Below are 140984 nucleotides of genomic sequence, written 5' to 3'. Positions count from 1 at the left end.
TGCAAATCAAAACTACAATAAGATACCATTTCATACCCATTAGAATGGCTGCTATTAAAAAAAATAGAAGAAGAATAGGATTAGAGAAATAGGAACACTTGTTCTTTGTTTATGGGAATTAAAATGGTGTAGTCACTGTAAAAAAACAGTTTGGCAGTTCCTCAGAATGTTAAGTATAAAATTACCATGTGACTTGGCAGTCCCACTTCTAAGTATAGCCAAAATAATTGAAAGTAGGGAGTTGAACAGCATTTGCATAATGATGTTCATAGCAGCATTATACACAATTACCAAAGGATGGAAGCGGCCCAGGTGTCCATCAATAGAAGAATGGACAAACAAATGATGGCATGTACATACAATAGAATAATATTCAGCCAAAAACAGGAATGAAGTTCTGATAAATGCAACAATATGGATGAACCTTGAAGACATCATCTTTTGTGAAATAATCTATGATCTCACTTATATTAAGTAATTAAAATCAGAAACTAGAATCAGGTTACCACAGGCTGGGTGGGGACTGGGGAATGGGGAATTAATTTTTAATTAACACTCCTAGCAGATGGGGTAATTAATCCTTTAATCCTAAAGGATTATCTGGGAAGCAAATGTCCATGTTGCCCATGTAACCCAAGCTACTAAATCTAAACATACCTGTTATATAAAACCTTAGGAGCTCCAATTGTTAATACAAAAATGGGCCAGGGATTATGTGTTCTGTCCTCTGCTCATTTGCCTGTCTTCGGGAATTCTGAGGAACAGAACAGAGTGCTCCTGAATCTGGGAGCCTGTATCCTTACAGGTGGCAAATCTATTACAGTAATTTATGGCTCGTCATTATTGCTGTTGGCAGGAGGCGGCACATCTCCACCCTATGGACCTCTCCTTAGGGCTCCTGGAGTGTCCTCATAACATGGCATCTGCTTCCCCTAAAGCAGGTGATCCAAGAGAGCAAGAAAGAGGAGAAAGTTTCACTGCCCTTTGTGCCTTAGTCTCAGACATCATACACCATCACTTCTGCCACATTCTAGGCTTTTAAAACAAAGTCCTTAATGCTAGAAACCTACAACCTCCAGGTGGATCCCTGGTCCAGATAAGTCCTGACACCTAGCCCAGCCACTCCAGAACATGAGATAGTTCCATCTCCCTACCCCATATTAGTGATAGGCACTTCCAATATCAAAAATTTACAAGTGCCCAAACAACCCCAATGAGAGGTATGGAAAGATCAAAGGTGATGGTGGAATTACATATAGAAGAGAGGACTTAACAAATGAATATGAATGCTGATTCACTAAATTGATGTCTCTTTTAGTCTCCAGTATTTTAGAGTAGCTAGAAGTAAAAACCTAAAATTGTGAAATCGTAATCCATGTCAAAGTCTGAAATATGTTCTACAACTAATTGTGGTGCTGGGCTTGGAAATTTATAGCTTTTTTGTATATATGTTATTGTTCACAAAAAAAGAAGGAAAAAAAAGTCGATTTGATGATAAAAAAATATTTAAACCTGCTAGCCTCCTATATTCTGGAGCAGCTAGAAGGAAAAACATGAGAGGATAGTATGGTAGCCCATGACAAACTCTGGGATCTATCCTGTAATCACTTTTTGAAGAGTTCTTTGAAAACTATTGCTTTTTTGTTTCTTTACTTTGTAAATATGTTATACTACACAATTTTAAAAGTTAAAAAAGAAGTCGCTAAGTACAACCACACTTAAGGTAAGGGGAATTAGGCTTCACCTTCTGAAGGAAATAGTATCAAATAATTGTGGAGATATTTTCAAATTACCACATTTATAAAGAAAGATATAACCCAATTATTTCAGTTTGCTCAGACTGCCAGAACAAAATATAGCTGAAATGGCTTGACTTTTACAATGGGGATTTGTTACCTTACAATTTGAAGTTCTAAGGTTGTGAAAATGTCCCAATTAAGGCATCAACAGGTGATATCTGGACTCTGAAAACAGGCCACTGGCATCCAGGACACCTCTGTCATAGGGGAATCACATGGCAATGTCTGCTGGTCCTTCTTTCTGAGGTTTCGTTGCTTCCAGCTCCTGATTTTGGTGGCTTCCTCTCAGCGTCTCTGGGCTTCTCTTAGCTTCTCCACAGCTTTTCACTCTAAGCTTCTCTCAGTTTCATCCCTCTTAAAGAACTCCAGTGAAAGGTTTAAGACCCACTTTGAATGGACCGGATCACATTGTAATTGAAATAACCAAGCCAAAAGGTCCCACCCACAATAGAGCTGCACCCACATGAATGAATTTTTAAAACACGGCGTTTTCTGGAGGACATCATAGCTTCAAACCACCAAAGCAATCCAACAATGTTAAATACTTGTGAGGGAGAGAATAGGTTGGAGGAGTAAAGTAAAAAGAGTATTTGTTTTTCCTATGCTTTTATTATAAGAATGTATTCCTGTAATACTTTTGTAATTAAAATATAGAAATATTACTGGATGTTTAAACTGTGGCAACGAGTAAAACTGGGTAGGAAGCCAGATGCTCATCTAACGTGTAGATTATGACTTCCTGTCCATTCCTGCCATAGCTTCTCCGGCCTGACCCCACCTAACCAAGCACAAGGGAACAAGGAACAAAATGATAATTGCTAAGAGCTTCTCAGAGGAGTCATCAGTTTCCTAGAACATAAACAGAGTCAGATGACTTCACATTATTGAGAAATGAAAGGTTGGAAACAACATTAGAACCATTAGTCTGCTTCCTGCATCCCCATCCTTCATCCACAATTTCATTTAATGCGGAAATCATCATATTAGCTTTGATAGTTTGATTACAGGCGCTGGTTGGGGCAGGCCAGAGAAAATATCCAAGAGGATAGAGCTGGGGGGTTCAACACCCTGGACTCCCCATACACACACACACACACACACACACACACACACACACACACAGGGACCTTAAATCCGCTGTCTTTCCCTTTTCCCATGTAGATCCCCATTTTTCAACATCCAAGGCCACCCCAGTATCTCCAGGCAGGCAGGGGACTCCTGTAGGAGGATTGTCCGTGTCCAGGCAGCTGGGTAAGGAGCTGTCCCCTGGGGCCTGATGGGCTATCAGGAACTTTTTTATCTCCTGGGACTCCAGGTGTCTGTACCCTTCCTAGGCTTTTGCTGGCCCCTTCAGGCAAGGAAAGGAACTTCAGATGTGTCCACAATGGCCTAACTCACTCCCCTCTCCCTTGCTTGACCCTTTGCATTGGAGAGACAGCCAGAGTCAGAAACCCTGGTATCCACAGGCCCTACACAGCACGGAGGAAACCCGGCCTGTCAGAGCAGCGAGTGGGAATGAATTGGGCCTTCTTCCCTGCCTATAGGAAAGCACTTAATAAATGTGTACTATCGCCCTCATTTTATAAACAAAGAATCATCCTGTGGGACAGTGTTAGAGGTATCCAAGGCTCATCCACAAGGTACCCCCAATCCAGACTCAAGTCTTGTATTTGTCATTGTTTGTGACTATCTCCCTTTCGGAGGCTCTCCTACTCTGGAGGACTCCCGGTTTGGAGACATTTTTGGATTGGACAGAGGAGTGGGCCAGGGTTCAAACACAAATTCTCACTCCTGCTGTCACCGTCACCCCTGAGATCATAGGGGGCAAAAGTGTCACACTGACTCCGCCTGCTACCCCTGTGGGCCTTCTTAAGAGACAAAGTCTCTTTCTGACCCCATTCCCCAACATGACATACCCTCTCCCCAGCTTCCCTGTCTTCTCAGCAAGGCTCAGCAAAGCCAGAGTCTCAGGTCAGCAAAACCCAAGGGTCTATCCTTTGAGAATCAAATCCCAGCTCAGCAGCTCCTCTAGGAATAAATCTACGTATGGGCCATGATGTCTGCTTTCTACAGAGTATCATGTATTGAGGATTTTCCAAGGACCTTGGAAAAGACAGTGTTTAAGGGACATAATTAGATGATGAGTTAGACTGAGGGAAGTAAAATAGGGATTAACTTTGGGTGAAATAGCAACATTTGTCTAAATGGTCACCCTTCCCCCAGCCATCCAAGTTCCTTCAAGAAAAAGTATGGCCCATGTGAGAATGGGCTTGAAATATTTAGACTGCTACAATGTGGATACCTTATAATTCCACAAAAGAAGTCGTGTAATCCATAATTTCTACACAGTGAGCTTTCTCAGGTAGTAGCCAGCCTGGAAGTTGTTCCCTTTTCTTTAAGAGCCAGGGCTACTGAGTTATTTAAAAGTACCTCACTGCAAAGCAGAAACAGATAAAACATTCCCACATACTAAGCAATGTGCATTTTTACAAAGTGTACAATATACTATCTGAGGGTTGAATAATGGCCCCCAAAGATATCTATGTCCTACTCCCCAGAAGTGAATGTTACCTTCTAGGCACAAAGACCTTGCAGGTGTGATTAAGTCAAGGAGCTTCAGATGGGGAGACTATCCTGGATTATCTGTGTGGACTGTAAATCTAATCACAAGTATCCTTGTAAGAGGAAAGCAGAGGGAGATTTGACTACCGGAGAGGAAGAAGATGTGATAATGGAAGCAGAAATTGGAATGATGCATTTTGAAGATGAAGGAAGGGGGCACAAGCCAAGGATTATAGGCGATCAACTAAAAATTGAAAAAGGCAAGGAAATGGATTCTTCCCTCAGAACCTCCGAAAGGACCTTCCATTATGACCCCTTGACTTCAGCATAGTGAAGGTTGTTTCAGGCATCTGACCTCCAGAAATGTAAGAGAATAAGTCTGTGTTGTTTCAGGCTACCAAGATTGTGAGCACTTATTATAGTGACAATAAGAAATTAATACACCATCTTTAAGCCCATCATTGTATGCTATTTTTAAACAGGTTTATTAAGGTATAATTGACTACATTAAGCTGCACATATTTAAAGTGCATAAAAAAATTGATCTGTTTTCTGCCATTATAGAGAGGCTGGTTCTCTATAAATGGAATCATACAGTAGCTATTCGTGTTTGTCTGACTTCTTTCACTTGGCCTAGTTAGTCTGAGATTCATTGTGTTTTTGTGTATCAATAGTTCATTTCTCTTTATTGCTAAGAAGTGTTCCAATGAATAGATATACCACGCTTATACACTCACTTGTATATACTACACCCCTGGTTAAGTTAATTTCTAGATACTTGATTCTTTTCATTGCTGTTTTGATTGGAATTTTTTCCTTAATTTGTCTCCTCAGTTAGGTCATTGCTTGTGTGTAGAAGCATTACCAATTTTTGCACCTTAGTTGTGCCAGTTTTTTTGTGTCTATCTGATTATTTTCTTTTTGGAGTAATGAAAATGGTCTAAAAGTGAGTGGGAGGATGATCACACAACTAAATGATGACCCTGCAAGATATTGATTGTAAAATTTGGATGGAATATATAATAAATGAATATATCTCAATAAAATCTGGAAAAAAATCAATTGGAAAAAAAACCCTGAAGACATGAACATATCAGTGCCTGAAATGGACAAATCAGCCATCTACTTTTCACATAGTGGACACTAGAGAGAAAACTCTGGATGACAGGTAGGAATTTCAACATCTGGATATGCAAAGCCAGATTCCCTTCAATTAGAGTTTTTTTGATGATCCAGATTCCTTGTTCTCTTTGCTCACAACTTTTGAAGGAGATAGTTAAGAAAAGTAGAGCTGGCTGCTGTTATTTGCTTCTTCCAGTTTCTGCAGTCCGAGAATCAAATGAGGTGATGCTAATAGGACCAGTGGTTTGCTGCGATTCCATACATTTTGATAGAGAGAGCAGAATTTCCTATTCATTTGTTCACACACGTGAGCCAATTGAGGTATACAGTGGAAAAGAACACACAGATGTGATCAGGATTTGGGATTCTAATTCCAGTTATTTTTTACTCACTAGCTGTATGTACTCAGGTAAAAGTCACTTAAGTCCTCTGTGTCTGTTTGCTTCCAAAGGAATGGTTATACTTACAAGACTAAGCCACCTGGCAGTGGGTATAAAATCATTCAACAGAAAAAACCTGGGGGCGACTTAACCCAGGGGAGGTTTAATGGTGTTATTCAAGAAGTGTCACAAAAGGCAGGTAAGGAACAGCCTAAATAGCACAGCAGTGAACAGAAAAGGATAGAATGCAGCATCATAGAGCAAAACACAGAGGGGTAAAGCAGAGCGGCAGTACAGGAAGATTCACCACACCCCAGAAAACAAGAAGCCATTCCCAGATTAATAGATTAGCAACAGGCATTTTGTAGAACATGTTGTTGTTTCCTCAGGCATACGATTGATAAAGACTCTGGAAAAAGAAACTTTGAGCAAGCGCATAAGCAAAGAGCCCTGACACCAGTTGACAGCCCAGTGCAAACTGATGTGGGACAAGAATAGGGAGAGACAGGAAGAAGAGAATAAGCAGAATATGAAAATCACAAGAACAAGGGAAATACAGACAGAGCAAACACCAGTCTCTTAGCCAGACCTGGACAGGGTTTTTACCAATTCCTTGAGGGTGAATTGGAAACCAATTCATTAGTTCATTCAACAAAGATATATTGAGCATCCTATTATGTACCAGGAACTGTATGGTAGGTTAGGGGGCAGGGGGCAGGGATACAACGATGAGCACAAACAGCTCAATCTTAGAGCTTACACCTAAAAGGGAAGACAGATAAAGTACCGTGAAGGAAAGGAGCCCAAGTGTAAGGGGCAAGTAGACCAAGAGGATATGGAATGGACCAGTCCAAGTAGAGACAACAGCAAGGGTAGAGGCTGAAATGGCAAAGCACTGTCCAGGAACTGAAGGACGAGTCCTAGGAGCAAGGGGAGGAGGTGGAGGTGCATGGATAGCGCAAGGCATGGCAGGGCCTAGGGGACCTTTTTAGGAATTTCACTCCCCATCCTAAAATCAATGGAGGCCACTGATGGGTTTCACGCAAAGGCTGGCATGAGTTGATACGTGTTTTGAAAAGATCACTCTGGCTCCTGTTTGGAAAACTTACCAGAATCACCTACACATTGCTTAAAGTGTATTATATGAAAGCATAGCATTACATACATTCTTATGTCATATTTTATTTCAGTCATTCTCAAGGGACAGTTTCTCCCCTTGTCAAAGAGAGAAAAAAACTCATCCCAAAACTAGGAAAGGAGCAGACAATGTTTAAGAAAAACCATTAGGCTGTGGGTAGGTCAAAAGTCAGACCTTGTAAGCTGGCAGCCTGCCCCCCAGTGAGCTGGATGCATTTGTGCTGTCTCCTTACTCACCTGAACTTAACTTGGGAGGGCAAGACCCTGTGATTCCCATTAAAGCCCACGCTGCAGCCTTACCATCTGTTTCTTAGAAGGGTTGTTTGCTTTCTGCCTGGCACTGTGCACACGTGTCACCTCAGACTGCCCTGCACTCCCAACAACCAACACGGACTCCATGCTTTCATACTTTCTGAAAAGAAAACTGCAAACTTTCATGCTTTTTAAAAACCAGCTGCTTACAGGAGTACTATTTGCCAATTCTGTAACCTCTTTATTTTCGTACCTTTTCTGAACCAGCAAACTCTTTAGTTCTCTTGCTAACAAGCTGATAAATGTTAAATTGTGCTTGAAATCAATTCGTCTAGGAAATTTGCTGACCATCTTCTAGGAATGATTATAGTAAAATAAGCAGATCAATAGTGGCTAGGTGTTCCCAAAACCAGGGGGAAAACCATTTCTTATGGAATACTACCTTAATATGGTCAATTTCAATCAAGAGGGATTATGCTTTCGTATCTGATACACCCAAACAAGGCATTTCAATTAGCAAGATATGGTTATTTATGATTAATGTGTCATTTAACAAATTCTGCTATTAAAGATCTGTAGGCTTTTGTGATGATTTGTATTATAAATATGATTATCAAATTTTTCATAACTAGAAGAAAAATATCATTATAAATTATTCCCCTTAGTAGTTCTCTTCCATGTTGGTCCATAGTAGTAATGGTTCTGATCCCAGTGGGCAGTGTAAAAAGTATTTTTAAAAACCGGAGGAAAATATCCCATTTTTCATTCTCTCTATAATAAATAGAGCTGCAAGAACTCAACCAACCATGGAGTAATTCAATCTTTTTTTCCCCCTCTTATGCAACAAATGCCTTTTTTCCCACTTTCCTCTCTTCTCCCCACCTGGAATATTTTAAGCATTTCTCCCAGAAAAACACATAAAAATAAATTTTTTGATGCTTAGAAATTGGAAAAAGAAAAGGAATGCATTGGCTCCATTTTCCTTTTTATTCTGGGTGCAGAGCTCTTGATAATTTATTTCAGGGTCTCTTGGCTTCTATTCTGATTCATTTCCAGGTTCTGCACCCTTGGTCATGCCATCGTCTGCCTAAGCTGGTTCTTCAAGAACCACATGGCAGAGAAAAAACTAGTAGACCCTGCCCTAGGCTTCCTATGCTACCTTCTTTATTTTGGCCCAAAAGAGATGAAGTCTAATACCAAGATTTTTAGGGGATTGCTAGAAATATGTCATTATTAGTTGTACTCCTAGATCTAAAAGAATGATCATATTCTCTAACCCTGAGTAGAGGGAAGAAAGTATATGGCATATATAATTTATATATAAAGGCACACAGGCATATGCACATGCATTCTGTTTATATATTTTGGCTCTGTTTTGTTTACATGTGATTTGGGATTTTGTGCCTTCTTGCATACTTTCCACTTCTTTCTAAATATTTTCCCTTACAGAGAATATTCAGAGATATTTTCAGGTTGAATCATGCATATACCAACTAACTAGAAAGTCAAAGTTCTTCAATGAGCATTTATAGTTTTCATCAAATATAAATGTTTTCTAAATATTACTGGTTCTTATAATTATATAAATGTAGAAGTATTCAGCCTAATAATGTTATTGATGGTAATTTTATTATCTAATCCCCAATAATTGGACCAACTAAAAGCCAACTAAGATTTTTAAGTGTTATTTTCATTTCCAAAGAAAAGAAAGGAAAAAAAAGATAAAAACTCTTGATCACAGCAAGAACCCAGAGGACTGTGTCACCTATCTCTTTGCATGAATTTTATCTCAGACACACACATTTTTTTCAAATCTATCTCAAACAAATCACCATCATTTACTCAAATCTGATCAATGAAGGAATCAAAAGAGGGCTTCTCTCCATGCCATTAGAAAGAAAATACAGCACCATTATTTGGGAGGCCTGGGGAGAAAGATATCTAAAAATATTTTCCCTTGGAAATAGTAGGAAAAGCAAATAGTCTTTTAGCTTCTGTGAATGGAGCAATATGGATGGAATTTGTAATATAGGGTCTTCATAAAATCTTGGTGCCACCCAAAAAAATTAACTTTAGACCTTTGTTAAATCTGATGATAGAAATAATTAAAACACAAGTATTAAGAGATGGAACAGTACATTTTCTTCTGCTAGCTGATATGGAATTTGATGCGGCTATCCATAAGACAGAGTCTACCTTTTCATCTACAGAAATCACTTGTCTTTTCACCAGGATCTGGAATAAGACTGCACAGCTGTTGAACTGAAGGGCTTATGGCAGACGCCAACCAGCCTCACTGGGTGCAGCTGGAACCAGGCACCTCAGGTCAAGTCCTTGCCTTCCTAGACTCCCGGGAAGGGATGTGCTTGGGCCAAAAGAATGGAACGCACCATGGGGATCTAGAACAACGAGACTCCGCCCCTTGGTGCCCTCCCATTTTAGGGCTCATAACAGTGGCCCTTCATGGGGGAATAAATAGTTTAGACAAAAGCACTGAGTAGTCCCAAGCTTAAATGTCTCCTATTAGGGGAATTCTCTGAAATGCCACAGCTTCTAGAACTTGGAGACCTTAGGAACCCTCAATCCCAGAGCACACTGGCTCTGAAAGCTGGTTCACTGCCTCAGAGAGAGGCTGTTGGGTCATGCACCACACAGCCCTGCTTCTCTCAGCAACAGTATACACATATCTATCTGTAATGCTGAACGTCAAGCAAATTTGCTTAATGTGCCTTTTCAGACAGAACCCATTTTACATATTGCCTAAATATATGGATGAAAACTGTAATGCATAATTTTTATTTTAGATCCTGCCTTGAAACTGTAGCTCTTGGTTCCCTCCAAGATTCAAGAAGGCTGATCAGAAGTTTTGACAATAACAGTCTTCCTTAGGGGCTCAATTATTGAGAAAAGAAAATATAATTTAAATCCACTGAGTACTTCACACAAATGTTGTGTCCTTCATCAACTTGGTTCTTCCTTTTGTTTGCCCTTTCTTGTCAACAGCTTTGCCATCACCATAGCTAGAAATCATAAAGTTGTCTTTGCTTTATCTGCATCCACCACCACACACACACACACACACACACACACACACACTCATCAAACGCTAGGTCTGGACTTCACAAATCTCTTGAATGGCCTTCCTGTCCATTCCCCCTGCAGCTGCCTTTGTTCACACTCTCGTTGTCCCCCACCCGGGCTATTGCAGCAGCTTCTTTGGGGTCTTCCGAATGCCCATCTATACCCCACAGTCACCAAAATTGTCTTTCTTTCATTCATTTACCAAATGTTTATTAAATTCTGATAATGAATAAAATTGTGCTACCTATTAGATACATAAGGATGAATAAGACAACTCTCCCCTTCCAACAAGGATCTCACAGTCTAAAACGCAAGTTCACTTTTGTCACTTACCTACCTGAAATTCTTCAGTGGGTCCCTATCACCTTTAGCAAGAAATCAAAACTTATTAGCATGGCACGATTTGTCATTTTTCATATTCCTGGGCTCTGGCCCCAGATAAAGTGCATTGTCTCGATTTTCACCATTCTGCCACCTCAACCCAGGTTGCAGCAGTCCCAGCTACCTCTTCACCCTCTCCAAGACTCACACAATAAACTCTTTGAATTTCCTTTAAAACTTATCAGATCCTTCCTCTACCCCGGCCTCCTTCACCTGGTAGATTCTTTCTCCCCATTGGAATCCACAGCAGTTCATATATAGCTGTACTAGTCTCTGTCCTCTTTGCCTCCCCAGGGGATCGCATGCTCTGGAGGACAAGGCCAATAAACCCTGTTAGGGGTAGGCAGGCAACCTTATTTAGTCAGTGCCTGCTCTTTGCAAGAGGCTTTGATAGATCTTATTCAACCATCCCAACAATTCCAAGTTGTATTAAAGTACACACAAAAAGGCAGAACACAAGAAGTGGGAGTTTCCCCAGAGAGGTTGGCTGGCTCTGCCTAAAAGCCCCACATGGCATTACTTTGGAGAACTTATCATGGCTGATGTGATGGTTTGAAGACGTATGTATGCCAGAAAAGATCATTTTCTTAAACCTCATCCGCTCCTGCGGGTGTGGACCATTGTAAGATTTTAAGTTGAGAGGTGACCCACCTCATTCAGGGTGGCTCTTAATCCTCTTGCTGGAGTCCTTTACAAGAGGATAAAACACAGAGAAGACAGATTAAAAGCCCTAGAGAAGCTAAGAGAGAAAGAAAAGAGAGTTGGAATCTAAAAGAGAGAAACATGCAGAAATTCAGAGAGGAAGCCACTGAAGCCAGAAGCTGGAAGCAGTGAAAACTGGGAGAGAAGGGGGGACTAGCAGGCATTGCCAGGGCTTTCCAATGTGGTGGAGGAGTCCAGGATCGCCAGCAGCTCGTCTTCAGGAGGAAGGATTCGTCCTGATGATGCCTTGCTTTCGACATGTTCGCAGCCTCAGAAATTTAAATTTATAAGTTATTAAATCCCCATCGTGAAAGCCAGCCCAGTTTTGGTATATGCGTCATGTCAGCTTTAGCAAACTGAGGCAGCTGAAGGTCCTCCTCATCCACTCGGGCTCATAGGCTCAGAAACCTGGTTCTATCAGTGCAGAGAGTAAGATTCTCCCAGGGGCAGCTACACAGAGTCTAATGCAGATAAGTCAGAATTCACGTTAGTAATCTTCCATTACCACCGCAAACACATGCTTGGCACCTACCAGCGCCAGACACTGAGCACCCTTATGTGACTTAGCTCATTCCTCACAGGTATGAGGCACATATTAGTATCCCCATTTTACAGATAAGGAAACTGTTGTGGGATGAATTGTGTCCCCAAAAAAGATGTGTTCAAGCCCTAACCCTGGTACTTGTGAATGTGACCTTGGTTGGAAACAGGGTCATTGTAGATATAATCCAATTAAGATGAGGTCACACTTGATTAGGATGGACCCTGACCCAGTATGACTAGTATCCTTATAAGAACAGGGGAATTTGGACACAGAGGCGCACAGGGAGAAGACAGAGGCAGAGCTTGGAGTTATACGGCCACAAGACAAGGAACACCTTGGGCCATGCGAAGCTGGAAGAGGCAAGGAGGGATTCTTCTCTAGAGCCTCTGGAGGAAGCACAACCCTGCCCACACCTTAACTTGAGACTTCTACCCTCTAGAACTGTGAGAGAATCAATTTCTGTTGTTTTAAGCTGCCCATTTTGTGGACATTTGTTACAGCAGCCCCAGGAAACTAAAACACTGAGATACAAGAAGAACTTGCCCAGGTTGCCAGCCAGGAAGTGGCGGAATCAGAATCTGAACCTGGTTCCAAAGCCGGTTTTGAGCTATTTTGGTAAGCAATAAGATATAACTTCCTAAAGGTCCAAGTAGCCTCATCCTACATGTACTGGTTTGCAAAAGCTGCTGGAATGCTATATACCAGAAATAAAATGAGTTTTATAAAGGGAATTTATTATGTCACAAGTTTACAGTTCTAAGTCCACAAAAATGTGCAAATTAAGGCATCCAGGAAATGATACCTGACTCAAGAAAGGCCCATGCCACTGGCTGGCATCTGCTGGTCCTTGTTCCTAGTTCTGTTGCTTCCAACTTCTGATGCCAGCAGTTTCCTCTCTAAGCATCGTGGGCCTTCACTTAGCTCCTCCTGGACACAACTCTGGGTTCTGCCTTGCTTAGCATCTCATGGGAAGGCACATGGCAATGTCTGCTGGCATTGCATCTCCAAACATCTGGGTCTGTTCAGTTCTGAAGCAACTGTTCTCCAATCATCTGCATCTGCATCTGAGGTTTCTCCAAATTCTTTCCCTTTTAAAGGACTCTAGTAAACCAATCAAAACCCACCTTGACTAAGAGTCACCCCCCAGAGAGCCTCTTTTGTTGCTCAGATGTGGCCCCTCTCTCCAGCCAACACAACGAGCAGTCTCACCACCCAACCCCTCTCTACGTGGGACATGACTCCTGGGGGTGTGGACCTTCCTGGCAACGTGGGACAGAGATCTTGGAATGAGTGGAGACTCAGATCAAGGGATTGAGAAAAACCCTAGAATGAGCTGAAACTTAGCATCAAGGGGTTGAGAAAACCTTCTCAACCAAAAGGGGGAAGAGGGAAATGAGATAAAGTGTCAATGGCTGAGAGATTCCAAACAGAGTCCAGAGGTTATCCTGGAGGTTATTCTTATGCATCAAGTAGATATCACCTTGTTATTCAAGATGTAATGGAGAGGCTGGAGGGAACTGCCTGAAAATGTAGAGCTGTGTTCCAGTAGCCATATTTCTTGATGATGATTGTATAATGATATAGCTTTCACAATGTGACTGTGTGATTGTGAAAACCTTGTGTCTGATGCTCGTTTTATCTACCTTGTCAACAGATGAGTAGAATATAGGGAATAAAAATAAATAATAGGGGGAAGAAATGTTAAAATAAATTTAGTTTGAAATGCTAGTGATCAATGAAAGTGAGAGGTAAGGGGTATGGTATGTAAAATTTTTTTTCCTGTTTTTGTTTTATTTTTCTGTTGTCTTTTTATGTCTTTTTCTGAATTGATGCAAATGTGTGGGAAATGATCATGATGATGAATATGCAACTATGTGATGATATTGTGAATTGCTGAGTGTATGTGTTGGGAATGTTTGTGCTTCCTGTAATTTTTTTTTTAATTAATAAAAAACTAAAAATAAATAAATAAATAAATAAATAAAGGAGATAAAAAAAAGATATAAGCTACTCATATAAGTTCCTAACCCATAGCTGATACTCAGTATATAATTGTGCAAAAAAATAAAAATGGATGAATAGATAAAAAAAAAACCCACCTTGAAAGAATGGAGTCATATTTCCATCTAATCAAAAGACACAGTCGGGTTGTCATATCTCCATGGAAACCATCCAATCAAAGTTTTCCACCCTGAACAATAGGCCTTGATCCACAAGATTGGATCAGGAATAAAACATGGTTTTTCTGGGGTACATAATATTTTCAAACTAGCATCCCATGACAGCAAGTTTTAGCCCTGCATGGCAAGCTATTTGGGAACCCAAATATCATCACCACAAGAAGGTTGCTTGGTTAGCATATAATCAGAATAGCTCCTATGACTCAAATGTTTGATGAGGTCGGGGTGGTCTAACGCATCCTTCTCCACAGAAATGCTCTGCTCATCCCTGGGCCCAGAGATGCTAGCACCCTCACTAGAACATTATGTAAACAAGCATGGACACCTGCATCTCCTCTTTCAGGCATCTGTGGTTCCTCAGCCCATGTCCTAATTAACTAAGCTATCATCTTGATTCAGGCTTCAGTCAGATCTGAAGTGGCCCAAAAGTCATTCTGCCTTCTTAAAGCAACTTGGCACTTCTCTGCTTTGGTATGTTTTCTGTTGTTTTATAGTTTATGCAGAGAGCACTTATTACTCCGATTTCAAAGTTCTTGCAAGTGGCCTCACTGTTGCCTCCATGTTCTGCCTCCACAAGGCAAGTCGTATCACCCATCTTTGAGGATAATGAAGAATGGTTAAGGTCACACAGCCACTCCCCAAAGCAGGACTCGACCATAGGCCTAGGACTAATAATCCTAGTCATTCCACCTTAGCAATTATTCAAGAGAAGATACCATGAAGGTCCGCAGCTATGAATATGCCAGATAGCCACTCCAATGCCACTGACCCCAGAGCCTTAGGCCCAGCCTGTGAATCTGCTTCCACCCCACACCACACTGAACTGAGCAACAGTCCCAGAAGGTTCCCCTGTTCCAAGTTTCCCAGATGCCCCTACTTTACACACCCAGAGGATCTGGCAGGGGCAGCCCCCCACTCCAAGTCCTACACCAGGCCACCCTCACCTCCCTACCCAAAACGCCTCCCTCTCCATATTATTCATGACACACACACTTTTCCATTGCTATTTTTTGCAGCCATCTCCACTCATCTTTTAGGGAACAGCTTTCTGTTCCCTTGTCTCCCACCCCCAAGATTCTACCTGGTCTCCTCTGCCTCAGTTGGCCTCTGAGTTGGACCCTCTCCCATTGTATTAGTTAGGGTTCTCTAGAGAAACAGAATCAACAGGGAACACTCACAAATATAAAATTTATAAAAGTGTCTCACGTGACCGTGGGAATGCAGAGTCCAAAATCTGCAGGGCAGGCTGTGAAGCCGACAATTCCCATGGAGTGTCTGGAGGAACTCCGCAGGAGAGGCTTGTCGGCCAAAGCAGGAAGAGAGTCTGTCTCTTCAGAATCCTCCTTAAAAGGCTTCCAGTGATTAAGCATCACTCATTGCAGAAGACACTCCCCTTGGCTGATTACAAATGGAATCAGCTGTGGATGCAGCTGACGTGATCATGATTTAATTCTATGAAATGTCCTCATAGTGACAGACAGGCCAGCACTTGCCCAACCAGACAAACAGGTACCACCACTTGGCCAAGTTGACACATGAACCTGACCATGACACCCATCTTCTGCTCTTTCTAGCCTCAGCGTGGTCTCTACTTCCTGCCTTTCCACTTATGTGGCACAGTGATTAAATGCTCTGGATTTTCCAAGCCCACTCTAATTTAAACTATTCTATCCCATCATCAGACCATTTGGCCTAATTTTCAGATCAGAAATACAGTCATGGAAGATAAATGCTCCTAGATGGCACTTTTAATTGGTGCCATATGCTCAGGATACAAAATTCAAAAGATATAAAAGAGTATAGAGGGCGGGCCATGGTGGCTCAGCAGGCAGAGTTCTATGGCATCATGCCAGAGACTCGGGTTCAATTCCCAGTGCCTGCCCATGAAAAATAAATAAATAAATAAAAGAGTATAGAGTGAAAATAAAGTCTCTTCTTACTTCTGTTCCCCAAGCCCATGGCCCCTAGTTCCCCTACTCAGAGAGACCTTTGTGAACAGATTCTTTTCTTTCCAGTTATAGTAGTCATGAATCGCTGATCTGGATGGGATCACTCATGTTTTAGCAGCAACACTGGCAATTTCTTAACCATTTATAAATTTTTAATTATTTAAAGAAACAAACAAACGAAACATTCAACTCAAATTCCACCACCTTGGATGAACTCGTGTCATTCCTCTAATTTGCTTTCCAAATTTCATCCACACATTGTTTCACTGTCTAATCATAGTATTTTAAAAATTGTGGTTCCACTTCTGTTGCTCCTTTCGTGCACACATTTCATTCTCATTGTTTTTAACAGCTGCATAATATTCATTCGAGCTAAAACCCAATTGTAGGGGTTTTATGTCAAGCCTTCACAATTATAGGTAACATCAATATAATCATCTATAACTTATTCTCTGATTTCTTTAAAATATGCTCCCAGAGTAGTATTATTGAGTCTAGGGGATGGTTCATGTCACATTTAGCTTAAAAACTCTTAGAAAGGTGATAGTGCTCTGCAGTACAAGTATGAGAGCACATCTCACATTTGTTCCAACAAATTCAATCATTATTCTTATCAACAAAAAATGTCTCCTGAGAATGTTCTCATTCCTGAATAGCTAACTGAGGCCAACACCCTATTCTGTGGGGAGCAGATCCCTGAGCCCATGTGGGATGAGATGAGAGACGGACTGGAAGGAAGACTGTCCGGGTCTCAGTTACATCACACATGGAGGGCAGTTTGGAAGGTCAAGAATGAGGCGGGCACTTTTTTTCTCTCTCTCTTTGAAGCTCTTTATATCCACCAAGTCTTTTTGTGTCATTAGGAAAGGCAATAGCCTTTCCAATTTATATTCTTTTAAAAGTGATCTGCTCTCCTTTTGAGAACATTCACAGTTTTGATAGCTGATCAAATGGCATCTAAATTAGTTTTTATTACTCAGAATTTAAGAACTTTGCTATCTGAATATGTAGATTTTCTCCTTGTTGCTTTAATTTTAAATTGGTTTATGAAACTTACTGTGCAAAACCAGGCTTTACAATGATTATATGGATATTATATTTAAATCTGCCTATAGTTAAGCTAACTAAAATATCCATTTTTGGTGGTACTAAGTGTATTGTTTGTTTTCTTAAAAAATATGAAAAAAAATTTTTTTAAGTAATCTGCTGTTTTTCCATGTTGTTGCAGGAATATTTTCCTAATCATTTACAGTGTTTATAAGATCCCGTACTTTGCAGAAGACTTGGACGTGAACTTGGGCTCTTTACTTACTGGTTATGTGCCTTGGGCAAATCACATAAACACTCTGAGGTTCGTTTCCACCAGTAAATAGAAGAATAGTAATATCTGCCTGTCCCAAATGGATATTGTGATGATCAAAGGAAAAGATGAATGAGTACAAGAACTGATTTGTAAATAGCAAATCTTTTCACAAATGCTCATAATTATTCTGTTAGGCCATATAACTCTTCTCTATTTCAAATTTCATCTCTCTCTTATTGGTCCTGAAAAAAAATGAATTATTTCACCTTTCATTATATTTAGTGACTTTTATTTTACCGGCTTATTTACGAAGCCTAACTATAAAGAAATTGGAATGCTGAGTTCTATTCCTCAGATCTGACCCCTTGAAATATTGCATTTCTTAAAATAAAATTCTGAAAATATTGCTCAACTTTGTATGTGCATGTGCGTTTGCTTTTATTTTTGCTAGTTTACGTACGGTTTCTATTTTGTGCTGTTTCAACAACATTTTAAGTTTGTCTTTTGTAATGATCATAACCTTCATTCTTTTTATTCTGACCTCCTCTCACTTGAAAAGATGTGGTGAAAAGAAGTTCCAACCATTTTCTGAATTCTGCTTATGGCTCCTGTGGTAGCTTTTTTTCAGAATTTTTAAAGTTTTCTGTAGCTTCTTTCCTCTTTCTTGAGTGATGAAACTATTTCTTCAAGGACCCCACATTAATTTTTCCAGTTTAATGCATTCTTCCTAAAGTTACCTTATTGACTGACCTCTGCTGTACTGCTGAAAACACTTTAGCAAAATGTTTTCTACTAATTTTAATATAAGTTGTGAGTAGATGGTCGATTGTTTTTCTATTCACTCTACCAACTTCCTGGACAATTTTCCTGTCAGACTTTTATATCCCCTGATTCAACAGAGTCGGGTAAGACTTCAAAGCCCAAAGGTGGTCTTAGAACCAGACAGCCAAATAGTTTGGATAGAAAACTGAAAAAATGTCTTTTTGTTCTTTCTTCCTGCTGTTAAGGTTCAGGTTGGGCCTGAGGAAAGAAGTGAGGATAGGATACTGAAATAAAATCTCATCACGTAGTCACAGCTGCAAGCGCGTGGAATTCTATTGATTTTTTTTTTTAAGTGGTACTTTCAAACCCAATCAAGCAGAAAGAGTCCAATCCGTGGCTGGACCCTCCAGATGCAGACCCTCCCGCTGCATCTGGCATGGCCTGGAAGTTTCCCCCCTCTGATTTGGGGAGCAGACTTGTGATAATGGCATCTCCACTACATGCAGAGAGCCTCATAAAGACGGCATTTAGCTCTTCACTGAACACCCCGTTTCCAGGGAGGCCTCGTTGGAAGTGTGTATGGCTTTGGACTCAGTTCAGCAGTTCTTACTTCAACAAAGCCCACCTCTGCGTTGACTTGCAAGATTTTGCATTTATTCAGGCAAAGACTGGTTGAAACAATTACTAAATAATTTATTACCAGAAGTTTGAAACATTCAGGAGAACTTTTTAAAACTTTTATTGTATGATGTACTTTTTAAAAAAAAGTTATTGTTTGAGAATAATGTTTTTTAATACCAGGAAATAGTTATCCTGAATGTCGTTGAAAACTTCCCCTTCCCTTTATTTATTTTTTTAAAATCAATACATGTTAACATAACAATCCCTCAGGAAAAAAAAATCTCACTACAAACCCCTTATAATTCCAGTTAATAACTGCATTCCTAAAAACTCCAGGCATCTTGCAAGCAGCATTAGCTGCATTGGTTTCCTTAGCTATAAATTAGCAGGATGCTATTTCAAGGTCTTTTTCCAGCTCTGGATTTCGGAAACAATAAATAATATTTAAGTTGCAGCCTCAGACATTATTAATACATGTGACCAGAGATAGCCCACCAGAAAGTTGAGCAGCAAGCCACTCTCATCTCGAATTACTTAGCACTCTTTGTTCACACATCCTGCACACACCTGCAAAAGCACACATACATGTGCCCACACGTGCACTCATGCCCACTCAAACGTGACCTCATTTTGATTTTCCAGTTTGTACATTTTCAAATCAACTGGTACTTAAAACATAAAATGAACCAGTGAAAGGGGAAATGTGGGAATGGAATAGGAAATTCCTCCCGTCTGGAATCAAGGTGGACTCTGCTTGCCCAAATCAGCTCCAGCACATGAAGTACCTAAGAGAAGACCCCATACCGCAGCCCCTTAGATGAAGCACCAAGTCTCAGCCCAGACTCTGAGTGGGGGTGGCCTCATGGCCCTCTAGTGGACACACCATGAAATTGCAGCCTTCTCTGCCATGGAAAAGGCACTTAAACTCATCTGGGCTGAAAGCCTCTGGCGGGTTTACCAGAGTGACCAGAAACACTAACTAAGGGCCAGCCAATGAGGTACAGGCCCGGGTTTTGCCTGAGAACTGGTGCCTTGGGTCATTTTTAAGAATGCCATCTCTTGCAGATTTGAGACTTAAGAAAGCTAGACTGAATTTCAAACCAGATGATGTTAAACGGCCTACATTTTTACTAGTATTTTGGGTGTCCCTAGCTGTGCCAGTTTGAAGCTATTGTGTACCCCAGAAAAGCCATGTCCTTTAATCTTCAATCAGTATTGCTAGGTGGGATTTTTTTATTGTTCCCATGGAGATGTGATCCACCCGGTTGTCGCTGAGAACTTTTGATTAGGTGGTTTCCATGGAGATGTGTCATCACCCATTCAAGATGGGGTTGCTTACTGGAGCCCTTTAAGAGGAAACCATTTTGGAAAAAGCTTTATAACAATAGAGCCTACAGAACTGACAAAGCTCACACAGCCAGCGACCATTGGAGGTTAAGGAAAATACCCCCAAGGAAAAACTGTTGAAGAAGCTGGGAGAGAAAGCTAGCAGATGTCGCCATGTGCCCTCCCAGCTGAAAGAAGGTTCTGGACAGCATTGGATATTCTTGAATGAAGGTAACCTCTTGTTGGTGCCTTAATTTGAACATGTTCATGGACTTAGAACTGTAAAATTGCAACTTCTTAAATTCACCTTTTAAAAGCCATTCTGTTTCAGGTATATTGCATTTCAACAACTTACAAACTAAAACACTAGCAAAAGAAAAAAATTTATTCCAAGTAATTTGGAATGAAGTTAGTCTGAGTGAAGTTGCCACCGACATGTAGTCTGCCCTGTCAAAATGCATGTCCCAAGAAAACATTTGTGGCAGAGAAGTAAGGGATGGAATTGTTTTGATAGCCTGTGCATGAGAGATTGTGGTACTCTAAATTACTGATCAGTCAATACTTAATGCATCTGTATGCCTATTCATTCATGCAAGCAAGAAGTATTTATTAGTTCATCCTGTGCCAGTCATTAATTATTTGCTCTCAAATCTTTTCTCCACCCTTCTCCTAAAAACTCAGTTCCCTGTTTTTCCCTGCCAACTACTTTCCAGCTAGAATGGCCAATGGGAGACACTTACAAGAAGTTGGAGTTCAAGAAATAGGGGGAAGCCACATTATTTTTTCCTTCCTTCTCTCCCTGTTTTGGAGAGCATTTTCTTTTAGTGGTTTCAGCTCTCCATCAGACTGCCCTTCCCTTTGTGGCCCTTGACATCCCCAGCCATGGCTTCATGGCCACTGGGTAGCCCCAGCTTCTGAGTCTGGTGATATCACCCCCTCCCTGTGTCCTTCCAACCCTCGTGGTGGTAGCAGCTTCCTATTGTTACTAATACCTGGTTGCTTTACCAGCCTCTTGGGCTATCTACCTCTATCCATTACCTGTGCAACCAATTTCCTGATTTAAATTCCCCGTTTGAAATGCCCAGGGAGATTTCAATGTGCTTGGCAATAGGGCTGTGGCAATGAGCAAGGTAGATTCAGTTTCTTATCTCATGGAACTCAAAGTCTATTTGGGGAGGATAGATGTTAAGTAAACAACCATTAGTATGATAGGTATTTCAAGAGGGAAATACATGAGAATGTATAGCAAAGGGAGCTATCCCAGAATAAGAGTAAAGGTTGTAGTTCCAAAGTTGACACCAGAAGCTCGAGACTGTAATAAAGTAGGTCTTTACACAGAAACAGAGACAGCCACACAAGCAATGGTTAATACTTGGTGAGCTTTAATGCTGCCTTTTATCCTCCCTGGATGCAACAGGGACAAAAAGGAAGAGTCCCTGGCCTAAGGGGAAGTTGAAAATTTCAAGCATATTCAGAACATACTAGTGGCAGAGAAGTGGGGATGGAGTTATTCTGAGAGACTGCAGGTGTCCAAGAAAATGAGGCTCTGCTTGGTCCAGCCCAGGGGAGCAACCAGAACCTTAGAAGAGTATATCGTCCCCATGGCAACCTCCAGACCACAGGAGTCAAGCACTGCCCAGGCCAAGCCTGACTCAGATAAAATGCTTTCTCAAAGGTTTGAGCTCCAATATGGTAGGATTTCCCAAGTCTCCTCCAGCTTAATAACATATGATAGGGAGTTAGGACAGGAGAACCAGTCTGCTGCTGGACTTTTCTGTTCCAAGAGGTTTCTGGTTTTGTCTTAGTGAGGTCAAAACATTCTTACCTTATGTATCTACCCATCAATACTAACAAATTCCAGATTTACATATCACCTTGACTCCTCATGCCACATCAAAATTTATATCAGATAGAATAGGCATAATTTATTCACTTCTGCCACTTAAGTCATGTTTACAAGGTCTTAAGTGTGTTTTTGAATAGAGGTTTTCTAATTCAATATCACAAAGAAAAGTCAATACTTAAATGTATGGCTATTCCAACCCATCCTGCGTTGAAGAGTTTCCTGATCTGGAGTGGGGGAGGGAATAAAATTCAACAGTCTTCTTCCAAGTTCTTTGCCTCTTTTAGGTAAATATTAGCCTCAGTACATCTGATAACGCTATAACTCAACATACTACCACCTGCAAATCTCTACTCTCCTTTTTGAAATCTAATTATACTTAGTCTACACTGTTAAAGCTCATGACTCAGAATGTACTAGTGGTCAATGAGAGGGAAGGGTAAAGGGCATGGTATGTATGAGTTTTTTCTTTTTATTTCTTTTTTTGGAGTGATGTAAATGTTCTGAGAACTGATCATGGTGATGAATATATGTGATGATATTGTGAGTCATTGATTGCACACCAAGTATGGAATGTTCATCCATTAAGAATGTTCATGTTGTATGTTGATTGATTTTATTAATAAATTTTTTTTAAGTCATATGAACAAAATTTTTTTATTTAAAAAAGAAGTCATTGTGGGATACTGATACAGGCTACAATGCAGATGAATCTCAAAAACATTATGTTAAGTGAAAGAAGCCAAACATGAAAGTCCACATATTGATGATACTGTGAGCCAGTGATCATATACTTTGAATGGTTTGTATGGTGTGTGAAGATATCCCAATAAAACTACATTTGAAAAATTCACATATTGGATGATTCCATTTATATGATATATTCAGACAGGTAAATCCATAGAAACAGAAAGTGGATTGGTAGTTGCCAGGGGCTGGGGAAAAAGGGAACAGGGATTGAATGCTTAAGTTGTACAGGGTTTTATTTGGGGATGATGACAATGTCTTGGAACTAGAGAGAAGCGGTGGTTGCACAACCTTGGGAATTAAGCTAAATGTCACTGAGTTATTCACTCTAAAATGCTTACTTTTTATATGATATAAATTTCATCTCAATTAAAAAAAAAAAAAAAAGAAGTCAATTAAGGCAACTGAAGATGGAGGAGGAGGAAGTTCATACCTTGCTTGAGACCGTTGAGCTAGAACCTGGAACAGTCCTTCTCAGTCTGGGTTCCATGAGATGATTAAGCCCTAATGCTCCATGGCATTTATGGCACATAATGCATTGACTTATATCTCATATGCTTCTAGAATCGTACTAGCTCTATACTATCCTTGGGAGAATTGAGAAGATAGTCACTCAATAATATTCTGTAGAGCTTATTTCTCTCCTGGAATTTTGGTTTAGAAAAGCTGGCCCAATGGTAAAAACTGGTTCCAGGAATGCTTTTGTCTCTCTGAAACCTGTCCAGTTCAAAGGATCATGCACAAAAGATCACAAGCATTGGTGCAAGAAGGGGGGAAATGTTTGTTTTGTTTTAAGAATATGAGTATAGGAAGGTGGCAGAGTAGGGTAGGCTGGATCCACCCCTGCTTTGTAGAACAAGATAGGGGATGGTAAAAAATATGACTGGGACTGTCTAGGGGGTGAATAATGAAAGCGGGTCTTCAATATTTCATAGGAAAGAGAGAGATGGGGAAAGCAGGGTGGGTCTGACCAACTCTGACCCCCACCGGGGGCTGTTGGCAACACACAGGGAAGTGCAGATCTGAGGGAACTGATGGTCTCTCCACTCCAGCCTGCCCCATCTCCTGACTGGGGAAACTTCCCATCTGGCTCCACAGCCAGCAGTGCCCATGGGGAGTACAGAGGCATGCTTAGCTGTCCACAGTGAAAAGCCATGCCCCCAGGCTCTGGGAGAAGTCACCCAGCTGGACGCTGCAAATAGCCATCTGGTCAGGCATGGTGAGTGGTGGCTCTGCTGGGTGCCAGGCACTGCAATCAGCTGCTCCCCTGGGTTCTGCAAAAGCTTCTACAGCCTGTGCACCAGGACCATCCCGCCATCAGGTGCCAGGAGAGCCCCGCTTTGCTGTGCACACCATCTTCCCAGCTGGCTGCTGCAGTAGAAGAGGGGCAGGCATGAGAGGAGGAGGTGCTGCGGGAGCGCCACCTGCTGGGAAGAAGTGGTAAGTTCAGTCTGGCAAACTCCTTATCACCTAGGTTTTTTTAAAATACAAATATTATTCTATATTTATTATTATTATGTATTTATTTATATACTATATATTTATATATTTTTAATTTTTTATTTTATTGATTTTTTTTTAATTTTCTCTCCTTTCTGTAAACACCAGTCTGAACTCCTTCCCAGTATATCTTGGCTTCAGGGCCTATTACTGCTGAGATATTTTCTTTTAGTTATTATTTTGGGGGAAGTACATGGGCTGGGAATCGAGCACAGCTCACCTTCATGGTGGGCAGGTGTTCTGCCACTTAACTACCCATGCACACCTGCCTAGCTTTTATTAGATCCTCAAGTAGAATTGTACCCCCTACATGAGATCCAGGCCTTGGCCTTGCAGGGAATTACTGACAAACCAAATGCAAAAAGGAACCTTCAATGCAACACCAAGTAAATGTAAAACTTTAGATGAGTGAAGGAAACTAACTTGCAAAATAACTTTATTAAGATAATCAAATGCCCCAAACACAGCAGAAAATCACAAACTATGTGACGATCCAGGAAGAAATGGCTCAGCCAAATGGCCAAATCAAAACATAGGAGGAGACACAGAATAAGGAACAACAATTCAAGGATATTTATAAAGAAATAAAGGATATCAGGAAAACACTAGAAGAGCATAAAGAAGAATTCAAAAAAATAAATAGAAAAATGGCAAATCTCAAAAAGATGAAAGATACAGTAGACAAAATTAGAAATATACTAGAGTCAAATGATAGCAGAATCAAAGAAGCAGGAGGAAGAATAAGTAAGCTGGAAGATAGAAGAATTGAACTAAAGCACACACAAAAAAATGGCAAGAAAGATAGAAAAGATGGAACTGGATCTTAGGGAAATGATAGATAACAAAAGATGCACAAATATAAGAATCACTGTGTCCCAAAAGGAGAAGAGGAGAGTCAAGGGCTGAGAAGGTTAGTTGAAGATATAATCAGGGAAAACTTTCCAACCCTTATAAAAGACATAATTATGCAAATCAAAGAGGTCCAACAAACCCTAAATAGAATAAATCCAAATAGGCCTACTTCAAGACACTAATCAAAGTGTCAAATGTTTAAGAAAAGCAGAAAGTCCTGAAAGTGGCACAGGAAAACTATCTACTACATTCAAGGGAAAACACATAAGACTGAGTTTGAACTACTCAACAGGCATCATGGAAGCAAGAATGCAGTGGTATAATATATTTAAGATTCTAAAAGAGAAAAACTTCCAGCCAAGAATTCCTTATCCAGCCAAATTGTCATTCAAAATTGAGTAAGAGAACATTCTATATCTTTTTCTGCTGTTTTGCTAGTTCTTTTCCTAAATCGATGCAAATGTACTAAGAAATGATGATCATACATCTATGTGATGATACTAAGAATTACTGAGTGCATTTGTAGAATGGAATGATTTCTAAATGTTGTGTTAATTTCTTTTCTTTTTTTTGATTAATAAAAAAATTAAAAAAAAAAAATTGAGTAAGAGGCTAAAATCTTCAACGACAAACAAATGCTGAGAGGACTAGTCAACAAGAGACCTGCACTACAAAAAATACAAAAGGGAGTCCTGTTAGCTGGGGAAAAAATGATAGGAGAGGGAGGTCTGGAAAAGGGCACAGAATGAAGAGGACCAGTAAGGGTAATTTAAAGCATAAAAAGAGAGGGAAAAGAATATATAGATCTGAAAAATAAAAATTAAAGGAGAAGATGGTAGATCCAAGAGCTGCTTTTACAGTAATAACTTTGAATGTTAACAGACTAAACTCACCAACTAAAAAATACAGATTGGCAGAATTAATTAAAAGATATACTCCATCTATATGCTGCTTACAAGAGACACATCTTAGACCCATTGACACAAATAGATTGAAAATGAAAGGATGGAAAAAGATGTTCCATGCAGGCTCCAACCAAAAGAAAGCAGGAGTAGCTATACTAATATCAGATAAAATAGACTTTAAATGTAAAGACATTAGAAGAGACAAAGTACACTAGATAGTAATAAAAAGGACAATTCACCAAGAAGAAATAACAACTACAAATGTTTATGCTCACAATCAAACAGCTCCAAAGTACATGAGGCAAACATTGGCAAAACTGAAGGGAGCAATAGATGTTTCAATAACAGTGGGAGATTTCAACACACCACTCTCCACTACAGATAGAACAACCAGACAGAGGAGCAAAAAGGAAATAGAGAGCATAGACGATGTGAAAAATAAATTAGACCTAATAGACATATACAGATCATTATATCCCAAAACACCAGGATATGCATTCTTCTCTAGTGCACATGGAACATTCTCCAGGATAGATAACATCCTGGGAAACAAAATAAGTTTTATAAATGTAATAAGATTGAAATTATCCAAAGCACTTTTTCTGACCACAATGGGATGAAGCTGGAAATTCATAATCACCAAAAAACCAGATCTTTCACAAATAAATGGGGATTAAACAACACAGTCTTGTACAATCAATGGATCAAAGAAGAAATTGCTAGAGAAATCAGTAAATATCTACAGATAAATAATAATGAAAATATAACATATTAGAACTTACAGGATGTGGCAAAGGCAGTGCTGAGAGGGAAATGTATTGCCCTAAATGCCTATATTAAAAAAGAAGAAGAAAGAGCAAACATTGAGGATTTAACTGCTCACCTGGAAAAATTAGAGAAAGAACAGCAAGCTAACCCCAAATCAAACACAGGAAGAAAAATAACAAAGATGAAAACAGAAGTGAAAGAATTGGAGAACAACAATAACAACAACAAAAAAAAATCAAAAGAATCAATAAGGCCAAAAGTTGGTTCTTGAGAAAAATCAATAAAATTGATGGATCCCTAGCTAGATTGACAAGGAAAAAAAGAGAAAGGATACAAATAATCAAACCAGAAATGAGAGGGGGGTTGTTACCATGGATCCTGAAGAAATTTTAAAAATCATAAGAGAATATTATGAAAAAAAATATGCCAACAAACTAGACAACTTAGATGAAATGGACAAATTCTTAGAAACACACAAATTACCTATACTGACTCATGAAGAAATAGAAGATCTCAACAAATCAATCATAAGTAAAGAGAGTCAATCAGTCATCAAAAATCTTCCCATAATGAAAAGACCAGGACCAGAAATCTTCACACAGGAATTTTATAAAATATTCCAAAAAGAACTAACACTAATCCTGCTCAAACTCTTCCAAAAAAATCAAAGAAAAAGGAAAACTACCTAACTCATTTTATGACACTAACATCACTCTAATACCAAAAGCAGGTAAAGATTCTACAAGATAGGAAAACTACAGAGCAATCTCCCTAATAAACATAGATGCAAAATTTCTCAACAAAATACTAGCAATCTGAATACAATAACACATTAAAAGAATTACATCACACATCACAAGACACATCACAACCAAGTGGGTTTATACCAGGAATGCAAGGGTGGTTCAACACAAGAAAATCAATCAACATAATACAGCACATTAACAAATCAAAAGGGAAAGATCACATGATCATATCAATTGATGCTGAAAAAGCATTAGACAAAATTCAGCATCCTTTACTGATAAAAACAATTAAATAGGTAGGAATTAAAGGAAACTTCCTCAGTATAATAAAGAACATATATTTTTAAAAGATTAAAACATAGCCAGCATCATAATTAACAGTGAAAGACTGAAAGCATTACCCATAAGATCAGGAATGCGACAAGAGTGCCCATTGTCACCACTATTATTCAACATTGTACTAGAAGTCCTAGCTGGAGTGATTAGACAGGAGAACGAAATAAAAGGCATCCAAATTAGAAAGGAAGGAGAAAATTTTCACTATTGCAGATGACATGATACTACACTTGGAAAAACCCTGAGAAATCTATGACAAAGCTACTTGACCTCATAAATTCAGCAAAGTGGCAGAAGTCAGTAATGTTTCTATACACAAGTAATGCCCTTTCTGAGAACACAATTAAGGAAAAAAAATCCATTCAAAATAGCAACCAAAGGAGTCAGATAACTAGGAACAAGCCTAAGGAGGGATGTCAAAGATTACACACCGAAAACTATAAAACATTACTAAAAGAAATTTTAAAATGACCTAAATAGATGGAAAGACATTCCATACTCATGGATAGGAAGGTTGAATGTCATTAAGGTGTCAATTCTACCCAAATTGATCTGCAGAGTTCATGCAATCCAAATCAAAATTCCAACTGTGCCAGTTTGAATCTGTGGTGGACCCCAGAAAAGTCATGTCCTTTAATCCTCATTCAAATGCTGGATGGAAGCATTTTGATTGTTCCCATGGAGATGTGACTCACCCAATTGTGGGTGGTAACTCTTAATTAGATGATTTCCATAGAAGTGTGTCTCCACCCATTGAAGGTGGAGTTGCTTGCTGGAATCTTTTAAAAGATTCCAGGAGATTGGAGAGAGTCCTTTTCGTAGAGACACGAGAAAGCCAGCAGATGCCGCCATGTTCGCCATGTGCCCTTCCAACTGAGAGAGAAAATTGGACTTCATCGGCCTTCTGGAACCAGAGTATCTTTGTCTGGATGGATGTTTCTATAGACTTGTTTTAATTGGGACATTTTCTTGGCCTTAGAACTGTAAACTAACAACTTATTAAATCACCCTTTTAAAAAGCTATTCTGTTTCTGGCATATTGCACCCTGGGCAGCTAGCAAACTAAAACATCAACTACCTACTCTGAAGACTTGGAAAAGCTAGTTTTCAAATTCAAAGGGGAAGAGTCACCAAATAGTTACAGTTATCCTTAAAAAGAAGAGCAAAGTGGGAGGACTATGACTTCCTGAATTTAAAGTATGCTATAAAGCCACAGCATGGCACTGGCACAAAAAAGTATCACCAGTGGAACTGAATCAAGACTGCAAAGATAGACCACCATATCTATAGGCAATTGATGTTTCAATAAGACCCCCACATCCACTGAACTGAGACAGAATGGTCTTTTCAATAAATGGGCATGGGAGAACTGGATATCAATAGCCAAAAGAATGAAAGAGGACCCTTACCATACAGCCTATACAAAAATTAAATCAAAATGGATGAAAGACCTAAATGTAAGAGCCAGTACCACAAAACTTCTAGAAGAAAATATAGGGAAACATCTTCAAGACCTAGTCATAGGAGGTAGCGTCTTAAACTTTATACCTAAAGCACAAGCAGCAAAATTAAAAATAGATACATGGAAACTCCTTAAGATCAAGAGCTTCTGTGCCTCAAAGGACTTTATCAAAAGGTGAAGAGGCAGCAGTTCAATGGGAGAAAATATTTGGAAACCACATATTAGATAAAGGGTTGATATCCTGTGTACATAAAGAAATTATACAACTCAACAACCAAAGAGCAAACAATCTAATTATAAAATGGACAGAGGATATGAATAGACACTCTTTCAAAGAGCAAATAAAAATGGTTAAAAAGCATGAAGAGCTGCTCATCTTCATTAGCTACAAGGAAAATGCAAATCAAAATGACAATGTGATATCACCTCACACCTATAAGAATGGCTGCTATTAAACAAACAGAAAACTACAAATGTTGGAGAGGATGTGGAGAAATTGAAACACTTGTTCACTGTTGGTGGGAATGTACAATGGCACAGCCACGGTGGAAAACCTGAGGTTTATTAATTCCTCAGAAAATTAAATTTTGAGTTGCCCTATGACTTTCAATACCAATACTCGGTATATACCGAGAAAAGCTGAAAGCAGTGATAAGAACAGATATTTGCACACCAATGCTCATAACAGCACTATTCACAATTTCCAAAAAATGGAAACAATCCAAGTGCCCATCAATAGATGAATGGATAAACAAAATGTGGTATATACATACAATGAAATATTATACAGCAGTAAGACGAAATGAGGTCCTGAAGCATATGACAATGTGGATGGGCCTTGAGAACATAATACTGCGTGAAATAAGTCAGACACCAAAGTACACGCTGTATTATTTCACTATTATGATTCTGGAAAAGGTCATCTCAGAGATTACACTGTAGAATACAGCAGTCCTAGAGGTACGCAAAAGCTAGAGATGGGGGAAAGGCTACTCAAAGAAGTTGAACTTAAATACAAGGGAATGGATAGAAATGATGGTAACTAATTAGTGGGGTTATAAGTAACATTGCCATATTGAAGGTGAATATGGTTGAAGGGGATGTATAGTGTTGTGTATACCACTGACTATATCTATAATTATAAACAAGTTCTTGTATGAACTATTTCAAAGGTTTGATATTGAGTCAATAGTAGAGGGGTATGGGGGAAAACTAAAATTGTACACTACAGCTAATAGTTAACAGGAAGACATCAACAGTACCACGTCCCTACCAGGGCAACTAACTTGGGGCTGGGGAAGGACAAGTGATAAGGGGTAGTTCTGATTTGATATTTGATGAGGCTGTGTTTGTCAGTCCTTTGTCTCTATGGACCCATAAAATTGTCTAAAATTGAGAATGCTGCTGATTTTACAACCAAGTGAGGCTACTGTAAGGCATGGCTTGTTTGTTTTGGACATTACCCATGATGCCCAATAGATGGAGGGAGCCGAGGGTTACAATGACTGAGAAGCAGAATGGTGAACTGTAATACATTTATCTGAAGGAATATGATAGTGCAGCTACAAAAAAGAAGGACGTTGAGAGGCATGCAATAAACGGAATAAATCTTGGGGACAATGTGATGCACAAAATAAACCGGAAACAAAAGAACAAATATCTAAGATCTCTTTCAGTATAAAATACTTACCAGAAAATTGGCACCTAGATTGTAAGCCCTTATAGCAGTCAAACTTAGTTTGAAATTGTAAGTGCATTTCTAGATTCTGAAAGATTGAGCTATACATGTACCAGTTTGTATTTACCTGGAACTTTGAGTAACTCTTTAACACTTAAGACCCAGAAATGAAGTGCTGCAGTCCTGAAGTTAGCACAGATAAATACAATTACAGTTCAAGTAACTGCAAAAGAGATCAGGTCTCAATTAGAGATAAAAATGAAGCCTAGCTGGCTGGGACTAAGGTATATCAGAATACAGGGTAAAAGACAATAGTGTATGTAGTTTAGATTTTTAGCTATTGTATGAGACCAAAAGCAGAGAGTATATTATGTCCAGAAATTTAAATTTTCTGCAGCACACAATCTAAATCAACCTGCCTGGATAGCTCATTAAACAACCCATAACTCATGGAAACCAGGCCAGGAACAAGGCCTTGTAATGTCTGTATAGCTTAACGTAATACCTGGATACATCTCAGACTATGGTGGTCTGGTAATTATAAAGTATTGATAGAGCAGTGCAACGTGGCTCAGTAGCAGAGTTCTCGCCTGCCATGCCAGAGACCCAGGTTCAATTCCCAGGGCCTGCCCATGTGAGAAAAAAAGAGTACCTGTAATGATGCCTAAGAGTTGCTTTCAGGGAACATTTTGTTACTCAGATGTTGCGTCTCTCTCTCTCTCACACTCTCTCTCTCCCTCCCTCCCTCCCTTCTTCCCTCCGTGTGCCTCTCTCTCTCTCTCTCTCTCTTTCTCTCTCTCTCTCTCTCTCTCTCTCTCTCTCCCCCACCCCTTTCTTTCTCAGCCCAACTCTGCAAGGAAAATCATTACCCATCTCACCCTACCCCCCATGTGGGACATGACATTCAGGGGTGAAAATCTCCCTGACAATGTAGGGTGTGACTCCCGGGGATGGCTCTGGCCCTGGCACCTTGGGATCAACAGTGCCTCCCAGACCAAAAAGGGGAAAAGTGTAATAAAATAAGGCATCAGGAAAAAAATTTAAGCCTTCTAGCCTCCCATATTCTGGACCAGTTAGAAGGAAAAATCTGAAGATCGTATGGTAGCCCATGACAAACTCTGGGATCTACCTATAAGTACTTGTTGAAGAGTGTTTTGAAAACTATTGCTTTTTTATTTCTTTGCTTGGTATATACGTTATACTATACAATAAAAAAGAAAAGAAAAAAATTTTTAAAAATGAGGCATCAGCATGGCTAAGAGAAATAAAATCGAGTCAAGAGGTTATCCTGGAGGGTACTTTCATGCAAAGTTCAGTTAGATAGTGCTAATTACTATGGTTTGCTAAACCCCAACCACTATCACTCCTGTTAACTCTTAAGAACACCTAGGGCTTCTCACCCCTACATGGGACATGACATCCTGGGGACAAAGTCTCCCTGGCAGAGTCCAGCCCTGGCACCACGGGATCAACAATGCCATCTTGACCAAAAAAAGGAGAAAAGAAGTGTAACTAATAAAGTATTAAACAGAGTTCAAATAGAGTCAAGAGGCTACTCTGGAGGTCACTCTTATGCAAGCTTCAGTTAGACATTGCTACCTATCATACCTTGCCAAACCCCAAGCAGAACCATTTCAGCCAATCCTAAAGAGTACCTAGGGCAATGTATAACTCTACAAAGGTCCCATGCACTAGGGTAACTCTCCAGAAACCTAAAACCTCCAGATGGGACCCTGAACCAGATAAGTCCTGAAACCTAGAGGGCCCAGTCTCTCCAGAACATCAGCTAGTTCCATCTCCCTACCCCATATTACTGACAGCCCCTTCCAACATGAAAAAGTTAGAATGACCATAGCCCAAATTCCCCTAAAGAGTGGGACAGAAAGATCAAAGGTGATGGTGGAGTTATACAGAGAAGGTAAGATTTAACAAACGAATATGATTGCTGAATCATTAAATTGATATTTCTTTTAGTCTTCAGTATCTTACAGTGGCTAAAAGTAAAACCTAAAATTGTGGAATTGTAACCCATACAAAACTCTGAAATCTGTTCTGCAACTAATTGCTGTGCTGTGCTTTGAAATTTATTGATTTTTTGTATATATGATACTTCTCACAAAAAAGAGAAAAAAAGTCTATTGTGATGATAAAAAAATATTTATTCCTTCTAACCTCCTATATTCTGGAGCAGCTAGAAGGAAAAATCTGAGATGCTGGTATGGTAGTCCATGACAAACTCTGGGATCTGTCCTGTAACTACCTGTTGAAGAGTGCTTTGAAAACTATTGCTTTTCTCTTTCTTTGCTTTGCATATATGTTATATTATGCAATAAAAAAGTTTTAAAAAAAATGAACATCTAGGGCTTGAACTGAGACTCCATAAAAGTTTCATGTACTTAGTTTGCTTTCCTGGAATCTACCAGGCCTAGATCTATCTATCTAGGCCAGATAAATCCTGAAACCCAGAGGGACCAGCCTCTTCAAGATTATCAACTAATTACATCTCCTTATCACTTAGTGTCAAAACCCCTTCTCAACATGGAAAAGTCACAATGAGCATTGCCTAAAGACCCCTATAGATTGTGAGAAGGATCAAAGGAGAAGGAGGAGTTATAACAGAGGAAATAGGATTTAACAAATAAGTATGGCTGCTGAATCACTATATTGATATTTCTTCTAGCCTCCAGTGTTTTGGAGCTGACAGAAGGAAAAATCTGAAATAATGGAATGGTAACCCATAACAAACTCCAAAATTTGTTCTGTAACTAATTGTTGAGTGTACTTTAAAAGTATTGCTTTTTTTCTTTTCTTTGTATATATGCTATATTTCACAATTTAAAAATGTTTTTAAAAAAAGAGTATCAGTGTAAAGCCATAGCAAGAAAACACACAGAAGCTACTTGGCAACGAAAGGAAGCCCAAAAATCCCACACCCTGGTCTCTTGATGGCCTTCTTCCTTCCTTCTGCATGGATGATACTCAGCAGATACTTATCAATTAAATAAGGAATATCTGACCCATTCAGTGAACCAGACCCATTCAATTTTAATTTCAAAGATAATAATTTCGAAGATTTTCAAAGATTATCTTTGAAATTAAACCTATATTTTATCTGTGCATAACCGTTCTGATAGGTACATATTCTGGGCATGTCTTCCCATGACACACCCCCGACTGAGCCCTGTGGGAGGTGAGGGTGGGGGAAGGCAGAGAAACTATTCACTAACAGAGACTAGGTCCCTTGGGATGAGGAATGGGTGGGACAAGGGAGAGAAGATTTGATTCTCCTGCCTAGTGCCCCCAATTCTAACAACTGGGGCAGGGTGGAGCCTGCTTGTAGGGGAGATGCAATGGAAAAATGCGAAGAGCTGCAGATAAATAACACTTAGTTAAGCACATTTTTAGCTGGTGTTTTTTAAGTGTTCCATTCATATGTCCTAACTTATCAGCTAGATTATAAACTCCTTGAATGCAAGGACTAAGTTTATACTGTAAATCTTTAATCTCCTCCAGGGTCTAGCATAATGATTCTCCTGCAGATGCTTCATCAGCACATTGTTGATTAATCAGAATATACTTTGGGGCAAACATGGTGCATCCTGGCAACAATTACAGTATAAGACATGTGAAAGTCTTATATTGTATATAATGAAGTTTAAAATATTTAATACTAGTACACTATGAGACAAGGATCTCATCCCTATCCCAATCTTCTTCATTGGAGCCTCCACTCTTCCACCCTAAAAGTCACAGAGATGTTGAATCTTGAGCTAGGGAACTTCCCATCATGGCTGTAATTGTGCAGAGCCTCCCCAGAGACAGATTCCAAAGGCTTCTGTCTCACTTAACTCTCCAGGAACAGCAGGCAAGCTATAAAAGGTGGATAAAACTGTATCCCCATCTCCCATCCACCCCTGCTCTGCTCTTTAGAGTCAAAAGTTTCTCTCATGTTGCAAATGTTTAAAAAAATGCTCATGATGAATACACAATTATGCGATGATATCATGAGCCATTGATTGTAACATGTCAAGAATGTTTGTATGTCAAGAATGTTTGCATGTTTATTCATTGTTTATAATAAAAATATTTAAATAAAAAAAGTTTCTCCCATCCCACCTCCCTTTGTCTCCAAATTCTGGAGTCCCACCAGCATTCAAAGTTTGCTACTCTCATTCAGGAATCGGTCTGCACTACCTATCCCGAGGTTTTCCAGCTCAGCCTCAGGGTCATCTCTGATGGGAACCCAATGCCCAGTATTTCTCTGTGACCTTGGGGCCTGTGAGACTGCTGCTTTCAAGCTTGGCCTCACAAGGTCCTGACCTTGGCCTTGTGCTCAGATGGATCAGTCAAGAGCTTGGATAGTCATAACCTCAGGGGGAGTGTGTTCCTGAAAACTGATTCTCACAACCCAAACTCACATGAAATCGATTGAGTTTCAGGGAGAGTCATGCCCTCAGAGTGATGAGAAAAGGCTGTCCATGATCCATGACTCCTCCTACTAGAGCAGTAATCAGAAAGGGGTGGGGTGAATGTGGAATCAGGACAGAGGAAGCTTACCAGGGCTGAAGGATCCTTCAACCAGAACTTGATGATTCTGATGAGCGACCAACCACTGCTCACACCGCAGCCCACCTTCACAGGGACCAGAATGACCACGTCTACCAGAAATCACAGCTCTTTCCCCAGGACAATTCTAAAAATCCTATAATATCTTATCTCACAGACCTCTTCATCTTTAACTCAATTAGCTTAGATTTCCCCCCTTTTTCTTAGTCATTCCATCAAATTATCAACGTATTTTTATTCTTTCCAAACTATGAAACAGATCTTACATCAGGTACTGACAAAAAAGGAATTTCAACTGTCACCCACGAGGGCAGGTTTCCCAATTCTTCACTCAGAAGATGGATACCTTGCCCTTTGCCTTCCAGATTTCACCCCCACTGTGCTTTGAGATTTAATCCTTTCTGCCCTCTACTCAAGGCCTCCAGTGGATTCTGGTGGCCAGATGTGCCCCAAGGTCCCCACATATCTGACAGACAAGGACTTGCCTGATCTTTTTGCTAGGTCTCATTGATTGCTAGTGAGTAAGTGGTATTTTATCTACCCTCTCCTTAACTGCAGTGTCTTCAGGGGGTAAATGCAGAACAAATCTGAACACCTCACTTCTCTCCATCCAAGTTAAGCCTAAAGCCAGAATGCTACCTCGTTCTGTAGTCAGCTGTCCCCTCTGTATCTGCTGCAAGGCGTTATAACTTGGTCTTTCTGTTTCTGATAGTCAGCAAAACATTAACAATTAACCATCACGACCTTTATATCACATTTCTCAACCTTAGCAAAGGGAACTTTAGACTTTGAAAGCTATTTGGCAGGGCAGACTGACCAAAGAAATTCAAAGAACAACCTAGCCAATTGTGTCAAAGTTGATGGCATTCTCTAGAAGCATACCAGTACATTTTCATCCGATGTATTTTAAGTAGCTGTACACAAATAGGCAATAAGATTCATAATCTGGTCTTCAGTTCTGATTCTGGGACATCCAGGAAACTTTTCAGCTCAGCAAATTAAACATAAATAAATAGTATAATGTGGTATAAGACAGTGGCTTTCAACTTTTATGCTCCACAGTGAGAAATGCACATTAAATGTTGACCCAATACACACACACATACACAGCAGAAACAAAAATGTCTTGAAACAACACTGTCCTAAATGAAGATTTATGTGAAAGTGATTTCCTAGGAAATGTTTCCAGGGAAAAGAATTAGAGGAATGAAGAAGTAGGAGCAGGAAGAAAAGGAAGGCAAGTTAATGGTTCATATGAAACCAAGTCTCAAGGAGGATAATTTTGACTCACATTCCCACAGAGGACAGAGGAGATGCTGTCGGTCACACCTCAAAGTCATCCCAAAAGGAGGGCAAAAAGAGCTGGAGTACTGGTTAAGAACTCTGTAGGGTGGTGAGGGACATAGATTACCAGGCACTTCTAGCTCTCCTGCACCCTACAACAACAAATTCACTATTGGGAAGTCAGTTGGCATGCCCAAACATGGTAAAGGGATCCCAGGTGACACAGGCAAGGCCAGCACAGCACCTGCTCCAAACACCCTAACTGGTGGTTGATGATTTGTGAAGTTTTCTATTTGCTTTGTTAATGCTGTCCGCGGTCTTGAATTTTAGTTTAATCATTTCTGACCTGTTATTTAACCTGATTAAGGTTTTTCTTCATTCCTAAAATGGGGACACTATACCAACTTTGCTCACTGTGGTGGGAATTACAAATGATATAGACATTCCTAGCAAGTTGTAAGTGCTAACTTGTAGCTACTATTAATATTAAATGTGTCCTTAAAAGCCTCTAAAATGTAACACAAAGACTTCTTTATGCTCTTGACGGTGTACGGTGTTCAACACAGGCATGCATAAAAACACAGGTGAAGAAGTATGGGTTCCTTTACAAAGATTGAATGGTCATGGTCATCTACACAAATATTCACTATTTTCTTGACTCTATACCTTTGCTCTTTAGTCCATTTTCTAACATTGCTCAGCCTTCAATCTTCACCTTAAATGCCCATCTTTCAGGCAACTTTTTCCCTGACCACCCCAACCAAACTATTCTCTCCCATTTTTGAATTGCCATGCTATTTTATTTGAAATTATTTTATGGCCCTTTTCACTTTCCTCTTTGCAATATCTATTAAAATATTGACTTTGGAACAAGTCAGTGTTTTGTTCATCCACTGACATCCATTCAGTGGAATGGGTAAAGTCAAGATATAGGTTCAAATACATATGGTAATAATAAAGAGGGTAAATAAATCAAAGTGTGGCAGTATTATGCAAACAGTGCTGGGATAACTGGTTAACTGTTTTTTTGGGGGGGGGAATTAATCTAGATTTCTATCTTACTTCCTACACTAGAATAAATTTCAGATGGTCCAAATATTTAAAATAAATCAAAAAATAAAACTTTTCAATGATTAGAAGAAAACATTAGTGAATTTTTTCATACTGTTGGAATAAGAAAAACTTTCTAAGCATGACATAAAATGCAAAAGCCATAAAAGAAAAAACTAATAAATTTTATTCCATAAAAATGGAAAAGTTCTACATAGCATAAAAAAAACATAAGTTCAAAAGTCAGACAGAAAAATATTTATAACACATAAGAGTAAAATGGTTACCTTTCTATGTATATAGCAGAGAAGCTTAGCCTGTCCATAGGTATGCCTAAGAGTTACTTCTGGAGGACCTCTTCTGTTGCTCAGATATGTCCTCATTCTCTCTAAGCCCAACTCTGCAAGTGAAATCAATACCCTGTCCCCTAAGTGGACATGACATCCAGGAGTGAAAGCCTCCCTGGTGGTGTGGGAGATGATTCCCAGGGATGAGTCCAGCCCTGGCACAATGGGATCAACAATGCCATCCTGACCAAAAGGGACAAAAGAAATGTAACTAATGAAATATCAGTGGCTGAGAGAGTTCAAAGAGTGTCAAGAGGCTACTATGTATGTCACTCTCATGCAAGCTTCAGTTAGGCATTGCTACCCAATCATACCTTGCCAAACCCGAGCCAAAACCATTCCAGCCAATCCTAAAGAACACCTTGGGCAATATATAAGATTCTACAAAGGTTCCATGCACTAGGGTAACTTTCCAGAAACCTCCAACCTCTAGATGGGTCCCTGGACCAGATAAGTCCTGAAACCTAGAGCATCCAGCCTCTCCAGAGCATCACCTAGTCCCATCTCCCTACCTCGTATTATTGACAGCCCCTTCCAACATGAAAAAGTTAAGATGTCCATAGCTAAATACCCCTAAAGAGTGAGATAGAAAGATCAAAGGGGATGGTGGAATTATACAGAGAAGGTATGGTTTAACAAACGAATATGATAACTGAATCATTAAATTGATATTTATTTTAAAAAATAGTTTCCATTTATATACAAATAAATGAGAAAAAAGTAAACAACCCTATAAAAGTGGACAAGGAGCACGAATAAGCAGCTCATGGAAAAAGAAATACAAATACCTATAAGCATTTGATGAGCTATGCAATCATCTTGATAAAGAAATGCAAATCAAAAACTTTTTCACTGAGATTGGTAAAAATGAAATGTTTGGTGAAACCGAATGAAGATATGATAAAATGGACACCATTACACACAAAACTGCCCTTCAGGAAGGTTCTCTGTGCCTGTACCAAGCTGCAGTTTCTTCTGGAGGGCAACTGGCAATTACTAACAAAATGTCATAAACATTCCCATCTCTCATAAGATATACAAGATTTCAGATCCAAGAAGTGCAGTGTACCTCAAACAGAATAGATCCAAATAGACCTACTCCAAGACACTTACTAATCAGCTTGTCAAATGTCAAAGACAAAGAGAGAATTTTGAAAGCAGCAAGAGAAAAGCAATCCATCACATACAAGGGAAGCTAAATAAGACTGTGTGTGGATTTCTCAGTAGAAACCATGGAGGTAAGAAGGCAGTGGTATGATACATTCAAGATTCTAAAAGAGAAAAACTGCCAACCAAGAATTTTATACGCAGAAAAACTGCTTTTCTCATGAGATTTTGTTGGTTTATCCAGAGTGATGCCCTGATAAATCCCAAAGTGATATGAAGAGTGAATAAAAAAGTATTTGCAAAGTCCCCTTTGGGGGATGGTGAGAAAGGGGGAAAATTCCACTTCCCCAAGTTGAATTCTTAAAATTCTCACAAGCAGTGGGGACAACCAAAGCAATAGGTTGAGCTCCCAATCTTGGGGTTTGTTCATATGAAGCTTAACCCCACAAAGGATAGGTCAAGCCAACTTAAAATTAGGCCTAAGAGTCACCTCCAAGATTGTTGCTCAGATGTGGCCTTTCTCTCTCAGCCAACACAACAAGCAAACTCACCACCCTCTCCCTGTCTATGTGGGACATGACTCCCAGGGGTGTGGACCTTCTTGGCAACATGGGACAGAAATCCTAGAATGAACTGAGACTCAGCATCAAGGGATTGAGAAAACCTCGACCAAAAGGGGGAAGAGTGAAATGAGATGAAAAGAAGTGTCAATGGCTGAGAGATTCCAAACAGAGTCGAGAGGTTATTCTGGAGGTTATTCTTACACATTCAATAGATATCACCTTGCTAATCAAGATGTAATGGAGAGGCTGGGGGGAAATGCCTGAAAATGTAGAGCTGTATTTTAGTAGCCATGTTTCTTGAAGATGATTGTATAATGATGTAGCTTTCACAATGTGACTTTGTGATTGTGAAAACCTTGTGTCTAATGCTCCTTTTATCTACCCTATCAACAGATGAGTAAAACATACAAAATAAAAATAAATAACAGGGGGAACAAATGTTAAAATAAATTTAGATTGAAATGCTAGTGATCAGTGAAAGGGAGAGGTAAGAGGTATGGTATGTACGAATTTTTTTCTGTTGTCTTTTTATTTCTTTTTCTGAATTAATGCAAATGTTCTAAGAAATGATCATGATGATGAATATGCAACTAGGTGATGATATTGTGAATTACTGATTATATATGTAGAATAGAATGATCATAAGTTAAGAATGTTTGTTTGTTATATATTTTTTTAATTTAAAAATTAATTAAAAAGAAAAAAGTGCCCTTCAAACACGAGGAGAAGATTAAAATATTTTCAGACAAAAAGAGACTGAGAAAATATGTGAATAAGAGACCAACTTTACAAGAAATAGTAAAGGGAGCACTATAGGCAGATAGGAAAAGACAAGAGAGAGAGGTCTGGAGAACAGTGTAAAAATGAAGACAATCAATAAAGGTAAAAAGAGGTAAAAAATAGGTATGACATATAAAGTCCAAAAGACAAAATGGTAGAAGAAAGTATTGCAGTAATAGCATTAAATGTTAATGGATTAATCTCCCCAATCAAAAGACATAGACTGGCAGAATGGTTTTAAAAACAGGACCTATATATGCTATCTACAGGAGAGACTCCCTTTAGACCTAATGACAGAAATAGGTTGAAAGTGAAAGGCTGGAAAAAGATATTTAACCCAAACAACAACCAGAAAAGAGCAGGGGTAGCTATACTAATATCCAACAAATTAGACTTCAAATGTAAAAGAATTAAAAGAGAGAAAGACAGACACCATGTATTAATAAAAGGAACAATTCAACAAGAAGACATAACAATCATAAGTATTTATGCACCGAGCCGGAGTGCTCCAAAATACATGAGGTAAACACTGACAACACTGAAAGGAGAAATAGACACCTCTACCACAATAGCTAGAGGCTTTAATCCCCCACTCTCCTCAATGGATAGAACATCTAGACAAAGGATCAAGAAGGAAACAGAGATTTTGAATAATACAATAAATGAACTAGATTTAACAGACATTTGCAGAACATCACACCCCACAATAGCAGGATACACATTTTTCTCAAGTGCTCATGAATCATTCTCAAAGATACATCATATGCTGGGTTACAAAGTAGGTATCAATAAATTTAAAAAGATCAAAATTATACAAAACGATTTCTTGAATCATAATGGAATGAAGTTGGTAATCAATAACAGAGGGCCAGAAAATTCACAAATATATTGAGGCTAAACAACACACTCTTAAATAACCAGTGGATCAAGGAAGAGGTTACAGGAGAAATCAGTAAATATCTTGAGGCAAATTAAAATGAAACAACATATCAAAATGTATGAGATGTAGCGAAGGCAGTGCTGAGAGGGAAATTTATTGCCTTAAAATGTTATAAACATATTCCTTGTCCCTTGGCACCTCAACTATTTACATTGGGCTTAACACAAATTTTCCTAGCTATATACATAAGGATGGCTATTGTAACACCATATGCATTAGAAAAAAAACATAAGCAAAGTGGCCTTCAATAGGGGGCTGATTAAATAAATTGCAGTTCATCCAGTTATTGAATGAAAAAGAATAAAATAGATTTGTTTGGCCCATTTAAACAGGTTAGGCAGGCTAGGCAGGGAAGGTGGGAAGGGGAAGTGACCCTAAATCCCATAACTAAAAGTTCCTTCTGATGCTGGCACCTAGCCACCATACACCTTGCCCTTATCAGGTTGGCACCTGAAAAGAACCAATGAAGAAATGCAGCTCATCAACCCCATGTTGGTATAACCAAAGTGGGGAGGGCCCCTCCAAGTCCTTAAAATGCAAGGATTTCAACCTGAGACTGCTTCTCCTCCTTTGGAGAATGCCTGCACTCACGTTTGAGTGTGGACCTTCACTGCACACTAAAGTTTTGAGCTGTACACACTGTCCAGTCTTTGGATTCTTTGCCTGTATACACTGACTAGCCCTTGAGTTATTTCCTGCTGCTGAGTTTCCTATGACTGAATCAAGATCTTTCATGGTACCAGCCCCTGGTTGGGGTCTAGACTTCTCTGAGAATTCACGGGGCTCTCCAGGAAGTCTCTGTCATCCAGCCTAGAACTCCTGGAGCTCTCTGGCATCAAGCTGATTACACTATGTGGCTGTATATACTGACTGGTCCTTAAATTCTTTCCTGAGCGGCCCGCCCACCCTCCTCTTCCCTCTTTGTCTGCCGACCCGGTGCGTGGCGCCCACGCCCCGCAGCAGCCGGCCCGCCCGCCCTCCTCTCCTCTCTTCTCCCTCCTGCTCCGGCGGCTCTCCAACCACCACCGTGCCCTCTTCCGCCTTCACCGGCTCCTCCGCCACCGGCCTCGACAGCCTTGCCACCCTCACCTTTCCTCCTCCAGAATAGTTACTGAGGGAGTGGAGACAATACAGAGCAGCTCCCGGAGCCATGACGGACATCAAAGGGACGGCGTACCCCATCCTGGAACAGCTGACTGTCTGGGAGAACCAGCTCCGGTGAGATCACCGAGGGGCGCGGGCTTTCCCGGGTGGGACGGCAAGTGGCCGGAGTCCCTCCCTTCCTCCTTCCCAGGCCAGCTGGCAGAATTGGGCAGGTGGTCCCCTTGGGCCGCGGCGGCTGGCGCCCCCACCACGCAAGGCCCCCCGGACCAACTGAGAGAGTTGGGTTGGAAATCCCCAGACTGCGGAGAACGGTGACCGGGGGGTCCCTTCCAAACACGTGACTCCCCGGTCCGGCTGGGAACAGTGCACTCTCCCGGGCTGCGACAGCTGGCGCCCTCCCGCCACGCTTGGTGCCCCGGGCCGACTAGGAAATTCGGTTGGGCACTCTCCCGTGCTGCGGCGGCCAGCGACCCTCCCCGCGTTCGGACCCCCGGGCCGGCTGGCACTCTTCCAAGACGCTTCGGCTGCCGAACCTCCCCTACGGCGAGAGTTTTCCAGAGTTAAAGGACCCACAGCAACTTTCACGGGTGGAACCCATAGACAAACGTGTGCCACGAGCGCCACCTACTGGGCAGGATAAGAAAAACAGAACCCAGAGATTTCACAGAAAAATCTTTCAACCTGTGGGGTCCAACACCCAGGGAAATCTGACTAAATGCCCAGACGCCAGCAGAAGATAACGGATCACGCTCAGAAAATTGAAAATATGGCCCAGTCAAAGGAACAAACCAATAGTTCAAATGAGATACAGGAGCTGAAACAACTAATGCTGAATATACGAACAGAAATGGAAAACCTCTTCAAAAACGAAATCGATAAATTGAGGGAGGACATGAAGAAGACATGGGCTGATCAAAAATAAGAAATAGAAAAACTGAAAAAACAAATCACAGAGCTTATGGAAGTGAAGGATAAAGTAGAAAAGATGGAAAAAACAATGGATACCTACAACGATAGATTTAAAGAGACAGAAGATAGAATTAGTGATTTGGAGGATGGAACATCTGAATTCCAAAAAGAAACAGAAACTATCCGGAAAAGAATGGAAAAATTTGAACAGGGTATCAGGGAACTCAAGGACAATGTGAATCACACAAATATACGTGTTGTGGGTGTCCCAGAAGGAGAAGAGAAGGGAAAAGGAGGAGAAAAACTAATGGAAGAAATTATCACTGAAAATTTCCCAACTCTTATGAAAGACCTAAAATTACAGATCCAAGAAGTACAGCGCACCGCAAAGAGATTAGACCCAGATAGGCGTTCCCCAAGACACTTACTAGTTAGAATGTCAGAGGTCAAAGAGAAAGAGAGGATCTTGAAAGCAGCGAGAGAGAAGCAATCCATCACATACAAGGGAAACCCAATAAGACTATGTGTAGATTTCTCAGCAGAAACCATGAAAGCTAGAAGACAGTGGGATGATATATTTAAGTTACTAAAAGAGAAAAACTGCCAACCAAGACTCCTATATCCAGCAAAATTGTCCTTCAAAAATGAGGGAGAAATTAAAACATTCTCAGACAAAAAAGTCACTGAGAGAATTTGTGACCAAGAGACCAGCTCTGCAAGAAATACTAAAGGGAGCACTAGAGTCAGATACAAAAAGACAGAAGAGAGAGGCATGGAGAAGAGTGTAGAAAGAAGGAAAGTCAGATATGATATATATAATACAAAAGGCAAAATGGTAGAGGAAAATATTATCCAAACAGTAATAACTCTAAATGTTAATGGACTGAATTCCCCAATCAAAAGACATAGACTGGCAGAATGGATTAAAAAACAGGATCCTTCTATATGCTGTCTACAGGAAACACATCTTAAACCCAAAGATAAATATAGGTTGAAAGTGAAAGGTTGGGAAAAGATATTTCATGCAAATAACAACCAGAAAAGAGCAGGAGTAGCTATACTAATATCCAACAAATTAGACTTCAAATGTAAAACAGTTAAAAGAGACAAAGAAGGCCACTATATACTAATAAAAGGAACAATTAAACAAGAAGACATAACAATCATAAATATTTACGCACTGAACCAGAATGCCCCAAAATACGTGAGGAATACACTGCAAACACTGAAAAGGGAAATAGACACATATACCATAATAGTTGGAGACTTCAATTCACCACTCTCATCAATGGGCAGAACATCTAGACAGAGGATCAATAAAGAAATAGAGAATCTGAATATTACTATAAATGAGCTAGACTTAACAGACATTTATAGGTCATTACATCCCACAACAGTAGGATACTTTTTTTCAAGTGCTCATGGATCATTCTCAAAGATAGACCATATGTTGGGTCACAAAGCAAGTCTTAACAAATTTAAAAACATTGAAATCATACACAACACTTTCTCGGATCATAAAGGAATGAAGTTGGAAATCAATAATAGGCGGAATGCCAGAAAATTCACAAATATGTGGAGGCTCAACAACACACTCTTAAACAACAAGTGGGTCAAAGAAGAAATTGCAAGAGAAATGAGTAAATACCTTGAGGCGAATGAAAATGAAAACACAACATATCAAAACTTAGGGGACGCAGCAAAGGCAGTGCTAAGAGGGAAATTTATTGCCCTAAATGCCTATATCAGAAAAGAAGAAAAGGAAAAATGCAGGAATTAACTGTCCACTTGGAAGAAATGGAGAAAGAACAGCAAACTAATCCCAAAGCAAGCAAAAGGAAAGAAATAACAAAGATTAGAGCACAAATAAATGAAATTGAAAACGATAGAGAAAATCAATAAGACCAGAAGTTGGTTCTATGAGAAAATCAATAAGATTGATGGGCCCTTAGCAAGATTGACAAAAAGAAGAAGAGAGAGGATGCAAATAAATAAGATCAGAAATGGAAGAGGAGACATAACTACTGACCTCACAGAAATAAAGGAGGTAATAACAGGATACTATGAACAACTTTACGCTAATAAATACAACAACTTAGATGAAATGGACGGGTTCCTGGAAAGACATGAACAACCAACTTTGACTCAAAAAGAAATAGATGACCTCAACAAACCAATCACAAGTAAAGAGATTGAATTAGTCATTCAAAAGCTCCCTAAAAAGAAAAGTCCAGGACCAGAGGGCTTCACATGTGAATTCTATCAAACATTCCAGAAAGAATTAGTACCAACTCTCCTCAAACTCTTCAAAATAATCGAAGTGGAACTTCCGGAGAAGATGGCGGCTTAGTAAGACGCGCAGGTCTTAGTTCCTCCTCCAGAAAAGCAACTAAAGAAACAGAAACAATACGAAACAGCTCCCGGAGTCACGACAGAGACCAAAAAGACAGCGTACCCCATTCTGGAACAGCTGAACGGGCAGGGAGAATCTGCTGCGGTGAGATACCCAAGGGGCGCGCGTTTTCCCGGCCGGGGCGGCTGGCGACTGGGGTCCCCTCCACGCACGTGGCTCCCCGGTCTGACTGGGAACGTTGGATAGCGGGGCCCTCCCGTCACGCTTGGTGTTTCGGGCCAGCTGGGCAATTAGGACCGGCACTCTCCCAAGCCACGGGGGCCAGCGACCCCCGCCTCCACACGCGGTTTCCCGGGCCGACTGCCGTGCAGACAGACGAGCGCCATGAGTGCCACCTACTGGGCAGGAAAAGAAAAACAGAGCCCAGAGATTTCACAGAAAAAGCTTTCAACCAGCTGGGTCCCACACCCAGGGAAATCTGATCAAATGCCCAGACACCAGCAGAAAATAATGGATGACGCTCGGAAAATTGAAGATATGGCCCAGTCAAAGGAACAAACCAATAGTTCAAATGAGATACAGGAGCTGAGACAACTAATGCTGAATATACGAACAGAAATGGAAAAACTCTTCAAAAACCAAATCAATAAATTGAGGGAGGACATGAAGAAGACATGGGCTGAACAAAAAGAAGAAATAGAAAATCTGAAAAAACAAATCACAGAACTTATGGGAGTGAAGGACAAAGAAGAAAAAATGGAAAAAACAATGGATACCTACAATGGTAGATCTAAAGAGACAGAAGCTACAATTAGTGAACTGGAGGATGGAACATCTGAATTCCAAAAAGAAACAGAAACTATAGGGAAAAGAATGGAAAAAACTTGAGCAGGGGATCAGGGAACTGAATGACAATATGAAGCGCACAAATATACGTGTTGTGGGTGTCCCAGAAGGAGAAGAGAAGGGAAAAGGAGGAGAAAAACTAATGGAAGAAATTATCACTGAAAATTTCCCAACTCTTATGAAAGACCTAAATTTGCAGATCCAAGAAGTGCAGCGCACCCCAAAGAGAATAGACCCAAATAGGCGTTCTCCAAGACACGTACTAGTTAGAATGTCAGAGGTCAAAGAGAAAGAGAGGATCTTGAAAGCAGCAAGAGAAAAACAATCTGTCACATACAAGGGAAACCCAATAAGACTATGTGTAGATTTCTCAGCAGAAACCATGGAAGCTAGAAGACAGTGGGATGATATATTTAAATTACTAAAAGAGAAAAACTGCCAACCAAGACTCCTATATCCAGCAAAATTGTCCTTCAAAAATGAAGGAGAAATTAAAACATTTATAGACAAAAAGTCACTGAGAGAATTTGTGACCAAGAGACCAGCTCTGCAAGAAATACTAAAGGGAGCACTAGAGTCAGATACGAAAAGACAGAAGAGAGAGGTATGGAGTAAAGTGTAGAAAGAAGGAAAATCAGATATGATATATATAATACAAAAGCCAAAATGGTAGAGGAAAATATTATCCAAACAGTAATAATACTAAAAGTTAATGGACTGAATTTCCCAATCAAAAGACATAGAATGGCAGAATGGATTACGACCCAGCAATACCACTGCTAGGTATCTACTCAAAGGACTTAAGGGCAAAGACACAGACAGACATTTGCACACCAGTGTTTATAGCAGCATTATCTACAATTGCAAAGAGATGGAAACAGCCAAAATGTTCATCAACAGACGAGTGGCTAAACAAACTGTGGCGTATACCTACGATGGAATATTATGCAGCTTTAAGACAGACTAAACTTATGAAGCATGTAATAACATGGATGGACCTAGAGAACATTATGCTGATTGAGCCTAGCCCAAAACTAAAGGACAAATACTGTAAGGTCCCACTGATGTGAACCGACATTCGAGAATCAGCTTGGAATATATCATTGGTAACAGAGACCAGCAGGAGTTAGAAACAGGGTAAGATAATGGGTAATTGGAGCTGAAGGGATACAGACTGTGCAACAGGACTAGATACAAAAACTCAAAAATGGACAGCACAATAATACCTAAGTGTAATGTAACTAGGTTGGAACACTGAATGAAGCTGCACCTGAAATATGGTTTTTTTGTTCGTTTGTTTGTGTGTTTGTATCTTTTGTTTTTGTTTCTTTTCTTTTTCCTTTATATATATATATATATATATATATATATTAGTAGTAGTAGTATTTTAATTCTCTTCTCTATATTAACATTCTATATCTTTTTCTGCTGTTTTGCTAGTTCTTTTCCTAAATCGATGCAAATGTACTAAGAAATGATGATCATACATCTATGTGATGATACTAAGAATTACTGAGTGCATTTGTAGAATGGAATGATTTCTAAATGTTGTGTTAATTTCTTTTCTTTTTTTTGATTAATAAAAAAAATTTTAAAAAAATATATAAAGTCCTCATTGTGACCCTTAAGGTCCCACACAATATACCCCCCTTCCTCCTGTCACCTCCCTGACATTGGCTTCTCTCTCTCACTGTCCCAGCCTCAAGAACTTCTGCGGCAATAATCCACCAGGGCAACATGCTCCCACCTCAGGGCCTTTGCACTGTCTGTTCCTTCTGCCTGGGACACTAAGATGTCCATGCAACACCCTCTCCTCTCTTAGGTCTTTGATCAAATGCCACCTTCCCAGGGACCCTTCTCTGACCACTTGTATTTGTTTCCTATGGCTGCTGTTAACAATTTACCACAAACATAGTGACATAAAACAATGCAAATTATCTTACAGTACTGGAGGTTAAAACTCCAAAATGTGTCTCATGCACCTAAATCAAGGTGTGGGCAGGGTTATATTCCTTCTGGAGGCACTGGAGAAGAATCTGTTTCCTTGCCTTTTCCTGCTTCTGGAGGCCACCTTCGCGTGGCGCCCTCTGCCATCCTCACGGCCCAGCCCTCCAGCCTCCTTCCACCAGCACATCTCCTCCTTTGTGCATTGACCTTCCCGCCTCGCTATTTAAAGGACCCTTGTGATTACATTGGACTCCTCCAATCTCAAGATCCTTTTTTAACCACATCTACAAAGTCCCTTTTGCCATGTAAGGGAATGTATCTCCAGGTCTTGGGTGTGGACATTTTGGAGCCCATTATTCCGTCTACTCACCACCCGACTAAAAACTGCCACCTTCCCCTCTAGCACTTTCAATCTTTTTTACTTTCTAATTTTTATCCATGGCTCTTACCATCTATCGTACTATATAATTCACTTACTTAGGATAATTATTATTATCTATTCTTCTTGCTAAAAGGTAAGCTCCAGACACCTAGAACTGAGCTAGACACATAATACGTGCTCAGAAATCTCTGTGAATGAAATATGACAAGAAAAAAGTGTCACAATCGCAATGAATCACAGACAGTGAAAGAAGAAAAAAATCCATTAATTTATAACGAATCACAAGGTAGAACTACTCTGTATTTTATGCATAATTTTCTGTAAACCTACAATTCCTCTAAAAAAAGTTTTTTTAATTTTGAAAAAAAAAAATCTGTGAATGAATGAAATGAGGGTTTATTCTCCAAAATACCTGTACCATGGTCCACTCCCACCAGGGGCATGAATTAACAGAGAAAGACCTGATGGAAAAATGGAGTTGGGTGTCTATTCCGATTGGTTGGTGCCACCACTATACTTCCCAACATTTGGCATTATCCAGTTTTCTAAATTTTTCTAGATTAATGGACATTAAAGGATCACTCACTATTGTTTTAATTTGCATCTTTCTGATTATTACTGAATTGAGCATTTCCTAATGTGCTGATGAAGTTGAATTTCCTCTTTTCTCAGTTTCCTGTTCATATCCCTCACCTATTTTTCTATCAGGGTTGTTGCTATGACTATTCATGCATAAGTTTCTGTTTGACAATATGTTTTCAAAACTTTGGGGGATGTACCTAGGAGTGAAAGTGCTGGGTCACCTTTTTTTTTGTTTTTTTGTTTTTGTTTGTTTTCAACCATTTAATTTATTGAGAGGAGATGCTGCTGTGGGTCTTGATTTAGCAGCAACTATTCTTTGTTTACAGAGAGTTATGGTTGTATTTGTTGTTTTGCTCTGTATTGGAAACATAAATAAAGTTTTCTACATTATTTTCAAAAAAAAAAATTAATAAATAATCGAAGTGGAGGGAAAACTACCGAATTCATTCTATGAAGCCAACATCACCCTCATACCAAAACCAGGCAAAGATATTACAAAAAAAGAAAACTACAGACCAATCTCTCTAATGAATATAGATGCAAAAATCCTCAATAAAATTCTACCAAATCGTATCCAACAACACATTAAAAGAATTATACATCATGACCAAGTAGGATTCATCCCAGGTATGCAAGGATGGTTCAACATAAGAAAATCAATTAATGTAATACACCACATCAACAAATCAAAGCAGAAAAATCACATGATCATCTCAATTGATGCAGAGAAGGCATTTGACAAGATTCAACATCCTTTCCTGTTGAAAACACTTCAAAAGATAGGAATACAAGGGAACTTCCTTAAAATGACAGAGGGAATATATGAAAAACCCACAGCTAATATCATCCTCAATGGGGAAAAATTGAAAACTTTCCCCCTAAGATCAGGAACAAGACAAGGATGTCCACTATCACCACTATTATTCAACATTGTGTTGGAAGTTCTAGCCAAAGCAATTAGACAAGAAAAAGAAATACAAGGGATCAAAATTGGAAAGGAAGAAGTAAAACTATCACTGTTTGCAGATGATATGATACTATACGTAGAAAACCCAGAAAAATCCACAACAAAATTACTAGAGCTAATAAATGAGTACAGCAAAGTAGCAGGCTACAAGATCAACATTCAAAAATCTGTAGCTTTTCTATACACTAGTAATGAACAAGCTGAGGGGGAAATCAAGAAACGAATCCCATTTACAATCGCAACTAAAAGAATAAAATACCTAGGAATAAATTTAACCAAAGAGACAAAAAACCTATATAAAGAAAACTACAAAAAACTGCTAAAAGAAATCACAGAAGACCTAAATAGATGGAAGGGCATACCGTGTTCATGGATTGGAAGACTAAATATAATTAAGATGTCAATCCTACCTAAACTGATCTACAGATTCAATGCAATATCAATCAAAATTCCAACAACGTATTTTTCAGAATTAGAAAAACCAATAAGCAAATTTATCTGGAAGGGCAGTTTGCCCCGAATTGCTAAAAACATCTTGAGGAAAAAAAACGAAGCTGGAGGTCTCGCGATGCCGGACTTTAAGGCATATTATGAAGCCACAGTGGTCAAAACAGCATGGTATTGGCATAAAGATAGATATATCGACCAATGGAATCAAATAGAGTGCTCAGATATAGACCCTCTCATCTATGGACATTTGATCTTTGATAAGGCAGTCAAGCCAACTCACCTGGGACAGAACAGTCTCTTCAATAAATGGTGCCTAGAGAACTGGATATCCATATGTAAAAGAATGAAAGAAGACCCACATCTCACACCTTATACAAAAGTTAACTCAAAATGGATCAAAGATCTAAACATTAGGTCTAAGACCAAAAAACAGTTAGAGGAAAACGTAGGGAGATATCTTATGAATCTTACAACTGGAGGCGGTTTTATGGACCTTAAACCTAAAGCAAGAGCACTGAAGAAAGAAAGAAATAAATGGGAGCTCCTCAAAATTAAACACTTTTGTGCATCAAAGAACTTCATCAAGAAAGTAGAAAGACAGCCTACACAATGGGAGATAATATTTGGAAATGACATATCAGATAAAGGTCTAGTATCCAGAATTTATAAAGAGATTGTTCAACTCAACAACAAAAAGACAGCCAACCCAATTACAAAGTGGGAAAAAGACTTGAACAGACACCTACCAGAAGAGGAAATACGGATGGCCAAGAGGCACATGAAGAGATGCTCAATGTCCCTGGCCATTAGAGAAATGCAAATCAAAACCACAATGAGATATCATCTCACACCCACCAGAATGGCCATTATCAACAAAACAGAAAATGACAAGTGCTGGAGAGGATGTGGAGAAAGAGGCACACTTATCCACTGTTGGTGGGAATGTCAAATGGTGCAACCACTGTGGAAGGCAGTTTGGCGGTTCCTCAAAAAGCTGAATATAGAATTGCCATATGACCCAGCAATACCATTGCTAGGTATCTACTCAAAGGCCTTAAGGGCAAAGACACAAACGGACATTTGCACACCAATGTTTATAGCAGCATTATTTACAATTGCAAAGAGATGGAAACAGCCAAAATGTCCATCAACAGAAGAATGGCTAAGCAAACTGGTATATACATACGATGGAATATTATGCAGCTTTAAGACAAGATAAACTTATGAAGCATGTAATAACATGGATGGACCTAGAGAACATTATGCTGAGTGAGTCTAGCCAAAAACTAAAAGATAAATACTGTATGGTCCCAATGATGTGAATCGACACTCGAGAATAAACTTGAAATATGTCATTGGTAACAGAGTTCAGCAGGAGTTAGAAACAGGGTAAGATAATGGGTAATTGGAGCTGATGGGATACAGACTGTGCAATAGGACTAGATACAAAAACTCAAAAATGGACAGCACAATAATACCTAATTGTAAAGTAATCATGTTAAAACACTGAATGAAGCTGCATCTGAGCTATAGGTTTTTGTTTTGTTTTGTTTTGTTTTGTGTTGTTCTTACTATTATTACTTTTATTTTTTTTCTCTATATTAACATTCTATATCTTTTTCGGTTATATTGCTAGTTCTTCTAAACCAATGCAAATGTACTAAGAAACGATGATCATGCATCTATGTGATGATGTTAAGAATTACTGATTGCATATATAGAATGGTATGATTTCTAAAAAAAAAAAAAAAAAAAAAAATGGACAGCACAATACTACCTAATTGTAATGTAATTATGTTAAAACACTGAAAGAAGCTGCATCTGAGCTATAGTTTTTTTTTTCTTATATATTTTTGTATTTTTTATTTTTATTTTTATTTTTTCTCTATATTATCATCTTCTTTTTCTGTTGTCTTGCTATTTCTTTTTCTAAATCGATGCATATGTACTAAGAAATGATGATCATACATCTATGTGATGATATTAAGAATTACTGGGGCGGGCCGCGGTGGCTCAGCGGGCAAGAGTGCTTGCCTGCTATGCCGGAGGACCCCGGTTCGATTCCCGGCCCCAGCCCATGTAAAAAAACAAACAAACAAAACAAAAGATAATAAAACAAGATGTTTCCCTTTCTTCCATCCTTCCTTCCTTCTCTGTCTTTCCTTCCCTTCCTCCCTCTCTCTTTAAAAAAAAAAAAAAAAAAAAAAAAAAGAATTACTGATTGCATATGTAGAATGGAATGATTTCTAAATGTTGTGTTAGTTAATTTTTTTAATTAATAAAAAAAATTTTATTGAATAACAGAAGACAAAAAAAAAAAGAATTACTGAGTGCATATGTAGAATGGTATGATTTCTAAATGTTGTGTTAATTTTTTTTTCTCTTTCCGTTAATAAAAAAAAAAAAAAAAATTCTTTCCTGAGACTGAGTCAAGAACCCTCACAGTGCCAGCTCTTGATTGAGGTCTTGATCTCTCCCAGAACTCCTGGGGCTGTCTGGCTTCATTGCTATACAGAGATCTTCGAGATATACCACCAAATTAAAGCATGCATGCACACACATCACACACACACATATGAATTCACAAAACAATATGGAAACTGAATGAGGACTGTAGTCTAGTTAACAGTATTGAACCAGTGTGCATTTTCTAGTCTTGATATTGTACTATAGTTGCATACGATGTCACCTTTGGTGGAAGCTGGGGAAAAGGTACATGGGAACTCAATGTACTATTTTGCAACTTTCTGAAATCGTAGGTACATCAAACAAAAAAGTTTTTTTTAGGCATGGTACAAAAAGTAGGTATTGTATGATACTTAGTTTTTTGCAAAGTATCAGAAGATAAGAACAACCTCCTTGTCATTAAATTCAAAATGAGTGACATAGAGCAAGTGTGATCAATTCCACCCATCCTCTTCACTCCTGAGGGTTTGCTCAAGGTAGAAAGATAATAAATTCTTTAACTTCTCCCCTCTTATTTTGCAGAGAATAAAGAGCACAGTTCTACTCGAAAATTTGATCTTGTTCCCAAAACAGAGAGGGCAGTCCAGAGTACACTGCTTTGTAATTTGGCAAGACTTGTAATGGGCCTTATTTATTTCAGACCAAAAGCCTATAACACCGTTCTCAAAGCAGGAGGAGGGATCTGAAATTGCTTTGCATATGAAGGTCAAATGGAATCTCCGTTGTAAGCAGGCTGTCCGCCTCTAGGTTAATGGTTCTCTTCCTAATATGGATTTAGCCTGCATTGTTTCTAAGAATTACTGTAGGTTCTTAGAAGGTAGGTGTGGGGGGTGTGTGTATGTGTGTTCACTTGGTCCAGAAATTCCTCACAAGAATATGGAACACCTCAGGAGGAGTGAAGGGGCATTTTTCCATCTTGCAGTGGCAGCGAGATTACAGAGGAAAATAAAAGTAATGCTCCAAAACCCAACTTGGATATTGTGCCAGGCTTGAGGTGGCAATTTTCTATGAAAGCCCCCCATCATGTTGCTCTAGGCTGGATAACTCAAACTGGCAGAAACTATCTTACAGGGGATTCTTGCTTACGAGTGCCTGGATGCTCCAACACAGGGAAAATTCAGGCGGTCTTCTGGAAGAACACCTCCAGTGTAAGGAGTGGCATCTTGCATTGTAAAGATTTTGAAGAAAGGAGACTGTGTTAGTTGGGTCCTTTATGAAGCAAAAGCCTAGTTGAAGTCAGGAGTCCAAAGGGTTTATTGGGGGAGCAATGCCTGTTGAAAGGAAAAGGGAGGAAGCAAGATTGAGGAGAAGCTGTTGGTCCAAGATGCAGATCTGACAACCCAGCCCAACAGGAAGCCCTAAAGCAAAGATTGCCCTTTAGAGGAGTCCCAGGTTAGGCAGAAAAAGTGAGGTCCTCATATCCCCACCCTACCCAGTCACTGGCTGGGGCTGCCCCAAGAAGAGTATAGTATGTTCACGGTTCAAAAGCTGAAGCAGACCTGAAGGAGTTAACAGCTGGAGGCTGACAGCTAATCACGCTCTCAGCAGCTGGGCGACAGTGCTTTCCTGAAGGAGAATCTGAGCTGTGATCTGCTTCTCCAAGTCTGCTGTGGGGAGGGAGGGAGGGAAGGGGGGAAAAAGAGAAACCACAATTTAGAAAAATAGGGTTAAGAATGTGTTTATCAGAAAGTACCCAATGGGAAATCGTATTAGGCATCCTATTTGGGAGATTTGTCCCCCATCTCATAATTCGTTCTACCCACAAATCTTCAGTAAATGTCTTGTTGCCAATGGTACTGTGAGAAATAAAGGATAAAGCAGTTGGGGAACTGTAGCCTTCCCCTTTCATCCCTGCCTCAAAGCCTGCATCTCAGCATCTTATACAGAAACTATGCAAAAGCCATAATCCTAGAGTTTCCAGAAGTGAGCACAACAGAGAGCTCTGTGGCTCAAAATGAAGCCAATTTCTACTTTAAAACAGACTGAAGAACAGCCCAAGACAACCTCTCCCACCCCAAATCCACCCCTCAATACAGCAAAAGAAGGCAATCCTAGCCATGAGGGAAAAGAGAGAGGGAAACTTGTTTGATAAGAACCTTTCGCTTGTTGCCATATAGAGCTCCTGAAAAAATCCGTACAAAGACTAGATGGATGATTTCTAAACAATGTTCACAGACAACTGCCTAAATAGAGGGCAATCAGGAAAAAAAAATTGAAAAACTTACCAGAAATTGAATAAACTACATAATAGAGTTATGAAATTCTAGACCGAGCAATATCTCATGAAATTAATAACCCACCCAAATGGGTAGAGACTCCCACATTTTTAACTTCTCTCCACCCTTTTCAGTTCACACAGCCCCTTCCACAAGAAATGGTCCTGAAACTATAGAGCTGTGTTCCAGCAGCCTTGATTCTTGAAGACAACTGTGTAACGATATAGCTTTTACACTATGACTGTGTGATTGTGAAAACCCTTTGTCTAATGCTCCCTTTCATCCAGGGTATGGACAGATGAATAAAAAAAAAATGGATAAAAGATAAATTAATAATGGAGGGGAGGGGTAAAATAAATTGGGTAGGTTGAAATACTAGTGTTCAATTAGAGGGAGCGGTAAGGGGCATGAGATATGTGAGTTTTTTCCTTTTTTCCTTTTATTTCCTTTCCTGGAGTGATGCAAATGTTCTAAAAAATGCTCATGGTTATGAATGCACAACTGTGAGCCTGCTTATTGTACACCATATATGGTATGTATGAGTGTGAAGATTTGTCAATAAAAATAAAAATTTAAAAAAAAAGAAATGAAAAGGAATGGTCCTTGGGGGCCAAATATCTACCCTGCCCAAACAACAAAGAGCTACTTAAATTCGCCAAGCTCCTAGGAAGAACCCATTTTTCCCAGAAAGCTTTGCCCTTTGGGGTGTGGCCTCCCTCACCCCCTCCCCAACCTCATCCTCAGGGTCTAGCTGTCCATCTCTGTGGGACAGGCAAAGGGAGACTGAGCAGGCCGAGCGGGCGTGTCCCTCATCCTCCAGCGTGCCCTCCCCCAGCCCCACAGGCAGTGTGCATTACCTCCCAGCAGGGAAGGAGGAAGAGGGGCATGATGCTCTCCAGGCTCTGTTGTCAATAATTCATGACGCTCAGACTGAGGGGCACCAGTCGGAGAGTCACTTTTCCCTGGATATTGGGAAAATTAGAGTTAAGCTGTTATCTCATCAGGATTTGCTGAGTACCAAGGATGAATTAGGGCTGCAGGTGTAACTTTCTCAATAGAGGAATACACTATATGCATACCTGTTATATAGCATGCTATCCACAAACCCCTTTAAAGTGCTGGCATTCCTTTTTTAGTGCTCAGCCAACATACATATATAATAAATGATTCCTTAACAAGAATGAATTCTATTAAATAATGACCCCTGAACTGGATTTCACAGACCAGAATTCTCTCCCCTCAAATTGCAGGAACTGGCAAAGGGTTGACAAACTTGCAATTTCACGAACTAAGAACACTTTGTAAACTCACCCAGCTATTTTCCTCATCTTTTCTTAAAGACTAACTCCTAAAGAAAAAGTAGCAAGAGCATATCTCAGAATAAAGGAGTAGCTTTGTAAGTTTAGCTTTATAAAACTACTATATTGTCCTTACTTTTCTCATTTTGCCTTCACCTACTGAGAACCTTGCCATGGACGAGCCCTGCTTCTCAGTCTGGCATTTTGGAGGCCACTGGGTGAAACCAGTTCTGACATTGGCACTTTGGGTTTGTTAAGACCTTCTTATAATGCACCATAAACCATCCGATTTATTAATACTCCCAGAACACCCGGGAAGGAAAACATTTCTTCCCACTTGGCCGAAGTGGAGTCTGCAATCTTGGACACAGAATTCATGGGTGGCTAAGAGGTTAATCCTCGCCTATTGGAGCATCTTCAGTTCACAGAGAAGATGGCCTAGGGCAGCACTCAGAGTTACTAAACGGTGGCAATAATTAACATGGGCTCAGTCCTTTACGGTTTATAAGGTGCTTTTACATTCAACAAATAGTTATTGAACTAGGATGGGGGCTACAACCTAGGTTTTGTAGTGACTGCGGAGAATTTGAGTAGGTCTCTGTATTTCCACCACAAGCTGGGGACCCTCTCGCCTCCTTGCCAGCCCTGTAGAGACGGGGGCGGGGGGACTCCTTGGGGTGGAGGGTACATGAGGGCCTTTCCAGCCCACGCAGCTCCCGGAGGCGGGCGCTAGGGAACCAGTCAAGCTCTTTCTCCCGGCACGCGTTACCACGGCGACACCCTGGGCCCTCCAGGACCCAGGGGAACAGAGATCTCGAGCCCGAGGCAGAGCTGTGCCCGGCCCAGCCCAGCTACTTCTCCTCACGCCTCCCTCTCGGACTCCTCCACCCTCACCCGGGGCCCTCACGTTGTGGGCTCGGTGCGGACTACAGGCGTCACCTCCACGGGCAATCTCAGAACATGTGCCCACTTGCTGTGGGCTGTCACATAGGCAGGCGCAGACTTTCTTGGAGAAGGAAATCCACGTTAAGGTTCCGGGAAGCAAAAGCAGCCAACGCAAATCCCTCTTTCTTCCTCCCCTCCCACCCCCCCACCCCCAAAAAAAGGCCACTCAGACGTGGAAGGAAGTTAGGGCTGGAAGGCTGGAAAGTGCAAGCTCCGGCAGCGCGACGGGCCCTAAAGGAATCGGGGCGCGGCGGGTGTGCGGGGAGCACATTCCCACTCAGGGCCGGGGAGGCCGAGTCGGGCGGAGGGAAGAGACCGCGGGGCACCGGGGCGTATGCCCGCCAGGGGGCGCCCGCGGCCACAGCCGGCTCCCGGCGCCCAGGGCCGAAAGCAGCCGGGCTGACCTCGGAGCGGGGAGGCGACACGCTCCCCGCCCCGCCCCTCGCCCAGTCCCCCCGCCCCGCCCCTCGCCTTGCCGCGCCTCAACCCGCCGTCCCCGTCCCCAGGCCGTGCGAACTTTGAGCGACCTGCAGGCGCCATGCGGAAGGCACGGCGATTGCTGGGTCACAGTTTCCGGGCGTGGAGTTCGGTGCGGATGGTCAGCTCCGGGATGGCCCGCCGGGACCTGCTCGCGAGTAAGGTGGCCCTAGTCACGGCCTCCACCGACGGGTGAGTGCCCGGGTTTGAAGTCTCTGAGGCCTCTTGTCTGGACACGCTGGCGAAAGGCCGGCCCCCCGCCGAAAGGAACCATCTAGTCCTTTCTGGGTTAAGTACTCCGGGCCGAATCCCCTGGCCCCAGGCCCTTCCGTTGCTGGCAGTGTCACTGCCGCCTTTGTCAAAACTGGCACCTCGGTGCTGACCCCATCAGGCCAGTCTCCCAGTGCTCTTGGCTACCCCAGCCAACCGACCTCACCTACCGTCTGGGGAGACCAGAAACCAGAAATGCGAGTCCAGATTTCAAAATTCCAACTCCACTGCCTCTGTCAACCATGAAAATGCTCTGGAGGCGCCTCTGAGAGTTCTTGGACACTCCTACAAGGCTCTCAGAAACCCTCTCCTTACCTGTTTGGGGCTCAAGATCGATGTGTCCCGATTTCTGTTTAGGTTATATGTTTTGGCCTCGCCTGACCCACCACACTGGTCTATCCTGTGTTTCCTCCCCATAGGGCTTTGCTAGATGCTAGCACTTCACAAATTTAAAATACAAATGTATGCGAAAATGCTAAAGGCTGGCTATTGCAAAATGTGTAACCACTACTCCCAGGGGAACGTTTACATTTTTAACCAGAGACCCACCTTTTCAAATGCACCTCAGAACATAACTAAGGGTAGAATTTTTAGAATGATGTGGAATAATAAGGCAGATATTTGAGGGCAGGGCTTCTTTTGTGTGAGACCCTCAAATCATGGAAGTGGCTTCTGCGACTCTTTCCCCCCCTCAGTCCTTACAAAGGGTGTGGGGTCTGTCACCGAGGTGGCACCTGGAGAAGGTGATCCCAGGAACGTAGGCAGGTGGGCTAGGACCAACCGAAGGGCTGTGACCATAGTAAAAATAAGTAACTAAGTACCAAACCTTTTAAGCACATCCATCTGCCTGGTAATAGTTGTACCATTAAGCCTGTTTTACACATAAGTACAAAGACCCTTGGAAGTCCCATAGAGTGAGAACTAAAATTCAAACCCAGGCAGTCTGACTCCAGAGCCCTCAGCCTCTTCGCTGGACCAGCTTCACGGTTGTCTCTCTCTGCCCCCAGGATTGGCTTGGCCATTGCCCGGCGCCTGGCCCAGGACGGGGCCCATGTGATTGTCAGCAGCCGGAAGCAGCAGAACGTAGACCGGACAGTGGCAGCCCTGCAGGGGGAAGGACTGAGCGTGACAGGCACTGTGTGCCATGTGGGGAAGGCCGAGGACCGGGAGCGACTGGTGGCCACGGTGAGCAACAGGAATAGGGGCACAGAGCCAGGAGGTGGCAGAGAGGAGCCAGTCTGAGCCTTCTCCCCTGCTTTCCTGTGCAACATCTGTGTGAGCCAGCCAGCACTGTCAACTAAAAAATACAGAGCATTCTGCCCTGGCACACACGCCAGTCCACGAGCACATTTTTATTTTGTGCCTTTCCATCATGTCCTAAAGTCTGAGAATCATCCCATCCCGGTCAGAGATCAAAACCATTCTAATCCTTCAAGCCCCACTTGGGACACACACAGACACACACAAAGCAGCTGGTCCTGGTTCTCCAAGTTTCCCATCTAATTGAGCAGATGAAAAGGGTAAATAAAATCACAAAATAGATGTTCCCAACCATGAACTAACATACAAACCCTGATCTCCAATGTACAGAGCAGAGTCCCCTGGGAACCTTCAGGAGGGAGCCCACCATGTTTCAGGCACCTACTGTGCACCACAAACTATGTTCCTAGCCCTTGTACAAGTTTTCTCTAAATCCAATATAACCCAACAAGGCAAGTACTAGTCTCCCAGTATACAGAGACTGGGCCAGATAAATCTCACAGCCAATAAGGAAAGAGCTGTGATTCAACCCAAGCCTGCCAGGCTCAGCTGCCTGCAGGCTACGAGACATTTCCCCATTCGTACAGGTCCAGACCTTAGGTGCCCACTTGGATCCTGGGCTCTAAGAAGGTGTCTAAGGCAGTGTCAGAGTTGGTACTTTACATTAGCCCTCAAGCTGTACAAGAAAATTTGAACATCCGATAAGAGAGTTCTCTTCCCTCCAGGCTCAGGGTACACACTGTATTACCCAAAATAGAAGGGAGATTCTACCAAAGCATGGAAATACAGGATTGTGCTAACAGATTGGAAGGTTGACAGGAATAATTTGAGTAATCTTAGAAGAGGACACCCTTAAACAGCAATTTAAGAGGGAAGGACGATGAGACTGTGGTATGATAGTTGCTATATGGTTATTCCATTTTTAAGGAACCATTTGGCAGATACTCAAATGTGCACTGGAGAGAGCCAGGTGTGAGTACAAGGAAGCCACCCTGCCTGGCAGAGACTGCTGGATGGAGTCCGAGATTGGGGCCTTGATCCTGAGGGTGAAGGATCCTCATTGGGTGAAGGCCATTTGGGAGCCTGAACCAGTGATTAGCCATTTAAAATGTATGGGGCAACTTAATGTCAAAGTTCTATTTGGCTATTTGACCTCTGGCTAGGTCCCACCCAATCCACTTTATACACCTTCCTATAGCCCTGGCCCAGAAGTGAGACCCTGAGGAATGGGCGGGGTTAAATGAATGGAGTAGGGATGGAATCCCAAATGACCCTGCAAGATGACCAGAGAGCGAAAGAGGGAATGAAGGAGAGAGGGAAGCATTGTCAGTCCATGGCAGCAAACACAGGCTCATGGGAACAGGGCTGGGTCAGAAGGTGGGGGGAGGATGCCTTCATAGCCTCCCAATGGAGTCAGACATTCTTGTAGGAAATAAGGAGCCACGTGAGGTTCTGAGCAAGATAAAGATGGTTATTAAGGCACAGGTAGGAAGGTTACCCGGCACTGGTAGGAAGATATATTGAAGTAGAGAAGACTCTGAGCCAAAGACCTAAGCTAGGAAGCTGTTGCTATTATTCAAGTCTAGAGCAGAGGCAGTGGGACCAGGATGAATTCGCCTGTGAGATGTTTAGTGGGAATCCACCGAGATTTTTCTAACCTGGTATCAAGAAATGGAAAGGAGGGATGAGTCAAAAATGATTCTCAGGTGGTCTGCATGACCAATGTCAGAGTGGAGAATGACCCGACACTTGCCATCGGTTTGAGATGTCTTCTTCCTCTTGTGGCTGTTACTCCTACCATGAGGAAGGTTAGCACCCAGTGGCCTCCGAATGTGCACTGCAAAACTTTCAAAGGCCTGGTAAGTGGAAGCCAGGGCAGCCCACCTCTCCACCTGATTATACTTTTCCTAAAAATATATATAGCTCTCAAAACACAGAGGAAAGAACTCCTCATGACTACAGTATAGTGATCACACAATTTAGAGCAAGATTCAAAGACACCTGGTTGGTAATAGGTACCTTTTCATTAATCTTCTCTGGTTCTGTCTGTATTCAGTCATAACCTGGCCCTCTTCCACTCTCCATACAGTTAGACCTGGAAAGGGGAGGGAGCGGGATGCCTGGCAGAAGTGAATAAGCTCACATCACTTTCTAATATGCTCTTCACCTTTCCTAGTCAAAAGTCAGTAGCTCTTGGGAGAAAGGATGAAATATTCAACTTCCCCATTTGGAGAATTGGCTGATATTTTCACAAGCGGTGGGGACAACCAAATCAATAGGTTGAGCCCTCGTTCTTGGGATTTGCCCCTATGAAAATTATTCCTGCAAAGGATAGGATAAGCCTACTTATAACTAACTATTCCTAAGAGTTGCCCCCAGACAACCACTTTTGTTTCTCAGATGTAGCCTCTCTCTTTAAGCCACCTCGGCAGGTGAACTCACTGCCTTCCCCCTACATGGGACATGACTCCCAGGGGTGTAAATCTACCTGGAAATGTAGGACAGAGCTCCCAGGATGAACCAGGACCTGGCATGCGATTTAGAAAGCTTTCTTGACCAAAAGGGAGAAGAGAAAAATAAAGTTTCAGTGGCTAAGAGATTTCAAACACAGTTGAGAGTTTATCCTGGAAGTTATTGTTATGCATTATATAAATATCCCTTTTTAGTTTATGGTGTATTTGGAGTGACTGGAGGGAAGTACCTGAAACTGTTGAACTGTATTCCAGCAGCCTTGATTCTTGAAGATGATTGTGTAAAGATATAACTTTTACAACATGACTGTGTGTGATTGTTGAAACTTTGTGTCTAATGCTACTTTTGTCTAGGGTCTGGACAGATGAGTAAAAAAAATATGGATAAAATAAATAAATAATAGGGAAGACAAAGGGTAAAATAAATTGGGGTAAATGGAAATACTAGTGGTCAATGAGAGGGATGGGTAGTGGGTGTGGTGTATATGAATTTTTTCTTTTTCCTTTTTATTTCTTTTTCTGGAATGACACAAATGTTCTAAAAATCATCATGGTGATGAATGCACAACTATGTGATGATATTGTGAGCTATTGATTGTATACCATGTATGGAATGTATGTATGTGCAGATTTGTCAATAAAAATATATTTTTTGAAGTCAATAGGTGAGGTTCATACAGGGCCACGGCAGGTGACTGGGGCTTTGTCCTAGGACCCCAAAGTTTAGAGGGTGCAAAAACAGTGTTAATGCTGGTTTTTAAAAATTGCATGCTTTTAAATTTTGTTAAATTTACATATTGATAGCACAGGCATTCCTTTGGCTGTGTAGAAACAACTGGATTTAACATCTAGTTAGCCAGAAGAATTAGTTAAAATGGGAAGCCAGCGGAGGGGGCACATTGTAACCACACCCTTCTGTGCGCCAAATCAGATCGTGAAGTTCAAAGTTGATCTGTGGTCCATTTAGTGCTACTTGCCCCCAGCATCATAATTGCCAGTTCTGGACAAAAACAGTCTGGTTTCAGGGACAGCTTAGTATTGAAAAATCCTTGTTGGAATATTCTGTTTGGCTATTCATTACTCCTCACGCGCTTTCACCACCAGATTACAATTTATTCAGGAAGTGAATATTACCTTCCTTTACCTTCCGGCTTAAATCTCACGTCTCCCTTATCTTTGCCATGCCTCCAGGCCACAAAAAAGTTAAAAGGAAAGAGAAAAACAGCAGCATAACCGAGTATAGTCCCCCTGGTGATTCTCCTGGGCAGCCAGCTCCAGAGTGACTCCCACTCCCCATCTGAGGACTCGTGAATTAGCTTTTCAAGGACAATCCTTCTCTGCCTATGGTCCAACACTGTGGTCTTCACTCTTCTCCCACATCATTTTGAAACTTTCTAAAACCAAAAATGGCACAGTTTTAAACAAAAGGGTACAGTGTGCTGTGTTAGAAAAAACTCAGCTCTAGGAAGTAGGAGACCCCGGCTCTTGCTTCAGTACCATCCCCCCCTTAACTAGCTTTGTGTCCTGACCAAAGACTGGATGAGCAGGACTTCTGTTCTTAGCTGGCCTGAATATGTGATCTTGAGAAATTAACTTCCCCGAACCTCAGTTCCATTGGCTGCACTCTGAGAACATGGGGCTAAGAGATCTGAAAGGCTCCTCCCAGTGATAACTTTCTGTGGGTCTATTTAAATCGGTGTCTCCATTCAGGTAAGTGTGAACAGGTTGAATTTAAGGTAATGGTAACTCATCCTAGGAGAACCAGACAGTAAGCATTCGGAAAAATGGGGCTGGGACAGTGTAAAGAGAAGAGGGGACTAGAGATAGATTTTGAGGTGGGAGTTGAAGCCATGAGAATGAAGACTTTCCATAGGGAAAGCAGACAGAAAAAGAACAAAGGGTCAGAGACAGCCATAGACGGCTGTTTTCTGGGGGATGGGGGTGGGGCAGGAAGAAGGCTGCAGAAGAAATAAAATAACTTTAAACATAAAGCTGCAGAGCTTAGGGTAGCTTTGCAGAGACAATTTTTCAAGAAAAAGAGGTGTCATTTTGACCATCGTACCTAAGCAGGACTTCTTAATCAACATTGATCAGTGCACCTTTACTTACCTGTGGCCCTGATCCAAACCTTACTCTTCCCTCCAGGCTTTGAAACTTCACGGGGGGATTGACATCCTCGTCTCCAATGCCGCCGTCAACCCCTTCTTTGGAAACCTAATGGATGTCACTGAGGCGGTGTGGGACAAGGTGAGGGGGATTAAAGCAGAGGGAGCAGGGTTCTGAAAGCATCCGACACAAACCCAGTCTGCTTTTAGAATGTCATTTGTCAAGAGCAGTGTTAATGTGACGACTCATCCCTATTTACCACACACCTGGGGTGCACCTGGTAAAGGGGGTAGAGGAATGCAGGAGTGGGGGGAGGAAGGATGGCTTCCTTTGTCCCTGCCCTTCTCTCATTTCTGCTCCTTCCCAATTTTAATTTCTTCCCCTTGCTCCTTGCTAGCCGCCTTCTGCTTCCCTTCCCCAGCTCCCCTCCCCCTTGCTGGTTTACTTCCAGCAGCTTCACGGCAATTAATATGCCAATAACTAATACACACGTAAATCAACACACCCACCCATCCCCTTTACTGCTGCCTAAAAAGAATGGCTTTTCATTGGTTGGGAAACGTTCATAGCTTATAGTTAAGTGAAATACCAAGTTTGATGAAATAACCAAATTTGCCACTACATATAGCCTTTGAAAAAGACCTGGACTTTTTTCTTCTTAACTGCAATGTTGAGGAAATCTGAGATTCAGATATCTAAATTTAAGTGCTGAAGTTTTGGTGTTTATGTGAATGTGTAATCTACATTATATTTATAATATATTTCACACTTCTACATTCTTTAATTATAAAGCCATAATTAAAATATTTGTCTATGTTACTAAGGTTAATAGTCCCACATGATTTGGAAATGCTGAATTTTTCATGACCTCCCAGGGTTTTGCTTTTTACTCTGATGTCAGTAAATTCCCAACACTGAAGTTTAAGGACACACAAATATTACAGTTTGTTTATCAGTGTTTCACAGGCATAAAGAGCAAAGCGCCAAAATGTTCTTCAGTGAGCCAGTTCCTAATTCTGATATTCCTTAAAGTAGAGAATCTTTCATGATTCTCTGTTCATCTTTCATGAACAGTCTGAACAGAAAACGCATGAAAATTGGTTTTTTTAAACCAAGTAATTTTTCTTTTTAGTTTGCTATCCTTTAAAATATCACATCCTGTCAAATTTAAATGCAGATTTAAATGGTTCTTGATTAAATGCTGGATTTTTTTTTAAAGGACATTTGGGAGACAACTGGGAAAATTTTATTATGGATAGCATATTAGATTAAATTATATTATCAGTGTTAAATTTCGTGCGTGTATAAGAGAACATCTTTATTCTTAGGAAATATATGCTAAAATATTTAGGGATAAAGCTTTACAATATCTGCACGTTGCCTTCAGTGGTTCAGGAAAAATCTGTATAGGTGGATAGACAGGGCAATTGGAGCAAAATGTGAACAACTAGTGAATCTAGGTGAACGATGCTTGGGTATTCATTGTACTATGATTCCAACTTTCTTGTAAGGTTGGTATATTTCAATATAAGAGGTCAGCAAGGGGCAGTGGAGGGCAGTGGGAAGAAAGGTAGAATAGCCCAGCTGTCTTAGTTTCCTAGCTGCTAAAACAAGTACCATACAATTTGCTGGCTTAAACAACAGAAATTTATTGACTCATGGTTTTGAGGCTTGAAGAAATCGAAAACTGAGGCATCAGCAAGGCAGTTCTTTATCCCCGAAGACTATGGCATTCTGGGGCTGGCTGCCAGCGAGCCTTTGTCCTTGGCCTTGCTGTCACATGACAATGCACATGGCAGTGTCTTCTCCTTTCTCTTCCTGGTTCTGTTGACTTCCTGCTCTGGCTGCTCTCTATGGCTTCTCTTTCTGTGTCCAGTTTCCTTCGCTTATAAGGACTTCAGCCCTATTGGACTAAGGCCCACCCACATTGAGTTTGGTTGTTAACTAATAACATCTTCAAAGGTCCTTTATACAATGGGTTCACACCCACAGGACCAGGAGTTTAGACCTGAACATGCCCTTTGTGGAGGGGACATGATTCAGTCCCCAACACCAGCAGTGCCTAGAACAATATAAACAAGTGTTATACATTTGTTTTAAATCACAATGTGGGGGGGGGTTGATTATGTTCCTCTCCCCCCCAAAAAATGCCTTCTATTGATGCTGCTTTCCAATAAATGCCTGGCCAGACAATCCATCTTGGAGGACAAAGAGCATCTCACTCCTTAGTCTTAGAGACCAGAGAAGGGCTGGAACATCTTAGGTGCCTCAGGTCATCCCCCATTTTCCCTAAGAAGCACAACCTACCTGGTGAAGGTCCAGAAAGCAGATCCAATTCCAGTCGGATGAAACAGAAAACTCCGCCAATCCAAGGCAGTCCTGGAAGTTGAAAACCATTCCGGTCCAACTCATACTTAGCTAGCTAAGAAACAAGATGAAACCAGATCCATTCTTTCTTGCTGAACATAATGTGTCATTATCAGCCAAATGAGCTTGTAACAGACAACTTCTCCCTTGGTGCCGTCACTCATAAGACCAGGGTGGATTATATCCGGGTCTCTGCCAGCTCTAACAGACCCAGTGAACCGCACTATAATTCCTCATCATCCTGCCTCCTCTAACTCTCTTCCCTCATTCAGTTTCCCTTTCTTCTCTCGGTTTCAGATTCTGGACATTAATGTGAAGGCTCCCTTCCTGTTGATCAAGGCGGTGGTACCAGAGATGGAGAAACGAGGGTATCGAGAGTGAAAGGGAGCCTGGGTACGGTGGGCCCCCTGGGAGCTGAGGGCAGAGGTCTCCACTGGAAAGAGGGACAGCTCTTTTCTTTTTCCAGAGGTGGCTCAGTGGTGATTGTGTCCTCCATAGCAGCCTACAGCCCGTTACCTGTAAGAACCTCTCTCCACTGCTTCCACTCCTCCCTCCATCCCAAACATTTCCACCGCTCCATTTGCCATAAGAAGCTCATGTTCCCTCTTGGAATCATACCACCAAGCTCCTTCCCACAAAATAGATGCCTTGCCACCACATACCCTAACCCAGAGGAAGTTTACCCACAAGACAGTTTCTTGACTTTGACCCTCCCTTATAGGAGATGCCCTGTTGAACACTACCCTTGATGTTGAATGATAAGAACCAAGAATGAACTGGAAACATTCTCTCTACTCCCTAGGGTCTGGGCCCTTACAATGTCAGTAAAACAGCTTTATTGGGCCTCAGCAAGAACCTGGCAACAGAACTGGCCCCAAAGAACATTAGAGTAAACTGCCTGGCACCTGGACTCATCAAGACCAACTTCAGCCAAGTGGTGAGAAAGGGGAGGCTGCCATCGTGTTGAGATCTCCCTGAAGGGCAGCCATCTTCCTGGATGGGGAGGCCCAGTCCCTGGGTCTAGAGCTCCCAACTACTTCCATCCCACTTCCCTGGGAGTTTCCATGTTTTCTCTCCATACCAGTCACTCTTCCCAGACCAGACCCACACACATTCACATGCACGCTTTTCTTGAGGTATGGGGTGGAGACTGAAGAATTCAGACTCTACTCGGGCTGTTTTTCATCTCCTTAAGTAATGAGAACTGGGGAGACCTCATTATTCATGGACCCAGGTGAATGCCTCACTAGAACCTGATAAGAATGAAATACAAGAGGTCAGTGGGGAGAGTGTGGGAGCTAGGAAGGGATAAGAAGTAAAAGGAGTGTCTCTCCATTCTCCCTGTCCATGGATGTGGGGACAGGCAGTCTCTTCCCCCCCTCTGTTTCTCCTTCTTTCACATAAAGAGATGTCCCCTATCTTCCCCCTTCCTCCTACAGTTGTGGATGGATGAGGCAAGAGAAGAAAGCCTGAAAGAAGCCATGCGGATAAGAAGGTATGGCTATCCCAGGAGGGTTGGGAAGGATGACGATGAAAAGGTTTGGTCCTTGACACATTCCACAGTTCCCTTTCCCTTAGTCCAATAGACAGCTCAGGCATGCTCTCCTCTGCTTCAAATACACTGCCTATACAAGCTCATAAACACTGTATCATTACAATGGATTGTGCAGGGAGTCTGCTTCCATTACAAAGACCTAACACAGAGGTGTCCAGGTTTCAGCAGAGCAGAGATGTTGAAGAGGCCCTGATTCCATTTCTCTCTGCCTGAGTGTTTGCCTCTACCTCTGGCCATGCCTGGCCGCCAGGGACACACAGCTTACACCAAAAGCAAAAGCAAATTCACAGTTTTTTACTTCCCCTTGAATAAAAAGAGTCATGTTTCCAAAACTCAGTTTGATGATCCTACAATCTAAATAAAAGAAATGAAAAGCTTTACTAATCCTAAAACTCATCTTGCCTAAGAAAACTACCCTGTTCCCAATGGGCTGACAAACTGTTCAGGCACCTTCACCCATCTCCTTTGCCTCAGGTTCCCTATCTGGGCTTCTGAGCACTCTCTTGTCTTTAGCTTTTCCCCTCAAGGACAAATACAAACAATGTCTAACTTTTTCCTGGTCCAATTATCTTAGACTTTCTAAGGTCCCCCCACAGCCATTCTGATGTCAGGTGTGAGCCACAGGCCTAATTCACAACTCATATAAGTCAGGGTATTGACATCCTGAGCCCCAAAGAATGATCTAACCCCATGCAGTTTAGTGCTGGCTGTACAGAATCAACTGGGGAGCTTTGTAAAATGCAAAGCTTCTATTTTAATTGGCCCAAGGTGAGAGCTGGGCATCTGTGGATGAACCATTAACACAGGCCACCTAGCTACTCCTCTACCCACCTGTAGAGCCTTCTGTGGCAGTTAGGTTAAAGCAGTCCCTAAACTATGCAATCACTGATTCCAGTGAGAATTACCACATTCTCACGAAGTGAACCTCACTTTAAGGAACAAAAATTGACTCCTAAAAAAAATTGTCCCTAAACAATCTGTACAAATGGAATCATATTTTAAATATACCATTTACTGTTGAACAGATTCCCTGACACTTGAGTAGTATGTACATGTGTGAAGCAAATCCTTTTGAAGTATGAGATAACTTTTCCCCTATATTATCTATATAACTTTGGGTTTTTGTGTACTGGGTCCTAAAAACAGAGTTTCTTTATATTATTTGAATATAATATAATGTAATGGTTTTGGCAGGGTACAGTAGTTATGCTTACACTAACTGATACCAGTATCCTTGTGACAACCCTATTTGATGGATGGGAAGCCTGTACCCTGAGCCTGAAAAATCATCTAGTGTTTCTTGAAGTGTATTTCATTCTCTGTGGGCCAGGGTCAGGGGCCTGGCCTGTCTGATTTTACTCCTTTGTTCCTCCTGCTCTCCAGGATGGGCAAGCCGGAGGAGTGTGCAGGCATTGTATCTTTCCTGTGCTCTGAAGATGCCAGCTACATCACTGGAGAGACAGTGGTGGTGGGTGGTGGGACCCCGTCCCGGCTCTGAGGACCTGGAGAGAACCCACCAGGGCAGAGGTTGGTTGGGCTCCAGTTCCTGGGTCCAGTTCCAGCTTGCATGAACTGACCTTTCTCATCTCTTCCTATCTTACTGCTCACCTTAGATACCACTTCCCCAAATCATTTGGCCTGGGAAGTGAGCCAACCTTCCCTGTGATGGAGGCGTGTTCTCATCAGGATCCCTGATGTTGCTTGTAGCCCTGTATAAAGGTTTTCCCTGAGAACACAGGGCATGCCTGCTAAGAAGGCTGAGTCTGCCTTGGCAAAGACCAACTATTTGTTTTTTCCTAGGCATCTAGGGAATTTGAGAGGAGATGGGAGAGAGGAAACCTGGAGTGGAAGGAGCAGGACTGGAAATTAACAACTTGCAGATAGGGTACAAATAAAATGCAGATGATCATTGCTTTGAATCAGCGTCTTCATTTTTCAGCGTGGGGTGCTTAGGGATCCTAACTGGGCACAGGGTAGAAGTCTGGGCGGGCTGGATCTCTGGATCCCCTAACCCACTCTTCACCCTACCTCCAGGACCTGAGCGTGACAGGCTCAAGGGCGGAGGTGTCTGCAGAGCTGGCAGCTGGAAGGAGGTGGCACAGGAACTCCCAGGTGCTATTCTCAACCTCACACCCCCAGGGATGGTGCCAGGGACGCCACAGGGATCCCCGAGGCTGGGCGAGTAGGAAAGGAGGAACTCTCCCCAGATCCAGCCAGGTCCTCCGGTAGTCAGCGAGGACTAGCCTGACTGGTCCTGGGCCCGTGGAGAAAAGGGAGGGGCACTCAGACCCACAAACAAAAGAAAAGAGTTTCGCACCCGGTACCCAAGGAGTGGATGGCACGGACATGGAGGACGCTGACCCCCTCCCGGAGACTGCCCGGGTGCCCGGCTACGCGCAGTGCTTGTCGCACGCGGGAGCCGGCGGGAGGGGTCTGCGCGAGCACGCGCGGGGTCTCACGCGGCTCGGCGGCGCGGCGCGCATGCTCAGTCCGACATCTCTCCGGGCGGGGCGGGAGACCCGGCCCTCCGCGGCGGGGGGAGGAGCGCTCGCGTAGCCACCCCTGACAGGAGCGGGCTCGGCCGCTGCTGCAGCGCTCAGCGCCCGGGCCCTGCCGAAGCCGGGTCTAGCATGTGCCGCGGCTCCCGGGCGGCGGCGGAGGCGGCGGCGGCGGCGGCGGCTTCTCTGCAGCAACAGCAGCAGCAGCAGCGGCCGCCATGGCCAAGCCCAGCGCGGAGCTCACCCGCGAGCTGCAAGGTACGAGGCTGCCATGGTCTCCCGGACGCCCCGTCCAGGAGCACTCCAGAGCCAGTGCATTCTTCCCCGCGGTACACCCCAGTCCCCGTGCCTCCCGCCTCCTCATGCAGCCGGCTTCAGGGCAGCTCTCTGCTCCTACGTTCCAGCTTCGGGCATCGCTGTTCCCGGAGCATCCTTCTCTGGCCCCTCCCGCCTCACCCTGTGAGGACCTTCCGTCCCGAAGCCGCCTGTGCGGTTCTTCGGTGACAGTTGAAGCCCCCTTGCGCTCCCGGGGGTTGGCTCTCGGTGCTCCTTGCCCACCCCTTGACGAGGCATCCAGCCTCACCTCCGGAGAGCCCCGGCTTTACCCGCCGGGAGGGGCCAGGCCCGCCCCCGCCGGGCGGTAGGAGCTGCCCCTGGTCCTGACCGCTGCTTGGCTCTACACCCTCCCTCTTCGCGGCCCCGCCCCGGAACTGGCCCTGGAGAGCCCCCTAGACCCCTAGAAGTCGGGCAGCGCCCGGGCCAGTGGAGCAAAGAAAGGAGTCAGGGAAGAGGCCCGGGATTGGAGCTAAAACCAAGAGCAGGGTCTCTGCGACCCACCTCCCAGAGTCCCCGTCCCAGCCTGTCTCCTACCTCGCTAGCTCCTACCCTCACTTCAAGGCCTCCCGTGTTTGCGTGGGTCTCAGACTCATTCCAAACCAAGGCCCGACCTCCCCGACTGCCAGAACCCTGACCCCCAGAGGAGGACGCACAGGCTAGCCCACGCAGACACCAGGACGTTCAAGGATACTCAGAGGCATCTGCACCGTGGCGATTTCCCACATCTCCACACACGCACAAGCACAATCATGAGATGTGTGTATACACATCCTTACAGAAACATCACCCCACCATACACACACAGACACACACTGTAGGATATTTGGATGGTTCTGCCAGCAGATGAGTATGGGGCTCATTTAAACACTAACTCCACCCCCACCCCCCCACTCTGACACATACACACCAGAATTGCCTGGCTCTGTGCCCCTTTCACAACTGCAAGCACAGCATACTCATTCACACTTATCAATCCCCGCCAATACCACACACAGATTCAGATGGCATGCACACACTCATAGTAAAAAGCAGGAACTCACACCCAAGCCACCTAGAATAGGGTCAAAGGGACCCCTACCATGCCCCCCACACACACACACTGGCTTACTGTGTGTCGTCAGCTGTTGCAGTTCATGGGTTGGCATTGGCATCATCCTTCATACCTTCAGAAGTGTAAGACACACCTTCCCACTGTCGGCGACAGTCCCCGACTCAGGGGAGCTAGAGTTTTCTCCACATCCTGACCCCTCCTTAAAAGAAAAGCCTCCCAAAAAGGATGGGTCTCTGCCTCTGCCCTTCTTTGTCTCTGTTTCTGTCTCTCCTCCCATCCGGTGCTGCCACTTCCTCTACCTGGAGAGCCCTAGGAAGGTGGGGGTGGAGGTGGCCAGAGTGAGAGGAGCTCTGAGCAGGCCCCCTCCACCTGCAGACAGCGTCCGGAGGTGCCTGAGCCAAGGGGCAGTGCTCCAACAGCACCGCATAAAGCTGGAGACCAAGCCCAAGAAATTTGAGGACCGGGTGCTGGTGAGGGCAGGGAGTTGGGGGGGGGGGGGGTGAGGGCAGAGAGCTGGTGAGGTCACGGAGCCCAGGGAGGGGGAGGGAGACAAGGGAGACAGAGATGGAGGGAAGGCTGAGGAGACAGGACCCAGGCAGCTGCCACGAGCTGTGGACATTCTTATCCTCTCTCTACAGGCCCTGACATCCTGGCGTCTCCACCTCTTCCCCCTTAAAATTCCAGCCAAGGTGAGCTGGCCTGGGGAGTGCAGAGACATCAGGCCTATTCCCCCCATAGTGTGGCCAACCAGGCCCTTACCGTGGACTGAGTCATGCTCGTGCCCTCTCAGGTGGAAAGTTCCTTCAATGTCCTGGAGATTCGTGCCTTCAATACGCTCAGCCAGAACCAGGTGAGCACCCAAGCTTGGGCACCCCTCCTGGGCAGCCGGAGGAGAGAGTTGTTATCTGAGGCTGTGCTGCCCCCTCTGCCCCCAGATCCTGGTGGAGACGGAGCGTGGCACGGTGAGCATGCGGCTGCCCTCGGCAGACAGCGTGGACCAGGTGACCCGACATGTGAGCTCCGCCCTCTCCAAGGTCTGCCCTGGCCCGGGGTGAGTGGCAAAGGAGGAGTCTTTCAAGGGGTTAGACAGCCGGGAGACATCTCCTTCCCCTTCCCTCCTTCTCGTGTCCTCACCCCGCTCCTGCTTTTTCCTGGGCGAATAGAAGTTATACCAGGGGGAGAACTGACAGAGTTTTTCCCCACCCCTCTCTGGGATGGGCTTGTTTCGTCTTCCAGGTGTCCAATCCGACGTGGAAATGCAGACACCCCAGAGGGCCCCCGAGACACGTCCCCCAACTCTGAGACTTCCACATCTACCATTCACAGTGTCTGTGGTGAGCAGGGGCAGACTGGAGGAAAGTGGGCCCTAAGCCGTACTGCCCTGGTTGCAGGGGCCTTAGCACATGGGGCTGTGCCTGTCCTGAGGACTCCACGAGCTCCAGGACTTCAGGAAGTTCATGGGGTGGCAGAAACACAGAGTACTGGCACCAAGAATGACCTTGACCTTTCCTTGAAGCCCAAGCCTATTCCCCACCTCCTTCCCTCCGTGAAGCCAGCCCATCTGCCCCGCAGGTGGCTTCTCCGAGACCTACGCTGCCTTGTGTGACTACAATGGGCTGCACTGCCGTGAGGAGGTGCAATGGGTGCGTTGGGCAGAGGCCCAGCAGGTGGGCAGGTGGGGCCCGGAGGGAAGGGGCACAGGAGGGCGAGGGGAGCAGGTGTGAGCTGGCTCCACCTCTCCAAGGATGTGGACACCATCTACCATGCTGAGGATAACCGGGAGTTCAATCTTTTGGATTTCAGCCACTTGGAGAGCCGGTAAGCTAATGAGACAAAGACCTGACTCCCACATTCCAGCCTCAGTCCTACCCGTGGCCCTTCCCAGGATCTCCATCCTGGTCCCACCCCCAGCCCCAACTCTGCCTCTCCAGTCCCACCCTCCACCACCATTTACCCATCCAGGCCTAACCACTCCATCCTTGGTCTCTTCTTTTTTGCCTCAGCCATCCGCTCACCATTTTCCTGCCCCCTTCCCTCTCCCCACAGGGACTTGGCTCTAATGGTGGCAGCTCTGGCCTACAACCAGTGGTTCACCAAACTCTTCTGCAAGGACCTGCGGCTGGTAGGGACAAGGAGGGGCTGGGACAGCAGGAGGGCTCTGTGGGGAGCTGGTGCCCTTCCAGCCTCCTGATTACAGGACCCCCTCTGTCCTCAGGGCTCCGAAGTGCTAGAACAGGTGCTACATACCCTAAGCAAGTCGGGGAGCCTGGAAGAGCTGGTGCTGGACAACACGGGGCTTAAGACGTGAGGCCGGCCTCCTCTGCGGGAAGTGGTGCCTCCTCGGTGTGGTCTCAGGGTCCCAGAGCATCAGAGCAGGAAATGGGCCTCTGGACTATCTCATCCAGTTCCTCACTTTACAGAAGAGGAGACTGGGGCCCAAGGACGGCATGCAGCACGTCAGTGGTCAAGCTGGGACCAAGACCTTAAGCGTCTTGACCCCCAGCTCCATGACCTTTTCCCAGTATGTTTCATGCCCCATGAACCATCCCCTTCTTCCATCAACTGCCAAGCAGGGCTGGCTGCTGTGCTTTGTCGCAGCACAGCTTCCCAAGGCTTGGAATGTCCTGAAGTAGTCTAGAGTGGTGAAAACTCCCTGGCAGGCCCCTAGCTGCCATCTTCCTAGAGGGGGTGCCTCTGTGCCTAGCAGCCCCAGCCAGCCAGGCAGGTTGAGGAGGAGGGGAAGCCCAGAGGCTGGGACCTGGAGCCCAGCTCAGGACAAATCCTTCCTCCCCTTCCCTGAAGGGACTTTGTCCAGAAGCTGGCCGGGGTATTTGGGGAGAACGGGAGCTGCGTGCTGCATGCCCTCACTTTGTCCCACAACCCCATCGAGGACAAGGGTGAGCCCCAGCCCTGAATCCTACCCCCACCTCAATGCAGACCCCAGTCCTAGCCCAGAGCCTAACCCAAGTCTAAACAGGGGCTCTCCAGCCTGACTCCAGCCCCCACCCCAACACCTCCATCCTTGACCCTAGGCCTGTACCCCATTTGAGCCCCGAATCTGACTCTGCACCACCTGCACCCCCCACCCAGCCCTCTCACTGAACCCGTTCTCTCTCTGCTCCCCAGGTTTCCTCAGTCTGAGCCAGCAGCTCCTCTGCTTCCCCACCGGCCTTACCAAACTGTGCCTGGCCAAGACTGCCATTTCCCCTCGAGGTACTCACACGAGGACCCGCCCTCTGGCCCCTGACCCTCCTCCAGGGCTGCCTGGGGTGTCAAGCCCCCAAGACATACCCACACTTTCACAAATCACCCCAGGGACTAGGGAGGGAAAAGGGGCCACATTTCAAAGCTCAGGAAGGGTTGTATAGTGAAGGGAAGAAGTGGGGATGGGGGCCAACCCAGCCCAGTGCCCGCTGTACTCAGGGCTCCAGGCACTGGGCCAGACCTTCGGGGCCAACCCGGCCTTCGCCAGCTCCCTTCGATACCTGGACCTGAGCAAGAACCCCGGGCTGCTCGCCACGGAGGAGGCCAGTGTGAGTCCACAGAGCACAGCCTCCAGCCCCTGCAGAAGCTCGGGCCGCGGGACCTGGGAGCCCTCTGCCTGGTGCCCCTGGGGATGAAGGGACCTCATCACCCCTTCCCTGCAGCCCCTCCCTCCTTCCTTCCCCAGGCCCTCTACAGCTTCCTGGCCCAGCCCAATGGCCTGGTGCACCTGGACCTGTCAGGAACGGACTGTGCCATCGACTTGGTGAGGGCTGGAGCTGGGGAGCCAGTCTGAGGTGCCTTGGGGAGGCCCGAGCGAGTCGTGTCTCTGCCTCCCCTCTCTTCCTGAGTCCTGAGGTGGGGGCAGGAGGAGCCTGCTGAGCTAACAGGAGAGGAGGCAGGGTAGAGCTGGTGAGCCGCCTTCAGGTTTAGCTGGATTCTAAGGCCAGGCCCAGAGCTCCCACTGTGCAGTGCTTTATCCAGGCCACCGTCCGCCTGCCCGCCTGCCCGAGGGTGTGCTGGCTGTGCCTGAAAGCCAGCCCTCCCTCCATTCCCCAAGCTGTGTGCCCTAGAGTAGGGGTGCATCCCCAGGAGGAAAGGACGTATTCCCTAACTTGAACAAAGGTCCTCCCCACCCCTCTGGAGGCCAACCAGGGAGTGGACCGGCCATCCTCAGAGGGGTGAACCAAGGCTCTAAGAGGCTAAGCCGGCATCCACAGCGGGACTCACACGGACTGACTTCAGAGCTGGGACCTCGACGGGAGGGACAAGGCCGTCCCCACCCACCCCACCCTTGGCAGCCCTCCCAGCCCCTCAGACCACCCCTGTCCTCCCTACAGCTCCTGGGTGCCCTGCTCCACGGCTGCTGCTCCCACCTTACCTACCTCAACCTGGCCCGCAACAGTTGCCCCCACAGGTGGGAGCAGGCAGGGGGCAGGGTGGGATGGGGCAAGTCATGGGCATCCTTCCCACTTGCTGACCCCGGGGGTCTCCGCAGGAAGGGCCGGGAGGCCCCGCCGGCCTTCAAGCAGTTTTTCAGCAGCGCCTACACACTGAGCCACGTCAACCTGTCGGCCACGCGGCTGCCCCTGGAGTCCCTCAGGTTGGGTGGGTGCCGGGTTGCTGGGGGCGTCCAGGGGAAGCACGGCGGGTGGGAATGAGGGGTAAAGGTGGGCCTGCTGACCTTGCTTCTGCAGGGCGCTGCTCCACGGCCTCTCCCTCAACAGTCACCTCAGTGACCTGCACCTGGACCTTAGCAGCTGTGAGGTGAGCCCTCTGCCTCCAGCCCCTCTGCCTGCCCACCCAGTGCCCCCGTGCTCATTTCTCTAACCTAAGTCAAACCCAGCTCCTTCTCACCTCTGCGCGAGCCCTCCGTGACCTCCCGACCCGGCCAGGCCCCCATTTTCTCCTCTCGGCCTGTGGTCCATGTCCCCCCCTTTCCAGAGCCCATTCGTTCTTCTTCAGCCCCCAGCACCTCCCTTCCAGCCTGGGGTGACAGATCCCAGCCTCTCCCACCAGAGGGCAGGAGCAAGCTATTTTGGGAGTAACCGCCTGGAGATGTTTCTGGCTGGAGGGAGGGAGAAAGAGCCCTAGGAGAGGCTCTGTTGTAGAGAAGGGGCCTCCCTGATTTTACACCCCAGAGACAACCTGGTGGGGTGAGCCAAAGTCCCAGGGTGACCATCCTGGCCTCCAAGCATGAAAGTTGCCCTCCCTTCCCCACCCCCACCCTACCTCTCCCCGCTCTCTCTTCTCCCTCCCCCAGCTCCGGTCTGCTGGAGCCCAGGCTCTGCAGGAGCAGCTAGGGGCTGTCACCTGCGTGGGTAGCCTGGATCTGTCGGACAATGGTGAGTGGGACTGCCTCTGTGCCCTGGGAGTCGGGTGGGGGTAAGAGCCTGGCGCGCGAGGAAGGGGGGCCTTGAGGAGACTCCAGTGAGCCTCAGGTTTCAAGGCCAGCACTGTCCCCACCTAATGACAGGGTTCGACTCGGACCTCCTGACGCTGGTGCCCGCCCTGGGCAAGAACAAGTCCCTCAAGCACCTGTTCCTGGGCAAGAACTTCAATGTCAAGGCCAAGTGAGGCCCCCTGCCCACACCTCCAGGCCCGCACCCCGTCATCCACCCATGCTCTGGGCTCACTGTATTACCTCTGCCCCCCCCATAGTGGGGCCCAGTGCCCGCCCCCCTCCCCCCAACCCAAGTCCCCACTCCCCGCAGGGTGCTGGAGGAGGTCCTGCACAAGCTGGTGCAGCTGATCCAGGAGGAGGACTGCGTGAGTGACTGGGCCGGGGAGGGGACCCGCCTTGCAGGGGCTGCCGGCTCTGAGCCCGACCTCCCCACTTGCCCTCGCAGTCCCTGCAGTCCCTGTCGGTGGCGGACTCCCGACTGAAGCTCCGGACCAGCATCCTCATCAACGCCCTGGGCAGCAACACCTGCCTGGCTAAGGTGGATCTGAGCGGCAATGGCATGGAGGACATCGGAGCCAAGATGCTCTCTAAGGCCCTGCAGATCAATTCGTCCCTCAGGTGGGGCCCTCACCTGGACCCTCTGACCTGGAGCCCCAGTCCATGCCCCCCCCACAGACACACACCATCCCTGCTCGCCAACACTCACTGCTCCGATCCCAGCATCCAGGAGACTCCCAGAACCATCTCGGAGTTGGCCTCATTTCCTGGGAAAGGAAGGAGGGCTCCAGGGAGGGGTGTGTCCCTGGCCCCTAACAGGGACTCAGAGGGAAGGATGACAAGCCCATGCTCACCCTCCTCCCAGAACTATCCTATGGGATCGGAACAATACCTCTGCCCTGGGTTTCCTGGACATCGCAAGGGCTCTGGAGAGGTAAGTGGACCAAGGCTCTGTCCAAATCTAATCCCCAGCTTCCTGGGCCAGACCTGCACTGCCCCAGCCGCAGGCCAGCCCTCTTGGCCTATCTGCACAGAATGATTAGGAAGGGCCATGGAAGAGAGACTGGGGCAGAAGACAGAAGGCCAGGGCCCAGATAGGGTTGGAAAGGGAGAGAGGAAAAGGTCAGCAAGGGGTGGGTTCTGGGGAAAGGGGCCTGCCCTCCTTACCTGTCACCCATGCAGCCGCACTACTGTGTCCCACAGCAACCACACGCTACGCTTCATGTCCTTTCCTGTGAGTGACATCTCCCAGGCCTACCGCAGCGCCCCCGAGCGCACCGAGGACGTCTGGCAGAAGGTGGCAGCCTAGGCAGGGAACATTGTGAGGGGCAGGGGGTGCAATCCCTGGGCACTGACCCCACCCACCTCCATCATCTCTAGATCCAGTGGTGCCTGGTGAGGAACAACCATTCCCAGACGTGTCCCCAGGAGCAGGCCTTCAGACTGCAGCAGGGCCTGGTGACCAGCAGCGCCGAGCAAGTAAACATTTCCCTCTGGGACACAGGGGGCACGGGGCATGCAGAGCACAGGTGCTGTGAGACAGAGCACATGGGAAGAAGGGTGAAAGAGGCATCACGTGACGCCTATCACTGTGCATGTAATAGAGCAGAAAGACAGGACATTGGAAGAAGGGCCCCAAACATACAAGAACATGTGGGCAAACAGCAGGCAACCCCCAGACAAGGGGTGCACAGGACCATGGGAGCTCAACTGGGCATTCAAGTTCACGCCCCAAGAAGAAATGAGAAAACAGGCCATCAGCAGATATCACCACCACCACTGCCAGCACCAGTAGCACCAGTTCCACTGCAGTGGAATGGACATATGGAGCCAGAAATGGCCCCTGAGTCCCCCTGACACTCCTACCACTATGGTCCAGATGCTGCAGCGGCTGTGTGGACGTGTGCAAGAAGAGGTGCGAGCCCTGAGGCTGTGCCCCCTGGAGCCTGTGCAGGATGAGCTGCTCTACGCTCGGGACCTCATCAAGGATGCCAAGAACTCTCGGGCGGTGAGCCCTCCACAGTCTCCCAGCATCTCTGCAGCCCCATCCTGCCCTGGAGAACCCAAGAAGGCCAGCCATGCTAACCTAAGAGTGTCCAGGCCCTGCCCTAACCACCTGCCCTCCTAGCCCAGGGCTCCCTAGGAACCCACTGGTGCCCGATTCAGGCTTTCTGATTGTAACCCCTTTCTTCCCCAGCTGTTTCCCAGCCTCTATGAGCTGGGCCACGTGTTGGCCAATGACGGGCCTGTGCGACAGAGGCTGGAGTCAGTAGCCAGTGAGGTGTCCAAGGCTGTGGACAAGGAGCTACAGGCAAGTCCTGGAGGAGGGAAGAGGCCAGGGTGGGAAGCCCAAAGGAGACCAAGATCCTTGGCTGAGGGCTCAGGTCAGAGCAGGGAGATTGTTAAAGGGTAGGAAGGAAATACACAGGGTTGAGACCACCCACACTTCCATGGTGCCAAAGCATTGCAGCAAAATCAGACTTGGGTTTGGTTTTTTTTTCTGCTAGCTTTTGATGCTGGCCCCTGAACCCTGACCTCTCCCCTCTGAATTCCAACCCTTGAACTGGCTCCCCCCTTATCTATAAGGTTGGGTAGAAGGAGCACTGACCAGGAAGTGGGGAAGCCTCAGTATCCAAGGCTGTGCCACTAACAGTCTCCCTGACTGACCTCAGCAGTTCCCTCAGTCTCTCCATGTGGGAGCTGGACTAGGTAGGCTACAGGTTCTTCCACTGGGGTGCCAGCTCTGACCCTGTCCCCTGGGGGCTCTCCCCCCATCCCCCCATTCTAGGTGATCCTAGAGTCCATGGTCAGCCTCACGCAGGAGTTATGCCCTGTGGCCATGCGTGTGGCTGAAGGGCACAACAAGATGCTGAGCAACGTGGCAGAGCACGTCACTGTGCCCCGAAACTTCATCCGGGGGACGCTGCTGGAGCAGGCCGGGCAGGACATCCAGAACAAGCTGGAGTGAGAGGCGGAGGGCAGGGTGGGGGCAGGGCTGGATTCAGCCCAAAGCACTTACGGATTGGGGCCCTCGAGCTATCAGCCATGAATAATGAGCAGCACTATCTCCATTAGGAGAGATAAATCTTTCACTAAATGCAACCTTGCTATTTAGGGTCTGGCTGGTCTTTGCCCTAGAAACCTAAGTGCTGAGTTTATGCGCACACGGATGTACACACAAATTTCACCAGGAATCCTCTCATAGAAGCGAACGCACAGCCTCCTTGGAGGCATGGACAAAGAAAAATGATGTGAGGAGGGGTGTGTGGCCTTTGTCCCCCCACCCCCTGCCCCGTTTTCATTGCTCCCTGGAGTTCTTTCATTCTGGGTTTGGTTGCCACCACTCACCAAAGCAAAGGAGAATTGTGACTCTTGCCCCTGAAACAGCCAGACTCAAGAAATGTTGCTTTTTACTATGACAGTAGCAGCCAGCAGGGTTTACTCAGCTTCCCAGTTTGCCTAGCTCTATCCCTGCAGGGTTCCAAGGACCTGACCTGGCACTGCTTCCTTCTCCTCCATCAATTCCTCTTTGTCTTCCTTCGTCATACCCACGCATCTGATCTGGGGGAGTCGGGGGTGGGGGGGACTGGACACACGTTTATGGGAACATGCCTGTTGGGAATCCTAAGGTGCTTTCCACAGCGGCCGTGTCTCCCATGGACATCCAGACCAGCTGGCCCCTGCCCTGACGCATCTGGGGAAGTGAGGGGCTGAGGCTCAGGGTTCCGGGAAAGGGGTGGCTGAGCAGCCCCACCTCTGTCCACAGTGAGGTGAAGCTCTCCGTCGTCACCTACTTGACCAACTCCATAGTGGATGAGATCCTGCAGGAGCTATACCACTCCCATAAAAACCTGGTGAGGCTGCTGAACCCCAGCTAGGGGTTGTCCTCTCCTCACCCCATCTGCCCCAGCCAGACCTTCCTCGAGGCTCTGGTTGGTGAACACCTTCCTTGAGAGTCTGTTCACTTCTATCCTTCCCCAGGCCCGGCACCTGACCCAGCTAAGGACACTGTCAGATCCACCAGGGGGGCCAGGCCAAGGGCAGGATCTGTCCTCCCGGGGCCGAGGCCGGAGCCACGACCACGAGGACACCACCGATGACGAGCTTGGGACCAACATCGTGAGTCCCTCACACCCTGTTCCTCTCCTCAGCCCTGCCGCTGAATCTCCAGCACACCAGCCCCTTCCGCTCCTCCACACCCCCCCTCCTTCCCTCTGGGCCTGTTCTCATCCCCTAGACCCAAGCCAGTCCAGCCTTTTGCCTCCTCCCAATGCCTCAGCCACCCAGAGTAGAGGAGCCAGAATGGACTCCAAAGAGAAGGCTTTATGAGGAATGGGAGTCTCAAGGTGAGACTCCTGGACTTCCAACCTGACCCCACGGCTCATCTCGTTTCCGCAGGACACCATGGCCATCAAAAAACAGAAACGCTGCCGCAAGATCCGGCCAGTATCTGCCTTCATTAGTGAGTCCCCCAGGTTCCCCCAACATTCTGAGGCCCTGCTTCCCTTTCCTCTCTGCCCCTCCATTCTGCTTTCTCCCTCTCCCTTCTACTAGCCCCTCTAATGCTGCTGTCTGCACAGGTGGGAGTCCTCAGGACATGGAAGGCCAGCTGGGACACCTGGGGATTCCCCCTGGCTGGTTCTCAGGCCTCGGGGTCAGCCAGACCACAGCGAGTGGCTCCTGGGAAGGTCTGTCTGAGCTGCCCACCCATGGCTATAAACTAAGGCATCAAACACAAGGGAGGCCTCGGCCCCCCAGGACCACTCCTCCAGGACCCAGCCGGCCCAATGTGAGTCCCCAAAGGCCTTGAAAAAAGGACTGACTTTGCTTAGCAATGCCAGAGCGAGCCAGGCTTTCTAGTTCTAGAACACCAGTGCCAGAGGCACCAGCCTCGGGGGAGTGGGCAGGGGCTCAGGCCATCAGAGGAGGGATCCTGTTTGGATGGGAGCAAAACCTTGCCACAGATAGGAAATCACTGTCTGCCAAACAGTGACAGTTCTCATTTTGGTGAAGGACAGAGCCAAGAGCCACCAAGCTAAGTAAATGTCCAAGCAGACTGAAGTCTGAGTTTCCATGCACCAAGAAGAGACAAAGTCCAAATGCGCAGGGGGAAGGCCCTGAGTGGAGCGGGAGGTGGACTTCCCGACCCAGATGAGATCACCAACAGGACTTTCCCCCCAGCAGGTACTGGTACCTGGGACTCGTCAGGAGAATGGCATGGCCACCCGCCTGGACGAGGGGCTGGAAGACTTCTTCAGTCGAAGGGTCATGGATGAAAGTTCCAGGTCTGACATCTAGACACATTTGCATTTTTTGACAGTCCCCTAGGCTCTGGAAATATTCCCTGGTGCCTCCCAGAAGCCCCACAGCCAATCTCTCTGGGGCATCCCTTCCCCATGCTCATCCTTTCCACCCAGTCCTTAGCCCCCACGACTTCTGAATCTCCCTAGGACAGCAGGAAAGGGTGAGGAGAGAGTGAACACAGTGGGATGATGGGGCCAGCATGAGGGTGGGAAGCAGCTGACCGCAGGCCCTGGGATGCGACCACAGCTAGTAGGGAGAGGCCTGGAGGAAGTGTTCTCTGCCACTGCCCAGCATCTGTCCAGAAGAGTCACTTGGAGCACATGGCGAAGCCGAGAGGAGACAGGTGGGGGTGCCTAGGAGAGAGTCCATTGCAATGAAGGGCTGCTGGCAGGATACAACTGGAAGGCGAGGATGCTCCTCTGGTGAGAACTAAGTGGAAGAGAGTTACAGAGCAGCAGGACAGACTAAATGAGAAAGGAAAGCTGGCCCGCTATGAGACGCAGAGTGGGGCTAATGCCAGCACCAGTCCAGCCCCGGAGTGGCCGCTGCATCTGGCAGATGCACAGCAATTGTCACTAACTCCCCCTCCCTCTGCCCAGCTACCCCCGGACGCTGCGGACTGTGCGTCCAGGCCTCTCAGAGCCACCGCTGCCTCCACTCCAGAAGAAGAGGCGCCGAGGCCTATTTCACTTTCGCCGGCCCCGGAGCTTCAAGGGGGAGAGAGGACCAGGCTCCCCGACCACTGGGCTCCTCCTCCCTCCTCCCCCGCCCCCACCCCCTACTCAGGAGAGCCCCCCCAGCCCAGACCCCCCCAGCCTCGGCAATAACTCCTCTCCCCGCTGGAGCCCAGAGGAGGAGAGTGGCCTCCTCCCTGGATTTGGGGGGAGCCGGGGACCTTCCTTCCGCAGGAAGATGGTAAGTCGGGGAGTGCTGGCATCCTCCCCTCTCCTGCCCCACACATAGCCCACACCCCACCGCACCCCAAGCCCAGAATCCTAGAGCCCAGGATTCTGAGGAATCTCGGTTTTCCCTACTCCTCTGTCCTTGAATGTGGAATAAGACCCGTCACCCAGGGCATGCTGGGAGCGATGTTATCGAATGAGGGCTGCGGCAAGGACAACTCAGAGGGTCTGGGCAGGGCTTACCCCAGGCTGGGGGCTCAGTGGGACAGGGGCCGCTCCTCTGCTGCCCTTGGAGCTCTCTCTCCTTCTGGTACTGTGCATGTGAAACGTGAGACCTCGTTCCAGGGCACAGAGGAGTCGGAGCCAGGGGAGGGGGGCCCGGCCCACGGGCCCACGCAGCAGCCAGCTCGGGTGCACGGCGTTGCCCTTCCTGGACTGGGAAGAGCCAAGGGTTGGAGCTTTGATGGGAAACGCGAGGTGAGGGGGGCTTGGGGCAGGCAACGGAGGGTCCCACGGTCCCTATCTTCTGCCCTCCGGGTCCTCTCCCCCATCCTTGGCAGATCCCCTAACACCTGGAGAGAGCCGGTGCTTTGGCTTAAGGTATTGCTTCAGTTCTGCCTCGACCATGCCCTCACCATGTAATCTCTTAACCTCTTGGAGTCGCTACTTCCTTGATGCTAAATGGGCGTCATAAAAAAATACATAATCTCTAGAACTGCATCTCCCAAACTTTGGTGACTTAATTACCACTTCCATGATGATTTTTACCTTTTCTACTTGCCACCTGTATTATTATTTAGATACTATTTTTATTTAAATAAAGCATTTTTTTAACTTAGTCTGGATCTAAGCATTATCATCTTTAAAAACACAGGCTTTTTAAAATAAGTTATGGTTTTCTAACGCACATTAAATTAAACACATTACTATTAAGATAACAGTATGTTCATTTGTGAATTACCTTAAACCATTTCTTATGCAAGTAGGGTGGTTTGGGGGCCACTTTTTGGAAAACATGATGTGAGTGTCTAAGGACTGATGACATGATATGCTAGAGAGAAACCCCTTGTCAGGGGTGGGGATCCGTGCCTACGGAGGGGGCTTTTGTTACAACCTCAGCTCTCTTTTCAGGGGACAGGCTCAGACCTGGAAGGCAGTGCCCAGGCTTGGCAGAAACGGCGCTCTTCGGATGACGCAGGTGAAAGTGGTCACCCTCACACCCTTCCTTTGACCCCTCTCTTGATGACCCAGTCCCTCTTAACCTGCCTTTCCCCTTTCCCATCCCCCCACTACAGGGCCTGGAGCCTGGAAGCCCCCACCACCACCCCAAAGTACCAAGCCACCCTTCAGCGCCATGCGCCGAGCAGAGGCCACATGGCACATAGGTACAAAAAGCCTCTTCTCAGGCAGTGGCACTGAAGGCGCAGGGTGTATCCAAAGAAACAGGAAGCTAAGGCCCCTGCATTGGGGAATTTACAATCGAGGTGGGGCAGTGGAAAGTCAACACGCTGAAAACGTTTAAGGATATTGACAAAGTTACAACCAAAAAAAAAAAGACTAAACAACCCAATCCAAAGAACAAAAGCGGCCCCTTTCCCTCACCTTGCCCAGGTTGGCAGATGGAACCGTGCTTTGTGGTTGGCTCCGGTGAATTCTCTAGGCAGTCAGCGCCTCCAGGCACTGTCAGCAGAGCGGTACCCTCTGGAAAGAAGGCCCCTCTGCACCTCAGCTGAAAGAAGGTGGCCAAGCCACACTCAAATATTCCAACGTCCTCCAAAAATAACTCACCCACACACCCCCAATCACTCAAAAGGTGCCAAAAAGAAGGGCACATGTGGGCAAGAGCACTGGTGCGGAGCTCAGAAGCCCTGGGCATTAGTCCTGGATCAGCTACCCATCAGTAGGCCAGTCATTTAATTTCTGGCTTCCTGACTCTGGAGGAATAAAGGGCCTGGGGTACTATTACAGGCCTGGTGCCTTGCTTCCTCTCCTGGGTTCAGAGCACCTTTCACTTTGGTAGACTCTAAAGAAAAGCTGGTCAGTTCCGCATCAACTTAAGTAACTGCAGACCTGGACTATGGCCCTCCAACAATACTGACTTGGAGAAAACCCTCCCATGGATGTGGACATCCCCCTTTCCTGTTCCCCCACCACCATATCCATCCAAGCTAGGGCAGGAGGATTGGGAAAAGCTAAGAGGTGAGCCATTGCACCACCCTGCCCCTGCCCCTCCCTCTGACTTGGTACAGAGCCCAGGCTGGACTTGAGAGGCTGGGCAATGCCCACGCTCCTGCCCCTCCTCCAAGGCTAAACCAGCTCTCGGAGCACCTTTGCTGATTTTCCCATCCCATATACAAAGCAGTGAAAACACCAAAAGTGGGGGTCCATCCCTCATTTTGGAGACCACAAGAGTCAGATCCTCCATGGCACATACCTGCTGCCAGCACCCTCCAGGGCTCTCTCCTGCACACCCCTCGCAGACACCCTCCCAGTGTCCCACACTCAGGCGCACACTGCATAAAGCCATAGAGGCTGGGATGGGGATCTCCTCGCAGATCTACCCATCGAAATCAGCTTGGCAGGCAGAGTTCTGGGAATGCCAGGCTGCAGCCTTGGCAGAGCCTCGAGCACTGCAGCCCTGAATGGGCAGCTATGCCCAAGAACCCAGCAGCCCCTCGGCCATGGCTCTGCCCCTCCAGAGGTTATGGGATCCGGATAATGATGGGACTGAGGGCTAAAGACATGTGGGCACAGAAGCAGGCACTGAGGGCAGAGGTGTAAGAACGAGTGGGCTTGGAGTGGGAAGTCCTGGCCTGCAGAGATTCACAGGAAGAGGGAGCAGGGCAAAAGCAATGCAAGAATGCCTTTTCCTGCAGCTTCTCCTTTCTCCCCATCCCCCAGCCGAGGAGAGTGCCCCCAACCACAGTTGCCAGAGCCCCAGCCCAGCTTCCCAAGATGGGGAAGAGGAGAAGGAGGGGACCCTATTTCAAGAGAGGGCAGTTCCAGCTAGGAATGCCAAGGTGAGGGCCGGGGAAGGGGGCAGGGGAAGCGTCATCCTGAGGCAAAGAATCTAACTGGCCCATCATTTCCTTCCTATACCAGCAGCAGGACCCCCCTTTAGTGCCACGGCCCCCCAAGCCCGTGGCTGTGCCTAGGAGCCGCCAGCCCCTCCAGGAGCCAGGGGTCAGGGAGGAGGCCGAGGATGGGGGTGCAGCCCCAGGAATGCACAAACCCCGGCTGAGGCTGGGCTCACAGCAAGACCAAGAGGAGCCTGAGGCCCAAGGTCTGCCACTGCGACCAGGTGGGGTGTGGGGGCGGCTCCAGGACTTTGCTGCCCGCATCAGCTCCCATTCCAGGGCATGGCATGAACAACAGCCAGGACTCATGGCCTGGAGGAGTGTCCCAGCCTATAAGCCCCACTCATGTGCTAGGCCTGACTCGACTGTCATTTCAGGTCCCCCAGACCCAGGCCGCCGGACCGCACCCCTGAAACCCAAGAGGACGCGGCGAGCACAGTCCTGCGACAAGCTGGAGCCTGATAGAAGACGGTCCCCTGACCCCACAGGTGCCACTGGGGAAGAAGGAGGATGGGGACCCCTTCCTACCCATCTCTCTGTCTGTCCAACATGCCTCTCCCCCACCCCCGGGGCAACTGGCTTCCTTGCCCAAAAACAGCACTCCCCGGGTTTGTCCCCAGCAGGAACCAGCGAACCAGGAACAGACTGACAGCAACACCTCCCCAGGCCTCCTCTCGACATGTGCCTCACAGAGACTCAGACCCCTGTCCACCCTCACATCCCCAGGTCTCTCTGCCAGCCCCTAGGCCCCACCAGGGCAAGGAGAGGCATGGGGGTGTGCAGGAGATGGGGGACAGGAAGGGAGCGAGCCACCTGGAGAGAGGGAGGCTCCTTGCCTCTCTCTGCTGAGAGCTTCAGGCTGGGGGCCTGTCTCCTCCCCAGGGAGGGCCTGTCTCTGTCCCTCTATCCCCAGGGGGCTTTCTCCTTACTTGTACAGAATAAAAAACAAAATCACTACTTGTCTCAAGTCTCTGCTGCCTTCCCCATCTACTACCCCACCCGCCACCATCTGCTCCCCTTCCCACAAGTCCCTAGCACTTGGCAACAGTTGGAAAAAAGAGAGAAACACCCTATGGGGTAGAGCTGGGGCTCTGCAAAGGGCAGAGGGGAAGGGGCATTCACAGAGCCCCAGAGAACTGCCAGGCGGGAAGAGGACTGATGAGACCCCAGACCAGTATGGGTGTCCTGTGCAGGGCCAGGGCTGAGCTGGCCAGCGACGAGGCTGAAATGATAAGGGTGTGTGTGTGTGTGTGTGTGTGTGTGTGTGTGTGTTTGTGTGTGTGTGTCCACGTTCATGAGCCTGGAATGTGTTCCACTTTGGGGACATGGTGGGGCCAGAAGGCCCTGGGGTATGGGGAGGACACCGAGGAGCAGTGTGCACTGTGTGTGTGTGTGCACTGTGTATGTGCGTGTGTGCGTGTGCACTGTGTGTGCATGTGTGTGTACACTGTGTGTGCGCGCGTGTGTGCACTGTTTGTGTGCATGTGTGTGTACACTGTGTGTGCGTGCATGTGTGTGCACTGTGTGTACACACACACAGTGCACACACATGCTCACTAACTGTGGAAGTAAATGATGTATCATCCTGGGGGCTGCATCACTAGTCAAATTTCAACAGCAGAGTGACCTGGAGGTGAGCAGAAGTGCCTACGGTGTGAGAAGATCAACAATTAAATTACTTCCCCTTGGTGTACCGGCCACTACAACCTTGACGTTCAATAGTCCCATCAAGACAGGGCGGGCAACAGTGGCTTACTGGCAGAGTTCTCGCCTGCCATGCCAGAGACCCAGGTTTGATTCCTGGTGCCTGCCCATGCAACAAAAAAAAAAATTCCCATCAAGAGACTCGTCCTCTGTGAAGTCCTTGCACGCCTTCCCCAACCCATCCACTCTGAACCCTCTGTCATTGTGCCCCCACCCCCCCATCCTGAACAGGCCCCGTAACTTTAACCTGTCAACTTTAATTGCCTTCATGTATAGGTTTATCATCTATTCGTGTGTCTATTTATTCTGTAGACAAATCTATCTCCCCTGGGGGCTAGGCTGCCTCTTAGTCACCTTTGTAGCTCAAGACCCAGCCCAGGGCCGAGTTCCCAGGAGATGTGCCACAAGTGACTGCCACCTCATCGCACAGGTGGCTGAGAGGACGGAGGGTGAAAGCTCTTGCCCATTCATCCCAGATCACCATGTGCCCAAATGTCTTCATGTGTGGTTTGCAGCTCCCTAGGCAATTGCTCACCTCCCCTGGTCTCACTCGACAATGAATAATGTCTTCTTTCCTTACGATCTATGCATGACAGGGCCCCTCTCACAAGAATGTGCCTGTTTGGGCTGAAATTTAGGGGTGGGCATACATTGCGGGTGCCAGGAAGGTGCCCTAGGGATCAGCCCTTTGGCCCATCTCCCCTCTGTGCAGCTCCCGTGTTCAGAATCCTTAAGCGATGATGCCTATTTCCTTGTAATGTCCTATAAAAGGGAGGCAAGGGAACTGGACCTCGTTCTCAAAGCTCTGAGGTTCAGCATGACATAAGTTTTTTAAGGAGTACGTGAAGATGTATATTCTGGGTACTCTGGGGGGAGGTGTGTGAGTGAGTGAGTGTATGCATGCACGTGACAAGTAGAGTCCAGTGTTTCTTTATCTGTGACTCTGAAATATCCTTAGCGAGTATAACGTCGACCATGTTGTGAGCTGGTGTGTTTCCCTCCGTGTATCGGTGGGGCTGTAACTGTCATGGTGTCACTGTGAGTTTATGTACCGGCGCCGTGCGTGTCGAGATATGTGTGAGTCTATGAGTCACGGGTGCCTGTGTCTCCATCACTCCCCTCCGTGGATGTGTGCGCACACACCACTGCAATGTGTGCATCTCCGGGATTCTGGGTGTGGGTGTGGTGTGAAAGGGAAGATGTGTGTCACTGTGTCTGTGGGGGTCCTGCCTCGGAGCCACACCCAGCCCGCCCTCCTCCCCCAGCACTGTGGCTCCCTCCCAGGCAGTAGCCCTGCCCCTCCCCTCCCCTCCCCTCTTCTCCCTTCTCCCTCCCGCCCCGGCCTGGGGGGGGGGGGAGCGAGTGCTGCTGCCCCCCCACCCCTCCCATCCAGGCCCCATAAATAGCAGCAGAGCCGGAGCGGAGCCGACGCCAGCGGCTGGAGCAGCAAAGGGAGTCAGGGCCAGGGCCAGAGAGCCGGAGAGAGGAGCCCCAGCAGGGAGTCCAGGTGAGCCCGTCCTTTCCCCGCAGCCCAGCCCGGGCCGGCCCCATCTCCACAACACCATCTCCCCCGGCCCCCAAAGAGGTCCCCCCTTGCCCTGCCTGATCCCCTCATCGCCACATGCCCCTGCCCCTCTCAGGAGCCCCACAGGCACAGTGAGACTCCTGGCTGGAAGGCAGAGACCCCCAGCCCCGCCCCGTCCCAGCCCCTCCCTCACATGTCCAGAAAGGCACACACTGTCCGGAGGTGGGCACCCGGCCAGAGAAGGGTCTCGGCTCCTGAGGGAGGTGCAGGAACTGTCACACCCTTCTAGAGACAGACACACGACTGGGGTCGGACAACAGGGCGGGGGCGCTCAGACACAATGAAGCACACTCACTCATGGAAGCAGGACACGGGACCACACAGCCTCACCCTGAGATGTGGACAGACACAGAGCTGGACCGACCGGCCATGAACTCGGGCCGGCGTGCCCCTGCCTGCTGCTGCCCGAGGCTTGGTACCACGGCTGGGGGTGGTGGCGCGCGTACATCCCACGAGCAGCATGGAGGGGGGCCGCAGCTCCCCCAAAATCCTGTCGCTAAGAGACAGTGCCAGAGCTGCCAAGAAGTGTGAAAACAGGGGAGGTGGGGAGGGATGCGAAGCTTGTCATAGTGAGAGCCCCTGCCAGGAACTTAGAGGGCTTTCGGCAGGGATTGGGGATCGGGCTCTGCCTCCAACCATCCAAGCCCAATCCCCTACCTTTCCCTCAGCCCACCAGGAGGTGAGGGGGGTGGGGGACAGCCTAGCAGGATGCCTTTCAACCTGTCTCCTCCTGCCCGCCATGGACTCCCTTCTGGAGCCCAGTTCTTAGCAGACCTCCAGGGGCCTCTCCACCCCCTACCCCGCCCCTCTGCCCCAGTTCAGCTTCCTCGTGCCAAGACTGAGTGCAGCGCTGGCTCAGGCACTAGTCGGGAAATCAGCGGAAGGTGCTGAGGCAGCAGAAAGCTAGGATCAATCGATGGCCCCAGGAGCCAGGACTGCCAGGAAGCCACCCCCTCCCAGCCCCCCCCTAGCCCTCTCAACCCCATCCACACACACCTGGGCCATGAGGAGTAACAGAGGCCCAAAGTCTTGAGCAGGAGATGGAAGCCCCGGTCCTTCACCAACCCCAGCTCAGAACCCCAGGGAAGCTGAGCAGTGGTCAGGAGGGCTCCCGGGGTACGTTCATCCCAGCCCAGATCGCAAGTCCTCCACCACAGGTGAGGACAGACCCTTCCCCTGGCAGGTGTCCCCTCTCCAGTGTCCAGGCCCATCTGCTCTGTCCCCACAGCGCCATGTCGGACCCTGAGATGGGATGGGTGCCTGAGCCCCCAGCCATGACGCTGGGGGCCTCGCGGGTGGAGCTGCGAGTGTCCTGCCATGGCCTCTTGGACCGAGACACACTCACCAAACCCCACCCCTGCGTGCTGCTCAAGCTCTACTCTGATGAGCAGTGGGTGGAGGTGAGAAGGGGCTTAGATGTATCTTTCCTGAACTAACCTCCTGGTCTGGGAAGGAGGGAGCTGGGCGGGGGGCACTGAAGGCCTCACAGGGTGGCGGGGTGACCTTGGGGACAGGTGCGCCATCATTACAAACACAGACCGTTTTATAGACTCTAAAGCCCACAGTCGCGGAAGGTTCTCAGTTAGCTGCAGAGGTAGTGGGATGGCTCCCAAAGGTCTTAGCATAACCCCAGAGGGCTGATGGGCCAGTGGGCCAACACAGCCTGAGCTTGGGGTTCCGCCTAAGGAGGGAAGAGCTGGTGGCTGTTGGATGTGGGGCCCAGGGAAAGCTGGTATGATAGGGCTGATCCCAGGCAGGTCAAAAGCAGCCCCGTTCCCAAAGGGCCCTTGCCCCTCCTGCCGCAGGTGGAACGCACAGAGGTGCTGCGCTCCTGCTCCAGCCCTGTTTTCTCCCGAGTGCTGGCCCTGGAATACTTTTTTGAGGAAAAGCAGCCCCTGCAGTTCCACGTATTTGATGCTGAGGACGGAGCCACCAGCCCCCGCAATGACACCTTCCTTGGCTCTACAGAGTGCACCTTGGGCCAGGTTTGCATTCCAGCCCCACCCCATCCCACCCACCCCCAGCAGCTTCTGCCACTGGAAGCCCCCCCAAAAGGAGAGACTGAGCTCTGGAGCTAGTTCAAACTTGGCTTAGATCCCACCTCCACCATTCACTGGCTGTGTAGCCTTGGACAGGATACTTAACCTCTCTGAAGGAGTCACAGTGCCTACCTCTAAAGGCTGCCGTGGAAATTAAGTCCAGCCCCAGCTCAAGTCCAACCCCTATGGGCATTCAAAAGGCACTTATTACACTGCCCCTCCTACCTGGCCAAGACAGGTGGGGGCATTACAGCTGTATGTCCCTTCACGTCCTTCCCCAGATTGTGTCACAAACCAAGGTCACTAAGCCACTACTGCTGAAGAATGGGAAGACTGCGGGCAAGTCCACCATCACGGTAGGTGCGGTCACCCGTACTCATCCATGGCCAGGCATCCAATGCCACTGCATGGACATCCACGGTGACACATGCCCAAGGCCCAACCCCACCCAAAGGAAGGGAAGCATGGGGGGGAGGGGGCAGGTAGGGAGAGTGTCCTGCCACTTGTGTACCCCTTGCAGATTGTGGCCGAGGAAGTATCTGGCACCAACGATTATGTACAACTCACCTTCAGAGCCCACAAACTGGATAATAAGGTTGGCACCCAGGTCCAGGCCTCCTAAAGAGGCTAAGGCCTCCCACTCAAGACTGACCCAGGGTCTCAGCCCTCAGCCCTTCTCAGCAACAGCCACTTCCCCAACACTCCCTGCTGACCTCACCAGACTCATGGGCCCTTTTCCCTGGATCCTCAGGATCTGTTCAGCAAATCTGACCCCTTCATGGAGATCTATAAGACCAATGGGGACCAGAATGACCAGCTGGTTTGGAGGACTGAGGTTGGTGCCTGGGCCTATGGGAATAGAGGGAGGGAGAGTAGGGTACGGAAACCTAGATGGGAGGTGACCAGCCCCCTGGTGCCTCTCCAAGGTGGTGAAAAACAACCTGAACCCCAGCTGGGAGCCATTCCGCCTGTCCCTGCACTCCTTATGCAGTTGCGATGTCCGCCGGCCTCTCAAGGTGAAGCCGCCCCGAAGCAAGGGCAGCCTAGTTAGAGCATTCAGCTTGCTCTCCTTCCTCTCCTCCCTAAAACCACGTGATAAGCCCCTCCCACCAAGGGGCAAATAGCAGGGCCCTATTCAGTGGTAAGCTCCCACGGGTGCCTTTTATCAGAAGCCAAATTTCCTGCCAGACTGAGCCAAAGAAGGAAGTTCAGGTGGCCTCTCTGGGCAGGTTGAGGTCAATTTGGACCTAGAGACTGTTAGGCCCCACTCCCTGAGTCTCTCCTTCTCCTACTCCCTCACCCTGAGAGGTACTGCAAAACCTCCCTGACCCTGACCCCTCCCTCCCTGCCTTCTCAGTTCCTGGTGTATGACTACGACTCGAGCGGGAAGCATGACTTCATTGGCGAGTTCACCAGTTCCTTCCAGGAGATGCAGGAAGGAACAGCAAACCCTGAGCAAGAGGTGCCACCAAGACCCCACTCCAGCCCCCAGAATTCCACCCAGATCCCTGGGAGAATCCTGAGGGAGGGTGATGCTGAAGAGACCACTGTAGGGGAAGACAGTGGAAGGCACCCAAGTTGAGTCTAAGGACTGAGCCATGGCGGGGTGGGGGTGGGGGAGTGTCTTGCCTTGGAAGACTCTGCTGGAAGGGGATAAGAGATGTCACCTGATAGAACTGTGACTCTGAACTTGTGGGGTGGGGTTGGGAGTCCAGATGCAGTGGGACTGTATCAATCCCAAGTACCGGGACAAGAAGAAGAATTACAAGAGCTCGGGGACTGTGGTGCTGACCCAGTGCACGGTAAAATCCAGTTCCTGCCTCAAGCCTTGCCCCAGCCCCTGCCCTGACCACAACCTCAATTCAGCCCTGAACTCAAAAACCAGCTTCTCTGCTTCAGGGAATTCCTGTACCATCTCACCCCTAGCTTCACCCTCAAAACCCCTATTCCTCCATGTCCCCCATAAAAGCCCTACCCAGTTCCCTCCTTGAAGGACCTTTCCTCATCTCCCCTCCCCTCCTTCCACCAGGTGGAAAAGGTGCACACCTTCCTGGACTACATCATGGGTGGCTGCCAGATCAGCTTCACGGTAAAGGCCCAAGGGGATGGGAGCATAGGAAAGAGGGAGTGGCTCAGCCATAGGGAAACAGATGGAGCCCAGAATCCTTGGGCTTCTCATGAGCCTTAACAATGCCAGTCTGAACCCAACCTCACAATGAGGCTCCTGGGGCTCCCCCAGGCTCATCTTAGCCCTCCCTCCAGATGCCAGCTCTGGCCCAGCCTCTCCGCTGGCTCTCAAAGCTGGGCCCATGACCCTTTCTCCCCCCCATCCCTGCCAGGTGGCCATCGACTTCACGGCCTCCAATGGTGACCCGAGGAGCAGCCAGTCCCTGCACTGCCTCAGCCCCCGCCAGCCCAACCACTACCTGCAGGCCCTGCGCGCGGTGGGGGGCATCTGCCAGGACTACGACAGGTAGGAGAGGTGGCTGGCAGCCCGGCGGGAGGCCTGTGCCCGATGGGCCCCCATAGCCTTTTCTTCTCCCCAGTGACAAGCGATTCCCAGCATTTGGCTTTGGGGCGCGAATCCCCCCCAACTTCGAGGTAGGCTGGGTGCCAGGGGAAAGGTAGAGATGGTGGGAGAGTCAGAGAGGAAGGAAAGACATCCTCTCACTGCGCTGTCCTCACCTTCACAGGTGTCCCACGACTTTGCTATCAATTTTGATCCGGAAAATCCTGAATGTGAAGGTAAGAGAGGACATTCCACCAGCCCTGCCTTCCTCTCTGCCCCAAACGCATACACACTCTCTGCACATGCCTGCATACCGGTGCAGGAGCACAGACCCCATCCCCACGGGACCGGACCGCCTCCTGCCCCTTCCACCCATTCAAGCCTCTCCATCCGCCCACCCAAACTCATCCTCTGCTCAGTGAAAAGCTGGGAGGGTGGGAAGTCCTGAGACAGTGAAGCACCTTCTTGCTTTAGGGGGTTCAGCAAGGGCTCCCTGCTGATATCTGTCAGCCTTACCTCTTCCCTCTGCCCACAGAGATCTCGGGGGTCATTGCCTCCTACCGGCGTTGCCTACCCCAGATCCAGCTCTATGGCCCCACCAACGTGGCCCCCATCATCAATCGCGTGGCTGGGCCTGCCCAGCGGGAGCAGAGGACCGGCCAAGCCACGGTGAGGTGCCACCGCTGGCAACCAGGCCCTGGGGCAGGTGTTCTCCCGCAGCGCCAGGGTGAGGGCCTGGGCTTGGGGCAGGTGCAATCGCCCTTGCACACAGCGCTGACCTTCCCCTCCCCCCCACCCCCCCACCCCCCCACCCCACCCCCCCCCCGCCCTCAGAAGTACTCAGTGCTGCTGGTGCTCACCGACGGCGTGGTGAGCGACATGGCCGAGACCCGCGCCGCCATCGTGCGCGCCTCCCGCCTGCCCATGTCCATCATCATCGTGGGCGTGGGCAACGCCGACTTTTCCGACATGCGGCTGCTGGACGGCGATGACGGTCCCTTGCGCTGCCCCCGAGGGGTGCCCGCCGCCCGTGACATCGTCCAGTTCGTGCCCTTCCGGGACTTCAAGGATGTGAGTGCCCGGCGCCCCCTCCCAGCCGAAGGGGAGCTCATGCCCCCAAATCTGATCAGTCTCAAGCACGGAGTCGACCTCCTGCGAAGGATGCAGGAGCCCAGCAGGCCACCCCGAAGCCCCGCCCTCCCCCCACCCCGCCCCTCACGACTCTCCTGCTCTCAGGCCCTTATCCATGGTTCTGCTGCCACCCCCAGACCCCACCCTCAGCGCTCGCTAAGTGCGTCCTGGCCGAGGTGCCCCGGCAGGTGGTGGAGTACTACGCTAGTCAGGGCATCAGCCCTGGGTCTCCCAGGCCCAGCACGCCTGCCACGACCCCCAGCCCCAGCCCGTGACTGCTGCCCACCGGACCGACACTCCCTCAGCCTCTCAGTGAGTCCTGGGGGCCCAAGAGGGGGAGACAAATGGGTGCAAGGGGAGGCTTAGTGAAGCCCAGCTGTGTGGGTGTGTTGCGGGGGAGCATGTCTATGACTGTATCATGGCCTCCCAGGTGCCTCTCCCAACCCTTGTGACTTGAGTGACCAGTGCCTCTGCCTCTTGGACCAGCTGTGCCCCCCTGGGTTCTGGAAGTGAGTGGTGGACCCTGCCCCCACCTCTCCAGGCCACGAGACCCTCAGCCTTGTGGCCCCTCAGTGACTTCCTTCAGTGATCCTGACTTTCTTTCTGGCTGTTAATAAAGAAAACCATTCTAAGCACCTCAGTTTCTACCCGTCCTGCCTCAGTTGCCCACTGGGCATCTACAGCACCCCACCCCCACTGCACACACACTGTGAGAGATGAGGATGAGCACCCTTCAAAATGTGAGCCAGGACTCCCCAGTCAGTCTGCTGTCTCTGCAGTCTCACTCCACTATGTGTTAATGGAATCTAAGGAGCCCCTACCCTCACCTCCTAGCCCAGGGGGTCCAGGCACCATGGGGGTTAATTACAGGAGATGGGGGGTAATGAGGGGCTGTCAAGGGGGCAGGCCGATGCTCTCATACAGCTGTTTCCAGAAAAGCCCAGCTGAACGCCTCCAGGGGCTGAACCCCGGCCCCCACACAGCTGTGGGGCAGGCTGAGAAAGGGTGTTGGGGGAACTAAAGGAGGGCAGCGGGTCTGAGCGACTAGTGAATCAGGGACACAGAGAGGACACCCAAAAATCTTCAGCCTGGGTTTCCTGGATGTGTGAAGTATGTGTGTGTTCACGTGCTATACATCCCTGCCCCTCAACATGAGTATGACTAGCTGTGCATGGTCATGACAGCATCCACAACAACAAAACCTTTTTCAGCATGTGTCAAGCTTTGTAGTAAATATTTTAAGTGCTTTCACTCCCGTTAGGTAGGAACCATTATCTTCTCTGTTCTGACAAAGCAAGTGAAGATTGACTTTAACTCACCCCCAGCCAAAGAAGAATTGGTAGACCTGAGACTTGAACCAAGGCCTACCTGACTCCAGCACTCACACATTTAATCACTAGCATGCAGCTCTGTTTAAGGTAGATCCGATGACTCATCTCAAAACCCAGGTGTATGCATATGGCTTAGTTGTGTACCCAGGTGTAGGCATCTGTGGATGGACGCCTCTGCCCACATTTGTCATGAAAGACCTTGGCCAGTTAAGGAAGGTGTGCAAAGAGCAGTAGTGAATCTGGATTGTAGCTCCAGAGAGCAGGCAAGACATGGAGGAAATTCAGGTTAAGGAAAGAATAGCTGAGCTGCTGGAGGGACTACATCCTGCCCCAGCTTCTCCCTTCAACAGTGAGTGTGGAAAGGGACAAAGGAGAGGCCAAAGGTGACATGGAGTCCCTCAGAGATCTGATCCAGAGATAGAGAGGCTGGCCAGTGGCTGATGATATGGTGAAGAAGAAAGTTCACAGGAGCTGGAGGAAAGGACTGTTATCACAGGCTCCTGAGTGGAGGAGGGATGATCTAGAGGAGGAGGGAGGAGGGAACAAGAACAGTGATGGGAAGAGAAGAGACAGCTGGGGAGGGGGTGGATAGAGGGGGAAGAAAGGAAGAGAGACATATGGGAGCCTCTCCCCCCATGTTCACCTGCCTGCTTCTCCCATTTATTATGCCCCTCAGAAATATGACAGTGGCTGGTAAGGTAGCTGCTCTCAGCTCCACGCCTCTCATCTGCCCAGCACCCACCACTACCACTACCCTCCCCTTAATCTGCTGAACCAGAAGGCTGGGTTACCATGGCAACTGTAAGACCTCAAAGATAGCTACAGATAGACATGACTGGACAACTGTTCTTGGGCTTCTACGCTGCTGTGATGAGAGGGAGGAGGCTCTATCTGGCCCAATCCCTGCCTTTCCACTCCATTTTCATTGGCTTCCAGAACTCGGATGTGCCACTCAGCTCCAGGTGGACGCTTGCCAGTTTCCCCGTCTCTCTTTCATACATACACATACATATAGAGAACAATAGCCTGGAGAAAGGATAAAGAATAAAAACTTCTTCAACTGCAGGAGCCAATAGTGTTAGAGTTCCACCTGGACTTCAATTTTAATTCACAAAAGCTGCACTGTCTCAGCTCCTTCTCATCCTAGGAAAGTCTCACCTCAGCTCTTGGAGAGGTAGGTGCCTGCCCTATGCATGTCTGTAGGCCAAGGCAACCTGGAGCAAGCAGCATGTATGTGCCCAATGAGTAGCCATGCTTCTTCACCTGGGCCACTCACTCAATGCCCAAGCCTGCCTGGAAGTGGAGGCCAGGAGGTCCCTTTGGTGAGGCCCTCTTCAGAGATTGTCGGAGAGGCCACCGGCACTCCCACACTAGGATCAAACAATGAGAGAACTGGAAAAGTGACAGAAGTCATCCAGTCCACACGAAGATTAAATTAGGCCCAAGGAGCAAGTGATTTGCTCGAGCTGACAAAGGGATCCCCTAGAGCCCAGGTCTCCAGACTCTTCTACCCAGCGTCCTCTCAGCCCACACCAACACCCTACCCCACCCCAGAACTGTTCCTTGGGCCTTCACTGCTCTGGGCCCTAGAGGCTGTTGGGAGAGAGAAGGTCTCTTGGATAGACTCCTAGACTGTCTTGCTATTAGGAAATGAAATATTCAAAATGCATTGTCCTAAAATGGGGAGGTCACAAGCCTCAGGACAAAAATATAGCCTCAGTGCTAATTACTGCCTTAAAACACTACAGGCTGAAAGCCTTGAATTAAAAACAATTAATTAAGGAGGAGTTACAAACTCCTTCACCTCTCATTTACTGTCACCCAGCCGACACCAACCTCCCCACCGCCCCCCTCCAGTGTTATCTGCCCAGCCTGACACTGGCCCCTGATCATGTGGCAGGAGATGGAAGGTTTCTGTGGATAGCCTGTGGGAAGGGAGGGGAGCTCATGGGACCCCTCTCCCAGAAAATGACGGCATCCAATCTCTGGGTGTACCTTGAGGGTTCAAGAAGTTTGGGGATATCTGTGTGGTCATATAAGGGAGAGCTGGGCACCAGAAGGTGCTCGGTAATACCTGGTGAATGGGGCAGGCGCTTTCACGGTGGTGCCCCCCCCCCCCCCACTCCACTACCACCCCGCGCCACCCCCCGCCCCCGCCCCACCACTCAGAGGAAGTAATGTGTGTGGTCCCCGGCCCCGGGGCTACTAGAGGTCAGCCGTTCACAGCGAGCCTTGTAGAGGTCGCGCTCCCGGGCCAGGCGGGCCACCTCTGCCCGCAGTGCGTCCAGCTGAGCAGCCAGGCGCGCGCGCTCGGCCTCCAGCCCGCGTCGCTGCTGCAGCCGCTTGGAGCGACAGGCCTGGGCGTAACCGCGATTCTTCAGCGTACGGCGCCGCTGCTTCAGCCGCAGAGCCTCGTCGCGCCCACAGCCCCGCAGCTGCCGGTTCAGCTCCCGCACGGACATCGACACCAGGGCCGCGTCCGAAAACCGCTCGGTCAGCTGCAGAATAAAGAGACGCGCTCAGCGCCAGGCCCCGCCCAGCTCTAGCCCCCGGACTGGGCCTGCCCCCGGGAAGGCTCCGCCCCCTGCTCCGGCCTCTTACCTGCAGGCTCTCCCGTCTACAGGCTCTTCCAGGCAGGCCAGACCCCGCCCCAGGTCCCAGCACTACGCGCGCCCCTTTAGGTCCGCCCCTCGGCGCAGGCGTGCCAACCACGCGCCCGAGCCCGGCACCGCCCTCCCACCCACTCCGGCGACCTCAGCCTGACTCGTCTAGTGGAACCCCTCCCGCACAGACCCCGCCCCTCCAGAGCAGGCCGCGCCCCTGTCCTGAAGGCCGTAACCCTGTGACCCTCAAAGGATTTGTATTACGTTCTAATGCCCTCAGCACCCCGTTGTGTGTCTATAATTAATAAGATGAGTCCCAAGCCTTCTTGAGACGGTTGGGGCACGAAGTCTTGAAAACGCTAACCTCAATTCGGTTCCCGTAGTCTTCATTCCTCACACACCCTGTTCCTTGAGGGCACACGGTGCACCTCTTCACCTCCATTAATTGCCTACGTCCCAAGTCCTTAAATGCTCTGCTCCTTCCCTTTCTATCCTCTCTTCTAGCTCCGTCTTCTCCCTCTTCTTCCTGGTTCAGACGACTCATTTCTCAGCATTTCCAGAAAGAGGGAAAGGGGCAGAATGATACTTTTCTCTCTCCGATTTCTTTCACGGCCCCTTCTTCCCTTCTCCCGCCATCTCCATTAGCTCCTCTTTCCGCAGCCTGTAATTCTCTCCAGAACCCTCCTTCCTTTCTCTTTTTGGGTTGTCTTCCTCCTCCCCCGCCTGTCCCTCTCAAACCCTAGTGCTGCTCAACTCACCTGGGAATGCTGGACTCCTGTCTCCTCTGGACTCCCCAGGTAGTAGCCATGGGATCCCTCAGGAGGAACAGAACCCTGGTCCTGAAGCAGCTCCATGGACTCCTCAGGACTCAGCCCCAGGACCTCTCCAGCCCCCAGCTGCTGCTGCAGGGTGGCCAGCCAATACAGCTCTTCCAGACCTGGCCGGGGACCCTCAGTGGCCCCCACCATGCCTGGCTCACTGAAAGTGGGTGAAGGAGGCACTGAACTATAGGGTGTGGAGCCCAGCGAGGCCGTGGGGGGCCCAGACTGCCCCTCGGAGGGTTCCCTCTTTACATCAAACTTCATCAAGTCAAAGTCATTGACATATTCCATGGCCAGGGGGCTGGGGGGTAGTGCCATTCTGGGGCTGAGTTGGGAGGGGTGCACCTGGAAAAAAGAGAAGAACTCTGAAGCACCCAGAGGCTGGCAGCTCTCACCAAAAGCTGCTTCCCCCAAAGCCCAAGGGCCCTTTTTCCAGAGTTCTGGAGAGCCAGAGTATTGGTATAGCCTTGTTTCCTGCAAATTTTCAGGTGGCCAAGGCTCCTCAGAGGGACAACGCAGTCTAAAGGCCAGAAGGAAGAAGAATTCAGTCCCCGGTCCCACTAGTGCTTCTGGGACCTATCTCTGAAAATCAAGACCAAGATAGCAGAGCTTCTAACTGTAGTGCTGAAACATTGCTGAAAGACTCTATCTCAAGGGACATCATTTCATTCACAAGCAATTAAAAAATTTTGCTTAATTAACTGTGACACGTGTGTGCATGTGTGTATTTTAGGACCGTAGGAGGGCATGTACATTGTGAAATTTAAGATATCAAGGATAACGTGGTGTTATACATCTTTGTCTGTCAGAGCACCCAGGCCAATCTCTTGCACATGGAAGACACCCAGTGTGCATCTGTTCTGTGAATTAATCAAGCAAAGAATCAGTTTTTTAGGAGTAAGAGACTTTTCAAAGAAAAAAAAAGAAAGGCCCTAGAATCTTTAATGAGTGGTAACCATCTTTTCCCACGGCCAATTTCTCCAAGGGATAATGACCAAGGCTGATTTTCCTCCTCTTTGGAACCTACAATAGTATGTGAACCTGGGCAGATTGCTTTCCCATTTCTGACCCCAGTTTTCTCTTCTGTTCAATTAATTAAAGTCAGACTTTAACATTTCCCAAAGTGTGTTCTCGAGAACACTAATTCTGAGAAAAATCCAAGAAGAGGTCTGTGCTCAGATAACTGAGAAATATTGCCTCCTATGCCCACCTCCTGCAGATTCACAAACACAGCAGCATATTAAACTACATCCTTCAGGAAACAATCTGTTCAGCTTTTACACAGAGTGCCCCAAACTTATGTCACCAAGGAACTCTCCTCCCACATAGAACATGCATTTAGAGCACATGTCAGGAACCCCCAGCTAGATGTCCTCGGAGATCCTTCCCAACTTAGAAGTCCCAAGCTCCAGCTCCCAGTTTCAGTAACCCATTCCCATCCCCAGAAGGGGAAAGGCAGGGAGTGCTCATCCCCAGAACTTAGAGTTTGGCTCCACCTTGATGTCCTGGACCTGGGTAACCCTTTTTCCAACCTACTGTTCAGACCCCCATGTTCAGCCCAGAGAGAAGAGAGAAAGGACAAGGGCTCTCTCTTCTTATTCCTGGGAAGGTTTGCTGCCCTAACTATTGAGAGTCACATCCTTGGGAGGACAGAGGGGATGGAAACAAAGACACAGATTGGAGGAATTGGTCATTGGCAGGAAGGAGATGGTGAGACAATGAGAGAATGATTGAACGGGTGTCTAGAGAGGGATGGTTGTACAGAGACAAGGTAAGTGGAGAGAGCTGTTATCTTACTGATATGATAGCTGAGAGGGGCATAAGGCCAGTTGAGAGGGGAGTGGGGCAGGGTGCAGAAGTGTGAGGGTTTCTGAAAGCAGGAAACAGCAGAGAGCAAACAGAAGGTGTCAGAGGAGGCAGCTCCAGGAGAGAGGCCTGGTGCCCAGTTAGACCCCGGACATACTCACTTTAGGGACAGAAGAGATGATGCGATCAGTGTCACAGCTGGGCAGGCACAGCTTCCCCAGAGACTGGAGGCTTCATTGAGTGGGTCCTGGTGTCTCAGCACTCAGAACAAGGGGGCTGAGGACACAGAACCCAAAGGGCACTCTTAAAAGGCCAGGTCTCGGAGGTAATCTGTGGTCCTCAGGCCTTCAGCCAATGAGGTAAGGGTGTCATTTGCATATCCCATTGGCCTAGTTGGGGGAGGGTTGGGGAATTGGAGAAGAGACTAGAGGAAAGGTAGGGTTGTTGTCAAAGAAGGAGGGTATCTTCCCCCATACTTCTCACTGATGGACTGACAATTAGTCAGTTCCCAGGACAAAGAGCCTCATTGGCCCCTGACCACTGCCCTTCCATATGAACACAATCCTTAGCCCTCGGGAGCTCAAAGCCTGGGACTGGGAAAGAGGGCCAACAAGCTCCCAAATGTCCCCTCCCTCCAAGGCCCTGCAGCCCACTGTCAGTGACTTTGAGGAGTACAAGCTCTCCCATTACTCTCACCTGGCCTGTTGGGTCTGTTTCCTGTTTCAGGAATCCTCACATTTCTTCATCTTGTCCTACTCCCAACCCGACAGGCATTAGGCCCCTCACAGCTACCATATCAGAAATATAAACAGCCCTCCCCACTGGAAATCTTCAGGACTTGGCCATCCAATACTCAATGTCTCCCACTCCTGCTGACTAAGCCCCAGGCCAGGCAGTCCAGCCTCAGAAAAAGGCAGAAGAAAAGAGAAAGGAGTTCTGTGCTCTTTCCTCCCAGGTCTCCCAGGCCACTGGAGGACACTGAGTTCTAATCACCACCAGTTCAGTCAAGACACTTTTGTAACTGCCCTCACATGCCCTCTGCTCCCTCTCACCTTTTCCCGGTGTGGCTCTATCTCCTTTTCTTCCTTTCTCAGTCATCCTTGTTCCCAGATGGCTGGAGGGTGACCTACATTTTCAGCCTAATCCCATAACACCTCTTAGAGCTATCATCCCCAAGGAGGAGTTAGAACAGGGATACAGGAATTAGCCAAGGAGTTGTTTAAACCTGCCTGAAGCTGTTTAAATAGGATCTGTACTGGAAGAGGACCCTGGGATTTAGAGTCTCTTCCCCATCTTCTGAGGACACCCAAACACTCCCCATGGGGTTAATGGGTTTCACAGAGAGAACCCTGGGTGCCTATCAGCCCCAAAGGTTATCAGTTATGACAGTTCTCCTGGTCCCAGCCTTAGGAGTTGGATGAAGAGTTGGTAGATACAGATTATCTAAGCCAGTGGTTCTCAAAGTGTCGTCCTCAGGCCAGTAGCATCAGTGTCATCTGTGGAGTTGTTAGAAATGCAAATTCCCTGGCCTCACCTCAAACCTATTGAATCAGAAACACTGAGGGTGGGGCCCAGAAATCTGTATTTCCTTAAGCCCTCCAGGCAATTCTGTTGTAGACTAGTGTAAAGAATGCCCACAGGCAACCCAGCTTTCCTTGTGCATATATGTGTGTCTAGTGTATCTCCATGCTCTCTACACAATTAAGAAGAGCTACGTCAGATGGCATCATTCTCTTCCCACCTCTGGGCTTATCCAAGTAGCAAGACATCTCTATGTGGTTACCTGTATTTAATGCTATTTCCTCAGAAGGACCAATAAGCCCAAGGCCTGGGAACATGGCCACAAAATGGGAATGAGGAATACAGACAGGGAACTCCCCAACACATACCCATGGAATGTAGCTCTAAGGTGGGACTCTCAGGACTCAGGACAGAGACACTAGCACTTCCTTGGTTGAAGAAGGAATGGTAAATTTTCAGTGTAGCCCCTTTTTCATGCCTGGTCTGGCCTGGCCAGACACTTGCCCCCACCCAGCAGCTGTCAGATGTGTGCTGATTCTCTTGTTTACTGCAAGGCTCAAAGGAGAGGTGGGAGGGCTAAGCTGTTAAAGGGCTAAAGGAGTCAGACTAAACAAGCTCAGGCAAGTTGAGCTGCTTGGGGCTCAGACCAGACGCCACTAACGAGGGAAAGGGGTTGGGGGAGAAAAGGCTGGAGCAAGGCTATGCCAGAGGAAAGGACCAAAAGTACAGTGGCAACAGAAACCAGGGAGGCAAAGCCCAATCCTGGAGGGGAGCCCAGAGGCTGGGAAACAGATACTGGGACTGACTAGCTCAAGGACATCTGGTGACAGAGAAATGGGGATGAAAAAGATAAAGCCAGGGTGGACTCAAAGAATGACAAACCAGAAGAATGGAGGCGAAGAGACTAATGAGGAAGCAGTTGATGCAGCCCTGGGGTAAAGGGCAAAATAAGTCATATGCTCCATAGAGATTTGGATTAAAGGAGACAGAGGGACATGAAAGAGATGAGCAAAAAACCATCAGGAACTAAAAGAGAGTAAAGCTTTCTGGATAGGACCAGAAAGGAGTAAGAGGATATCAGGAGAGGTGGATAGGAGCACACGGAGCTCAGAGTAGAAGAAAGGGACAGAGGAAAGTAGGGCTAGGGACAAAGTACCAGAAACAAATGCAAGGAAGCAGACAGATAGATGGTTAGGCCATTGAGGAAGAATGATGCCCAAAGAATGAAGAGGTACATCGTGGGAAAAGAAGGCCAGACAAGTGAAGGGCCTAGAAGCCTGGGGTAAAAAAGAAAGGAGAGGAGATGGGACAGAGTCAATATTTCAGTATGCCACTTCCAGTTCCTCCCATACTGTCACGGAGCTTTTAGACTGATGAAGCAGAGGAATATCAAATTATTGCCTATGCAAGAGTGGCCCCTGCCCTGGGCCTTGTGCTTGGGAAGGCTCCACTCTGTCCCTGCTTTGGCTGTACCCCACCCCATGGACCTCTTCTGCCTACATCTCAGTCCCCTTCTGGGCCACACTCCAGATATCTAGGGCTCTAGAATTCCCTGCCTAAAGGGCCCTAAGTCCACTTCTAGGGCCTACATAGACCTCTTCCCTGGGTCTGCCCTTTCAACGGTAGGTCATACCCATAGAGTGACCAAGGAATAGCTGTTCACAGGATGTGGTGGACAGAGTTTAGATGTGCAGACTGAAAGGACCACATGCATGCACATGAGGTCACTTGAAGTATGAGATGGTGTTGGGTGGTGGGGTGGGAAAAGAAGGGGCCCAGCTGAGTTCTAGTGACCAAAGGCCGATTCTCCTACACCAACACACTCCGGTACAGGACTCTGAGGACATCCAATAAAATCCAAATTTAAAACTGGCCTTCCAGATCATGATGGAGGTATATTTGCCAAGGTGGAGTAATAGACCATATTTTATTTAACAGTTTGTTAGCTTGAGTTCTATGTTTTAAATATTAAACACAAGGCATGTGTTTGCAGTCTTGCCCCAGGCCCACACAGGTTAGGAGGGCGTCTACAAAATACAAGCCATTATAACTGAGATGAGAGCTACGAAGGAAAAGGACAGAGTGCGATGATATTTTATTTCATGAACACTTAATCTAATAGGCTGGGGGGTGGCATTGCAGGGGTGGCTTTCTTAAGGAGGTCACATTAAACTAAGACCAGTCAGGTGAGTAAGAACTAACCATGCCTGGAAGTGTCCACAACAGGGTGACTCCAGGCTGCAGGAACAGCCATAGGCAAAGACTCAGAGGCAGGAAAGAGGTTGACATATTCATGAAATAGAAGAAAGGCCAACATAACTAGAGAGTAGAAAGGAAGGAAGGCAGAAAGCCTGGTGATGGGTGAAGTTGGAGAAGACAGCAAGCATCAGGTCATGCAGAGCCTCGTAGGCCAAGTTAAGGATTTGAGCTTTATTCTAAGAATAGGGAAAAGCTACTAAAGGGTTTCCAGTGAGGACATGATATGATCAGATCAGATGTGTTTGAAAAGATCACTTTGGCTGTAATGTGGAGGAGGGCAAAAATGGAATCAGGGAGTCAGATTGGTGGTCTAATATGCATCCAAGCTGTGTTTGGAGGATATATTAAGCTGGGTTCCCCAGGAAACAAACTCTGTGATGGAAACCTGTGTACAGGTGGCTTAATGGGGAGGACTTTCAAAGTGAATGAGAGAAGCAGTACTGAGCAGAAGAAAACTTTTAATTGCATTGCAGTTGCAATTAGAAGCTTCAGATGATATCGTAGGAGCTCTGGAACTGGCATGGAATTTCAGGGTTGTTCCAAGTTGAAGAAAGGAAGCCAGGGCTTTGTACTCCTGCATCAACCAGTCACTGGATGCACGCTGCCCTGGGGAAGGGAACATTGCATTTGACAAGAGAGCTCCCTTCAGCCACAGACAAAGCTCAGGGAAATCCTCGGCTGCTCAGCCAACATTGAGCAGCTGTGACAATGAGCACCTTGAGCCTGAAGTGGGAATCTGGGCAGCGCGCTACAGCATCCATTACCAGGGGGCAGGGAGACATCAGAGGGCTGAGCACAGAGGGCCACCTGGGAAGGAAAAAAATGCAGACCAGGGCAAGGGGCAAAATTGGTCACACCCTGCCCTCTGGTGGCGATACTTGGACACTGGGCTGGCCGGTGGTCCAGGCCTTAAAGGGAGGGCCCAGCATCTGAATAAAAGTCTGTGGCATATAAGGTGGAATTGGCAGCGCAAAGAAATCCTCATGTGAGCTTCTTAGACTGCCAAAAGCTAAAGAAGGAAGTAATGGTGGAGGAGAAGGTTTAAGAAATGTGGGGCTCATTCATTCTTTCATTCAGTCAACCTTTGTTACAGGCCAGCTGCTGCTGGAAGCTAGTATAATACTAAAATTTGGATCTTTCTCTCAAGGAACTAAAACTCTAATGAGGGTTATAGAGATAAAGAAACAACCAGAATAAAGTGTATGTTTAGAAATATAGATAGGTACCCAGTGTAGAACCAGTACACATCAGATAGATGTTAGTTTTAAGGGGCAAACAGAAAAGGTTTCATATAAGGAGGCGAGTTCAATTTGAGTCCGGATGGGTGGAAAGGGTTCACAGAAATGTTCTGGAAACTGCAGAGTTTGGTAGGTCCAGCACGTAGCAGAGAAGAAGGCAACAGACGAAGTTAGATAAATTGGAACCAGATTATGGAGGACATCAAATACCATATGAGTGGAAGCCTCACGGAGCTTTAAATCCAGGAAAGGATATGATCAAATTTTCGTTTTAATGATAAATCAAGGAGTCAGTATAGGATTGCAGAAAAAAGAAATGCAAAATACCTTGGCCTTTAGAGTCAGAAAGACTTGGATTCAGATTTCAATTCTCCTGCTGACCAGTTGTGTGACTTTGAGCAAATGACAACCTCTCCATGCCTTATTGCCCACATCTGTAAAACAGGGTGATTGTGAAACTGAATGAGATTATACATGTCAAGTTACTGCCACAGAGTCTGGCACTGAGTCCATACAACAAGCATTGTTCCCATCTCTTAACTCTCACAAATGAACTTTTATGTGCAGGTTATAGCTTGGTGGGAGAGAAGAGGACAGTAGTTGAAGAGCAGGAAAGATAAGAGGTGACTTGATGCTATTACCTGAAGCCAAGTAACATATAAGGCACTTAAAAAAGCAATGACCATGGGGGATGGACTCAGATTTGAGAGCTAATTGTATCTGGCTATGGAGATAAGAGAAGAGCATTCCAGACTGACTCAGGTTCCCTCTGGAGCAAAGGGCTAGATGTCTGCTGAGACAGGGAACCTACTGAACAGGTGCAGGTTGATGGAAGAGGTGATGGCCTTCAGAAGGTCAACCATGCCAACACAAGTGGGCACTCCTTCAGGCCCAAAGGGTGGCCAAGAGGCAATTGTTCGATGCAGGGTAGGTGTGGACAGAGCTGGGGCGTGAGAACAGGAGTGAGGGTGTCCAAATATATACAAGTGAGGGCGTAGTGCAGGATGGAGCCTGGCTGGGGAAGAGATAGGGGTTGGGCGGCAAGCCCAAGACTGGAGGCCAGCTTTCTCTTCCCCAGTATGTTGCACAGAACTCAGAGAAATCTGTGGATTATGATGGTTTCTGTAGCAAGTAACAAAAATCCACTTAAAATTAGCTTGAACAAGATAAAAAATTTATTGACGTCCATACCAAAATCAGGATTCCTTTGCTCTCCATACTTCTGTTCTGCTTGCTTCCTCTAGGCTGGCTGCCTGCTTAAACAGATTCCTGCTTTGCTGTGCCAAGTCCACTCCCAGCAACTCCAGGCTTAATTCTACCAGTTCACCAAACCAGTAGAAAGAGAGCTCATTCCAAAGGTTATAGAATAAGTTCCAGAGAGGGGTCTTGTGCCCATCCCTGAACAGACTGCTGTGACCACAGGGAGCACACAGACCTGCCAGGCTGAAAGGCTACAGCAGGGAGGGTAAGGCCAATCTTATGTGACCCCATAGACTGAGGAGGTGATCCTCAAAGGAAAATCAGGGTGCTATTACCAAAAAAAAAAAAAAAAAAAAAGGGTGCTATTATCACTATAACCATGATGAGTTTGGTGTGCTGTGGCACTTGGGGTTGACATCCAATGATCTTAATGCCTAGATGGAGATAGAGCTTTGGAAACTACCCAAGAACTTTATGGTGGTGGTTGTGTGTGAGCAGATGAGATCTCCAGGAGAACCTGAATTGAATGACCAGGGCAGAAGCTCCAGGATGACACACCTTACCATTTCATAGTAAGGCAGAAGGGAGCCCCCATTGGGGCAGAGAAGAATTGGAGGGTAAGGGGACCCCAGCATTGGAGATTTGGAACACAGAAAACTTAAGGCTCAGTGTCCAGTACCCAGAAAGAACATGAAGAGTAGTGCCCAGTCCCTGAGCTTGTAGACATCCAGTCCTCCGAGGGATCCTATTCCTGGCCTCGCTCCAAGCTCCCAGTTTGTTTGTGTCCTGTGTCTCTCAATCACTATCTCCCAGGAGCAAGAGTCCTCAAAGTTACATCATGTGCAGAGGGGCGAAGCTGAGCGGTAGGCGGGGCCTCGAGGAGGGGCCACCAATGGGAGGGATGGGGCCAGGGGACTGGAGGCAGGGGTTGGGGGTGGCGGCTGGGCGGACCTGGGGCCTAGAACCCCGGGGCCGGGAGAGTTGGCCTGCAGGCGGGGCAGAAAGAGGGTCGCGCGAACCCTGCTAGGTTCCGCCCCTGCGCCCGCCCGCCGCCTTTTTAAGCGCCTCCCGCCCCAGCTTCAGCTCTCGCTCGCCTCGCCGCGCTCCCTCCTTCCCCACCTCCTGTACCTCCCCAGCTCCGTCGGGTTCCCGCGGCCACCCCGCAGCCCCCTGCCCAGGTGCAATGGCCGCTGTGTACCGCTCCGGCCTGCGGTGAGTGACCCCCAGCCCGGGGCCGACCCGCACCTTCCGCCGCGCGCGCCCCCTCGGGGCTGCCGGCCGCGCCTGTCCTCCCCAGTTTCCCGTTGGAGCCGGCGGCGGGCAGGGGCAGTCCTTGTCTCCCGCGCGGCGCGGCTCTCCCGAGCGGCGACTGCCTCAGCCATGCCGGGGCTCCTGGTTTCCGTCCTCCTTCCACCCCCGGCGCTTGCTCGTCTCTGGCCGCACCGTCTCTCTCCGCCACACTCACAACTTCCTCCCTCCTGCTCGCGCACCCCCGCTGAGCCCTATAGCCGTGCATTTTCCTGTCCTGCCAGACGTAAACCTTTCGGAGCCTTGGGGGCTCCCAGCCCCCGCCCAGATTGCTCTGAGAAGCAGTAGGGTCCTGGGGTTAAGGGCGCCTGAGCCCATGGGGACACCTCTGGCTCCCTGAAGAAGGCAGAAGGTAAACATCCATTCCCGGCCTCCCCCGCCGGAATTGGAACCTGGCGCGCAGCCGCGTGCAGCCAGAGGGACCTGGGACCAGGGGAGCGAGGGAAGCAAGGTGGGGGGAGGGCCAAGTTGCCTTCATTTCTTAAATGACTGGCTTCTTGCGCCCTCCTTCCACAGCCTCCTGTCTTCCCTCTGTAGCCTCCCCCTCCCCAGCTTTTGTCCCAGAGTTTGCCTGAACCGGTATCTCTCCCACAGCCGGTTCCAGTTGGCCAACCTTTGGGGGTGGTCTCTGGAGAGCAAGCAAGGGAGAAGGTCCCATTAGGGGGCTGGGAGCTTGGGGTCCTTCACAAGAGAATTCTTGATTCAGGCTCTAGGTGGAAAATTAAAGCTCAAGGCAAACCTCTCTGAGGCAGGAACAGACCCAGGTCCCAGCCGGCCCCTCCTTCCTGCCCCCAGAGTCCACACAGGGTCACCATCTTGTTCTGACCCACGGAAGCCACCCCAGCTCCCACCAGAGCCAAGCTCAATCTACATCCGGGGTCTAAGATAGCTCTCTTCCTTCCGCAGGCTTGCAAGCCCTGAGTTTAAGGGGAGGGACACGGTCATGTGGTCTTTGCTTTGTGGGACACAGTTTCTGGTGGGTGAGGCCCTGGCAGAGGCGGAGGGCAACTTCCCTCCCTCTCTTGGCCTTTGCTCTCTCTGGGTAACCACCCTGGGTCCAGGCCAATCAGAGCAGACCATGCTTCTCCCTCTCCCAGGGGTGTGAGAGGACAGATAGCAGGGACCCTGCCCTCTTGGGAATATGAGCATGAACCCCAGCCTTCCTCACAGCTTCAAAAATGCCTACCCAATGGCAACGTTATACCCAGTCCTTGTTGACCCGGGTAGGCAGCAGCAGAGCCGGTGCCTGCAAGCCCAACATCCAATCGCCTTCCCTCTGTGCAAGAGCCATAATGTAGAAACCTGGGACTGGAAGAGGGTTGAACCTCCTCAAAGACTGGGTCTTCTACTTGAGACTTTCACAATCTCACCCGTCTATACAGCAGAAGGAAAAAATGAAAGCAGCTGCCTTTTAACTTATAAAAGCTGTACTGACAGAGCTTCTGTTCAGCGTGATGGGAGTTTTGGTAATGGATAGTGGTAATGGTAGCACAACAGGGTAAAAGTAATTTATGTCACTGAATTTGTAGACTTAAAGTGGTTGAAACGGGAAATATAATGTTGTATATATGTTACCACAATACAATTCTTAAAAAAGAAAAAAAGAAAAAAAAAGCTAAAGAATGGAAGGAACAGAGCTGAGAGCTTTAAACTCCCAGCACATGAAGCTGTCACCTGGGCGCAGTTTCTAGACGTTTGAGCCATAGAGCACCTACTCATTTCTAAGCATCAACCAGGCATAGTTAAATATGGACATGGGCTATGTATGCAATAGAACATCAGCATGCCTACTTCCACCCAGACAGGTATGTGCCTTTATTCTCATTTGGCTAGACCTGTCACTTGCTGACACCTGCATTAAACCTCATACAAGATAGAGGAGGTCTGAACCCATCCCACACCCCTGCTCTCACCTGTTCTTCATGGGGTCTGCACCCAGACCCGCTGCAGCACACTCTCCAGAAGCCTGGGCTTTCTGTCTCCTCACTTGCCCACCCTCCATGTCAGCGCCTGGCTCATTTCATTTCCATTCCTTCTCACAGGCTTAGCTGGCGTGGGCCAAGCCCCTGGAGCCGGTCCTCACACCGCAGCGTCCAGACCCTGCAAGTACTCAGTGGAGATCTGGGCCAGCTGCCTGCTGGGGTGCGAGACTTTGTGGAGCGCAGTGCCCGTCTGTGCCAACCAGAAGGCATCCACATCTGTGATGGGACCGATGCTGAGAATACTGCCACACTGACCCTGCTGGAACAACAGGGCCTTATCCGAAAGCTCTCCAAGTACAATAACTGGTAAGCACCTAGGCCCAGCAATCCAGAGGATGGGGCGGGTGCTTGGACTGAGGCCGCTTTGGGTTTACCAAGACAAAACCAAATTTAACTGGACCACCCCAATGGAGTAAGAATGGGAGCTTTGGGGGACACAGAATCAGGAAGTAGGATTGGTCTGTACTTTTATGTTTCATGCTAAATGAAGAAGCTGATACAATAAGGGCCTTTGCTTTTTTTTTTTAAATTTTTAACTCAGCAGTTCAGACTGTTTTTGTTTGGGGCAGAGGTCCCCAGAGGGTTAGGGCCACAGGACACCATCTTTTAGAAAGGATCTGAGATGTTCTTGGTTGGGGGGAAAATAAGACAGAAAGACCTGGAGTCAAAGTTGGACCTGGGGAAGTATCATATGGGGATGAGGGAGCTCTCACCATCTCCCTGATAATCTCCTCTCCCCCAGCTGGCTGGCTCGCACAGACCCCAAGGACGTGGCACGAGTAGAGAGCAAGACAGTGATTGTAACTCCTTCTCAACGGGACACAGTGCCCCTCCCTGCTGGCGGGGTCCGTGGGCAGCTGGGCAACTGGATGTCCCCAGCTGAGTTCCAGAGAGCTGTGGATGAGAGGTTCCCCGGCTGCATGCAGGGTAACCAGGACAGGGATGCAGAGGCAGGGACACTCCAGGTAGGATCAGGTTGGAACCCTGTAACCAGGGGATGCTTCCCTCCACAGGGCGCACCATGTATGTGCTTCCATTCAGCATGGGTCCCGTGGGCTCCCCACTGGCCCGCATTGGGGTGCAGCTCACCGATTCAGCCTATGTGGTGGCAAGCATGCGTATTATGACCCGGCTCGGGACACCCGTCCTTCGCGCACTAGGAGATGGTGACTTTGTCAAGTGTCTGCACTCCGTGGGCCAGCCCCTAACTGGGCAAGGTGAGTTTCTGCTTTGCTCGCGTGAGGACACAGAGGCTTCTTGTTGTCAGCGGGAACCCCAAGTCCTACCCATCCGGAGCCCCTGAGAACCTGTCCTCTTTGAAAACCTAATGCCCAAGATATCTGGGGCAGCTGTCTGGGCTGGTTGGGGGTGAAACTGTATTTGCAGAGCAATTTGCATAAGATTGAGAAAAGTCAATAGTATATGCCAAAGAATAGGAGCAAGGAACCAGGTGGATATTATGAGGTGATGAGGTGGGGAGCTTTAGTCACCCCTTGGTACCACTACTGCTCCCAAATGCTTCTCCTGCCAATTCCTGATCCTTCAGACCCCTGACACCCCAGGTCCAGATGCCCCTGCCAGCAGCCCCATGACCCCATTGTCCCCAGGGGAGCCGGTGAGCCAGTGGCCTTGCAACCCAGAGAAAACCCTGATTGGCCATGTGCCGGACCAGCGGGAGATCGTCTCCTTCGGCAGCGGCTATGGTGGCAACTCCCTGCTGGGCAAGAAGTGCTTTGCCCTGCGCATCGCTTCTCGGCTGGCCCGGGATGAGGGCTGGCTGGCGGAGCACATGCTGGTGAGGGCCTGGTGAGGATCTGGGCAGCTGTGGGGGGCGGGGCCTGGTTGGTCTGCCCCCGCCTCCCCCCTGCCAGGTGCCAGGCCGATGGTCATGGACTCTACTCAAAGCTTTGGCCTCAGGCTGCTGAATGTCAGGCTCCCCCTGCCCGCCACCCCTGGTCTGATGGCAGAACAGTGCACCTGTTTAGGGAATAAACATTGGTCCTTGCTGTCAACCCTTCACTTTCCTTCCCCATGCAGACATTTCCCTGACTTTTGGTGACCTCCTCCTTGTTCTCTCTCCCCCACCATGTGCAGATTCTGGGCATCACCAACCCTGCAGGAAAGAAGCGCTATGTAGCAGCCGCCTTCCCCAGTGCCTGTGGCAAGACAAATTTGGCCATGATGCAGCCTGCTCTGCCAGGCTGGAAAGTGGAGTGTGTTGGAGATGACATCGCCTGGATGAGGTTTGACAGTGACGGTGAGAGGCCCTTGGAACTCATTCTCAGTTCTGGCTCTTGCCAGAGTGTAGGAGTCACCCATCCACTGCTCACAGTGAGCTTGTCAGTAGGAACCGTTTCCTGGACAGCCAACTATGCCCCATACCTCTGGGCAACTCAGCCACTCCATCAGATCTAGGGTCCAGCTCAGGGCAGGGAGGGGTGGAGCAGGACCTTCCTTGATCTCACCACTCAACTCTGCTTCATTGGGCCTTCCTTTCTTTCACCTCTCTTCCTGACAGGTCGACTCCGGGCTATTAACCCTGAGAATGGCTTCTTTGGGGTAGCCCCTGGCACCTCTGCTACCACCAATCCCAACGCTATGGCCACAATCCAGAGTAATACTCTCTTCACTAATGTGGCTGAGACCAGCGACGGTGGCGTGTACTGGGAGGGCATCGACCAGCCTCTTCCACCTGATGTCACTGTAACCTCTTGGCTGGGCAAACTCTGGAAACCCGGTAAGTGGGGTGGGGGAGTCATGACATAGCCCCTGAATGATGTAAAAGCCTTCTTCAAACCGCCAGCCAATTTCTGGGCCTCTGGGAGGCATAGGAAGTTATGAAAGTTTGCAGTCTTCCACATCCCAGGCAAGATCTCAGTTCAGACCCAGCGCCACCATTTACTGGCTTTGTGACCTGATTCAGTTCAACTTTGCTATGCTTCGTTTCTCTATGCTTCAGTTTCTTCTATCAGTTGGTTAGAAGTAATTATTATAGTGCCTATCTCATGAGGTTGTTGGAAATTAAATTAGATAGTGCATGTAAAGGGCTTAGCACAGTGTCGTGTACATAGTAAATTCTCCATAATTTAAGTTGAAATTTAAAAAAAAAAAGGAAGGAGAAGGACTGGTTGGAAATTATTATAGAAGGACTTGGGCTCAAGCCACACCTATAAAGTGTGACTCTGCCCCACCTCTACTCTTGCCACTCTTGTATAATAACCGTGTCTAAAGGTCAATACTGTTACTGTCACCCTTCCCCTGTCCCTCCAACACAATCAGACCAGAAACTAATTTCTTTAGCCTTTTCCGGAGGCTGGCTTCTCAACCCTCTCATCCCATCCCCTCCCTCTACTCTGGACCCTTAGCTTTCAGTGTTCTTCTGCAGCCAGAGGGCCTAAAGACCTAGGGCTATGAGGAGAGGAGCAGGACAGGATGAGGATAGCTTTGTGATCACTGAAGCCTATAGTCAGGTTTGCCAAGCAGCCCTTATAGTCACCCTCCTCCTCCAATCACCCATTATTTTTTCTAACACCATCATTAATCCCTCCTCAGCCTTCCTACCCAACTGAGAGATCCAAGAATCTTTCATCTTTCCCCACAGGCTAGCTCTCCAACCCTTCCATTATTTCTGAATTCAGGGGTATAACTAGGGCATCTTTGCCTAGCTTCATTTCCCAGAACAATACCCTGTGCTAGGGTCCTGAATTGCAAGGGATGGCTTGTATCTGACAGAAGGGAGACAGAGGAGCAGGGGATGTTGGCTCTGTGACCTCCCCACCCCAGGTCTGACCAGCAGTCTCCAGCGGAGAAGTCAGTGTACTGATTCAGGGGTCCTGTAGTGGTGCCCCACAGTCAAGCCACTGACTTGGCCCTAGCCCCTCCCAAAGGCACCTGAAGTTACCAAGTAACCTGGGCTCCTCAGGTTACACCTGCCCAGTTATACCCTTATATGAGTACCTGAGGCCCTATCACTCTATCAGGTCTGACAGGGCCATGCAAACCACAACAAAATTCTGTTAGCTTACTTAGTTATATTTGTTTGATATTTTGATACAATAATGCCATGTTCTGCCTTCATCAGTGTTTTATTTTATATGGCCCTGTCAACCCAGATCCTGCCTAAAATAATTAGATTTGACCAAACCCTGGTAAACAAACCAGCTATATTCTCATTTTCTTGCCAATTATAGAATTAACCTATTTTGCCTATATAAGAGATGGTTTTAAAAAAAATTCTGTTAACATTAAAATCAATTCCTGTTTGCATTTTAATAGCTCAGGGGATTCTGTGTTTCCATTTGCTGATGGAAAGTTAATTGTCTGAAATATTGGCCCAACATTCTCGTTTTTTCCTTTAGATTTGGGTATTTCTTTATATAATAATCCTGCAAATGAAGAAGTCATTTCCAAAGGAGAAAAATTCTATTATAACTTTGTACAAATATCTAACCCCCTTTCTCTTACGGCCTGGTCAGTGCCTTAATGGCATAAACATTAGTTCCCTGCTGAACTCCAATTTCCCTTGTGTAAAAGTGTGCACACCTGTATGTGTGTATTGGGAGCAGGCATGCCCTTGGAGATGATAGTACTTGCATTTCCTCTGCCAGGTGACAAGGAGCCCTGTGCACATCCCAACTCTCGCTTTTGTGCCCCGGCTCGCCAGTGCCCCATCATGGACCCAGCCTGGGAGGACCCTGAGGGTGTGCCCATCGATGCCATCATCTTTGGTGGCCGCAGACCCAAAGGTAAACAATGAGTGGGCTCCAGGCCTTAGGCAGCTGCCTTCTCCATAAAGGATCTGGCTCTACATCAAGGATCATTCTCCTACTCTTAGAGTCATGGGACCTCAGCCTGGATCCCCAACTGTGTGACTGTCCCCTGGTGGATACAAAATTAGAGGGAGGCACAGGGTCTGAAAAAGGGATAGCTGAGGTCCCAGGGGAGAAAGACAAGGAATCAGGCTCACCAGAAGGGATGGAGTAAGGTTCAAAGGAAAGGGCTGCCTGTGACTCCATTCTTTGGTGTTCTAGGGGTCCCCCTGGTATATGAGGCCTTCAACTGGCGCCATGGCGTATTTGTGGGCAGTGCCATGCGCTCAGAGTCCACTGCTGCAGCTGAACACAAAGGTGAGTGTCCTCACAGTTGTTCCCTCTCCTCTGTGTGTCCACATCTCATCCTCAATCCCTTCCTGAGCCAGATACCCTCTTCTGCTCCTAATGTCCTCCACCCCCAGCTGCCCCCAGTTCTGTCTTTTCCCCTAATCCTTTCACTTCACCCTGCCCTGAGGATCTTTCAGGAGCAGGACATTTGACAGCATCATCCAGCTTGATGCAGGGGTACCCTTCCCTTCCTGGTAGAAGGAAAACTCCTTACCTGTTCTGCCTTCCTTCCAGGGAAGATCATCATGCATGACCCATTTGCCATGCGGCCTTTTTTTGGCTACAACTTTGGGCGCTACCTAGAACACTGGCTGAGCATGGAGGGGCGCAAGGGAGCCAAGCTGCCCCGCATCTTCCATGTCAACTGGTTCCGGCGCGATGAGGCAGGCCGCTTCCTATGGCCAGGCTTTGGGGAGAATGCTCGGGTGCTAGACTGGATCTGTCGGCGGCTAGAGGGCGAGGACAGTGCCAGAGAGACCCCCATCGGGTTGGTGCCAAAGGAAGGGGCTCTGGATCTCAGCGGCCTGGGAGCCGTAGATACCACCCAGCTCTTCTCACTCCCCAAAGACTTCTGGGAACAGGAAGTTCGTGACATTCGGAGCTATCTAACAGAGCAGGTCAACCAAGATCTGCCCAAGGAAGTGCTGGCCGAGCTGGAGGCCCTGGAGGGACGGGTGCACAGAATGTGACCTGAGGCTCCAGGCTAGCCAGAAAGCGCAGCACCCCCACCTAGGAAGAAGGGAGCTACCGGGCTGCCGAAAACATGAGCAACTTTGACATAACTAACATCTTCTGGGGGCCATGAGGCCAGATTGGAGAACTTCCCCCACACACTGCCCAATAATAAGAAATGCTCGTGTATTTTACATAACGTGTTGTTTTCATTTTCTGCCTGTCTTCACAGGTTTCCTTCTAACATCAATTCCACAATCTTCTTCCAGCCCCTCCAAGCAGTTGTCATCCCACCGCAGCTGGGTCTCAAGGATCTATCTCTCAAGCAGCTTCCCACTGGGTCACATAAGGAGGAATTGCTGGGAGGAGGCACTATTCCATGCTGTGTCATGAAAGCTTAAAAAGGTGGGAGGGAGCCTCTGAGAGCTGCTCAGGATAGCCTCCCACCTTAGAGCCCCTGCTTTCCCACTTAGACACCCTCCTCTCAACCTGGCCTGAGGCAGAAAGAAGCCTCTACAACCCTGTTCTCCAGCAAAGTCAATTTCCGTGGTCATTCTCAAACCTATTCTTCTTCCCGACCTGGAATTGGGAATAACAAAGTATTCCCCAAGCACTGTACTAAGCATATAACAAAAACAACCTTTGGTGGAAGGTACTGTTTTGCAGATGAAGAAACAGAACAAAGAGATGAAGTATTTAGCCCAAGAACACACATTTAGTAGATGGTAGAACGTAAGGTAAATGCTGTCTGCTTAGACCTGTCTCTCATAGCAACACAGGTTTTTAAAACTGTAAGACCTTAGACGTCACCTGTTCCACGCTTTTCAAACTTTAAAGCACATATGAATCACCTGGGGATCTTGTAAAACTACAGATTCTCATTCGGCAAGGGTGAGGGTTGATCCAGAGATTCTCCTGGGTGATGCCAGTGCTGCTGGTTCAGGGACCACAGAGTAGCAAGACCTTAGTCTAAACTCCTGATATCAACGTTTATGGGAAAGCAGAAAAAAGAGAGAAAATAGCTGTTCAGCTATTCTAAAGCATACTGACAGGGAAGTGACCTCATATCAGGCGAATCAGCTGAGGATAACATCACCTGTGATCTGGATCCAGGTCATTGAATGTATAAAATATAAGGTGGGTAAGATGGGAGTCTGGGCCCAGAAAATGAAAATAAAATTATTGGAACGCCCTCAAAGAACTGGAGGAGGAATCACCAAGTATTCTTAAAGACAACAGCCAATGGGGTGCACAGGTGGTTCAGTGGTAGAATGCTCTCCTTCCATGAGGGAAACCTGGGTTCAAGTTCAAGACCATGCACCCAAAAAAAAAAAAAAAAAAAAAACTAGACAAAAAAAAGCCAATGACCAGCTATGATGTGTAAATAGAGCAGAAAAGAATCTAAAGGTCAGAGTTGATTACATGCTGCAACACAGCCACAGAACACCTTGCACTTAAAAAACACAGCCAAATCATCGGTTTCATAAATCGCATGTGATGCCCGAAACAATACTAATCAGAAACAGCATAGCACAGAAGTTAAGCACGTGGTAGACGCTGCAGCCAGGGTTTCCTGATTTCTGGCTTAACCTCTTAGTTTCTCCATCTGTAAAGTGGGGATGTACCTACACCTCACAGTATTGTTGGGAAGATTAAGAATCAATAGATCTAAGGCACTCAGAACCAGGACTGGCACCAAGAAACTATTTAATATATATTAGCCATCTTCACCTTTCCACTCTACTGATTATAAAATAGGTCCTGTAAGCCTATATTTTATATTGCCGAATCTACAGTTTAAGAAGCAAAAAGGAGCAACGTAGATGCAATTTAGGGGAGAAGAAAATAGATTTGGAAGTAAGTCACTCCGGTGACTTCCAGGCACTATTCAGCTATTCTAAAGCATACTGACAGGGAAGTGTTAGCCTTAGAACTGATTTTGTCAATGAGAACAAAATTGGAAAATATGCCCTTTAGTTCCAGATAATCAAATTTAAATAGTTAGCACATTTTTAATTAACCTTTTTACTTAAAAATAAAACAGGTTCAGAAAACCACGCAAATCTGTAACTCTGCAAAACACTAAAATTCCCCTTCCATGTTCTCCATCCCAATCCCAGCCTCCTCCCTCCCACCACTATGTGAGTGGTGATCACTTCCTTGCATTTTTTAATAGATTTATCTCCCAAGTGGATCCCTAGATACTACAGTTTAGCTATACCCATTTCTTAAAATGAAATTTCCTATCTTTTAGGTCTCTTTTAATTTATATGTTCTCCCTTCATTCCTTTCTTTTCTTTCAATTTAACTGTTGAAGAATCAAGGTTGAGATGCTCAATGCCTAGATTTATTAATTTCCTAGAGGTTGCAAGACAGCCATATCCAAATTCTGTCATAATAGCTGGGATACTTATATAAAGGGACATTTCATGTTCTATTTCATTACCCAGTTGTACAGTTTATATAGGAACTGCAAGATAACTGCTTGATTCTCTAGCATCTTTGAGATAAAGATTTGATTTATTATTCTTTAAAAAGGTGACCAATTAGTTATACACACAAACGATACATATATCATGAATTCATATATTTAAATATATTTAATGTTTATCAAATTATCCTATTAATGCTCAAATTGTCCCATTTTTGGCCATGGTAGCTTGGCTCCTAAGTCCTTTTGACATGACCTAATAGTCTTTCCTGGCTTCCTTCCTATCTGGTATAAGTTGTTTCATACTCATCTTGTGTATTTTCTTTCCCAGACCTGGACTCAACCATTTCCCCAAGAAGCTCTGGTTTCTTTCCATGGGAAAGGGTGTCTGAAGACCCAGTCTGGGTTCTAGGAGTGTTCATTGCTCCTGAATTGTTGTTGTTTCTATGCCTTTTCAGAGGACAGGGATAAGAAGATGAAATACCTCATGAGAAAGGGGGAAAATTCAACTTCCCCAACTTGAATTCTTGAAATTCTCACAAGCAGTGTGAACAACCAAAGCTATAGGCTGAGCCCTCAGTCTTGGGGTTTGTTCATATGAAATTTAACCCCACAAACAATAGGTCAAGCCTACTTAAAATGGAGGCCTAAGAGTCACCCCCAAGAGAGCCTCTTTTTTGCTCAGGTGTGGCCTCTCTCTCCAGCCAACACAACAAGCAAACTCACCACTCCCCCACCCCTGTCTACATGTGACATGATTCTCAGGGGTATGGTCTTCCTGGCAACGTGGGACAGAAATCCTAGAATGAGCTGAGACTCAGCATCAAGGGATTGAGAAAACCTTCTGGACAAAAAGGGGGGAGAGTGAAATGAGACAAAGTGTCAGTAGCTGAGAGATTCCAGAGTCCAGAGGTTATCCTGGAGGTTATTCTTACTCATTAAGTAGCTATCACCTTGTTATTCAAAATGTAACAGAGAGGCTGGAGGGAAATGCCTGAAAATGTAGAGCTGTGTTCCAGTAGCCATGTTTCTTGATGTTGATTGAATAATGATATAGCTTTCACAATGTGACTTTGTGATTGTGAAAATCTTGTGTCTGATGCTCCTTTTATCTACCTTGTCAACAGACGAGTAGAACATATGGAATAAAAATAAATAATAGGGGGAACAAATGTTAAAATAAATTTAGTTTGAAATGCTAGTGATCAATGAAAGGGAGGGGTAAAGGTTTTTTCTGTTTTCGTTTTATTTCTTTTTCTGTTGTCTTTTTATTTCTTTTTCTGAATTGATGCAAATGTTCTAAGAAATGATCATGATGATGAATATGCAACTATGTGATGAAATTGTGAATTAGTGATTATATATGTAGAACGGAATGATCATATGTTAAGAATGTTTCTGTTTGTTTGTTGTTAAACATTTTTTAAAATTAATAAATAAAAAAATACCTCATGAATTCAAACTGATAGTTACTATTTAAATTCAGGCCTAAGGATTTTCAACCTCTTTTGTTTTCTATCTGTAGCTCCTATCCTCCACTTGAAAATTCTGGTTCTCAAGGACACAGGCCATGAGAATATTCAAATATCCCATAAATACACAATTGCTTTATAGTTAGCACACTTCCCCCTTTCCTTTTACACAGAGAAGCAAGGAGACCATGTAAACATATGTATAAGAACTGGTCACTTCAGAAGACAGAAGTTTCTCTTTATTCTACCCAGAGCTGTACATGTGTCCCAAGAGCTCTGGGAAGTCACCACTCTGGGGACTGAGGTAGGGGAAGGTGGAAGAAGAGGGAGGGGGCAGTTAGCCAGAGAATGGAAGTCGTACTTCTCTCCTCTCCAGTCCAGCTCACCCTCTAGTGGAGTTAGAGGGCAAGAAGGAGCAGGAAAGAGCCCAGGGCAGGGCAAACAGGAAGTTAATCTGCTGACATTTACTTAGCAATTACCAAACTGGCCCTAAAATGAGTGCTGAAGGTAGAAAATCTCTCTGTGGCTTTAAGTATAGCTGGGAAGAGTAGAGGCTGCCCAAATGAAAAGCACTTTGTAAAGTGTCACCAAATAAATGCCAAATTTCAAAATCATGAGAGGGAAAGCCAATAGAGCTTATCAAAATAACTTAATTATAATTATTTTTAAAGAATGCCATTTTATTTCTTTCAATAGAATTCATAGTAGACCCTAAGATACAAATGTTCATATACATTGTGAAAAAATATTAGCGGTTACAAAAGGCTTAAAAATCTTCTACATATAAAAAATAATCAATGGATCCAGAGGTGAAAACCTACATTCTTTATCATTTGAGTTGATGTTAAAGGGGACTCATTTTGGTCATAAAACCCCAGAAACTTATTTTGACATTACCATGATTTTCAAATGTATTCAATAATATATAAGTTCCACATTACAAAGGCTTGAATTAACAAGGCTTTATTATTTTATTAAGTGCTAAGGAGAAGAAAAAAAGTAATAAAAAATGCATTATTAAGGAAGTGAGTTTAACAGACAAATTTTTTTTCCCTTAGATCCCAGGTGTGCAAATTGTAGTAATCAAAATCTTTTGTTCATGAAACAATTTGCCATTGATTTAATTTTTAATGCAAAATTGAAACCAGATTGTTTTTGCATCCACCAGGTGTCACCAAACGACCACCATCTTTTTTTTTTTTTCAACTTAACCAGCAGCTTGCACAATATCCCATGGTATAAAAATAGAAGACTACAACATCATTTCAAAGGCTACGTGTTATTACAGTGTATATGGACCATGATTTATTTACCCAATCCCATATTACAGGATATTTTAATCTTCTTTGTTTCCAGTATTTCACTATTAAAAATAATTGCTAGGCTGAACATAAATTTTTAGACAGGTCTGGACTAGATTCCCGGAAGTGGTACCAGTGGGTCAAAGTGCAAGGCTGTGTGGAAGGGAATCTAACTGGTAGAAACAGGAGTATATCAGATAAGAAGCTTTCCTGGGAAGGTGCAGAAGTGGAAACTTGCAAGGCATTTATGGGCATGTTTGTTTGGCAGGAGTAACAAAAATTGGTGGTAAAAAACAATCAGATCCTTGTGTCTGATGCTCCTTTTATCTACAGTATGGACAGACAAGTAAAACATATGGATTAAAAATAAATAAATAATAGGGGGAACAAATGTTAAAATTAAAAATATATATATTGGGTAGATGGAAATACTAGTGGTCAATGAGACGGAGGGCTAGGGGTATGGTATGTATGAGTTTTTTCTTTTTTTCTTTTTATTTCTTTTTCCGGAGTGATGCAAATGTTCTAAAAAATGATCATGGTGATGAACAGACAACTATGTGATGACATTGTGAGCCACTGATTGTACACCATGTATGGAATGTTTGTATGTCCTTGTACGTTGTTTTATCAATAAAAATTAAAAAAACAACAACAGCCAGGTTTGGTATTTGTATTTGAAATGATTAACAAAAGTGAACATTTGAAAATCATGGTAATGTCAAAATAAGTTTCTGGGGTTTTATGACCAAAATGAGTCCCCTTTAACATCAACTCAAATGATAAAGAATGTAGGTTTTCACCTCTGGATCCATTGATTATTTTTTATATGTAGAAGATTTTTAAGCCTTTTGTAACCGCTAATATTAATTTTTCACAGTGTATATGAACATTTATATCTTAGGGTCTACTATGAATTCTACTGAAAGAAATAAAATGGCATTCTTTAAAAATAATTATAATTAAGTTATTTTGATAAGCTCTATTGGCTTTCCCTCTCATGATTTTGAAATTTGGCATTTATTTGGTGACACTTTACAAAGTGCTTTTCATTTGGGCAGCCTCTACTCTTCCCAGCTATACTTAAAGCCAAAGAGAGATTTTCTACCTTCAGCACCCATTTTAGGGCCAGTTTGGTTAATTGCTAAGTAAATGTCAGCAGATTAACTTCCTGTTTGCCCTGCCCCGGGCTCTTTCCTGCTCCTTCTTGCCCTCTAACTCCACTAGAGGGCGAGCTGGACTGGAGAGGAGAGAAGTACGACTTCCATTCTCTGGCTAACTGCCCCCTCCCTCTTCTTCCACCTTCCCCTACCTCAGTCCCCAGAGTGGTGACTTCCCAGAGCTCTTGGGACACATGTACAGCTCTGGGTAGAATAAAGAGAAACTCTTGTCTTCTATTGTAGGGCAGAAACTAAATGCTGTTAGAGGAGGATACGTGTAGCAGATCAACTAGCTGGGGAGAGGCATGAAGAAATGAAAATTGGATCTTGGGTGGTAGCCATTGGAAAACAGCTTCTACTCATCAGCTAAAGAATCTGCAGGACTCGAAGAACTGAATTTAAAGGACAAAAAGTAGAGAAAGATACTTCTAAAAAAATGATTCCAGATTTTTTTCAGGCGGGGTAACCCAGAAGTCATGGAATCCTAAGGTCTCAATAGACGTTATAGGGCACAGATAGTAATAGATAATAGGAGATGGATGACCAGCTTCATAATTTGTGGGACCCAGAGCAAAATTAAAACCTGGACTTCTTGTTTAAAATTAAGTTTCAAGGCCACGACAGCAAAACATTAAACCAGGCGGGGGGGCTCTTCTAAGAGACGCCACAGCTGACTCGCCCAGGCAGCCCCGCGCAGTGAGCAGACGTGATGCGCTCCAGGGTAGCTGGTTTAAGGGCCAGGCGGGATCACCCGAAGGTGCGAGCACACCTCGCCTTCGCTTCTCAGGGAGAGTGAGCCTCAGGGCTCCAGGGAAGAACTGGGCGCCGTCGCTCCCCGACCTGCCTTCAGAGGCTCTGGGCTGAGGGGGAAGTTTCGCAGCACTTCTAAGAGCGTGCCGGCGCGTTCATTTCGGACCTGGGACCTTTGCGTGGTCATTAGTCCCAAACACACACACACACAAACATTTCAGACCTGGGACCTCTGCGTGGTCATTAGTCCCAAACACACACACACACCTTTGCACGGTCATTAGTCCCAAACACACACACACACACACACACACACACACACACACACACTTTTCAGACCAGGGACCTCTGCGTGGTCATTAGTCCCAAACACACACACACACACACCCCCACTCCTCCACAGCCTGGGCAAAGATCCCGAGACGTGGCGAGTCCCGGCCTTGGACTCAGTGCTGTTACTCATAAACTCGGAGAACGGAGTGGCAGGTGGCGTGTGTGCGCACGCAGGGCCCGCAGCCCAGTGAGGGGAGCACCGCGAGGACAGAGGGTCTCGCGAAAGTGCAAATCCCGGAGGACCAAGGGAACGGGGTGTGGGGAGGAGTGGGGTGGGGTAGCACAGGCGACAGTTGCGTCAGGGAGTGTGTGTAAAGTTCGCGGAGCCCAGCTAGGGATCATCTAAAAAGTTGCCGATCCTACAAGAACGAGGCTTCCGGAAGCTAAAGCCAGGTGGGTGTGGAGGATTGGAATCCCCAACTGTAACATGAAGACATCCCAGGCGAAAGAAAATGCACTTCATACTTAGGGCAGGGCCCAGTGAAGCGAAAAGAGAACTGATCAAGCGGAGATTTCGGCACTGTCTGAAAAGTGTGAAGCCAAAAGAATTTAGGGACACACAGAAAATGGTAACCCTTGCTAAGACGAACCGCTATCCGTTTCTTTTGCGCGGCTTCCTCTCTGCCATCAAATCAAGTTCCGTGGTCTGGGAGCTAGAAAGCAGCAGATTCCGGAATTTACTCCCTGCTCCCTAGGAGAGCGAACGCCCCTTCTCCATTCGTGTTTTCTCCCTGCCTCAGACCCGCTCAGACCCCCATAGGCACTTTCTCCCGCCCACCTGTCAATCACTGTGCTCCGCTACCCAGTCAGCAAGCCCAGGGGGCGGAGCCGCCGCGGGCGTCGCGTGACGTCGGCGCTCGGCAGGGAAGCCGGCAGATGCGTGACGGACGAGGCGCATGACGGAGGAGCGGTTGGCAGACGCTGCGGCTGCAGTCGTTGTAAACAAGGCCTAGCGCAGCTGTAGGTCCCGCTACTGCTCCTGGCTAGAGGGTGGTTTCGCGCGGGGTAGTAACCGCCGACTTCAGTAGGAGGTGCTTGGCGACTTCCTCCCTGCCTCTCTCCTTGGCGAACACACCCCCGGCACACCACGTGGGCGTGAGGCAGGGGAGGAGGGGGTCGAGTTCTAACTTCATTGGCTGTCGATGCTGCCGGCCTGCGCAAGAGAGTGCCCTTATTGGTCGGTAAGGGGGGCGTCGGGGGTCTCTGACTCTTCAGGCTTCTGATTGGTTAGGTGAGATAAGCTAGTGAGGCGCTTTCTTCCGCGAGCCTTTTAATTGGTCAGCCAGACAGGTTACCTGGGAATCCGCCCCCCCCCACAGGGACTTTGATAGGTGAGTTTGGGATAGAAAACTGAGAAATTCCTCTTCGAAGGATTCTTTGGTAAACTAGGGTATCGCCCTAGGCTTCACTTTCTGTTTTCTGTGCTTCACAGGACTGGGGAAGGTTTGTGTTCCTGAAACCTTGGGAGTTGTCACATGCTAAAGAGAAGGGATCACAGTTCCTAGGAAGGCGTTCTCTTCTCTGGAGACCCTAGTATTTCTAGAGCAGGCTTTGCTTTCACCAAGGAAGTGACAAGAAGAACCCCAGCAGAGGTCCTGAGGATGCTGTGACCAGAAGATGGGATCAAGAAACAGCAGCAGTGCAGGATCTGGGTCCGGAGACCCCTCCGAGGGCTTGCCCCAAAGAGGGGCTGGCCTGCGAAGGAGTGAGGAAGAGGAAGAGGAGGATGAAGATGTGGATCTGGCCCAGGTACTGGCCTATCTACTACGCAGGTAACTTACCTTCTGGTGTGTCCTCACCAGGTGCCACCACAGACCCTTGCTCCCAACTCCAGGCAGGGAAATCATAGAAGTTAGGAAATGTAACTAGCCCAGGGTGGTTACTCTGAGGGTCTTCCCCTCCTGGCCAGCCCTGGCTTCAACTCCATATCCAGTAGGAGTGGTTCTTACCTTGGCTAGGGTAGGTCACTAGGGGAACCCGTTCTTGTGTTTGAAGGGGCAGTTCAGGGGAGTCTCACTGACTGTGACTACATGCATGTATTTCTATTTAATCTATTTTCTGAGTAAGTAAAAAAAAAAGGGCCCTGAGGGATAAGGAGTGAAGTAGGAGATGAGGAGAAGTGTTTGGGAGGGAGGAGTGGAACTTTAGTAAAGCCATTGACATTTGATATGAGATCCTGTGGATTTACTTGAAAAACAAGTTTAAATTGACCTAACTCTAACCCTAGTCTTGAGGCAAGAATGGCTTGTAGGAGATGACCACCAAGAATTAACTGGAAAGGGGTGCGACTGGCTTTGTTTCCTGGCTTATGGTTAGGGAGAAGACAAGCCCAGGAATCCCTTCAGAATACTGTTTTATGTTGGGCTTCTCAGGCTGAAGCGCAGAAGGAAATGCTGTCAGAATTTTTTTCTCCATGGGAAATCCACTTAGTTCTCTACTCCTGCTCTAAGAGTAAATATCAATTTACATGACTTACAGGAGACGGAAAATAACAGGCAAGGTGTAGTCAGTCTCCAGCCCTCAAAGTGGGGACAGTACTAGGGTTTGAGTTCACATGGTCTAAGAGTGAAGTGGGCACTGACTCTGAATTTGGCTGGGCTGGGGAAAGGGATTCCCGCCTTTATCGTGGGGGGGGGGGGGGCTCTCTCCACAGAGGCCAAATGAGATTGGTGCAGGGAGGAGGAGCTGCAAATTTACAGCTCATCCAGGCCCTCTCTGACTCTGAGGAAGAGCATGACAGTGCCTGGGATGGTCGTCTGGGGGACCGATACAACCCACCTGGTAAGAGTAAAAACAGATTGAGACCCTAAAATTGGAAGATTTTAATTAGAAAACCTTTTGTGTGTATGTGTGTGAGAAGAATCATGGGTTAGACTGAAAGAAGATGAGATAATTCAGGGAATGAGGGAATCTTTGTAACCCCCAGTATACTCAGCCACATTGGTGAGGCCCATCTTCGTCCTGTTTTGGACACAGTTATGCTAACTGCCCTCTGGAGCTAGAAGACCTAGGGTGAAACTTATCTTTGGTACTCATAGTGGATGTGACCCCTGATACCCGGGAGCTGGAGTGCAACGAGATCAAAACACAAGTGGAATTGGCCACAGGGCGGCTGAGACTTAGGCAGGCAGCCCAGGAACACAGCTTTCCTCGAATGCTGTACCAGGTAGGTTTCTTCATCCCCAACCAGCCTGACACCTGGCCTGCCAGGGTATCCAGAAGTTCTTGCTACCTCCCGAGAGGAGGGAGGTAAACCCTCCAAGGAAGTCTCACATGCTCATGCTGGGGAGTTCTTGGCCGACTTGTGTCAAGGTTATGTGTAGTCCATTTCTTTAGCAAGAGCAATGTCTTTGGAGGAGGGGTCTTGGTGTGGCTTTAGCGGCCCTCTGTATCTGCTAGCAATATTCACCAATCCCTTCCATTTAGAGACAACGGGGCCTCTGCCACCAAGGAAGCTTCTCCCTTGGAGAGCAGTCTCGAGTGATGTCTCAGTGAGTATGGGGCTCAGTGGAGAGACTCTAAGGGCCAGATAGGTCTTATCCCCTGTACTTTGAAGGGGCAGGTGTTAAAAGATCTCAGAGATGTTAAGGTTACAGATTAAATGGGTTGCAGCTTTGAGAGTAAACAAAGTGGAAAAGTGTAGAAATAAAGATGATAATAGATAGGGTGAAAGAAAAGGGATTATATGCCAAGCCAAAAGGAAAGAATACCTTTATGCTGGTATTTCTGCCCTGTTAGGATCCTGTTAACTAGGGCACTCCTCACCCTGAAGTCCCCTCACCCTCATTTTCCGTGTGTTTCCCAGCTTCTTGCCCAATGATCTGGGCTTCACTGACACCTACTCTCAGAAGGCTTTCTGTGGCATCTACAGCAAGGATGGTCAAATCTTCATGTCTGCTTGCCAAGGTACCAGACCCTGGCCCCACAAGCTGCCCTTGCCTGAAATAGGAAACATTCCTCCTGACAGAGGCTAGAAAGCCCCAGACCCAGAGAGCTCAGACTCTGTCTTAGGAGGCTTAATCAGAATGTATTTTTTATGATAAAAGAAAGATTCCACAGATAGACTGAGTGATAGAGGGCTGATCCAGGAGAATTAAGGGGGTGTTCCCGTAATTCTGCCTTATTCTCACTTGCACAGACCAGACAATCCGACTATATGACTGCCGTTATGGCCGCTTCCATAAATTCAAAAGCATCAAGGCCCGGGATGTAGGCTGGAGCATCTTGGATGTGGCCTTCACCCCTGATGGGAACCACTTCCTATACTCCAGCTGGTCTGATTACAGTGAGTATGCACCAGACTTTCATTGTCTCTCTATCCTGGGATCTGAGTTTTCCGTACTCCCGAGAGGACTCCATGCCTCATCTTGGAAAAATCATTCCCAGGGTACTCTGATATCCTTGCTCTTTTTTGCAGCTCTTCCCTAGCTTCACTTCCATGAGTCTTCGCCCAGTCCTGAAAGATTCTTGTTTCTCTTGCTTCTCTTAGTTCATATCTGCAACATCTATGGGGAGGGAGACACACACACGGCCTTGGATCTCAGGTACTGCCTTCCCTTCCTCATCCGACTCATCAGAAACTTCTTAAGGAGGGCTCTTCAGAAACAAACTTCTTGAACGGGAACCTGTTCTTAAGGGAAAAGTACATTGGTTGCAAGTTTCTCTGTGGATTCCTGGGAAGAAACTGCCCATCCTGTCAGCCAGAAGGCCTGTGTAAAATAGATGGTTGCAGCATCATTTCTGGGTTCTCAATGAGGTGATCTGCATTCTGGCACATGTTGACAGGACTTCTGTTTTCCCTTACAAGTGTGCTTTACAATCCTCAAGTGATTCCATGTAGATTAACAAAAGTTGAAGGGAAGTCTATTTACCTAGTTCATTCTTCGCTCCTTTCAGGCCAGATGAGCGTCGCTTTGCTGTCTTCTCCATTGCTGTCTCCTCAGATGGACGAGAAGTGCTAGGAGGGTGAGTATTTGCAGGAGATGGCTCCCTCAGTTAATGAGATAAGCTCTCCTGTTAGACTGCACTAGACACCCCTACCCAGCCCTTCTTTAAGGTCAAGGTTGACAAGTTGCTTCACCTCTTAGTCACCATTTCCTCAGTACCAGGTGGCAGGTCTCAAACTTCTGTGCAGTCAGACACAGCTAACTCTTCTCTCTCTTCCTGTATGAGGTGAGACAAGGGGCTTGCCCCTCAGCAGGGCTTCTCAATAGACACTCTCCAGAGTACACATAGCATTGCTTTTCTTGGTCCTGGCTCCAGGACCCTCTTTATCTCTTCCTTTTCAGTGCCAATGATGGTTGTCTGTATGTCTTTGACCGAGAACAGAACCGGCGCACCCTTCAGGTATTGTTCCTCAGACTTAGAGCCTCTGGCTCCTGGTCCTTGCTCTGTGAGAAGACCTAGAAGGAGGTTGTAGACATACTGGTCTCTTTCTCCTCCTAGATTGAGTCCCATGAAGATGATGTGAATGCTGTGGCCTTTGCTGACATAAGTTCCCAAATCCTGTTTTCTGGGGGTGACGATGCCATCTGCAAAGTGTGGGATCGACGAACCATGCGAGAGGATGACCCCAAGCCCGTGGGTGCACTGGCTGGACACCAGGATGGCATCACCTTCATTGACAGCAAGGTAAGCAAGACAGGCAGGACTGCACCACCAAACTACTAAGATTCTGGTTCTCCAGGAGGACGTAAAAGCGGTGTGGGAGCTTGCTGAGCTCTTTATTACCCAGCGTCTATAAGAGCTAGAGTTTAGGGAAGGAGCTTAAGCTAGGAAACATGAGATCCATCTGTACCACCAGTCCTCAAGGAATAGGAAAGAGCTTTCTATACCAGAAAAATAGAAGAGCATCTACTGTAGAATAGAAGAAGAGACCCAGCCACGTTGAGTGAAGAAGGAAAACTTAGCTAGGGGGTGAGATCCAAGGCAGAAAACTGAAGGTGCGCTCACCTGGAAGAGGAAAGAACAAGCAAAGTCAGAGGACGAGTTCTTATGCCTGAATTAGAGGACTGATTAGCACCAATATTTGCAAGCTCTGATGCTTCATTACCCAACTTTGGATTCACAGGGTGATGCCCGGTATCTCATCTCCAACTCCAAAGACCAGACTATCAAGCTCTGGGACATCCGGCGCTTTTCCAACCGGGAAGGCATGGAAGCCTCACGTCAGGCTGCCACACAGCAAAACTGGGACTACCGTTGGCAGCAGGTGCCTAAAAAAGGTGAGAGCAAAATGTATACCCTAAGATCTGGAGAGGTGAGAATCAATAGTAGTACTTGAAATACTTAACCACTGGTAGGGCCTGCATATGGATGTGGTCTCACCCTGGAACTGAGTCCTGGAGATCCCTAATCCATCTCACTTTGCCAAGTGTTAACCCTTTACTTGTTAGACCTTAGGGAAGGCCAGGGGTTTGCTGGGTTGGGGGCAGGGGTCACTCAGGATCACCAATACAGAGGTATTTCAGTATCTTGACAACCAGTAGGGCCATACCGGTAAACACTGGCTGATGTATTCACCAGTACGGTGAAGATAGGGCCACCAGGGGGGCTTGGAAAGGAGAGTGTGTCTGAGCATCAGTCTTTGCCAAGGACTGGTGGTGCTGAAGAATTCAGAAACAGACTCCCTAATTTGGGGCTCTCTTTGTGTCCCTCCCCAGCCTGGAGGAAGCTGAAACTCCCAGGGGACAGTTCCTTGATGACCTACCGGGGCCACGGAGTACTGCACACCCTCATCCGCTGCCGGTTCTCCCCTCCCCACAGCACTGGTCAGCAGTTTATCTACACGGGCTGTTCTACCGGCAAAGTGGTTGGTAAGGAGATGTCAGAACAGGGGGCCTGGGAAAGGGCAGGAATCTTCCTCCGGTATTCCATCTCTAACCACCTTCAAAAAGCCCAGCGACAACTACAAGTGAAATTTAATTTAGCTTGGAGCAAGGAAGGCTTCTACAGAGAAAGAGAAAACATTCTATTCACTAGCATTTTAAATAAAGAAATGAAACATGGAATTGTAGTTAGTAAATAAACAATAAATTACCAAATATATATTTGGTAATTTTCCTGTTTTTTATTCAGTCAAGAAAGGGGTTCAAATGAAATGTAGGAAGGAACAGAGGAAAAAAAAATGCCACAGGGCAGTGCCATAGTGGCTCAGCAGGCAAAACTCTTGCCTGCCATGCCAGAGACCCAGGTTATATTCCTGGTGCCTACACAGGCAAAAAAAAAAAAAAAAAAAAGACACAAAATCAGCAAGTACTAGAAAACAGACACAGTGAAGCAGGAAGAATGCACAAAAAGAAACACAAACCCAGATACAGGTATAAGGAATGTGAGACAGTGCTGTGCCTAGGGAGGCCGTCAGATAGAGACCCATGCAGAAAAAGTGAATGATGCATCCAGTCTAGGTAAGGAAGACAGCAGCCTCACACATCTACAGAGGAGTTCACTTTCGTGGTACCTTCCATATCTTGTGGGCTTTCTAGAAAATTGCTGCTGAAAGCTTTAAACCACCTAGCATTTTCCTAATTGTAGGCCCTGGGAAATTTAGCCAAGGGCCCGAGATACCTACCCTCCACTAGCCCACACTTTCAGCTTGAGGCAGAGAAAGGACCAAGGAAGAGAAACTGAGAAATAACAGTACTCTGGTATGAGTATTGCTCCCCTGGGAAAGTGGAAAGTTGCCCGAGATAAGCAGTGCTGCTCAGAGAGAGGTGAGGGGTACATTGACATTACTTTGGCAGTCCCTCTCCACTCTGGTCTTTCCTGGACAGTGTATGACCTCCTCAGTGGCCATATTGTGAAGAAGCTGACCAACCACAAGGCTTGTGTGCGTGATGTCAGCTGGCATCCCTTCGAGGAGAAGATTGTCAGCAGTTCGGTGAGGTTGCAGGGTCTGGGGAGGCCAGTGCTTATCTGGGTCCTGGGCCTGGGAGGCAGGGGACACTCCCTACTAACTACTTGCCACTGTCTGCCCTGCAGTGGGACGGGAACCTGCGTGTGTGGCGGTACCGCCAGGCCGAGTACTTCCAGGATGACATGCCAGAGTCTGAGGAATACCCCAGTACCCCCGCCCCAGTCTCCCACCCCTCTACAACCTTTTCCTCTCCCCAGTAGATGTGACCTCCAACCCCATACAAGGATGAGTGTCTTGACAAGTTCATTGCCTCCTCCCTTTCTCCCTTCTGGGAGATGCTTAGAGAAATTACCGGCATTGGACTGGGAGAAACAGAAGCCCAGGCATCTGGTCCCCTTCTGAGCCCTGGAGGATCTTCCCCACAAGGCGGAGTAGCAGAGTGGACTTGACTCACATGCTCACACCCAATTGGCTTGGGTCCCTATCTCTGCCCAGGGTCTTACACAACTGCCATTATCTGGGGTGTGGCCTCTGCCAGGAGGGGAACTGTCCTGGGTGTTTTTCAATCATGTTTGGATGTTAGGTATTGGCTCCTAGAGTAGTATGCCTGAGGCCAGTTCTGATCTGGCCTGCCAGAAGTCTGTACACCCTGCCAGGCCCATTGCCCAGGCCTTCAGGTTGAGGATTAGACTGTCCTAGTCCTTCTTCCTGAGGTTTTAATGGCTAGAGCTCTAGTCCTTTGGGGGCGGGGCAGGTAGCTAAGAATGTTTTCTTAACACCCTCCTGGGGTGAGAATTATGTCTTCTCACTCATGTCTGGGTTTTGGGGGTAGAGCCAGGCCCTCCCCTCCTAGAGTGTCCCATCATGTTGGAGGCCAGCAGCTTCAAGGAGGGAGGTTGAGGTAGGACTCCTTTGTCCTCACTGGCTTTGGCTCCCTCAATAAACTCCCTGTGGGAACCTGGCTCAGTGTCTGTCTCTCACTCTTGGTCTTTCTTTCTCACTCGCTCTTTCTTTTCTCCTCTCTGAGGTCTTTCAACCTCTCACTTCAAGAAAAAAATCCCCAAAAAAGCTTTCAGGTATGCTCCTCTGTGGAGGGAATTACTCTGTTCACATCCCAAGGTGAAAGAAAATACTAAAATTATTTGGTTAGCTGGGCTTTGCAGTAAAACTCAGAAACTTCCCAGCAAGTAGAAACAGAGATAGCAAGAAAGTCCGCACATTTTAGATTAGAACCCAGGAATGCCCACATTAGCTCTTCTCTAGGGCAGGCCTAGAGCTAATGCAGTCTACAAAAGAAGCAGTCCATGAATGCAGAGTCAGGGATAACCTTTTTGACACTGACACCAGACGCCATCCTTGGTCCTTCCCATAAAGGATCTCATCCACTCTCACATCCACCCTCTGTACTACTGAGGAAACAGGCATGCACAGATCAGGGAACATGCCCTCAAACAATGGTCAGTGGGAAAACTAAGAGTCACATCCAGCTTGATCAAATATTTCCACTACATTGCATTGCCATTAAGGCAGTTTTCAAACTGGTTATTCACCACCAAGGATACTGTTCTAGTTTGCTAACTACCGGAATGCAATATACCAGAAATGGAATGGCTTTTAAAAAGGGGAATTTAATAAGTTGCTAGTTTACAGTTCTAAGGCTGAGAAAGTGTTCCAATTAAAGCAATTCTATAGAAATGTCCAATCTAAGGCATCCAGGGAAAGATACCTTGTTTCAAGAAGGCCGATGAAATTCAGGGTTTCTTTCTCAAGTGGAAGAGCACACGGTGAACACAATCAGAGTTTCTCTCTCATCTGGAAAGGCACGTGGCAAACACAGCATCATCTGCTAACTTTCTCTCCTGGCTTCCTGTTTCATGAAGCTCCCTGGGACGCATCTTCCTTCTTCATCTCCAAAAGTCGTTGGCTTGTGGGCTCCCTGCTTCCTTGGTGTGTTAGTTAGATTCAGTTGTCAACTTGGCCAGGTGAGCATACCTAATCTTGTTGCTGCGGACATAAGCCAACGGTATGTGAACCTCATCTGTTGCTAATTACATCTGCAGTTGGCTAGGAGGCGTGTCTGCTGCAATGAGTGATGTTTAACTTAATTGGCTTGTGCTTAAATGAGAGAACGCAATGTAGCACAGCCTAGCAGCTCAGCATTCCTCATCTCAGCACTTGCAGCTCAGCCCAGGCCTTTGGAGAAGTCACCCCGGGGAAAGTTGTTGGAACCCAGGGGCCTGGAGAGAAGACCAGCAGAGACCATCCTGTGCCTTCCACATAAGAAAGAACCTCAGTGGAAAGTTAGCTGCCTTTCCTCTGAAGAACCAACAAAATAAATCCCCTTTTATTAAAAGCCAGTCCATCTCTGGTGTGTTGCATTCCGGCAGCTAGCAAACTAGAACACGTGGCTATATCGTTCTTTGTTCTTTCTGAATCTCTCTCATTCTCCAAAGTGTCCTCTCTTTTATAGGACTCCAGAAATTTAACAAGATCCACCCAAATGGGTAGACACTTGTTACCTAGTCCATCTTAACAACCACTCTTGATTAAATCACATCTCCAGGAAGATGATCTGATTACAGTTTCAAACATACAGTATTGAATAGGGATTATTCTGCCTTTATGAAATGGGATTTAGATTAAAACATGGCTTTTCTAGGGGACATACGTCTTCAAACCAGCACAGGTACTCAAATACTTTCATGGCAAGAGGTATGTCAGATAGCTTTAAAAGAAATTTTTGAGGTCCTTGGTCACTGTATGTCCTTTATAATTATTTAAAATTATGATGAAAAATTCCATGTCAACTGAAAAAATGTGTGAGGGGGTCTATAGGGCTTCGAAATTCTTTATTATTATTATTATTATTTTTTACATGGGCAGGCACCAGGAATCAGACCCGGGTCCTCTGGCATGGCAGGCGAGCATTCTTGCCTGCTGAGCCACCGTGGCCCACCCTTGAAATTCTTTTAAGAGAGTCCATGAGCAGGAAGTCTTGAGGGCCACTGTGTTGAGGTATGGTGTGGTAAAATATTAGGCTTTAGGATCTGGAAGGAACCGTTTTCGTTAATCTGTCTTGATGAGTTTAAAGATGAGGAAACTGGGGACTAAGGAGGGTTAGTTGATTTTCCCATGGTCACACAACTGGGCCCTGACCTATATGTCCTTGCTTGCCCATTCCTCTCACTACTTCATATAGCCACCACTGTGCCCTGAAATCCCACTGCCAATTTTGAGGAATAAATGGAAACAAAAAGTGATCTCAGAACACATTGATTTTCCTTATATTGATCTGCTTAGTGTGAAAACATCCTAGATTTCCTTTTCCACCTGCCCTTTTTCAGTCTCCCTCTGACACTTTACCTCAGATTTGTCACATTCACCCACAACCTATACTACCTCCAGGGTGCCAAACTAAGATAAAATTAAAATTATTTAGTATCCTCAAAGCTTTATTAAAGTGCCATGAACCATCCATGCTTCTCATTAAGAGATACATTTCCAATACAATTTTTGTTTATTGTCAAAATTTGTGAAACGTCTGTTGTACTAATAATACATATTGTCCTATTAGTTGCAATGAAAATTCAATCAAGAAGAAAAATGTTTTAGTTTCTAGGACCTTATGGTCACAGGAAAGTTTTAGAAATTAAGCTTTAAATTATATACTTATTTTTTTGCAGAGAAGTGTGACAAAATGGTCAATAAAGACTTTTAAGCATAAAAACATATTAGAATAAATTCTGTGGGTGAATAGAATAAATATATACTATCTGAGTAAGATGAACTTGTCACATATTTGTTAATGGATAATGGTGAGGTATCAGATCATTACAGGTTATCGATTCCATTGGAAATATTTAAAAGTATGATATGTTTTGCTTTGAAATGTCAGTATATGCAATATATAGGAAATTTTGTCCTTTGCAATTATTTAAAATTATGATGAAAAATTCTATGTCAACTAAAAAATGTGTGAGGGGGTCTATAGGGCTTTTGAAATTCTTTTAAGAGAGTCCATGAGCAGGAAGTCTTGAGGGCCACTGTGTTGAGGTATGAGGTGGTAAAATATTAGGATCTGGAAGGAACCGTTTTGATTAATCTGTCTTGATGAGTTTAAAGATGCAGAAACTGGGGACTAAGGAGAGTTAGTTGATTTTCCCATGGTCAGACAACTGGGCCCTGACCTATATGTCCTTCCTTGCCCATTCCTCTCACTACTTCGTATGGCCACCATTGTGCCCTGAAATCCCATTGCCAATTCTGAGGCATGATGGAGACAAAAAGTGATCTCAAAATACATTCATTCTTTCTTTCCTTCCTTCCTCCTTTCCTTCCTTCCTTTCTTCTTTGTCTGTCTTTCCTTCCTTTCTTCTTTCTCTCACTTTCGTTCCTGCTTTCCTTTCCTTCCTTCTTTCTATCTCTTTCCTTCCTTCTTTTCCCTTGTTCCTTCTTTTTTTTCCCTCTTTCTTTTAAAATTAGTTGTTCTTGTTACTTCAAAATAAATATCATTTTTCCAAAATCAAAACTAAAGATGAACACTTAAGGGGAAAAAAAAACAGATTGAGTAATGGGGACTTCTTGGGTAGATTGCTGTCTGTTCTGTTGCTTCAGCCCCAGTGGTCAGGATTGGAGGCCAAGATAGCACCATGAGGCCCCAGGGGTAATTGCTTGGAACACAAAACCTAAGGCTTCAGTGGGCTCCAGGCTGGGGATTTTCCTTCTTGGCTCTCCCATTCACCCACTCTTACCTGGGGAAAACCTATTCTTTAGGGTTTTTAGGGTTTCGCCCAGGCCACCACCATCTCATACAGCTTCCCTTTCTCAGGACATTTGAATTTTATCTGTTGACCATCATAATAAACATAAATGAATGATGCTCCCTTATGCATTGCACAGCACCACAGATTACAAAGCAGCCCTGGGACCAGACTAGCCCCTTAGAGCCCTTTTAGATCAGTCAGAAGCTGGGCCGGACCATGCCCCCAGGGTTCACAGTGCAGTGAAGTAGGCAGCCCTACTGAGCTGCCTCCCAGGGCCTGAGTTGGAGACAGTGCTGTGTACAACCACCTTGCAGCATCCTGACAGCATTGGGCTCTTGTACGCATAACCCCAGGAGAGGGGGCCAGGACTGCACTGACGATGAGGCAGACAGATTTTTTTCAGTGCCTTCTAAGGTTTGATCATGATCCTTGATGGAAGGGGGATTTGGGCTGACCAAACAGGCAGGCAGAACCAAGTAGGCTGTGGATAAGGATAACCCTGAATGGCAGGCCTGGCCCTGAGAGATGAACTAGAATATGATTGGAGCTGGGAACACAGACCTGTACGTCATGGGGACACCAGGGCTAACGGAAAAGGGCACAGGCGGCTGTCAGGACACAAGCTACCACACCAGAGACCAGGACCCTGCTGACGTGGCAGTCCTCTGCCCCAGCCTCACTTCCCCATTCCCCCATAACTCTGTTCCCTCCCCCCACCCCTCGCCCCTGCCTGTCAGCTGCTAACAGGGCTCTGCCCTGTGTCTGCCACACCTGTCACTGCCTGTCCGTGTCCGGGGGTGGGGGCCCCATCAGCCCCTCCTCAGCTGCCCGGCAGAGCAAGCAGTTAGTGGGGAGGGGAGGGAAGATGGAGCGGGGGCCAGCGGTGGGGGCAGGGCCAGGGCTGGCTGCCGGGACCCGGATCCGGGCACTGCTGGGCTGCCTGCTCAAGGTGTTGCTCTGGCTGGCCTCTGCCTTGCTATACTTTGGAAGTGAACAGGCTGCTCGCCTCCTGGGCAGTCCCTGCTTACGGCGCCTTTACCACGCCTGGCTAGCAGCAGTGGTCATCTTCGGTCCTCTTCTGCAGTTCCATGTCAACCCTCGGACTATCTTCGCCAGCCACGGCAACTTCTTTAACATGTGAGTCAACTCCAGGCTAAGGGAACCGGCTCCCTACACTCTGGGATTCGAGCTCCCTCCCCCAGGCCTCTGTCCTGCCAGCCTAAACACTAAAAATAGGCCAGGAGGTTGAAAAGAAGGTGGGCGGGGGGAGGGAACAGAGTTATGGGGGAATGGGGAAGTGAGGAGCAGGGCTGAAGGGGAAATGCGGATCCAAGAAGGCTAGGTGGTCCTCTAGGGAGATGGCAGCGTTTCAGTGGTCGGGGGTTGTGGAGGGCACGGGAAACAGAACCAGTGATGATGTGACACTGGACGCAGAATTGTGGATAAAGCAGAGATGGGGACACAGACCAGGGTGGGGAGATGCAGCTGGGGGGTCTCAGTGGTCTCCCCTCTTCTCTGCCCACAGAAAGTTTGTGAATTCAGCGTGGGGCTGGACGTGCACCTTTCTGGGGGGATTTGTGTTGCTGGTGGTGTTCCTGGCCACACGGCGTGTGGCGGTGACCGCCAGGCACCTGAGCCGACTGGTGGTGGGGGCAGCCGTGTGGCGGGGGGCCGGCCGGGCCTTCCTGCTCATCGAGGACCTGACGGGTTCCTGCTTCGAGCCTCTACCCCAGGGCCTGCTGCTCCACGAGCTGCCTGACCGCCGCAGCTGCCTGGCAGCCGGCCACCAGTGGCGGGGCTACACGGTCTCCTCCCACACCTTCCTGCTCACCTTCTGCTGCCTGCTCATGGCTGAGGAAGCAGCAGTGTTCGCCAAATACCTATCCCATGGGCTCCCGGCTGGTGCCCCACTGCGCCTTGTCTTCCTGCTCAACGTGCTGCTGCTGGGGCTCTGGAACTTCTTGCTGCTCTGTACCGTCATCTACTTCCACCAGTACACCCACAAGGTCGTGGGTGCCGCCGTGGGCACCTTTGCCTGGTACCTCACCTATGGCAGCTGGTATCATCAGCCCTGGTCCCCAGGGAGCCCAGGCCATGGGCTCTTCCCTCGTTCCCACTCCAGCCATAAGCACAACTGAAAGAAATAAAGGACAGCACGCCTGACTCTGGGTCCTCTCATCATTTGACCGGGGCTTGGGAGGGATGGGAAGGGTAGGACGACGGCCTGGCACCATTGGAATTCTTTAGGCATTCCTTGCTGGCACCATGAATGTTCCTTTTCCTGGGACATCCCTCCCACTGTCAGCCTCCTGACCCTCACAGAGCCATCTGGGGTTGGGATGTCAAGGAATGGTGCTGATAAGGCAGTTAACAGCGTCCTTGAGTGTGGGTATCATTTTGGGCTGAGCAGATGCTCCATCCCAGCCCCATCCCTTCCTGGCCCTGCCCCCCATACACTTACACACACACACACACACACACACACACACACACACACACACACACACACACACACACACACACACACACACACACTGAATCTCTCCTCTGACCTCCTCAGGACCTTGCTTCTCTGGGCACCCCACTCAGGGGCTCTTCCTCAAAGAGAGTCTGGGCGTGTTCATTCATTTAACAAATATTTATTGTGCCGAGCAACATTTCATGCTATGAGTGAGAGAGTTTCTGCTGTAGAGGAGCTTATGGGCTACAAGGAGAGGCAGATGACAAACACAAATAACAGCAAATGCATTGTGCTTCTGGACCAGCCAGACACCTGTCTAAGTTTATACATTCTTTATGTAAATTCACACATTTATTCCTCATCACAACACTTTGAAGTTTAGTAGTGTTCCCATTGTACAGTTGGGAAAACTGAGGCCCAGAGGTTAAGTAACTTATTACAAATTAGTAAATAGCAGAGCCAGGATTATTAGCCCAGAACTATATGGGCGTAT

At 46.9% G+C, this 140984-nt stretch overlaps 7 protein-coding genes and 1 long non-coding RNA gene across 17 annotated transcripts; 6 read left to right on the top strand and 2 right to left on the bottom strand.

Moving 5' to 3' along the window:
• Window positions 1-54244: 54244 nt before the first annotated feature.
• LOC143655739 (uncharacterized) lies at window positions 54245-59831 on the bottom strand. The gene is made up of 4 exons (XR_013162240.1): window positions 59722-59831; window positions 56655-56759; window positions 55081-55185; window positions 54245-54852 (listed from the first exon to the last, which is right to left on the bottom strand). It is a non-coding gene; the product is annotated as an uncharacterized LOC143655739 (long non-coding RNA).
• DHRS4 (dehydrogenase/reductase 4) lies at window positions 58491-70465 on the top strand. Of its 2 annotated transcripts, XM_077127145.1 has the most exons (9): window positions 58491-58709; window positions 59795-59972; window positions 64664-64765; window positions 67289-67359; window positions 67458-67509; window positions 67794-67928; window positions 68431-68486; window positions 69930-70073; window positions 70347-70465. In XM_077127145.1, exons 1-8 carry the CDS (start codon window positions 58579-58581, stop codon window positions 70042-70044), a joined length of 840 nt encoding a protein of 279 aa, XP_076983260.1. In that variant the 5' UTR covers window positions 58491-58578; the 3' UTR covers window positions 70045-70073; window positions 70347-70465. The 2 variants fall into 2 exon arrangements, with proteins under 2 accessions (XP_076983260.1, XP_076983259.1); XM_077127144.1 differs by having other exon boundaries at window positions 69930-70465.
• A 1785-nt stretch (window positions 70466-72250) lies between these two features.
• Window positions 72251-88046, top strand: CARMIL3 (capping protein regulator and myosin 1 linker 3; the record flags this gene model as incomplete). The annotated part of the gene is made up of 39 exons (XM_077126678.1): window positions 72251-72901; window positions 73070-73120; window positions 73222-73281; window positions 73367-73482; window positions 73668-73765; window positions 74004-74074; window positions 74176-74249; window positions 74478-74553; window positions 74647-74735; window positions 75234-75328; window positions 75558-75644; window positions 75855-75964; window positions 76102-76179; window positions 76754-76830; window positions 76912-77016; window positions 77111-77180; window positions 77677-77758; window positions 77890-77986; window positions 78128-78182; window positions 78263-78435; window positions 78680-78748; window positions 79018-79111; window positions 79195-79293; window positions 79694-79822; window positions 80012-80125; window positions 80603-80778; window positions 81581-81668; window positions 81796-81933; window positions 82213-82276; window positions 82395-82603; window positions 82999-83099; window positions 83718-84033; window positions 84366-84497; window positions 85152-85218; window positions 85316-85405; window positions 86922-87040; window positions 87123-87303; window positions 87475-87585; window positions 87718-88046. Coding segments are annotated over 39 exons (4641 nt in total), but the record flags the coding sequence as incomplete, so codon positions are not given.
• A 2204-nt stretch (window positions 88047-90250) lies between these two features.
• CPNE6 (copine 6) lies at window positions 90251-96340 on the top strand. The gene is made up of 16 exons (XM_077126518.1): window positions 90251-90308; window positions 91615-91786; window positions 92192-92371; window positions 92707-92781; window positions 92946-93020; window positions 93177-93260; window positions 93352-93441; window positions 93783-93887; window positions 94141-94227; window positions 94455-94514; window positions 94765-94898; window positions 94972-95026; window positions 95119-95170; window positions 95470-95603; window positions 95769-96005; window positions 96203-96340. The coding sequence occupies exons 2-16, from the start codon at window positions 91619-91621 to the stop codon at window positions 96338-96340; spliced, it is 1674 nt and encodes a 557-aa protein (XP_076982633.1). The 5' UTR covers window positions 90251-90308; window positions 91615-91618.
• Window positions 96341-99561: 3221 nt separating this feature from the next.
• On the bottom strand, window positions 99562-111155 carry NRL (neural retina leucine zipper). 2 transcript variants are annotated; one of them, XM_077127142.1, is made up of 6 exons: window positions 110892-111155; window positions 108836-108959; window positions 107972-108078; window positions 102788-102902; window positions 100758-101165; window positions 99562-99894 (listed from the first exon to the last, which is right to left on the bottom strand). In XM_077127142.1, exons 5-6 carry the CDS (start codon window positions 101136-101138, stop codon window positions 99562-99564), a joined length of 714 nt encoding a protein of 237 aa, XP_076983257.1. In that variant the 5' UTR covers window positions 101139-101165; window positions 102788-102902; window positions 107972-108078; window positions 108836-108959; window positions 110892-111155. The 2 variants fall into 2 exon arrangements, with proteins under 2 accessions (XP_076983257.1, XP_076983258.1); XM_077127143.1 differs by lacking the exons at window positions 102788-102902; window positions 107972-108078; window positions 108836-108959; window positions 110892-111155 and having other exon boundaries at window positions 101073-101138.
• Window positions 109799-118164, top strand: PCK2 (phosphoenolpyruvate carboxykinase 2, mitochondrial). The gene is made up of 10 exons (XM_077127141.1): window positions 109799-110056; window positions 112195-112440; window positions 112877-113061; window positions 113148-113351; window positions 113742-113929; window positions 114229-114391; window positions 114653-114871; window positions 116742-116879; window positions 117165-117260; window positions 117528-118164. The coding sequence occupies exons 1-10, from the start codon at window positions 110028-110030 to the stop codon at window positions 117980-117982; spliced, it is 1923 nt and encodes a 640-aa protein (XP_076983256.1). The 5' UTR covers window positions 109799-110027; the 3' UTR covers window positions 117983-118164.
• Window positions 118165-126242: 8078 nt separating this feature from the next.
• On the top strand, window positions 126243-134228 carry DCAF11 (DDB1 and CUL4 associated factor 11). Of its 8 annotated transcripts, none has more exons than XM_077127116.1 (15): window positions 126243-126372; window positions 126845-127161; window positions 128066-128193; window positions 128451-128578; window positions 128839-128903; window positions 129218-129318; window positions 129551-129697; window positions 129902-129956; window positions 130309-130377; window positions 130701-130758; window positions 130858-131043; window positions 131483-131636; window positions 132075-132227; window positions 133185-133291; window positions 133393-134228. In XM_077127116.1, the coding sequence occupies exons 2-15, from the start codon at window positions 127139-127141 to the stop codon at window positions 133525-133527; spliced, it is 1509 nt and encodes a 502-aa protein (XP_076983231.1). In that variant the 5' UTR covers window positions 126243-126372; window positions 126845-127138; the 3' UTR covers window positions 133528-134228. The 8 variants fall into 8 exon arrangements, with proteins under 8 accessions (XP_076983231.1, XP_076983224.1, XP_076983229.1 ...); XM_077127109.1 differs by having other exon boundaries at window positions 126845-127184; XM_077127114.1 differs by having other exon boundaries at window positions 126247-126372; window positions 126978-127184.
• Window positions 134229-134355: 127 nt separating this feature from the next.
• Window positions 134356-140193, top strand: FITM1 (fat storage inducing transmembrane protein 1). Its single transcript, XM_077127129.1, has 2 exons — window positions 134356-139167; window positions 139556-140193. Exons 1-2 carry the CDS (start codon window positions 138896-138898, stop codon window positions 140166-140168), a joined length of 885 nt encoding a protein of 294 aa, XP_076983244.1. The 5' UTR covers window positions 134356-138895; the 3' UTR covers window positions 140169-140193.
• Window positions 140194-140984: the final 791 nt, after the last annotated feature.

Source organism: Tamandua tetradactyla, chromosome 14, assembly GCF_023851605.1.
Source record: "Tamandua tetradactyla isolate mTamTet1 chromosome 14, mTamTet1.pri, whole genome shotgun sequence".
Taxonomy (NCBI): Eukaryota; Metazoa; Chordata; class Mammalia; order Pilosa; family Myrmecophagidae; genus Tamandua; species Tamandua tetradactyla.
This window is presented reverse-complemented; position numbering and strand designations above follow the sequence as displayed.

Coding starts and splice junctions, on each gene's coding strand:
- DHRS4 (XM_077127145.1), top strand. CDS start 58,579: ATGCGGAAGGCACGGCGATTGCTGGGTCACAGTTTCCGGGCGTGGAGT. Junction 64,766..67,288: donor CTGAGGCGGTGTGGGACAAG/GTGAGGGGGATT, acceptor TCTCGGTTTCAG/ATTCTGGACATTAATGTGAA. Junction 67,929..68,430: donor AGACCAACTTCAGCCAAGTG/GTGAGAAAGGGG, acceptor TTCCTCCTACAG/TTGTGGATGGATGAGGCAAG.
- CPNE6 (XM_077126518.1), top strand. CDS start 91,619: ATGTCGGACCCTGAGATGGGATGGGTGCCTGAGCCCCCAGCCATGACG. Junction 93,021..93,176: donor CCCACAAACTGGATAATAAG/GTTGGCACCCAG, acceptor CTGGATCCTCAG/GATCTGTTCAGCAAATCTGA. Junction 95,027..95,118: donor GAATCCCCCCCAACTTCGAG/GTAGGCTGGGTG, acceptor TCACCTTCACAG/GTGTCCCACGACTTTGCTAT.
- NRL (XM_077127142.1), bottom strand. CDS start 101,138: ATGGCACTACCCCCCAGCCCCCTGGCCATGGAATATGTCAATGACTTT. Junction 99,895..100,757: donor CAGGAGTCCAGCATTCCCAG/GTGAGTTGAGCA, acceptor TTTATTCTGCAG/CTGACCGAGCGGTTTTCGGA.
- PCK2 (XM_077127141.1), top strand. CDS start 110,028: ATGGCCGCTGTGTACCGCTCCGGCCTGCG. Junction 110,057..112,194: donor GTGTACCGCTCCGGCCTGCG/GTGAGTGACCCC, acceptor TCCTTCTCACAG/GCTTAGCTGGCGTGGGCCAA. Junction 114,392..114,652: donor GATGAGGTTTGACAGTGACG/GTGAGAGGCCCT, acceptor TCTTCCTGACAG/GTCGACTCCGGGCTATTAAC.
- DCAF11 (XM_077127109.1), top strand. CDS start 127,030: ATGGGATCAAGAAACAGCAGCAGTGCAGGATCTGGGTCCGGAGACCCC. Junction 132,228..133,184: donor TTCTACCGGCAAAGTGGTTG/GTAAGGAGATGT, acceptor TTTCCTGGACAG/TGTATGACCTCCTCAGTGGC. Junction 133,292..133,392: donor AGAAGATTGTCAGCAGTTCG/GTGAGGTTGCAG, acceptor TCTGCCCTGCAG/TGGGACGGGAACCTGCGTGT.
- FITM1 (XM_077127129.1), top strand. CDS start 138,896: ATGGAGCGGGGGCCAGCGGTGGGGGCAGGGCCAGGGCTGGCTGCCGGG. Junction 139,168..139,555: donor CACGGCAACTTCTTTAACAT/GTGAGTCAACTC, acceptor CTCTGCCCACAG/AAAGTTTGTGAATTCAGCGT.